Genomic DNA, 144,179 nt, shown 5'->3' with positions numbered 1-144,179 from the left:
CCTAAAAGCCTAATTTAAAGAGTGATGATAATAATGATGTCACAAATGCAGCAAGTGCTTGTGAGGGAGACAAAGTTTAATGATGTGCAGTCCTTAAATGTGTCCCAGGACAAATTTTATTCACACTGCTAAAAGAATGGCACATTCCACATGTGGCCCAGACCACCTCCAAATGTGGTCTGAGTGATTGAATCTCAAATGTGTCCTCAATGCATGTGGTACACCTGTACTTAGAGCTGTCCACATGTGATCAGATGACCCGACACGGATGTTAATGGCAGGTCTGAACAGGGCCTTAGACTAAAACTAATCATGTCAAATCAGGTGCCTGTAAACACCATATAACCTCTGCTTGCTTCTACAAAGATCTGTTGCCATGTTTCTGCAAATATAGCTCTGTTGTGTGACTTTTTAATGTATGTCTAATCTAATATCCTCAGTGTGTCGTCCTGTTCACCTCTGAATAGATGGCATTCTTCAGTGTCTCACTGAGCCAATCCCTCATATGAAGAAGAAGCAGTAGGAAGGAGTGGTACCCTTGGGTGGCACAATTAACCTGGTGAGTCTGCAGTTACGAGCAGGGATGTAAGCACTGGCCCCTTTTTTGGACTTGCGAAATGCTGCTTTCAGCAGAGTTAATGTGAATGGGGCAGTAAAGGAGGAGAGTGAAATGTGGTGGTGCAGACTGGTCAGTGGAAACCTCATCAGGGGTCTGTCAGACATAAGTCAGAGGCAGGACACAGCTGTTGACAGGACTGCCATACACTGCCATCCAACTCCCCCACTTAGATTTACAGCTTACTCACCCTTGACAAACCAGCTGTGAGACACAGATTGTGTGAAGCAGGGTTTGAGTTCACTCTGTAACGTCGATGCAGCGGACAAGACCTCTCAATGAAAGAAATTCTGAAACTTGTACTGTGAGCCGATGCACAGGGCAGTGCACATACTGAGCTTAATTGTAAACTGTCTCCATTGACCTCCCTCTGAGAGACAGAGTGGCATTTCCTACCCAGTGAGTGCCATGCTTGTTGAATCAAATTCTGCTCAATTACTTTCTCCTATAAGTGCACCATGACACAGGTGAAAATATACAGTACTGCAGGGCTCATAGGAGTGGAGGAAGATGGGATTCATATTGACAATCTCCAGCAGAGTGTCTGGGGCTGATAACACCCATAACCCCCCAGTGTGTCAAATTTTTCAAGGTTTCCCAGGGTCTGGACATAAAAACATCTTCTCAAGGCAATCATACCGGCTTGATTTTTATGCCATAGTATACTCTGACTATAAAATCTGCATGTCCTCTCTCTCTTCTACACTGCTACATTGCTACACAAGCAGCAGTGTATTTGGATTTTATTGATGATGATTAGGTGTTTTTCTTTTCCGCTAGCCACTCTTATGGCTCCTGCCTGCAGCAAACGACACAAGCAATAGGGTGTTAATGTCTTTTCATAATGGTGGCTTCCTTCTCTCTGCATATTAAGATTGGGTTTATTATTATTGCTCTCACAGGTGCAATGTCATCATAAAAATTTCCCCAATGGCTGAGCACAGAGTTTCACTGCATTATGGGTGAACCTCAAACAGTTTGCCTAAAGGGAAGATAAAAATAATTGAAGAGCAACCTGTTGTTTTATGATGCTTTTCATACTTTCATACTCTTTTTCCAAACTTGGATGACTCTCAGTTCTTACTAATACATCTTCCACTGAACACACACATATAAACTGTAGCTGGAAAGTGGCAGCAGTTTGTTGGTTCATTGGATCTAATAATCTCTTCTGGTCTTCTGAATCATTACTTGGTGATTCTGTTGAAAATGCACTTTACAAAGTTTGATAATGTTGTCGTGAAAAAAACAAAAAAACAAAGATGAAAGGAGGTGACCAGATCGAAAAGAAAAATCTCCCCCTGCTTTGTAAAATTCAACATTTTCTCTCACTGAGGTTCAGCATCATAGTGCTTATTTCTAGCCAGATGAGAGCTGACAAAGACCAGCACTTCATCACTTGTCTTCAAGGTGCTTCAGAAAATCCCCCTCTCAGGATGAACATGTGACTCTTCCAAAAGGTTAACTTGAAATATAGCAATTCTGGACAAGAAGAGGTGCAATGTGAAACTATTGCTCAACTACATCAAATCTATTTTTGACAGTAGGTCTAAAAGAAAAAGTTAGTTTCACTATTGACTAATCTGTCAATCAGTGAATAGTGCCAGATTTAAAGGAAATTCACGCCTTGGATATCCCCAAAACAGATGGTTTAACAATTTCGGAAATAGGCTTATTCGCTTTCTTGCTGTGTGTGATGAGAAGATTGATACCACTAAATGTGAAGCTTGTTTGGCTTAGTTTAGCAGCGAGTCTGACATATTAAACCATCAAGATACAATGTTTTAATCAATGAGTCTTAATGGATTTTGTTGCATTTGGACCACGAATGGATTATAACACAATGAGACCTGTTAGTAATCCATCTTCAGAGCCAACCAGTTGTTTCCAGTCTTTGTGCTAATCATGTTAACTGGCTGATGGCTGTAGTTCCATATTTACTGTGTTTTCCATCAACCTGTCTCCTTCTTCAGTGTTTCGATGAAGATTTCTGGAGAACTTTAACATGATTCACCTGTAAAGTTGTCTGGTAAAGTTCTGTATATGGTGATGTTAATGCTGCTGTATGGATGTTAGACTCTTGCCTCTTCTGTTACAGTCTTTCCTGCCACATAAGGTCATGTTCAGTTATTTTCAATATTTGTTTTCCTGTTCTATTTTGGTCACTTACCTCGTTTCAGATCCACTTCCTGTCAAGCTTCCCGCCTGTGTGATTGCCTGCCTCACCCTAATGTGTTGCACCTGTGTCTCATTGTCTTCCCTTTCCTAGTGGATTTAGTCTGTGTCTTCCCTTCTTTCTGTGATCTTCTTTGCCTTAGTGTGAGAGTTCCAGCATTTTTCTATTGTGTTCCTAGTGTGCTTCTTTGCTTTTGTTTATTACACTGTAACAAGTTTCTGTAGTTTTCACAGCATTATTAGGCTATAATGAACAAATGCTTACTGTAGAACCTGTACACAACATGTAGCAGTAGATCTGCAATGCATCATGGTCAAAATTTATTGGTGGGTGAATTCTACAGTAAATATATTTTTCATGTTAATCACAATAGTTATTAGTATATATATATAGTATAGTAATATATTAATTTTGAGTGGGATTTTTTTTCAGCAGCAGAAACCATAATTTGTCTTTGGTGACATACATTTTGGCCTCATTGTCAACTCAGATGTTTGTTATCAGGCAGACAGAGGAGGACCCGACATCTCTACAATCTTCCAAACAGTTACACAATTGATGGGAGTATAATGGTTATGCTGGACAGCTGCCTTTCTCCACACAATTTTGTTGTAAGACCTTATGGACAGGATTTCCACACTTTTTTTAGCCTTTGACTTCAGCATGGTAACTACTCATTATTTTGCAACTATATGTTAATTTAGCACACTTTTCTCATGTAAAGTTACCTGTGTGTAACTTTAAGAACGCACCTTCCTTAGCTGGTAAGCTACTGTGCACAATATTAATAAAAAAAACTATTTCCGCATGAAACTTGGACAGATTTTGTTATCTGGTGACATTAAGTTGATAATACCATTAGTCTGGTGTAGGAGTAACATAATTGGGATAAAATTAAATCGCAATCGCGTGTATGTGTGTTAGTGCGCTAGCTAGCTCCGTTTAATTAAGCTTGTCACTCCTTTTTCTCTCACTAGTTACCATGTGGCATGTGTACCGAGTACTGGAGCGGGCGAAGGCGAAACGAGGCCAGGTAGAAGGACTGCCAAAAATGATCCAGGAAAAGAATGAGTCTCTCAATCCACATGTCACATGAGTGGAAGAACAACTAACCAGCCAGGTGAGACTTCATTTAATTCATTTTTAAGGGTAGAAAAGTAGTAGTTGTGGTTAAGGTTAGAGTAAGTCTCCAGGAAATGAACGTAAGTTACTGTACTGTCCTCTGAAGCCATGGAGACACAACTGTGTTTGTGTGTGTGTGTTATGTGCCGTTGTACTATGCTACTGCACTTTAATACATTTCTACATCAGTAACTAATTCCTTTTTATTCTGCCATTACATTGAAGAAGACTCCAGCCCAGGAAAAGGATCACAGAAAGAAGTATCCAGTTCAGGGAGAAGAATACAGTTCAGGAACAGTAAAGTCAGTCTTGGACATTTTATTGCTCTAAAATCTTCAGTTTTTAGTTCATATTTCATTAACGCATTTTTTGTACCTTTCCACTTTTAACTAAACATTTACTCACTTCCACTGCTAGGAACTTATCTTTTAATTTGTAAAAATTGACCGAAAATATCTTGGACAGTTTTCTACACTGTGATGTTTTTGTGTGATTTTTCACACCTAATCAATTACCAGGAGACATGTGACTCTTATATTTGTCTCTAGAAGTACAGTCAAATTAACTAAGACCCAGACATTATGTCAATCATTTTTGAAACTCTAAATACACTTTAAAGTGACAAAATAATTCCAGGCCATGAAGTTTACATTGTCAGGGTAACTTGAACAAAGAGGAATGTTTACTATGTTCAGGAAAGTAGTGTTTACAAAAAATGTTTACAAAATGAAAAATGAAAAATAAGATCTTTTTAGTGCCTATGTATTATTAAATGTAAAATGTTGAAAGTTAAATGAAGTGATACAATAAATTAATATTTTCTGATGAAAAGTGTCTTCATTTTACAGTATGTAATTTTTTTACAATTCTTAATTAAAATGAATGCAAAAATGCCTGTTTCAGTAGTCTAATATTTACTGTGATAAACAATACAGCACCCTATTACTGTGATGACAATTACAGTACTGTAATTATTTCTGTAATAAAAATTACAGTATTTTATAGGTGGTTAAATTTATAGTAAGCATACTGTAGCATTAAGGCCATAATTTAGAATTTGCTCTCGTTGAAATGGGGCACCAGTCCTCTTGGGAGGACAACAATGAATTATTTCATTGATAAATTTATCAATCTCATATCAGAAGCCATGACTTCTCAATTCAATGGATCTCCAGTCTCTATGTCAAAAAAATACAACAGGACAACAACTGGGTGTAAATAAATAAGTTTATTAACTAAAATACTATCTACAGAGTAAATGCAAGGTATAATCATAAAGATGAAAATGCTGTGTGATGAGTTGGCAATGGTGGGAGAGAATATGTTATGGCTATACACTATGGCTATACAGCTAATGATACTACGTCTACGAATGAGATTTGGCAAATTAAATATGACTATATTTCGACATCAACCTAGTCATGAGCAGAGTGTTAAGACCGGCCTACTGTGAGTTGCGCTGTAGCTAGAGACCCTTGGCTGGAACCCAGGTTGCTGTGGTTGCCATAGTAACCCTGGAGACGCGGGATCTAGGTGGATTCTCCTGGAGGCTGTGTCCCGCTATCACGGTGATGGATTCTGCTGGTGTCTCAGCAGTTCAGCTCTGGTGGAGTTTGCCAGGAGACTTTCTGTCTCGGGCACTCTTGATTTCTGGTCGGCTTCACTGCAGGCGGTTGTGGTCAGATGTGTTATCTGCTGGCGTCTTTTGCGGGTTGATGCGAAATAAACTCTAAGGCACTTCACTTTGGCTGGATAACTTTAGAGGAGACTGGCGTTGAACAGATGACTCAAAACTGTCAAAAATCTTCAAAGAGGAAAACTTGATAATAATCAAAAGTTACAAAATTACTCAGAGGCACTTCTGTTGTTTTGTTTTAGTTCGTCTTGACTTTCCTGCCGATTTGGACAACTTTGCCTGTTTGACTGATTATCTGTGTACTGACCTGTGACTGATTAAAACCCTTGAACTTTTTCCTGCCTGAAGTCTGCTTTGTGGGCCCATTATTAGTTTGTGCCTGATATCTTTGACATGGATTCCCTGTATCACTGCTGATCCTATGTCCCATGGTAGCTGTACAAAGAAGCCATTGCACTCTGCTTCAGAGACCATTGCTGATAGTTTTATGGGTGTTACCTTCTTTTTTTCTCGTAGTGTTTTGGCCACTACTATTTATGTTATGAATACATTATGCTAACTTTTCCAGTCATGGGAGAGATTGTTGTGTACAGACATTGTCTTCCTCCAAAAGGCTGCTGATTATAGAAATAAAAACAGGGTAGAATTCAAACTCATACTTTTTGTACACAGCAAATGCCAGAGTGTTAAAATCCCAGAGTTTTGATGACGAGAGTAGAAGATTTTACACTTTGGAGTCAAATGGGCCAAAGTACACTTTTCAGGTTGCACCATAATCTCTCTCTGGTGTTCTTCTATGTATAGTGTTAGTGTAGAGTTATTGTAGTGTTTATTTTACAATGATAAACTCCCTGAGAGTCTATTTCTTGATTGAGTCTTTCCCGGCCGCACCAAGAGTTAGGTTTCGATTTCGTCATCAGCGCTCCTCGCCCTCTCATTGGTTGAATCCAGAGTGCAGCCACCACACTAACCGACGACGTCTGCCTCAACAGCCCCGTGGGGCTAGGAAACTAAAGTGAATAAATAATGCATGGAATATTTTTTTCACGTTTCAATCCGTAAATAACTAAAAACCTTAACGGTAATACATTAAGGAGGCAAACACGGTTTCAATGTAGTTTAGCTAACTTGCTATATCAGTTGTAAAGTCACTGCAAATGTTTAATTTATCAGAATTGATATTGCGTTTGCAATGTTAGCCACGGTTAAGCAGGTTATTTGACAAAGAAAAACACAGAATTCATTTGTTAGCTATCTTAAAATAAGCTAATCTCTCCCGGTGGCTAGCTTTACCGAAGCTACGTCAGAGCTGTCGACTCCCGCCCGAAGTTACGTTGCTAGTGGCTAACTGTGCACTAATTGTATGTTTGTGTTGTATGTAGTTGTGGAAGGTCTAAAGCTGTTCAACAATGCAAAGTACAGTACAAAGAAAAGAAGAAGTACGTCAAACTAAATGGAGCCTCACACTCGGAATTTCTCAAGGAGGGTAAGTTAATGTGTCTGCTTCTTGTAGCCTAAATGATAGGTATATTGTGTCCTTGGGCAATTGACGTTTTCCCACTTTGTCTCGTGTCTGTGGTGGTAGTAAGATGAACAATAATGCGCCCCAAACTTCATTTAATTTTTTTCTCTGTATTCAATGCTAAAATGAAGTTCAGTATACCCACTGAAAAAGACATATATGTGCTGGATGACACGGGAACAGAGGTCGATGAAGAGGTCTTCAGTGACATTCTGGAGGAAAAAACAGACATCCTGTGGACGATTGTCGACACATTTTCAGTCACTGGTAAGTGGTCATTTGATCAAATTGTACTTTGCAAGAAAAATCCGGCACACGCTTCATTAAATTGCCAATAAAGGTATTAAAAATCAAAGAAAAAATACAAAATTATATTTTGGGACAAAGAATTTGAGGCTTGACTGATTATCTTAGTGCATAAAAAAAAATCTGAAAAAAATTTATCTGATATACTTTTAGCAAGCAGTTGTTTACTTTATGCAGGTCATCTTCTGTCCCCAATAGGGCCTAAGAGTCAGGGTTCGCTTTATTTGTAAAAATGGTACCAGCGTCGAGCCCTTTCTTTCAGTTGAAACTGTCAGTCAATTAATGAAATCACTACTAACAAATGTTTTTGAAAAATTGATGTGCTCCCTCTTTCAGACTCTCCTGCATCTTCATGCACGCGACACCTTGTCCACTAACATTCACACGCTCATCAGAGAGTGATAACTTTTCCGTATGTTTCCAAAAAGACAGCAATTGATGACACCTTCTGATGTCTCCAAAAAGACCATGCATTGATGATGACAGTTCTTTCACAGGCCAAAGAGGTAAGTTTTTTGTACATTCTTTTTCTAACTTCTAAATGTGTTTTTGACATAAAATTTTTTGGTTGTCTTATTTTTTTCTTGTTTTTCAAGCTGTCAGATGAGTTCTGAAATAAAAGACCTCTGAGGGGGAGAAAATACTTAAGAATATGCAACAAAGGAGAGATGAAGATCGAACACGCCCTGAACTTGTAACATTGTTGTCGCTGATATGTTGGAAAAGTATGGTAAGTCAAATACTCCTGGTAACACGACTGCAGTCAAGAGCATATTCATAGTGTTTGATTGCAGACATTTGTTCATAAAAAAGTTGATTGTAATCAAATGAGATTATCAGTAAAGGGACAACCATGGCCAGAAACTGTGCCTTGTGCCACAGGCTAAGTAATTTTCATGAACAATACCAATATTTCTAATCTAAACTAATCATTACCATCTGCAAGACACACACAGCCTTATAGATTTAGTCAGTCCATGCAACTTTTATATTGTTTAGTAGTTTGAGTTGATATGTTCAGGTCCCCATTGTAAATTGTCATACAGCCTTTTTCCCTGTCAATGTAACCTATCGTTTACCCCCACAGAAGTGCTCGCCAAAGGACAAAAAAGAACACAATATGCATTGGGGATGTGTAACACGTTTCCCTGCTCTGAAAAGATCCTTATTCGAAAAAGGGCTATGTGAGTATATATTTTAACGAGAAGTTTACCAACCTTTCAAATTATAATAATAAAAAATATTGTTGTTTCATAGGAGCAATAGAGATCGGTTTTTCCTGAGCAGGCAGCAAGGGGGGCAATTAACATTCTTGAAAATGACAGCCAATTCAGGACTGTGTTAAGCTCAATATTTTGTTGATAAATGAATAATGTTTTGATGTATTTTCATCTCATAGTTCTTTCACCAGGTGTCTAACCATGCTTAAATTTCTTAAATTATTTTCAACCTTGTTTTTAGGAGCATTTCTTTGATGCAGATAGCAACGAGGGCTACATTGCCTGGAAGCTTAAAAACACACAGCGAGAATTCAGCAGTGGAGTTCGGAGAAGGAGCTCTCAAACCTCAGGCAGCAGTGGACCAGAGTTGCAGAGGGAAGTGACTAAGGAGCAACAGCTGGAGGGAGACAAGTGCTGCGAGGCCATATCTCTACTGAAACACAGCACAGATAAAGAACAGACCTTCATGAAAATGAGAGCAACCTTCCAGCACAGACAGAAGTTGATCCATGATCCAGAGCGATGCAGCACAGTGCTTACAGTTTTCCCAAGGTTCCTTGACACAAAAGGCCTTGTAAGTTCACATTAATTAGGTTGATAATGTTTTTTTCCATCAATAACAGCTTTGTAAAGATGAAAGTGGTAACTTCCTTCCATTGCCACCATCATCAAGTACACATGCACTTGCTTCCTCCCCTTTAGGTTCTACAAGACTTTGAGCTGTTGTTTGGAGCAGAGACTTCATCAAAATTCTTGGAGAAATGGGGAACACTCCTGAAGGCGAAAGTAATTGAGCAAGCCAAAAACCTCAGTAAGACGCCCCAGCTCGACTATCTCATTCAGTCTGCAGACGAGAACCCTGATGAGGATGGGGATGAGGAGGTCCCAGGTAAGTGACATAAATGAATTCCCTGTGTATATCTGCCCACCATTTCAAATGTTGTCTTGTTATGTTGACTGTGATGTGGTTGTGCTGATAGTATTTTTTTTCAAGAGCCTTATGAATGTTTATATTGATTTGTCAGGTGCATCTCATGCTGAAATCAGAGTTTCTCCTCCCCTCTTCTCAGGTTGGGATAGTGACATGGCCTCAGTTCTCCTGCTGGTCTACCTCCTGCCACCAAGTGGGAGGAAGGGAGCCGTGAAGATCAGTATCCGGGAAGCTGTGGATCACGTAGTGAAGTTTCATAAGGTCAGTGTATCCTGATTTCCATTTTGAAACCATCCAATATCAACGAGTGGAATCCACATTCCAAAAACAAACAAATGTTTTGACCAATTATCATTTCTCTTGATACAAAGGAACTTACCCAAGTGGATTTTCACACGATGGGGTAGCACGACAACATACTAGATTAAGCAAATCTCAGTCAGGAAATACTTACTTAATACTTAATCTGTTCTTCCATATTTCCTCTATTTAGACAAACTGTTCCACAAACATTTTAATAACTTTATAAATAGCAATAAATACAAACACATTTATATAATAAATGTATAAATATAAATAGCAATACATCAAAACATTTTTATAATATTATAAATAGCAATTAACATAAATACATTTTCTTTTTTTTTCTTGAAGTTATTCTCCAACTGTGCTATCACATTTCTGTCTGACTTATCCATGAAAAAAAGATGTATGGTGTAGTAATACTTTTGTGTTATCTTGCAGTCGGGTCGAAGCCTACAAGAGCACTCTGGTCCATCCCAGCGGAGGCAGCCCTACATCCTGGCAGTTGGCATCACAAGAAAAAACATCCATGATTACTACATTGCGATGGATGGTGAGCTCCTTCCTTGCAATGCCAGGTCTTCCCTGTCAGCCTTTGATGAACTGTTCAAGACACATTATGTGTTTGGCATCTCCTATGACCAGGCCTTAAACAGCCTGTACACATTTGTGCAAACCACCGTCTACAATATCGATGTGGGGCTTTCTCGTGAAACTCCCAGAGTCAAGGACCTCAGGGCAAAGCTCCTCAACTCAGGTTGTGATGTATAAATGCTTTGTTTGCCAGTCTACTTTTGTCACCATCCAGCATTTGCTCCGTCATCTCAAACTTACACATGCCTTTTTTCCCGGCAAGAAGTTTCAATTGGTGTGTGATCAGAATGGATGCCGTCAGAGATTTTGCACTTTTTCTGGATTCAGGAAACATCTCCATTCCAAGCATAGTACTGAAAGTCTAGTTCAAATCGATAGTGAATCTGTCACTCCTGTCACTCCCTCAGTTGGTGTATCTGATCAGCAAACGATGTCAGCTTTAATTTCAGAGCAACCAGTGAATTCTCAAAGCTGTAATGAGACTAGGCAACATACCCAAGAAATGTGTGCATCCCTTATTGCAAAACTCCAAAGCTGTGGTGTGGCTACTAATGTCATAAAGACTGTTGTTGAAAATATGGAGGAGCTTGTAGAGGAACTACATTCAAATGTGAAAGATGATGTTGTAAAATTGCTCCCCAATGTTGAGGACATAAGAACAAAATTTGATGATTATTTCGAAAGCCTTGAAAATCCATTTAGCAAACTGAACACTGAGACAAAATGGAAAAAACATTTCAGTGAGAAATGGGGTCTTGTAGAACCTGTTGAGGTAGCTCTAGGGGTGAGGTATGACACCAGAAGGAATCGAACCACTGGCACATACGATCAGGTTCCTGTGACAGACAAATTTGTGTACATTCCTCTATTGGAAATGCTGAAGTTTATATTCAACAACAGAGAGATTTTAAATCATATTTTGCAGCCTTGTGAGAAGACTGGGTTTTATAAAGATTTCTGTGATGGGAGTTATTTTAAAGATCACCCCCTCTTCTCTAAAAAACCAAACTCTCTCCAAATACAGATATTCTATGATGATTTTGAAGTGGCAAATCCACTAGGATCCAAACATGGTATCCATAAGATTGGAAGTATATACTTTATTTTAAGAAATCTGTCTCCAAAGATAAACTCAGCGCTTATGAATATTCATCTTTTGGCACTTTTTCATACAGAGGATGTAAAAAGGTATGGATTTAATTTCATCTTAGAACCCATCGTACATGATCTGAAAGTCCTTGAGTGTACAGGAGTTGAAGTTCCTTTCTCTGATGAACCGATTTGTGGAACAATTGCACAGGTGACTGGGGACAATTTGGGATTGCACTCACTACTTGGGTATGTAGAATCATTCAGTTCGAACTATTTTTGCCGCTTTTGTCTGGTAGACAAACAAACCTCACAGACAGTTTTCAGTGAAGATGATCCAAGAATAACACTGCGCAACAAAGTACTGCATGCTCAGCATTGCAATGATTTGAAGGCAGATCCTACACTGCCATCAACATTTGGAGTGAAGCGAACATGTTTACTCAGTGATCTACAGTACTTTGATATCTCTCTCTCAAGTTAAATCGAAGGCAACTGGACTTGTATTTGTCTGTGGAAGACGTTTCGCCTCTTATCCAAGCGGCTTCATCAGTTCTTATGTATTGGTCTCTCTAGTCCGCACTACTCTGACCAGTCAGAGTAGTGCGGACTGGTCTCTCTAGTCCGCACTAGTCTGACCAGTCAGACTAGTGCGGACTAGAGAGACCAGTCCGCACTACTCTGACTGGTCAGAGTAGTGCGGACTGGTCTCTCTAGTCCGCACTAGTCTGACTGGTCAGACTAGTGCGGACTAGAGAGACCAGTCCGCACTACTCTGACTGGTCAGAGTAGTGCGGACTGGTCTCTCTAGTCCGCACTAGTCTGACTGGTCAGACTAGTGCGGACTAGAGAGACCAATACATAAGAACTGATGAAGCCGCTTGGATAAGAGGCGAAACGTCTTCCACAGACAAATACAAGTCCAGTTGCCTTCGATTTAACTTGAGAGAGAGATAACAATGACCTGGACGAATGAGAACATTCACAGACACAGTACTTTGATGTTTCTGATAACTATGCTGTAGACATTATGCACGACAATTGGAAGGAGTTGGGCAATTTGAGCTAAAGTTGCTTTTTGGTTACCTCTCAGACAACAACGTCATATCCAAGATAGATATTTGTAACAGGATATATTCATACAACTATGGCTTTCTAGAGAGAAAAAATCGACCAACCAGAATCAACTTAGAGCAGACTGGAAATGGAATTGGTCTCAATGCCATTCAGACATTTTGCTTGATCCGGAATGTGCCCTTGATATTTGGAGATGTACAAGAAGGAAATGCACATTGGAGACTCTTGCTGCTTCTGCTGCAAATCATCAACATCATATTTTCTCCTGTTATTACTGATGGCATGACAGTATGTCTGAAACATCTCATTCTTGAACATCATAAACTTTTCAAGGAGCTTTATTCACATCACAAAATGATTCCCAAACATCACTTCATGATTCATTACCCCAGATCCATTCGGAAAATAGGTCCAATTCTTCATGTTTGGGACATGAGGTTTGAAGCCAAACATAGGTTTTTCAAGAACATAATCAAAAATTTCAAAAATATAACAAAGTCATTAGCAAAAAAACATCAGATTGCTGTGGCATACCACTGGGAATCAATGCTATTTAAAAGTATTGACTGTGGTCCAGTAAAAACTGTTCAGCTCAATGCCTTAGCAAATGGTGAAATAGTTGCTGAAGAACAGCAGGTTGACTTGGACTGTGAAGTTGATGTGACATCTTGGATCACTTGTTTTGGGACAGAGTATCGCCCAGGCCTTCTGGTTTGTTCAAACATAGAGGAGGATTTCCCAGTATTCAGTCAGATAAAAGACATTGTTGCATTTAATGGAGACTATTTTCTTCTAGCAGAAGATTTTGAGACACTTAGTTTTGCAGAGCATTTTCATTCTTTTCATGTCAGACAGGGAAATTCTGAAAATGTTTCCATGCTGAAAGTTGATGAGTTGCTCCTGTTTAAGCCATTTGATCTGCAGACAACGTATGGTTTTGACAGAGATGATCAGTATGTGGTGCCTGTGCATGTTTTTGTATAAGAAATGTGTTAGGTGGTTGCACACTTTTTGTTTTTCATCTTGGCAATTATATTTGCAAAAATTGATTTTACAGGGTTTTTTTTTGCACCATGGCTCCTAATGTAAAACATGTTTTATGTCCTTGTAACAAGAGTTGACTGTTCACTTAATAACAAGACAAGATACTTGTTAGGATATATTGTAATAATTATTATTATAAGAATAAAGATGTTATATTTTCAAGAAACTCTTGTGTGGACTATAAATTCCTGAAGTGTTAACAATTTACCTCAAAAGTGTTGGGTGTACACCAGTCATAGAGTACATTCTCACTCTCAGTGTTAAATAATCAGCTCTGCAAAGTGCTACAAATTACTTACTTAGAGTATATATTTTACTCTCTGGGAGTTCTAGGTTTACACTGCAAGTGTCAAAAAGCACTGAAGTAGTGTCTAAAAGTACCAGTGACAGAGTAAAATTGCACTCTCAGGGTTCAAAAGTAACTCTTTATTTGGAGTATATGTTTTACACTTTTGATGGTATTCAGTGAACACCGAACTCTTGGACCTATATCTACACTGAAACCGGAGTTAAATGTACACTTATAGAGTACAATATACACTGGGATTTTTGCTGTGTAAGTAATGATTGAGTTGGTGCTTACTTAAAAAAACATATAGCAAGATTTTAATCTGTGTTTGCTGCAGGGGTTGGACAGGGTTGGACTTACACTTCAACAATCTACTAGATAAGGAATTTGACCAAACTTTTGCAGACAATTTTATAATATTAACCTATAGCGTGATGTTAGCTTGAAGGCCAAGGACGTTTCATTCATATTACATTATTTTATGGCTTACAGGTCACAGCTAGCTGATGAAATATTTCTCGTCTGTGGGGGTGTAAGCTACCGTCAGTCTCTCTGTCCTGCTCTGTTGCATATCTTTAGGTCTACACCACAAACTGAAGGAATAGTGAAGGGGAAAATACGTACCCCTCTCTCCAACATGGAAAGGGCCCTCAAAAGTTGTTTTTTTCTTCTGGGGTGTAACTTGTCTTGTATCTACCAAACGTGTGTTTGTACACAGTACTAAAAGTACCATATAAAAATGTCTCTCTATTAACATCTAATGACATTTCTATTATTTTTATACTGCAGTCATATTGTATATGTAAAGACTGCTTGCTAATCAGAAGCTCCTCTACCAGTTACCTGTATAAATACATATTGCAGTGGAAATATTCACAGTCCTGCTGCAACTTTTTATCCACCCAAGAGCTGACAGACCTTTGCTCCTCTGAGGACAGATGTTTGGCCTTGCTTTAGGCTGCATGTTGTGGAGTGAAAGGAAGAAGCTGTAGGAGCCTGAGAACTGCAGCTGATGCCTGTGCACAGTGTGAGGGAGGACATGTTTTGAAAATGACCTATAATCCAGTCCAAGCTCTCCACTTCCTCCCTGATGGGAATCCCTCACCGAAATACGTTGTTTTAATTCTGGACAACATGCTGAAGCACATTTCATACACATCCCACTCCATCCACAGTCAGCAACCTGCTCCACTGTCCATGTAAGGCTGTCATTACTGAGCCAGGTGCCCTGGTTCAGAGGAGAACATGCATTCTCAGAATGGCTGTCTCCTGCAGGGGGCAAACCACAGGCTTTTACAATAACTAGCTTTACCCACTGAGCTGCACAGGAGCTGGGTGCTCTCATTATACTGTATTACTGTGATTAGACTGTATATACTGTATATACCAAATCAAAAATGAATGGAAGAACAGAAGGCCCTGAACTTTATTAAGGTTGAAATGAGATAGAAGCGGCACCCTGAGCAGAAAGAAGGCTTTATATTCCGGCAGCTCTAAATATCCTTACTCTCCCAGAATTCAGTGTTCTTGCAAATATTACAGTCATTCATTCACACTTTACAAATTTATATTTTTAAAGTATATATTTTTTGGGCTTTTATGCCTTTAATGGACAGCACAGTGGAGAGTGACAGGAAACGGGGAGGCAGAGAGAGGGGGAATGACATGCAGTGAAAGGCCGTCCGATGCGGGATTCGAGCCGGGGCCGACTGCAGCGAGGACTGTAGCCTCTAAACATGGGGCGCCTGCTTAAACCACTACGCTACACGACGCCCCACAAATTTATATTTTTGATACAAAGCTGCAATCCAGTGGTGAATTTAGAAAGGGTGACATGGGCACCCACCATATCTTGTCAGGGGTGGCATGGGCCCTTCTATCGCTCATTTGTACATGATATCAATGACATCATGTCACTGTGGGTGTCAGAGCAGGTGCCCTTTCTAGTTTCTGCAGGGTTGTGCTTGCTGAGAAGGTCTTCTCTCTCACTCTCAGAGGTAGTGGTAGATGGGAAGGGTGGTGTAGTTTGACCACAGGTAACACCACTTGAGCGGGGAATCTATCAAATAGCGCACTTCTTTCTCTGTACAGTAATCACACCAGGAATAGCTACCAAATAAACTAGAATTCATTCATAATACTGTGAATACAGACCTGTAGTTTCACATACATCCTTTTTCAGGGTTGTGTAAAATCGTTAAGAATAATAAACTAGTCTACACACCACCACAAGTGTGTCTTGTTTATATAGGTGTATATATGTATACATATATATATTTATATATATATATATATATATATATATGTTCTTTACATTCTTGTTACCATCCTTACTTTTGGTTTGTATGATTGTATATAATTTTGGTACTAATTGATGACTTTGCATCAAGTCATGCAATTTAGAATGTGTGTGTTTTGTTTGAAGTGTGTAATAGTGTAATAAGTAGGTTCTCTTGTTAATATATACAGTATATACACACATATATACATACAGTATATGCTGAAGGTGCTATTCGCCTAGGGCACCATACAAGCTACCAGAAATTACTAACACACAATACTGTACTTCTCAGTAGAAAGTTTGAAATTGTTTAGGTGCAGTACAGCACTGATTTCATATACAGTATTTTCATATTATGGTCCATCATTTTCAGCTCCAGTTTCCTATTAAGAACTAAGTAACTTAGCACTGTTAAAAGAGAAAATACAGACATTTTTGAGCTATAAAGTTGTGTAGTGTTTATAAGTAGCTGTTGAAAGAACTGCTCCATTTAAATGAAATAATCGTTATTATTACATATATGTGTACTTGTATGGTTTTCATGTACAGCTGAGCAATGACACAGTAAAAGACTCTGTGGTAACAGTGTCATTAGAAATAATTATGTCTTTTCAGGAAACTTCCTATGAATTTTCTTTTTCTTATCAGTGCATTTCTGTAATTATGGAACATGTAAAATAAAGTGTTGAACTGACAAAACGCAACATTAGATAAAAGTTTGAAGACATCATTAGCCAGAATAATGATGATGATGTTAGTAAATGAATCTTGGGACTGAATTAATGCAGCGACTGAACCGGAGCATGTCTCAGTGCAGTACACACTAGTGCAGACATTTGTTAACAGGTATAATAACATATATGAACATATTTAAAATAGGTATCACAGCAAGAAGCCACTGAATGTCAGGTGGAACTTCTAAGCATCAAACCTTTTTGGTTAAATTCTGTGTCTGCTTACTCCACTGGACACAGATTAAAACTCATAGTGTTCATTAATATTTTTTCTCCCTGCAGCACATTTTTCTGCAAAAAGTAGTGCACAGCTAAAGCTTTCACCTGCGATGGCTCCATCTGGGCGCTGAATGATGAGTGGGTGGAGAGAGAGAGAAAGAGAGAGGAGTGTTCAAGGTGACCAGAGTGCCCCCCACCCCCCACCCCCGCCCCCAACTACTACCCCAGTTCTGTAACAGAGACAGATTGCAGTAGGAGGGACATGTCTCATTTCTGAGTGTAAGTAATACTGAAACAGATGACAGCATGATCTCCATCAAAGAGGCTGTCAGGGATGGACAGATACAGAAAGAGTCATGGTGCCAAAGATTCAAATGTAACAATGCACACACACACACACACACACACACACACACACACACACACACACACACACACACACACACACACACAAACACATCCTCTGCTATGACCAGCCAAAATTTCTGCTGTAAAAAATAGGTCTGTTTAGTTCTGACATTTGGGAGGAGAGTTAGCTTGACAACTTTAGCTTTTATTAGTATTGCCAAGTCTTCAGCAGCTCCTGCCCCCCCTATTACATTGGGGTCTAGCTAGTATTTCTAGGTCCAATTGTGGTGGTGGCAAATGGCCAGACTGACGAAACTCACAGCTACAGCTAGTCCTGAAAGCTCAGCACTCAACATTTGGAATCATAAAGTAGGTGTGGGTGACACTGTAAAATCTGGATTCAATCTGAAGTAGCAACAGGGCCAGCATCACAGTTCTTAATGTTAAAATCAGCTGATGTAGTATCCTGTAAATTAGTCAGGACACGTTTTAATGGCAAATTACAAAATATTCATGAGTTCAGGATGTGATCTAACACTTTTTTGGGTATTGATCCTAGGTATTGATAATGATTTCAATGAGTGTTGGCCAGAAATTAATAACCTTGTATTGTACTGGTATTTTGGAGTTTGATACAAAGCGAGTTTACACTGTGGTTTGTTTACACTGGAAACAGCCACAGGCTGCACTTTCAGACATGTAAATTAAGCATTAGCCTATAACATTAAACAGTGTCACAAAGTCACTCAGTAATCTGTGACAGGTTTAGCTTTTGATCGTTTGCTGCCCTCCACCCTTCCCTGCACATTGAACTATAGGTTGTACGCTGAAGGAGACCGGCTGGGAGCTTCAAGACTCAACAGATTAGTCCATGTGCCAGAGTGAGACAGTGGACTCAGCGTTTGTTAGCCTGTTAGCTTGTTAGCCTGTGGATAACACTCCTGATTTCTGCTGCCATTTCCTGCTGCAGTTTAGTTACACAACAGTTACACAACTTTGAAACAAACAAACACTTCTTACTATTTTTAATATGGAGACTGTTCACGATTAAAGTACACAAATCAGCTTCAATCCAAAATATCAGCAACTGTCTCAAGATCAAGACGGTATATGTTTGGATGTTTGTGAGTATGCAACCCTTTCTGACCTCCCAGTAACCCACCACATTGGCACCATAGATTGTACATAAAAATGGATGTGGGCTGCGGGGCTGAGAAATGAAGCCAATGCGGAAGTGACTTTAAGTGCAATGCCACTGAGGGCCACTAGGGGCTGGCTCCAAAGAACTCTGGCTCCAATACACACTCATTGTGGTGTCATTGGCTAAATGAAAAGAACAAAAGGGGGTCGTCCCTTATTTTTCACATAAAAGGTGGCAACCCTACAGGTACAGGTGAACTTCACTGTCACAAGACAAGTTTACATAATAACTCGCTGCATTTTATTTCTGTCTGCAGCAGCTGTCTAGTCAAGTACACACGTCACACCAGTCTCTGTGAGAGCTTGTAGGCTAGGTCAGATCCAGATGGAAAGATTGTAAAAAAAACCTCTGACTGTTGATGATAAGCAATAACAAAAAATAACGATCCAATAAACCTCAGAGCAAACAGTGACATCGGCTCTTGACAGGAGAGTGAAACATCATCTCCAGATGCAGGTGTGTGCTGTGCGATCACTATTAGTCAATCATTCTCTAACGTAATCATTTTTCGTTTGCTTTAGTGATACTGATGAATTAACATAGACTATAACAGAGTACACCAAATTTTGTGAAGCCAATGTCACTACTATGAAAACCATCAGAGTGCACTCTGTCAACAAGACCTAAATAAAGGGATTAAAATATGCAGGTTTCAGCTTACAGCAGTTTTTACAACACTGCACCAGCTTTTATAGAATGAACATGCTATTCCCAAAATATGGAAAGTCTAAGAATCCCAGAGCAACAGAGCTCAGTACAGTGATCCAATGCAGTTTGCAAACAAGAAGGGCGAGGGTACTGGAGACTAAGGTTGCCACTAGTCCTTTATAATACAGGATCGTCTTGTATTTGAAGATAAAATGCTGTGTCCAAACCAGTTGTAGCCTACAAGTGGAATGGAAAAGTTTATCAAGTAGCAATAGACTGACAAGCTCTGTCTGCTGGGAAAAAATGCAGAAGACAGCAGTACGGCGCTCTGGTCGTGTCATGGTCTGATATGGCAGACACTTTTGTTAGTTTTGTGTTGGACTTTTGCACTTCCTGTTTTATTTTGTAATTGGTTTCCATGTGTGTCAGTGTTTTTGCTTCCTGTCATGGTCCTGTGTCTGTGGTGATTGTCTGCCCCGCCCTAATGTGTTTCACCTGTGTTCAATCACCCTTGCCTCTCTTGTCTATATAGTCTTTGTGCTTCCCTTTGTCATTGTCGGTTCGTCTGTTGTTTTCCACGTTATCTGTTCATGTCACATTCACGTTTGCAAATAAACCGCACCGATCTCTCAAGAATTTACTGCATTTGTGTCCAACTTACCTCAACATCCCGACGACCCTCCCAGCCAGCACCACTGACGGCTTCCAGGCCCCTTTGTACGCTGGCTGACCCCTTCTCGGACTTGGACCTGGAGGACTCTGACCGGGAGGACCCTGAAAAGTCCCCTTTCTGGGGAACTCGCCTGGCCATTTTCAGGGGATCTCGTGGAGGCCAAAGAAGGCAAGGTAATCATGGCTCCCATAGCCATAGGGAGGCCCGGCCTCGGCCCCAGCCCCAGGTTCCTCGCTTCCAGCCCAAGCCAAGGTCCAGGGTCCCCAGCTTCCAGCCCAAGCCCCAGCTACCCCGGTCTCCAGCTCCTCGTTCCCTATCGGCGGTCCGGCCAAATCCTGTTCCTCGTGTCCTGTCGGCGGCCCAGCTGACTCCTGATTCTGGTACCCAGTCAGTGGTCCGGCCGACTCCTGCTCCTCATTCCCTATCGGCGGTCCGGCCGAATCCTATCCCTCCTGTCCTGTCGGCGGTCCAGCTGACTCCTGATTCTGGTTCCCAGTCAGTGGTCCGGCCGAACCCTATCCCTCCTGTCCTGTCGGCGGTCCAGCTGACTCCTGATTCTAGTTCCCAGTCAGTGGTCCGGCCGACTCCTGCTCCTCATTCCCTATCGGCGGTCCGGCCGAATCCTATCCCTCCTGTCCTGTCGGCGGTCCAGCTGACTCCTGATTCTAGTTCCCAGTCAGTGGTCCGGCCGATCCATCCTCCTCGTTCCCTGCCGGCGGTCCGGCCGAATCCTGTCCCTCCTGTCCAGTCGGCGGTCCAGCTGACTCCTGACTCTGGTTCCAAGTCAGTGGTCTGGCCGATCCCTGCTCCTCGTTTCCTGCCAGCAGTCCGGCCGAATCCTTTCCCTCCTGTCCAGTCGGCGGTCTAGCTGACTCCTGACTCTGGTTCCAAGTCAGTGGTCCGGCCGATCCCTGCTCCTCGTTTCCTGTCGGCGGTCGCTGCTCCATGTTCCCCGGCGGCGGCATCGACGACTGTTCCTGTTTCTCCCGTGGTGTCAACGGCCGCTTTTTCGAGTTCTCCAGCGGCATCGACGACGGCTACTGGTGTGACGTCACCGCCTCTCCTGGTTCCTGATGTGACGTCACCGCTTCTCTTGGTTCCTGATGTGACGTCACCACCTCTCCGGGCTCCAGCAGTGACGTCACCTCCACTCGTGGTTCCTGCCAGGGCGCCACCCCCATTGATTCTTGCCCTGACTCACGTGGCTCTTGGTGTCGTTGGCGCCGCCTCCGGTGGGCCCTGACTCTGTGCCGCCCCCGGTGGTTCCTGACTCTGTGCCGCCTCCGGTGGTCCCTGACTTTGTGCCGCTTCCGGTGGCCCCTGACTCTGTGCCGCCACCGGTGGGCCCTGACTCTGAGCCGCTTCCGGTGATCCCTGATTTTGTGCCGCCTCCGGTGGTCCCTGACTTTGTGCCGCTTCCGGTGGTCCCTGACTCTGTGCCGCCTCCGGTGGTCCCTGACTCTGTGCCGCCTCCGGTGGTCCCTGACTCTGTGCCGCCTCCAGTGGTCCGGCCGATCCCTGTTCCTCGTGTCCTGACGGCGGTCCAGCTGACTCCTGACTCTGGTTCCAAGTCGGCTCCTGGTCACCCTCTAGAGGGGCGACGCCATCCTCCGGCTCGACCTCTGGAGAGACCACGTCTTCGTCGCCGTCCTCCTGCTCGCCCTCCAGAGGGGCGACGCCATCCTCCGGCTCGACCTCTGGAGAGAACACGTCTTCGTCGCTGTCCTCCTGCTCGCCCTCCAGAGCGGCGACGCCATCCTCCGGCTCGACCTCCGGAGAGACCCCCGTCTTCGTCTGTCTTCAATCACCCTTGCCTCCCTTGTCTATATAGTCTTTGTGCTTCCCTTTGTCATTGTCGGTTCGTCTGTTGTTTTTCACGTTGTCTGTTCATGTCACGTTCACGTTTGCAAATAAACTGCACCGATCTCTCAAGAATTTATTGCATTTGGGTCCAACTTACCTCAACATCATGACAGGTCGTTTATATATTTTTGTAATTTTGGGTTATGAGCAAGAGTGTGTGTGTGTGTGTGTGTGTATGTGTGTGTATATATGTGTATATATATATATATATATATGTATATATATATATGTGTGTATATATATATATATATGTAGTATGTGTATATATATGTATTGTATGTAATATATGTATGTAATGTATATATATGTATGTATGTATGTATGTATGTATATATATATGTATGTTTGTTATGTATGTATGTATGTATGTGTATATATATATATATATTAGTATATATATTGATAATATATATACATATATATATATATATATTACATGTATTACTATATTAGTATATATATATATATATATATAATATTACGTATATATATATAGCGTATATATGTACATAGTTATATACGTAATATATATTAGTATATATATATACATTCCATATATCATGTATATATATATACGTATATATATATATGTGTATATATATATGTATATATATATACGTATATATATATATATGTATATATATATATATATGTATATATACGTATATATGTATATATATGTATATATATATACGTGTATATATATATATATATATATAGTGTTTTCAAACATTCTATGGGATAGAAGTTTGATATTAAACTATTGCATAGGAACATCTCATGAGTTAGAGAACAGTTAGATATTTAATTTTACATTCTTCTGTGTCTGTGAAGAGTGTTCTGGTCACAACCCAGGATTGGAATGTGGGTCGTAGTTTATGACTCTTATCTAGAGAGGGACAGAGGAAGGGAGATTGGTGTGTGTGTGTTCATGCATGGCACAGACAGGCCAGGATTCACACCTTAGTGTTAATCAGTCCTTTTGTTGTTACTTGTCCTATATAAGAAACAATCAAATATCATTAGACAAAGTCTTATTGTTACAAACTGGAGATTTTGCCTATATTCTCCAGTTGTCTGGTGTCCACTAGTTAATCCTTTGGAGCTGACCCTTTGACCTTTGGTCTGGTTCTGTGTTGTTCGAACATGCTAAAAGCATGGCCTGTTTGTGGAAGAGGGGTTCTTTGTCTCTGTTTCCTATCAATCTAATAGTTTGATGGTGGGAAGAGTCGCAAAGTGTCAATTGTGGGTCCGTAACTCTGCATGTCCTTACAATGAACTTCCTTAATGGTTTGTGACTGATGCCAGGCCACGTATGTACGCTACAATATATATATGTATATATGTGCGTATATATGTGCGTATACACATGTATGTTATTCAACATCTACAGCAGTTTAAAAGTTATGTCAGACTTTTTATTCAGTTCAGATTTGAATTGTATGCTGAAACATACTCTGATTAGAAGGCTGTGTGACATTAACACCAACAGCCACGTTTCACGGTGGATTAACTAGTTACTCACAGATTGAAAACAGAGGGTAAGGTGCAGTGGTATTTCCTCTCACACAATTATTCTGAATACAGGAGCACCTCAAGGCTATGTGCTTTCACCTGCTTTGTTCTACTTATACACAAATATACACAAATACACAAATGAAGTGCAAATTATGAATCCAACCTGCCAAATGTATTAATATGCTCATGACATGGTGCTAGATGGTCTTATGCAGGGGACAGGGGACATAGATTATCAGTCAACATATTTCCACCATATTGTTGAGCTTTACTAACTGGTGTGATCAGCCTGGCGAAGTGGTAGAGGAGTTTAAATATCTAGGATTTTGATTGTACTTCCAGTTTTACAACCTATACAGAATACATTTTTAAAGGTTCTGCAAGCAAGATTTTAAACAATAATGTAGCAGTACACATACGTTGCATGTCTAATCAACTAAAAAACTCTCTGCTTCATAATACAGCCATGCTCTGCTGTAGTTGCCAACATTAGTGCTCTCTCTCCCTCTCTCACCCACTACATACACAACCTACTTACTGAGCTATTCCCAAAAGGAGTGGCTCTACTCCTGTTACAATATTCTGTCTCAAACTTGTCACACTTACAGCAGATCATGCACAGAAATGATAAATTAGTGTCATTTGCTTGTTTACTTGCTACTGCTGCCTCTTAGTGCTTAATAAGTAAGTTTAGTTTCCACACACGTCTGCACAGTATGCACGCAATATCATTACTGATCTCAGACTGGTAGAAGCTGAATCAAGGACAGCTTGACAAGCATGTTTTGGATATAGCAAGTCACCAGTCACCACTCTCTGCTTGACAAGCCCCAGCCTTTGTTAACGGGACATAGTCACACCCACAAAAATGACAGAAACAATAGATGTGACGGAAGTCAAGCTAGCTAGTGGGCAGTAAATTACATGATGCATGCAAACAGGCAACAGATCCTTTATGGGACAGAACGCTGTTCTGTGATCAGATGTAAGGAGAGATTATCATTTTAATTGATGTCTATTTTTAGCTTTAACTGGGCAAGCACTCCTTGTCTTGCTTGCCCTGACGGCATGCCATTGGTACATGGTATGAGCCCCTGGGGTCTAAGAACAAAAACAGACCATGATTGACCAGGATTACAAACACGACCAGTAAAATTATTGGGAAAGAGCAGAAACAACAGGAATGTGTAAACAGGATGCAGATGAAACAAAAACAGGAAGAAATTCGCAGGACTTCCCACAGTAAGACACTAGAGTCACATTAACTTCCTTAAATTTAGAGAAAGTCCTTCATACCAATGCAAACTCGTAAACTTTTTTTAATGCGTCAACATCGTTCACACTGGAATTATGTCTGTTATTGTTGTGTGTACTATGCATGTAGTGTTAATTTATTATTGTATTTATTGTTTGTTACAAGTTACAAGTATGTGTTTAGCCAGCCTGTGACACCAAAGCCAAATTTCCACATCCATGGACACTAAAGATTTCAGTTAGGAGTACATGTATATTGTATCCATGTCTCAGTGAAACACAACACCAGACCCATCAGCATCAGCTCAAGCTCCTCATCAAGTGTTTCTTAAATATTACAGAAATATTGCCTTTGAATGCTCAGGGCTGTTTGCTGATAATTAACATTTTAAAGGCTCTAATGTCATAACACCTTTGTTTTAATGTGATCATTCATCTGAGAAGCATCTGCAGGATAATGATTTCCACATGTCATTATTATTCTCAGCTCTGGGCTAATTTAGTCCATTACATTTCTTACATTTACATTTTAGACATGTGTGGAGCTGATTACTGTGAGCACTAGAGAGGGCTCGCTGACATTACCAACAACAAAAGTATGAAAACATAAAGACAACGGAGAATGCATATGAATACTCATATGGAATGTGATTTAACCCATGTTATTCAGCACTGATATGAACAACAATTCCCTGTAAAGATACAAGCCACTTAAGTGTGGTTGTGGTTAAGTTTGTTGTTGTCACATGTTCTAAAGTTATTTAAATTCACACTGCAGTGTATGTACATTTTAAATCATGTATTATAGTTGGACTGTGCTAAGGTTATGCTTATATTTGTCTAATCGCTAGAATACAGATGGATATATGTTTATTTATGACAGAGGGGTTTTAGTTAGTATGGTTAAAGATCTTAGAGGACGACGTGTTATTAGATGTTGGACTGAATCAAGCCTTTGACTGTGTAATACCCTACTGAATGGTAACATGTAAGAGTTAATGTCAGGTTAGTAGGAATACAATACAACATCAGGTGAGTAATGGAGGAATGATTTATGAACTCACCTTTCAGTTCCTTTCACCAAGTGTTTTAGCATCTTCCAGCTCATTCTGAGCTGAGAGAAACCAGAGCTAAAAGAGAGGGAATGTTGGACTTGAATGTTTCGGTTTGCCTGAAACAACAAAAAAGGAAAAGAAAAACATTTTTTTTTAAACAAGTTTAACAAACAGTTCAAGAAAAGAAAAGTTAATTGTTTTTAGCCTCAAAAGGAAAAAGGAGGAAATTGTGGGATGTAATTTAGGCTTAAAACTACAGCTACTCTTTTGCCTCAGACTATTAAGTACATAACCATGCTATGTACACAACTCCAATGTGTAAGTGTGTACTCATGTGACATATCTTTTGAAAGCTGATTGATGCACGATAAAATCATAACAGCAGGTACAATCATGGGTAGGTACTTTAGCAAATTTGGCAAATTTTACAGGAATGTATGGGGTTAAGCTAAACTGACAGAAATGTTCTGTCAGTCTTCCACTCCGTATGAACCTGGCCAACAATTCAGAAATATTCTGAAACATATACAAGGCCTGTCTGTCGTGGACCCGGGTCTGCAGTCAGGAGAGTCGAGGTATTCACTCTTCATCCCATTCAAAGTACCTTTAAGTTTCAGGTACTTTTTGGTCAAAACGCGGTTTAAGTCCATGAAAATCTCAGAACAGAATAAGAGTCACCAGCAACGCGGTAAAACATCATCCACATTAACAATGTAGTCTGACAGGCTGTGAGCTTGAGTCCCCTGTTCAGCCACATTAAGTGTGAACTACAGAGAAAACTGTTGTGAAAATGAAGCATGTAATGGCATGGTTTCTGAAGCAGTGCTTCTTGAAGTACCAGGCTCACAGTACAATGTTAGGAGCACTTGAGGGAACCATTGAAAAAAGATTTCTCCAGGCAACTGAGAATACTGTCTCTTTTCGGCATGGCTACAAAACTAAAGAAAACTCTTCATTATAAGTAAGCTTGTGGCATGCCAAGCTTGCAGGGGGGTGTCAAGCTTGCAGGTGGGCAGCACCAAGAGATGTATTGATGTCAATAGGTCCAGGAAGTAATGTCTGGACCCTCAATGATACGTTTCTTACAAAGGAGAAAATTGGGTTTTGCCTTCACATAGTTACTTCCTTTGGTGTAAACTTTGAGCCTTGTGACTCTGTAGACCATTCACATGCACAAAAAGCAAAAAGTCCTCTTTAATGAAATTAACACTAACTTTCAAGCAAGCATTTCCAAAAACATCAAACTATTCATTGGAGTATATCACCCATTTCCGAAAACACACTCAGTGCAGAAAATAAAACTGTCAGCAAAAACACTATATTTTTTATATCTTGTCTGTCTGTCATTATATGTCCATTTATTTCCATTTTTTTTTTTTAATAATTTACCTTGTGGGTCCATTGTTTTACTTCCTGTCTTTGTCTAGGTTTCCCACTGTTGTGATTGTCTACCCCACCCTGACATGTTTCATCTATATCAATTACCCTTGCCTCCCTTTTGTATTTTAGTCTGTTGCTGTGTCTCAATTCACATGCCTCCATACTCACTTGCTATTTTGTACAGCAACATGCACTTTAAGTACTTAGATGTTTCCCTCAAAATGGTCAAAGAATTAAGTGTAAAACTCCACTTCTCACCCTCAACAGGCACCATTCCTAACCCTGTTGAATATACTGTATACGTAGTGTATAGTATAGCAAGTGTACTGACTGAAGTATCTGATTTGAGACACACCATGCGTCTTTCCCTAAGTCTTTGTCAGTGCATCTGTTTTGCTTCTGTTCAGTTTCCCCAGTGTCTCTCCTGCTCCTGCTCAGTCCCCCTGATGTTTTTTGTACTCCAGTTTCTGTTCCTGACTTTTGCCAATTGGATTTTCAGAGTTATGTTTTATTTCACGTTCTTCAGTTTCAATCACCTGTTTGTAAGTCAGTTTTGTTATTAAATTACATTTTTGCTTGTACTATCTTTTGTTCTTGTCTGCATTTGGGTCCTGAAATTACCAATTCTTAACATTGTCAGTAAGTGCAAGAGATGGAGTGTGGCTATTGCCTTCTTTAGCGCTATACTTCCCCTCCAAGTGTCTCCCACTGAAGTTATTAACAGTGTTATGGCATCAGTCTGCCTTATTCCCACAAGCACAATTTTGAAAAAGAAACTGTTGGCCACGCTGTGCCAGAGAAGGAGAGAGAGTTTGCCAACAGCGCCAATCGACCTACATCTGATTTTGTGTTGAGGATCAGTTTCAGGTTTTTGGCCAGTGGGTGGCTGCATGGTACAAATGTTTATCCCACACAGGAAGGGTGGGAATATTTTAGTGCAGAGACTTTGGGTTTCAGAGCTGCTAACCACAACCAGTCACAAGGGAAAATCTCTCCAAGGCCCCAAAGCTGTGTGTGTGTGTGTGTGTGTGTGTGTGTGTGTGTGTGTGTGTGTGTGTGTGTGTGTGGTGAATTAGCTTCAATTGTTCTAATGTTGAAGTTACAGTTTCTAGTCCTACAGTATCAGATCTATGGGGAGGAACTACACAACTATTTTTGGCATTGCAGTGGCCATCTAGAAAATTAAGTCAGTATATTAATGTCTGTTGATGTAACTAAAATCAAAGTATTTTATTGTAACATTTTGATTACTTACATTTTGATTAGTTACAATAAATACTTTGATTTTGATGATAAGTAGAAACCTTTAAAAAGCTGATAAATGTGATTCCTTACTAAAACATGATGTGTAACCCAAGTATAATCATGTTCTCTGGAGTTTTCTCTCTACATTGTGTGAATCCACATTATTATCAGTCTCCTTATTTTATTCATTAGGCCAGTATTCCCATAATAATTCTCTTAAATTGGATTGTTTTGTAAATTTACATCTAATGCAGTGCAGAAAAACTTATGGCACTGTGAAGTTCATATCCCATGTCAGACCAAGAAATGAAGTAGTTTTTTGTTGTTTTATTCTTTCCCAAACCAAATTATGTGTTGGGCCATCAAAGTGAAATGACTTACAGTCACTCTACCAGTAGTCTAGTGGATAATTAGCCATTGTACTTAGTTTCCTTGAATACCATTAAAAGACAAAGAAGACCCAGATGTAATTTGGAGGGGGAAAAGGGGAAAAGTTTGCGTGTAATGTTATTACTAAAGCATTTCCAAAAGACACCACAAGATAAAAGAAATAGACCAGTACTGTCATGATCTGACCCTTCTTTGACTGTTTTTGGACACTTTTGGACTTCAGACTTTTTATGTCTGGACTTTTTGGTTATGTCCAATCCTGTGTCCATAAGCGTATGAAAACAGGTACAACAGCAGGTGGCAGCAAAAGTGTTGTATAAAAAAGTGTTAAAAAAAACAAAAAACTTTGCCTCCCCCAAACATCAAGGGTGGCAACCCTATCTGCCCGCCCTATTGTGTTTCACCTGTGTTCAATTACCCTCGCCTCCCTTGTGTGTTTAGGTCTCTATCTTCCCTTCTGTCTTTGTCAGGTCGTCTGTTTTGCTACTGTTTGTTCCTGTTGTCCCAGCATGTGTTTCCTCGTGTTCCTGAGTTTTGTGTTTCCTACCTGAACCTCAGTGATTTCCTTGTGCACCAGTTTTTTGGAAGTTTTTGCACTTTCTTGTGTTTATTAAATTACCCTTATTGCACTTACCAGCTTTTGTTTGAGTTTGTCTACATTTGGGTGCTGAAAACATTCAATTGAAAACATTCACAATGTTATCAGCAACACCAATGCAGAAATAGTTTATAAACAGTAACGTTAAAGTAACGTGAGTGCTGTAGTACGTAAGCTGGTTGTTCACCTACCCACACGAAGGCTAAAGTTACACCCCCGTTTGTCAAAAATGTTTGTCATAACAATTTTAGCTTCATTGAGCTTGTCTTCCTGCTGTAGCCCCATGACTTTGAGTTGGAAAATAGGTGACACGAAACAAATATGAATTATAAGGAAACTATTCTTAGACTCAGGTCACTACATGCATAGTTTGAATGAATATATAAATGCAACATGAATGTTTGAAGGTGAAGAATGTTAAAACCATGATAAAAACATGACTATGGTGAAACAAAGCAGTGGTTAGCACTGTTCTGGGTTTGAACCTTTCCTGTGTGGAGTTTGCATGTTCTCCCTGTGCCTTCGTTGGTTCTCTCTGGGTACTCTGGCTTCCTCCCACAGTCCAAAGACATGCAAATTAGGTTAATTGGTGACTCTAAAGTGCCCATAGGTGTGAATGTGATGCACTGATGTAGTAGCAAACAAACATATGAATTTCTAGTTGAGGTGAAAGGACCAGACTCGATTACATAAAGGTAACTTCCAGTCTTCCACACAGTCTAACTCTGTCCTCTACTACAGCACTCTGAACAGCTTCTCATGTGTAGCTATCTGTTATCAGTAAGCTACAGGTAGTAGTGGTTTATCACATACCTGCATGTTTCTGTCTCAGTCCAGGATACAGGAACCTTGTGAATCTGAGAGAATCTGGTTTCATGCTGGTGTGAAGCTGCCTGTACCACTAAGCTTATGTAAATATCTGTTCTCCTCAATGGCAATGTGTGGGCTGTAATCAGGTTATTTTTATACCAAGCCGACTCATTTCTGCTGTTTGTCTGAATTTCTGTGTCCAGAGTTTAAACAAGCCCAGCTCTGATAGTGCTCCATGGCAGGGACTAGCATCTTCGCTGGGTTAGTAGAGATCAGCTCTCACTTCCTAGAAGGAGATGCAGACACATCACTGATGGAGCCAGAGTCCCAGATGTGCTGATTTCCTGTGTCATTTAGTCCTGAGGGCTCTGCCAAACCATGATTCAGAGAGACAAAATTAAAGGGTTTTAGCTCAGTGCATATGCAGTGCCATATTGGGTTTGATGAAATGACTTCATGTGTGGGAATGCATGAGAAAGTGTGAAAGGGTATGATACAAGCTGGAGAGAAAGAGCATAGACCTTTCATGTTTTATTCAACTGAATTACTTAATGTGCATTGGCAGACTTGAAATTCAAATGGCTATAAAGCCACTGAAAAGTATGTATGTAACTTCTGGGGCTCTCAATGAGAACAATATCAAAAGACGGTGTTGGGTGATGTCACGAAATAGCATGGGATCATGGGAGTTGTTGTCTACCACTACCATTACCGTCAGCTTCTCCCAGTTTGGAGTCCTTCACTGTCACTGCTAACCGTTAGAAGCACTGAATAATGCAGTTTCACATTAAAGTCAGTGTTTCACTGATGCTGTATGGCGGACATGAGATGTTGGGAGCTAATATTGCTGCTATTCTTTGTTTAAATTTTTTCTCTGTTAACTTAAGAACCAGACATTCAGGAAGCTTTTACTGCTGCTGAATTATCCGCAGTGTCCTTCTCTCCATAATAAATGGACTAGGGGATTAAAACCCATAGAAACGCCCAACAAAGCAGTTTCACTTTCAAAATCAGTGATTCGGTATGCTCTGGTGGCTCACTTGATGGAGCGCATACCACGAAGGCTTAGTCCTATCTGCAGTGGCCCGGGTTTGAGTCCGACCCGTGGCCTGCATGTGATCCCCTTTCTCTCTCTCACTGTAGCTATCCAGATAAAGGCAAAAAGTGCCCAGAAAATAACATAAAAAAAATAAATCAGTGATTCACAGATGCTTTTCGGCTGGTTACCTGCTTACCTTTGTTTCTTTAATAACTTTTTACTGGCTGACGAATAATCCACAGTGGTCTCCTCCTCTCCATAACAAACAGACCAGGTCATTAAAACTGGTAGAAATAACAAATAAAGAAGTTTCACTTTAAAAATCAGTGCTATGCCTACACTCTTTGACGGACACAGGATTTTGTGGATGGGAGCTGCCTAACATTTGCCTGGCTTTTTTCTCTAATGACGTAAAATCCAGATGTCCGATGACTAAAATCCGTCATCCAGTAAAATATAGTTGAAAATGACCAAGGTGTTAAAATGTATCTTATAAATTTGGCTTAATGTTTAAAAGTCAATATTGAGCTTATGGCAGGCAACCATAACACCAACGCATGCACATAGGGGATATGATGTCGATGACATGTGACTTAATGAAACAGACCATTGCCATGATTAAAATCACCCAAATTTCTCTAGGTTTGAGAATTGCTGGAAACATTTGGGATAATGTATGTACACAACTCAAAAAATATATATCACATGAAACAAAAATTAGAACCCAACTTATAATTCAAAAGGCTAAAGGTTTGTACATTACTACAAAACCCAACACAACAACCAAGAAATCCTTTTAATGAAAATATCTTTATCAGCAATGTGAGATACATTAAGAGTCTGGAGCTTGGCGTGAAGTAAACAAAAAGTCAAACTGTTCATGGTTTAGAAGAATTTCCATGTGAAAGAAAGCAACTCTGACATGGTGAAAAATTCCCCAAAATGACTCTGGGTTCAGTCCCAAGTGAAGTGGTCCAACTCTGAAAAAGGCTCTTGTTGGACTGGAGCAGTGACTGGAGTGGATTTTAGTTGGCTGCAGCAGGCCACACGATAACACAGCAATCAATCTGAGACCTTGTTGAGAGAGCGTCTTGTCATTGTGCTTCCATCTCAACCCTGGAGTTTCATCTGGACAGAGAACGTGAACTTGGTGATCCCACCCAACCTCAGGCAGCCAGACATACCATGATGTGAAGTTTTACTCCCACAGAAGTGAAGGAAATGCCTGAGCAGATACAAACATTTGGAGGAAGTCTCTGTTTAAATTAGCAAGCAGTGCTCCACTGCAGACCACTGGCCTTTCTTCATCATATCTTTTCTTTACTCCTCTGCTCGGAGAGAAAGGCAGACAGACTGGAGGCTTTGGATCCATGCTGCTAGGAGATACAGGAGATCTGACTGGGAGCAGATGCAGCAGTTATGAGACAGTCGTGTTTGAAATGGGAGGCTTTGAAGATCCTGGCAAAGCTCTGCGCTGGTGGGAGGACCAGTTGGAAAGGGCAAGAACCTTTCAAAAAGGTTATTCAGGATTATCAAGTGAGAGAGGAAATAAGAGGAGGAGAGGAAGAGAGAGCTGGAAAAGGAGAGAGGAAGCCAGGATTAGAAAATGAGTCAATGGGCCAACAAACTTCTAAGTGAGCACAAGGGGAACAAAGAAAGGAAGTCAAACTTTCACACTGGCCATATGACTGTAAAGCATTATCACAGCAAATTGTAGTGACTTGAATTCATTGACACAACTTCTGTGTCAGTGCTTAGCTGTATGTTGTACTTTTCAGCTGTGTTCATGCACTTTAGTCAAAGTGCATATTATATATACAGTATATTAGTCAAATATTCAACCAAAAGTGATGCAGATTACACATCATCCACACTAATGTCAGAGAAACACACATATATTTGAAGGTTAAACATATGAACACTGGAAAAAAGGCCACTCCAAAAATAAGCAAAAAAAAATTTTTTTTTGCTTGTAATAAGCAAAAAAATCTGCCAATGGAACAAGTGAAAATTCTCTTGGTAAGATTTCTTGAAATAAGACATTATATTTAATCCTTACAGGATAAGAGTGATCTTGAAATTAGCTGGGAAAACTCACTTTTAGCTATATTTTACTAGTATTCTGATGTTTTGTGTCTCGTAATAAGCTTGTGATGCGCAAAAATAGTATTTTCCCCTCAAAAGTTTTTGCCATCCTGTTTGTTTCAAGTGTATTTAACTAATTTTTAGTTCTATAATTGTGACACTGTTCTAGATTTAAGTCCACCACCTACTTGAAATAAGATTAGAAACTGGCATTTTGAGACAAATATCTTGAAGTTAGCATTCAAGACATTAACTACTTCTTATAAGCGGAAAAAATTCTTGAAACAAGACGATTCATCTTTTACAAATAAAACAGCATCTTAAAAACCTTATGACATGTCAAAAAAGCTTGTTTCATCTGAGATATGACTCAAAACAAGATGTTTTCAAGACTGTTTCACTTAACAAGATATTCAAGACGCACTGTCTAAAAACAAGCTCCTTTATCTCACTTAAATCTTACCCTTTAAGTGATTTTGTCTTATATTAAGTGTGATGAGATATTTTGATTAGAAATTAGAAAAATATACTTGGTAAGATTTTGAGTTTTTGCAGTGAATCAACATATTAAGTGACAAAAAGTCATCCATGTGCCCTTTTCTGCAATGTCATTGTGAAATGTGTTTGCATTTGGCAGGAGATGAGCAGTTGCTTTTGTACCATAAACTGCAACAGTAAAGGGTGGAAATGTTCAAGAAGGAAGCCTGAGATCAGGAGCATCTAGCGATCCCAGGTAGAGGCCCTGGGTTTGATGCAGTGATGGAAACTGGTGAGAAAGAAACACTAGTTCAAAGGCTGGATCACTCACACAGTTACTGTGTGAATCTTGAAAACACTGATCAGTCTTGAAGTGATCAGTTTGATGTGTGTTTAGAGTTTTAGTGGCTGATAGATATGTTGAACTGATGGCTTTGGACAGAATATGCTTCATATTGTCTCTTTCAATGATCCTATTTGGCTGATAAATAACATTAATGCTGTGTTGACCTAGTTTCCTTTGGGGGAAGTTTTGCCTATATTCACTAGTGTCATGTAATATGAGGCTGTGCACTCATACTGTACATTTGGCATTTATCTAGAGTCTGGTTCATTTTGATTAGAGCCCGACTGATGAATCAGACAGGCCCACACATGTAACTACTAATGTGTAACCAGTGATCGATATTTAAAAATCATTTTTTATAGAAATGACACATTTATATAGTAAAAAGATATATATGAAATTTTCACCCATTATGTATTTACTGCTCTTTACTTCTGTAAACCAGTATAAGTCCAGAAGTGGACTCTGGCATAATCTTAACTGTGAGTAGAAATGTAAAATTTTCACACTGTGGTGTTTATCTGTTAGGCACTCCTTGGGTGATTTCTGTGTTTCATCACTTACAAGGTAAACTAGCCATACCTGTGTCTTCCATAAATCTCAACACTTCTAACCGCGCTCGGCTGGGATGGAGGTAAATCAGCAGTTCATGAGTCTGCAGTCTACCTTGTTACATTCAGTGTGAAATAATGTGTTGGTTCTCTGAGCACAAACACATGCTTTATGCTTACGACCTGTGATGAACTGTGTCACATGTCACTGTCAGCCCCTCGCAGACAGTGTTTGTCACTTTCTGTGTGGAAATGTACAGTATATTAACTGTATTTCTGACTCGCAGTGACAATGTTACTGTTTGTTTTTAAGAATCCACTATGGCAGTGTATCCCATCGAAAGTCACAGGTCACACAAGATAAACAGATAATACTGTTTTTCAGAGCTTTAAATGGAGTTTTCCTTTTAGTGTGACAGAGTGATGTTTCACAGTGGTAATACACTTTTAATTATTTGATTATTAATAATTATTCAAAATGTAACAGCAATTCTCTTGGTTGGCAGTCACAGCATTTTCTGCTTCCATTTCACATACAGTGTTTGCTGTCTATACAATACACTGACACTATTGCTGAGAGTGGTACATACCAGGAGTGGACCGTTACATGTATCCAGTATTTTAAAGATTTAGATTTTTACAGTATGGAGTGTTGAGCACCTTTAAGGACACAGAGTGCAGGACACAGTCTTCAGCATTCTTCAATGTATGAGCTGCAGTTCAGTATGTAGATAAGTGTGAAAGGCAGTGAGTCTATACAAGAGCTGGTATCAGCAGCAGTCCAGTGAAGTCCAGTCCAGTATATGGGTCTGTACGGTTCAGCAGAGAGCGCACACAACTACGGTAACTCCAGAGGATAAAACTTGATTCACTCACTCCACTCAATTAAAGTTAAATTTTGTCTTGTTTGTAATGCTTCCCAGATATGTCTGACAGTCTGTTTGGTATCATGTAAATGCTGAGTAGGCAAGAGAATATGAGAGCTGTAGCAGTGTCGGACTGTAGAGAGGAGGATGTGGCTATTTCCTGGAGGCAGAATGTACCAGTGTCAACAAAACTCACTAGTATCAAAGTATCAGTGGAAAAGATTAGTTTGTTCATTATGTGCCAGGACTCCATGACACCTACTGGAGACTGACTGGTACTACTGACTAACAATGCCAGGTGAAGAGTGAGAGTTCCTTAGAGGAGGTGTGTGTGTGTGTGTGTGTGTGTGTGTGTGTGTGTGTGTGTGTGTGTGTGTGTGTGTGTGTGTGTGTGTGTGTGTGTGTGTGTGTGTGTGTGATAATAATAATGAGTTGTGTATATTACATACTCTACATACGTAATGTGTTTACAAGTAAAATGGAAATGTTGGTTGGATTGTATAAAGCAGTAATGTGCCTTCACAGTGTCACTGTACAGGGCAGTATTTAGCCAACGCAGTGTTACAGTATTTAGTACATGCTGTGTTGTGCTAGACAGCATGACCCATGTAGAATTAGCAGCGCAGGTGATGATACAGATTGTGAATGGATGAATTACAGTTGTACAGAGTTGCACAGTCTGATGGCTACAGGGAGAAACGACCTGCAGTAGTGTTACCTCCTGCAGCGGGGCAGGAGCAGTCTGCTGCTAAGTGGACTCCTAGGTAGGACGGGTTCTTCATGATTGCTTACACCTTTGCCAGCATCTGCCTCTCTGCCACCATCTCCACTGTGTCCAATTTCTCCTCCAGGAGAGCCGACCTCTCTTTGGCTGTGATACTGCTGCCCCAGCACACAACTGAATAAAAGATGGCAATTGACACCACAGACTGATAGAAAGTCCTCAACAATTGTGTCTAACAACAAAGGAAATCAGCCTCTTCAAGAAGAAAAGTTGGCTCTGGCCCTTCTTGTTTAGCTCGTCCATGTTCGCCTCCCATCCCAACTTGTCATGCAGATGACCACTCAGGAAATTGTAGGTGTTAACCACCTTGATGCTCGCAACCTGGATGGTGACAAGAGCTGGAGGAGACTTTTTCTCCACCAGCTCCTTTGTCTTCCTGGTGTTAAGCTGTAGATGGTTGTTCTGAAACCAGTTCACAAAGTTGTTCACCAGGCTCCTGTATTCCTCCTCCCTCCCCTCATAATACACCCTACAATGGCAGTGTCATCTGAGACCTTCTGTAGATGACATGTATCAGAAGAATTCCTGAAATCAGAGGTGTAGAAAGTGAAAAGGAAGGGAACAGTCCCTTGTGGAGCACCGGTGCTGCTCACAGTCTGCTCTGACACACAGCTCTGTAGTCTCATATACTGGGGCCTGCCGGTCAGGTAGGCAGTGATCCAGGAAACCAGGGCAATGTCCACCTGTGCTTCACTCAGCTTTTCCCTCAGCAGGACGTGCTGGATGGTATTAAAAACACTGGAGAAGTCAAAGAACATTACTCTCACAGTGCCCCCAGCCGTCTCCAGGTGTGAATAGGCTCTGTGCAGAAGGTAGATAAGAGCATCCTCAACCCCCACATGTGGCTAGTAAGTGAACTGTAGGGAGGGGTTCACTAATATTGCAGTGCAGACCTGGACCCAGACCCTGCCCTATCCGGACCCGGAGCTATAACCTATAAATTATTGAGAAATATTAAATTTTGAAAGAGTGTTTCTATTTTAACCACTTTTCTGGCCTTTATGCACTGGCAACTCAGCCAATCATTATGATTTGAGTCAGTCAATGAGATACACACACAGGGGAGCCACCTTCCCCAACCTTTGCTTGAGGAAATTTTGTTTAACTGAACCTCTTTGAATTTAAATTAAATACCCCTGCCATATGCTTTACACATGAGACAGGATCAGTATGCTTCATGTATACGAAGGGATTGGACCTCGATGAGACCTTTTCCTGTAAAAGGCTTGGGACCTTGATCACATCAGCTTGTCTACAGTAACCACGGTGACAGTCCTGATGGCATCATCATCGTTATCAGCTACTGGAAGCCAGGCTATGGCTCAGCAGGATTACTCAGTCAGACTGAGGGTTATAGTTATCCGAAGGCAGCTCTGAGCCTATCATCGCCCTCTGGTGGAGTTGAAGGATTTGTAAAACAAATACAGTAAATAACACTCACACACAGACACACAAATACAGTGATACAACAGGCAGTTTTGTACTTGAAGAGATAAAATCAGTACATAAGAAAATACATAAATGAAACAAAGGATGTTTTTGAACACCCTGCTGTATCCTCTTATAGAACTGACAGCGTGTTTAACTTACTGATAGCTGATATTAAAGCAATGCTTCAACCACATGTCCTGATGTTGCTGCTTGCTGTAAATTACGGAGCTAGGCCTGTGACTCACTTTTGTTACTGCAGTCTTCCCATTTTGTAAATGATAAATGTGAACAATAATCAAAATAGCCCATTTTCAGCACTGTTCTGAAACCTTTACCTGTAGCCTCATGTTAAAGCTGTTTTTGGGAAGTGAAATATTCACATTCTGCTCTTATTTGGAAAGTTCTGACCAGAATTTGTTTTTGTTTTTATTATGGACACTGAACGCATTGCTACTGCTGATGTCAAACTGTCAGGATGAGGACTGGTTTGAAAGGACAGACTGGTTTGACAGGACAGGCTGGTTTTACAACAGGACAGACTGGTTTTGGACGACAAACTGGTTTTAAAGGATACACTGGTTTTACAGGACACACTGGTTTCATTGGAGAATTTGGAAGAGGAGTGGGATGGGGGCGCTCGGAGCGCACATGCGCACTCGGTGGGAAAAACGATTGAAAACGGGCAGCTATGCCGCGCGGTGCAGAAAACGGGCTGGACGCGTCCGCTTGGAACAACGGCCGGTGTATCGGAGGACTGACCCGGGGTCTGCGGGACTGAAAGGCTGCTGACAGGCGTCAACAGCTAATTTTGCCGGGGGATAACCTCCTGAATCCGCGGAGAAAGCTGCCGACTCCGCTCCTCCCGCTTCCCCTTTCTCTCTCCTGCTTGAGAGACACCGACACATCAGCTATGTTGCTGCTAAACGTGTAGGATTTATTCCCGTCGTCCGCGAGTGAACCGACTGTAAATAAAAGCGAACAGAGACAGAACGCGACAGCAGCGGGTCCACTATGGTTTTACTGGCGCTCCGCAACAGGAGATGTCTACACAGCTGCTGTATGGGGACGCTGTGTTTGCAGTTGGTGCTGTGGATTGTATGTGCCGTGAACGGAGAGGAGCAGCCGTTCAGTGTGGAGGTAAGAACCAGCAACTGAGTGTGTTGACAAGACCAGGTTTCAGAAACGGAATAAGAGACGCGCCTCCCGGCCCGTCAGTCTGCATTACTGGTGTCTAATGTCGAAATAAACATGTATCTCAGACACAGTATAGCGTTGATTGCGTGTTCAACAACAACAACAACAACAACAACAACAACAACAACAACAACAACAACAACAACAGGGTCTTTGTGAGGTACCCAGCAGCGTTGCTGCCTAGTTCCATCCTTTTCTACACTCCTGAATTTTCCTTGACGGAAATCAGTATCACTGTTTGTGATCATCTGGGTTGCTTTGTTAACCTTTCATCTGTCAATAGCAACAGCTTCACTATCATATCATCAGATGGAAAATGTCCTCAATGGACTGGTTTAATTCAGTTAATTCTCGCACTGTTTTCTCCACGTATTAAAAAAAATACTATTCAGTAGCCTACTAAGTCATGGGAACAATGTGGGCAGACTGATAAGATTTTAAGGCAGAGATAAGATTTCTGATATCCCAACTTAATGGACTGGTAAAAGTGTTTTGCCAATAAACTCAAAGGAGCCTTTAGAAGATAATCCTTTTATTCGTCTTGCCTTTGGTTCAAGACACAAGCTTTGCTCCTTTGGGAAAAGAGTGAAATGTGGGTTTTTATCAAGGGCATATCTGACTCTTTTACATCCTTTATTTCCAGATTAATGCACTGCTGTTAAGCCAAAGCTGAATGCATAAAGCTATCATAAAGCTGCACCCCAGAACCCCTCGCTGTCTCTCACACTTGGCTGCACACACACACAAACACAGACACCACACAGGAACATCCTGCAAGTCTACTGACAGTCATTCACATCCTACATCCACGTCTCTACATGATTTGCACACTTGGCATGCTACACTGTTCCATTTGGAAGGCAGAGGGGCAGCAGATTTAGTCCAGATGCTACAGGTTAGTCAGTTAAAATGTCTGAGCTCACATGACAGAAAGAGGAAGAAAGTCAGAGAAACACGAGGAAGTTGTTCTTTTTAGTCTCCAGGTGTATCTTCATTTATACTGGAACATCGTTGTTGACTGTTTGTCCTGAATTAAGTGAAGCAGCTTTTCTCAGCAGCACCAAATCCATGCTGTTCAATAAGGTCCAGCCTCATCCTCTAGTGTAAGACATGATGCACCATGTCAATTAAAATGTAGTTTTTGTATCATCATCACCGTTGTACTTTAAATCTTATTGATTATTTCACATTCCTTTCACTTGCATGTAATTATCCTCCCCAGCCCTGGTGTCTCTTCTTTCTTTTCCAAGCTTTTCTCTGTTGTTCTGTCAGTATGAATATGCTCACAGTTCTCTCATCCTTGCTGTTACTCATTGTCTACTTGTTCTTTAGAAACGTTACAAGTGTAGTAAGTCAGTCTGTGGCAGCCAAGTGACTTGCAAACTAAAGTCTTAACTCTTTTTCTTTTAAATGAGAGATTTGTGCTGAGGGCTTTGGGTAAAACATGATTTAAAAATCAATTTTCATACCAGTCAGTAGTTTTGTTGCATGTGTGAGATTAAACGCATCATAAAATGATGTGAATGGAATTTGGTGGCAGCCTCCTGCTAAGAATCATGTAAAGACACTTGTCAGTGCATTTTCCTGCCAAGAGAATGTAGGATTGACTAAACTCTAAACTAAACGTGGTAACAGTAGCTTCAGATCTGTGATCACTGTGATTCCGCTGCCTGACATCATCGTATGTGAGAAGGATGTCAAAGCCTCCTCATGTCAGAAGTCTTTTCTTTGCCGAAAGTGGGCTTTTCTGTAATGTGAGACATTTATGGCCCCTAATTAAACCATTGTGGTTGTCCTGAGTATACTGGAGGATGAGGACTGTTAAAACTGCTGCAGATCGTGTGAATAATGTTTACCCAATGTTGTCACAACTATTGAGCTTGAAACTTTGAGGATTTGAGCATCAAGTTGGCTTTAAACTGACTAGTTGTTCCAGTGGAGCCAGAAGCATCAGAGGGCGATTGTGTTGGGAGAGAATCCCACTATACTGTAACACTTGGTTTTATCAGAGGTAGCTGAAACGGGTCCCTTACAGTCAGTGCAGTGCAAACAGTTTTGCCACGCATTTGTCCTGCTTCATAGTCCAGTCCATTTGAGTTGGGCTACAGATACAGAACATTATGCAGCCAGCAGGAGGATGACCAGTGTGTCTCTCTATGTCTGCCACATCGAAAACAACTGCTGGTCTGGAAAACCTGTGGAGACTGGACTGATTTCCCTGGAGCCCCGTACTTATTATGACTGTGTGTATATGTGTGTTTGTCTCTGTGCAGTTACACTACAGGTTATAGAGGGTGATAATGAAGAGAGAAATGAGTATTTCCTGTAAATTACAGGTGTGGTTTGAGGTTATCTTGAACCTGCCTAGTACTTGCTGGTGTGACTGTGGTCTTTTAGGAAACTTAACTGGTCCCCCGTTGATTGGCTGCCGTTCATTTTCGGCCGATTTTCATTAAAATTACGTATCGGTAGATTGGAATTAATGCTTCTAGTCACTGATCACCTTAAAGCCGGTCACCTGTGGTTAATACTCTGGTATCTGCGGTTGAGAGAAGTACTGTGTGCTGTGTAATGTAGTCCCACCTCCCACCTTATTCAATGCGCCAGTGCATGTGAGACTGATATAACCTACGCCATCTGCAATGCATGCCAAAAATAATCGTAATCTGCCGTGGATTGGCTGATCTCACCCGTAGATTGGAGTCTGTATCGGCGACAAAAAAAAAAAAAACTGATCAGTGCATCCCTAGTCCTTCTTAATTTGGCATGGGAAACTAATGAATTCATGTGACAGTCCCTTTCAATGGCTTCTCAGCAGGGCCATGTAGAGTAGGTGGACTGTGCGAGCTGGTTTGTATGTGACTCAGAGTAATTAAAAGAGAGATCATGGATGTTGAATTTCTTTTTCCTGTCTGTTCACACTCCAGAAATTGAGTTTTCACAAATGCACAGACATCCTGAATTATCTTCAACTGTCCACTCGTTTTGTGCACATTGGTGGTTCTGAACTCCTCATGGTGCTTCAGGGTTTCAGTGCAAGGTAAATAAACACGTGTTGAAAGGCCAGTGCACTGCTGAAACTGTTGCTCCTGTGCTTGGATTGACGCTACTCTCCAGTTTATAGTTTAAGCTGTGAGGGCAGGCACCATGTGACTGATATGTTAATTTCCATCTGTCTTACAGCCGATTCAGTGCTCTGTAGTGCACCTTCTCTTCATTGTAGTGTACCCTCTTTTCATCCTGCTGGGATTTGAGATATTCTGACTCATGGGTGATGTTTCTCCAGGAACACAGCAACAACAGCAGCAGCACTATGAAGGCAGCGGGGCCTCATGAGCATGGCACCGCCTTGGTTACACTCAGTGTTTCAGAGAGAGGCATCAGGTGGAGCGCTGCCCTCTGAGTTATATTAAGTGTTTGAATCATGCAACTATGCTCACCAGAGACAAAGCACACAGATAATCTGCTGTGAAACAAAGAGAGCGCAAAGTTTCTGTAGTGTACTCCATCTGTGAACACATCCTGTCTCAGATGGATGATATCTGTTCCGTCTGTGTGTCTGTCTGTCTGTCTGTGAGCTACCTATAAAGTCTCTGGTCAGATTTCTGTTAGATATAGTGATGGACAGATGGAACCTGAGTCAAAATAGTAGGGCTGCACCTAGGGCTGGGCGATAAAACGATAGCAATAATTATTGCAAAATTATTTTCCTCGATAGAAACATTAAACATGTTCGATAAATGTTCGATATAATTAATTTCCATCCTTATAGCACGCCACAAATGAATCACGAATGGCCAGTCATGTCGCAGGAATAGAGATCTGCATTGTGCAAGTTAGGATGCATGGTGAGAGGTATAAAACCGGTATGTGATATTATTTACAGACGCACATAGTGGCTTGAAGTTGGAGTGGAGTATGCAAATAAGGGGAAATTAGCAACACTACAGAAAAAGCAGAACGCAGCTTGGAGAACGAAGATATCGTTGACAAGAGAGGCCACTCAACTTCAGTAGTTTGGAGGTGTTTTGGCTATTTAAAGTCTGACAAAAAACAGAGCAATGTGCACTGCACACTGTGCCAGAGACACGTTCCATCAAAGACAGGCAACATCACAAAACTGTTTCATCATTTGTAACAGTATCACCCGTTAGAACACACAGAAAGTAAGAAATTACAGGCCCAAATGAGTATTAGTGGACCCTCGACGAGCGCCAGGCCAGTACCCAGTGCAAATCTTCTTTGTCTATTTATTTTTATTTATTTATTTATTTTGCAGTCTGACCATGTTACATGTGTGCTGTATCACACTGTGAACTTAATTTTCTATTTACTTTGTTGAGTAAAAAGGACTGAAAAGGATTTTGATTTTAATCATGCATATTTTATCATATTTTGAATGTTTACCTTAGAGTTTTTCAATGTTCTGCTGTTTGGCAAGTGTAGAACAGTTTAACCACAACTGACTGGTTTCTTCAACTTTCACTCAGAAGCAAAAATCAGCCTTAAACCTGAAAGAAATAACGATATGGCATTTATTGACTGATATGGAAATTTTTATCATGATAACAGTTTTTTTTTCAGTTTATCAACTAGTTGTTTGGATCCAAACTAATGAAAATGAACCTAATAATTTCACAGAGCCTGCAGTGATGTCTTGAAATTGCTCTTTGTATTTGGCCAATAGTCTAAAAGTTCACCACAACATGAGACTGGAAAAAGTGTTGAATCCCCACGCTGCAGAAGCTAGAACCATCAAATGTTTGATGTTTTTGCTTAAAGTGATAGTTCAGGTAATTTGATGTGGGATTGTGTGAGGAACTTTATAGTCAGTGTATTACCTGCAGGAGATTCGGATCGGTGCCCTCGAGTTTAGACAAGCAGCTGTGAGTACTGCCACAGAAGCTGAGTGATGTTCTACTGTGGACCGGCCCAGCTGCCAAAACGATTGACTTAAGGTTTCGTCTCTACACAAAGCAAGTCATTAGACTTTGTCTATGGATGACAGAGACTTACCATCACTAAATTTAGATTGAACTGTTAATTGTTAATAGAAATTATAGATGATAAAGTGCCTCTGTTGTTGTTGATGGAAAAATTGCTGTTACAGATGTCTTTGTGACACATCTGCTTGCATGCAATCATGATATTAATTTCCAAAATGATGATTTAATGATTTGTGTTGGTACTAAAGTAGCCTAATGAAATATAAAAAAAAAAGAAGTTATATCTTACTTTGTGGGATATGTGAAGCCACAGCCAGCAGATCTTAGCTTAGCATAGCACAAAGACTGGATGCAGTGGGGAGCAGCTGACTCTGCATGGTAGTTAGACTTGTTGCTATGCAGATTTTTGTTTTAAACTTAAGACACCGCCAGGCTAGCTGTTTCCCCGTTTCCATTCTTTATGCAAAGCTAAGCTAATGTGACCTATTCCTTTAATGACTCTGAACAGTGTAGACAGACCAACAGAGCTCAGTGTATGAATATGGGTTTATGTGTGTGTGTATTTAGAAATGAGAAACATGTTCTCATTAATACACAGGTTTTAGTTTTGGTCCCACTGTAACTACTGATGCTGCTCTCAGCACTGAGCCAAAGCAAACTGCTCAGCACTGTTGTCACTATGTGGGGAATGGTAAGTTCCATTCTTGTCACATCTCAGGTTACCAGTTGGCATGCTCAGCCTCTGAGTGGCATCTTGGTAATGGAAAGCAACTGATATGTATATGTAAATATATGTGTATGGGTGTGTGTTTTCTGAGTGTAAACAGAAATCCATGGAAGTGACAGACTTGCATGGATTTCTGTTTACACACAGTTCTCACTTTTAGTGTGTGTGTGTGTGTGTGTGTGTGTGTGTGTGTGTGTGTGTGTGTGTGTGTCATATTTAACATTGGCCAGTGGCTTCACTGCCCTCCCTGCCCTCAGGGCTGTGACTGGTAACCACAGTCCTGTAGGTCACCAGACCAAAGTCAGGACCTTCATTTGTGCTGAAATTTAACTGCACCGAATTCAAAACTGTGTTAAAACAATGTGAAAGATCTGATTTTCTATTTTTGGTGATAAGCGCTCACTGGCATGCTGTTTTTGTGCTGCTTTTCCCAGAAATGGCTTGGCAGTCAAACAGTGTACATGGTGCTTTGGTGTGTTTTTTCTTGAACTTTCTCTTAATGAAGTTTGAACGTTCCGTTTCTTTGCTGTGCCCTGGTGGTTATCAGCACTGATATTAACAACTTAACTACTCCACACAATTATCCAGAATAATCTCAAAGAAATTATGCATCACTTCCTTTGCAGTCAAATCTTTTTCCCAGTGTTCCCTCCCAGATACTCTTTCACATTTAAATGGGAATATTATTCTTTTATTTTCTTTAAAAAATTACACCCTTACCTATAACAAAGTAGAAACTGTTGCTGTTTCTGTGCAGCCATATTTCCTCCTATATACACTTTGTATGTATGAGCTCACCTTCTGTGTCTGGGTGCATGCAGGCATATTTATGAGTGTGTTTATACTTGTGTGCTTCGCCCTTGTTTCTCACTGAGCAATCATATGGATTGCAAGAACACAAGCACACACTCGCGCACACAGCTTTCTTGACGTCATTTGGCTTTGGTAAGAGAGCAGATTTCTGAGCCACTGGGGTGTCTGTGTCAGTCTGTTCACCCAAACTTAGAGACATACAACAACACCTGCACTGACCTAAATGATTCATAATCTCTCACACACACATACACACACACACACAGACACACACCTGATTTTCCTCAGCAGCCTCTTTTTATTGTTCTGAATATTTCTTTTTGAGATGTGTCTTTGGTCACAGCTTACTGAGCTGTTAAATCTTCAATGTGACTGACAACTGCAGCATTAGATGATGACAGTGGGGAATCATATATAAGGCTGTCAGTTAAGCTGTTGACAGAAATGTATGTGTGTGTGTGTGTTTATTTTTACACGGCTCCATCTTGTGAGTCATGGCAACCGTTTCAATCTATAATTGCAATCTGGCTTCTACAATGTAATCACATACCAGTTTATGAATATGTGATCACTGTGCATCCCAAAAATGAACATAAGTGAAAACCGGAACATCAGTCAACCGGATTGAGATTGTGTCTTGCACAGGGAGTCTATAAACCATCATGCTGTCAGACATCATGATCCAGACATTACTTTTGTCATTCTTCAACATCTTAAGTCATCAAAATGCTCTGGAGAGACAGATTACTGAGCAGCATGTATGATCAGGCTGTGACCTTTTTGGCTGACATTTTTGTGACCTTTTGTCCTAATGGGGCAACTGAGATGGTGAACACTGCATGCATAAAGCATTTCTATAGTGTGTCCATGTGTGCATGTGTGTGTAAATATGTAGCAATGCACTGCCAGGTCATGAAATGCAGCTGATAGTTCTGGTGCCATTAAATGTGGTGTTCAGTCCCATGCAAATTCAGAATCAACAGTATGTCCAGCAGTTTAAAGTGTGTGTGCATGTGTGTTTGTGGTTAATGGTGTGGGCAGGAGGGCTGTGGTTGCCTTGACGACCCTGGCACACTCGTCAGAGGTTCAGCATGTAACTGTTGAATAATTCAGGGTGGTCTGATGCCGCAGGCTTTCCCAAGAGGCCAGGATCATGTTCCCCCAAGTCACTTGGACTGAGAGTTCCCAGTTGCTGTGTCCCAGCTCTGCTACTGGACAGATAGATCCACTTTTTACCCCCACTGCCTGCCCCCTCCCTCTCTGTTTTGTTATATAGTCAAAAAGCTGCATGGCATGGATGGGTCAAAGTTTTCTTGAATACTTAAAAATGTACTGTAACCTACAGTAACCCCTGAAAAATAGATGTGCTTACTAGTGGTACTTGGAAATTGCTGTTGTTGCTGTAAATATTTTTCTTGTTATTCCTGATAAATACCACAGCTGGAATGATTAACGTGTGATTTCTTCTTCAACCTGAAGTTTGTACTAATTAGTCGAGCTGTTATTTGTGGTAGAAAAAGGACTCGGGGCAAGGTTGTCCTCTGCTGATTTTCTATCCTAGCAGGGGGCTAATTGTATTCACTCAGCCTCCCTGGGTGTAAAGCAGTTACTGATTAGATGAGAAGAATGGAAGCAGCAGGGTTTTTAGTGTCTGTGGCCAGTACTGACAAGAACTTGCCCATAGCAAAGGAACCTGGTGGAATTTTGTAGCCTACAGGCAACATTTCTGTTCTGCCAGTATGCCACTTGTCACATAGAGTAACTCACCTGTGTCACTTGTGGCAAATGTCTCAGTGTGACCACATCTGCTAAATTACTGTGGAAGATTATCTTGAAGTTTAAGTTTGCATTTGCAGTTTGGACACACAGATCAAGCCCACCAGCACCCAGTGGTCATCTGCTTATTCCATACAAGTAAAACATGGTGTGTGATTTTGAGGATAAATATACCACAATATTTCAGCCATGTTTATCATGAGTTCAGGACAAAAGAGGCTCAAGTAGCAATATTAAGAGCCAATGGGTGTATTCTTTTATTCATTCTATATGTGTATATATATAGTGTACAGTTTGTATGTGTAACCCTGTGACACCAAAGGCGGGTTCAAGCTGCCTGTTTACACCTAATACACTAAGGTGATCTACTGGGATCATTTTTAAGGCACAAGGCATTCTGAGTTATCTGTACAATATCGCATATTTATTGCTCCAGAAACCTGAAACAATTCTCCCAAAAATCATCATCATAAGCAGTATGAAGCTCTTTTCATATTATATCCATTATAACTGGAGGTTGTTTTTAAAAAATAATAAATAAAACCTTTATTCGGTTTGAAACATCCAGGTCCAAGAAGAGCCAAAGCCTGCATTAATTTAACATTTGTTTGCATTTGAAAAGTCCTGTAAACCTGCAGCAACAGTGTATGTGACTGAGTGATACTGTTCAATATACAAGCTAATAAACCTGTGAGTAGCTCAGGCTTGTCAACACTCTCCACTCTCCAGATAAAACATTCATTGACGTCTGTGCCAAACCTGCTCTGATCACAAGCATCATTCAGAAATGTTGTAGAACAGTCTGAGTCTGATTCCTTTCAGCGTAGCTGTGTGTGTGACAGGACTTGGCTGAGTGTATGTGTGTGTTGTCACAGAAATGGATATGGGCCAGAGTAAGAGCCACTCAAGCTCATATTAGTATTTTTTTCTACTGTTTATGTTGTCATCACATGTTCTATAGGAAGGACATGGTGCTAGTAAGATGTAGATGTAAACTTTGGACTGAATCAAGACTTTGACTCTGTAATATCCTACTGACTGGTAACATGTAACAGTTAGTGTCAGATTAGTAGGAATACATCATGGAGCAGCTGAGATGTAACTGTCAACAAGAATTACCTGCTGTGATGTTTTAATCTGTCTTCAAATAAATCCTCATTCAACATCTCCCTGCGTTCTCGAACTGTGAGAACTGTTTGCTTTTCACTACAAACCTGAATCTAATTCAGTGGAACTCAAGTCAAAACTGAGGCACTTTGCAGACTGAGTGGCCGAGGAAGTTGGAGCATGGAGCATGGCAGAAAAATGGTCACTAAAGCCAGTTCCGAAAGTCTACTAGACTAAATTTATGGTAACGGTTTCCAAAAAAGTCTTATTGTCCTAAAGTTGGTGAAAGAATAAAAGTTCGTCAGCATTTCCAAACACAATTTACTGAACTGTTGAGGCCCCTGTTGTTACTTTTACACTCTGTGGCTTCTCCTTAAATTTTAGCCACTTTTAGAGTCAGTCTAATCAAAAGTACAAGTTAACCTGCCCTGTCCACCGCTCTCCATCAACAGTTTATCTGATCACATTATCTGCAGCACCTTTGGATATGGTCCCTGTAACCTGAGGGGGCCAAACTCCGTTCAGCTCATCAGCCACTGCACGCTGTCAGCGTGTTGCCATGCCGACTGGGTTTCCTGAGGCACGTCTCATCCATAATAGAGTGATTCCACCGCCTCGCAGGTTGGCCTTTTGATGGCACCCATCGGCTAATTAGCCCGCCTTCTGCTCGTCAGGTGGCAGGACAGGCTGGCTGGAGGAGGGGTGGTCCGGGGACATGAACGCTGCCACTTCACCTCACTTCAGTGCTTGTGTGAGGCATCTATCAGAAGACAAGGCCTTTGAGTCAATCCAGTACTTGCCCCTATTTCAGTGGGCAATGAAGATGCATGTTAATTTCCTCATGTGTGACGCCTAGGGCTGACAACCTTGCTGGTTCTTTTATCAGTACTAGAAAAAGCCAGGGAATGAAATTAGTTGATCAGTGTCCAACACACACGCACGCACGCACACACAACCACACACCAGGGAAGTTACACCATGTTACAGTGAGCTAAGTTACATCTATGCTCATTACTGTAAGTGCAATAAAACCTTTGTGAGTAAAAAGCTAATGAGACTAATTTATCAGAGCACCTGTTCAACAAACACACATCTGAAGAAAATCAATATTTCCAGCTTTGCCCTCAGCCTCCATCCACCGTCGCTGTGTTTTAGCTGTAATGAGCTTGTTAGGCTAAAAGCAAATTGTTATGACCAAGCTAAAACTAAAGCTGACTGTCTGTATTCTAACTGTTTAGCCTAATTAGTCTTGTATATTAAATTCTGCCCCCCCCCCAACACACACACACACACACACACACACACACACACACACACACACACACACACACATACACACACACACACACACCACCACCACCACCTTAACTGGCCAACAATGAATCAACATCAGCAGTAAGAGGGAGGATAACAGACTTGACAGTGACTGTTAAACTTTCTTTTTAAATTCACTCAATACTCACTCTATGATTGATATGATTGATTTTCAGGAAGGATTACACTTTTTCTAAACATCACTGTTACTGTAACTGAAACAATATTTTGTTGAATAAAAAATAAGAAAATCCAGTCCTGTTCTGAGTGTATCATTTTTCTTGCACAGTAATGATAAAGAACCAATAGGAGCAGTAGTGTAGATAAAATCCTGGTCACACCAATCCTTAATGTCTGTTTGCTGATAGCACAGGCTGAGTTTACGTGACATGACTTAGCTAAGTTTGATTCTGGCTTTGTTGGAAACTATTCTGTTCCTGAAATGTTTTAAATGTAACTGGATGAGAGCCTCAGCAAAAAGAAAATTGTATTTCTCCCCCTCTCTCTTTTAGAGCAGCTATGAAGGCCTACATTTTAAACCAACAAACAAATTTCTTTTTTTTTTTTCCTCTATGTGACAGGTGAAAAAGAAATGTTCTTTGTAAAGAAGAGTGTAGAGCTTAGAGCTGAGGCTTAAGGAGCGTGAGAGAGATCTACTTCAAAGTGCAGTGAAATCAAGTGTGGAGAACCCAGAAATGGGCCCGATGCATGTCGGACATTTCAGCCACCACGCTAGTGGACTCCTTATTTTTCCACTTCAAGAGTGCCTTGATTTCTGGACAACTTTGACCTCAGTCTACCACTTTACTCTTTCAGGAAGTGGTCCATATTTTTCTAACATGACTATCAGCTTACACACAAGGAGCTGCTTTAAATCAGTTGATTTCTGGTCTGTGTCAGAGTTGCGGTAAAAGTCTGAATTGAACAAACAAATGTGGCAAAATTATTTCTGCTTAAACTAGAAACATTTTCATCATGACAGTTACATGTTTTTCACAATATTCGACATGTCCTCTGTCTAAACTGGGTCTAACTGATTGTTGATCTTTACTGCAGATTCAGTGTAGTTATCAGTTTAAATTTTGGGAAATTCCACTTCATAGATGAGAAGATTGATAAAACTCACAAATTGTGACTTTATAATTCCAGTTTTTGACTTTGACTGTGTGCTGGGAAAGAGCTAAAATGCGCCAATGTACCATTTCCTGATTTGATCCAAGGAGCAGAACTACAGATGTGAACATACTGCAAGAGACTTGTATTGCAGCACTCTATGAGCTATGGTTCCTACCCTGTGTCGTTACTATTACACCAACATGGAGTCCACATAGCAGCCGTATTGAACAGCGTCATCTTTGCTTACAAGCTACCTTGTTATCCAGTCGTATTGAATAAGGAGGCTGATGAGCTGGAGCCTCCTGCTCCTCACATCGGCAGAACACCAGGAACCATAGATCAGAGAGAGAGAGTGACTCAATGAGAATAAGAGGAGAGCAGCAGAGAGGGAGGATAAAGACAGAAAACAGAAAGAGAAAAGCAAAGAGCTCAGCCCTGATTCAGAAAAACATCTTTGGGATTTACTTCTCTGTCTAGGATTAAAAGAAGAAGGTGGGTCACTGTGCTGAAAGCAGAGAAACACACCTGAGCCGTCAGCTGTGTTGTATTACAGGCAGTGGTAATATCTGCTGTGTTGCGTTTGAAAACATCAGTGGCTGTCTATCAGCATGTCCTCTACTACTTCTGAAAACTTGTACGACAACACTGATTCTCGCTGTAACTCTAGCTCCTTCTAGTTTTTGAATACTGAATACTTACAATGTATGAGCCCAGACATAATCTACACATTTTGGCCAGATGACTTGGGTGCAGTCTTGGCAAACTTCTGCAGTATTCATGTGTTTGAGCCTTAAGCTCATGCTTCTCTTTGACTCCTGCTGGAGCGTATTTGTTTTGATTCTGTAGCAGCCTTTGTGTGTCTGACCGTGGATTGTTTTAGATCTTCAGTGTGACTAATGAACTGAAGAAAGACAAGTTTATAAGAAAGTGCAAACAGAAGCAAAGTGATCATAGTTCTGTGAAATGCCCTGAAGTAGTCTGAGCAGTGTTGCTGAGATATAGAGTATTTGCCTGAATGAATGAACAACTTTGAAATGAAATTAAACAGAAATCATGGTTCTTCACTTGTTTCTTTTACTATGAATGTATATTATTCATTTATTTAGTAATAGATGCAGTTTTTGTAATAATAATGATAAATGGTCATGACACTGCATTACAGTTGATAGTGTTGAAGCCCATGTTTCAGTGGAGTCCTGCATAGTAATTTGTTTTTCAAAACTAATGGCATCAATTACTTCATTGATGACTCATTCAGTCTTTACAAGTTGGTATGACGAGGCCAGCCTTCTTTTTTGTTACTGTGCAAACTGACAGAAAAATGTTGGAAAACTACAAATTCATAGGAGAAAGCTGAGGGAGATGACACGGACATTTACCTTGTGGGGAATATAGGATCCAGCCTCTCACGAGTCCCCAAACTTAATGTAAGTGTGTACAGTTTGGTGCCATTCAAAATTCTTTATAGATGACTGACAAACTGCTAATATATAATAATATTAAGAATAAATGAGAATAGATAATAAGAAATAAAAATAGTGGAAAAGTAAAAAACAAACAAAAAAATAGATAAAAGACTGACAAAAAGAATGAGTACAATAAAATAAAAGATTAAAAAATGGCAGTAAAACATTCTGATTCAAGATAAAGAGGATTAAGGTTTAAAGATATCAACATTTTGAGCTGCTCTCAGATCATAAAAGCTTAAAATTTCCTTACCTGGTGCTGCAAGACCGTCGTTACGACCCAGAGAGAAATCGTTACTCAAAGAGGTCTAACATAATTACATGAATCAAGAGTTGCATAAAGCTGCAAAAACTGAACCACCGGAGCGACCAGAAAAAGGTAAAGGAAAAATGTATGTAACAACCATGAAATGCTTTAACATCAAAAAAGAATTTTAAATCAATACCGAAACTGACAGCCAGTGTTAGGACTGTAGAACAGGTATATCGTGTTCTGTCCTTCAGCAGATTCATCTGTAACTGGTTTATAACCTTTTTATTTGGACCAGATAGGAGAGCAACACAATAGCAATATTTTACATTTTTAGTTAAAGGGGCCTCCTCATGACACCTCCTGGTTAAAAATGAGTGGTCCTAAAATTGATCGCTGGGGAACCCCTCAATTTATTTTAGAGTGTTTTTTACAAATGATCATTGAGCCCTTCCAGGGAGATATGAGGCAAACCATTTTATATTCTTTAAACAGAGAATCATATACAATCAACACTGCCGAGTATATATCACATGTGTCTGTGATTTATTAAACATCTCTGCATGAACCAAACATAGACGTCAGTTCCAGGATCAACAGCTACATCCTGATTAGTGTTGCAGAAGAGACTCAGTCGACTGTGTTTGCTAGTTTAAAAAGTTTCACTGTAATTACTGCCTGCTCTCTTCTCCTACAGTATATTCACTTTTTGTGCTGTCTTGCTGTTTTCCCTGCAGTGCTGTATATATAAAAAAGCAGTGTGACAGCTACACCCTCCATATCCCACCTCCTTCTCTGGTTCTCCTTCTCTTATGAGACACTACACAGCGCTTCACCACTGTCTAATATCCTGTTAATGTCTGAGTGACAGACACATCTAACAACAGCCTCTGCTTCCTCTTTCTTTTTCTTTCTTCCCACCTCTTAAGATGACCACCCTATTTTCTTTTCTTTTGCAGCATCGCATTTACAAACCCCAATTCAAAGAAGTTGGGACATTGTGTAAAATGTAAATAAAAACAGAATACAGTGATTTGCAAATCCTTTATGACCTACATTCAATTGAATACACTACAAAAACAAGATATTTAAAGTTCAAACTGAAAAACTTTTTTTTTTTTTTGCAAATATTCACTCATTTTGAATTCCAAAAAAGCTGGGAAAGGGGCATGTTTACCATTGTGTTACATCACCTTTCCTTTTAACAACACTCAATAAGCATTTGGGAACTGAGGACACTAATTGTTGAAGCTTTGTAGCTGGAATTCCCTCCCATTCTTGCTTTATGTACGACTTCAGTTGCTCAACAGTCTCCGCTGCCGTATTTTGCGCTTCATGATGCGCCACACATTTTCAATGGGAGACAGGTCTGGACTGCAGACAGGCCAGTCTAGTACCCGCACTCTTTTACTACGAAGCCACGCTGTTGGAACGTGCAGAATGTGGCTTGGCATTGTCTTGCTGAAATAATCAGGGACGTCCCTGAAAAAGACGTCGCTGGATGGCAGCATATGTTGCTCCAAAACCTGTATGTACCTTTCAGCATTAATGGTGCCTTCACAGATGTGCAAGTTACCCGTGCCATGGGCACTAACACACCCCCATACCATCACAGATGCTGGCTTTTGAACTTTGCGCTGATAACAATCTGGATGGTCCTTTTCGTCTTTAGCCCGGAGAACACGACATCCATGGTTTCCAAAAACAATTTGAAATGTGGACTCGTCAGACCACAGCACACTTTTCCAATTTGCGTCAGTCCATCTCAGGTGAGCTCGGGCCCAGAGAAGCCGGCGCCGTTTCTCGGTGTTGTTGATATATGGCTTTCGCTTTGCATGGTAGAGTTTTAACTTGCACTTGTAGATGTAGCGTCGAACTGTGTTAACTGACAATGGTTTCTCAAAGTGATCCTGAGCCCACTCGGTAATATCCAGAATGATGTCGGTTTTTAATGCAGTGCCGCCTGAGGGATCGAAGGTCACGGGCATTCAATGTTGGTTTTCGGCCTTGCCGCTTACATGCAGAGATTTGTCCAGATTCTCTGAATCTTTTGATGATATTATGGATTGTAGATGATGAAATCCCTAACTTCCTTGCAATTGTACGTTGAGAAACGTTGTTATTAAACTGTTGGACTATTTGCTCACGCAGTTGTTCACAAAGTGGTGAACCTCGGCCCATCCTTGCTTGTGAATGACTGAGCCTTTCGGGGATGCTCATTTTATACCCAATCATGACACTCACCTGTTTCCAGTTAACCTGTTCACCTGTGGAATGCTCCAAACAGGTGATTTTTGAGTGTTCCTCAACTTTCCCAATCTTTTGTTGCCCCTGTCCCAGCTTTTTTGGAACGTGTTGCAGGCATGAAATTCAAAATGAGTAAATATTTGCAAAAAAAAAAAAAGTTTTTCAGTTTGAACTTTAAATATCTTGTCTTTGTAGTGTATTCAATTGAATGTAGGTCAAAAAGGATTTGCAAATCACTGTATTCTGTTTTTATTTACATTTTACACAATGTCCCAACTTCTTTGGAATTGGGGTTTGTACATAATAGTTGTAGCTCATACTGCAAAAACACATTTCATGTACACCTTTTGTTCAGAAAAATGGTCTAAACACTGCAGACTACATTATCTTCCTGTGACAACCAGGCAGTTTAATATGCACAATAATGTAAAAGCTCTAAATTCAAATTAGTTTTAAACAAATTGACAGTTTCCATATGTCTGCAGTGTCTTAGAGCTGCGACTAATGACTGTTTTCATCTACCGATTATTTTCTTGATGAATAGTTTGTTCTGTAACAGAAAAAAATGCCTGTTATAATTTACCCTAGTCAAAGGAGATTTTTTCAAATGTCTTGTTTTGTTCAATTGATAGTCCAGAAACCACAGATATTCAGTAGACAGTCATATGATGAAGAGAAGCATCACATCTGAGAAGCTGGAACCAGTGAATGTTTGCGCTTCAAAAATGACTAAAACAATGAATTGATTATCAAAATAGCTGGGAAGTAATGTTTTGTTTATCAGCTAATAGTTGATGATGAAGAACAAATAGGTCTAGAGGCTCCATCAGACTTAGTGAATCTTGTGTTGAATTGAAATGTTTCTCTACTTCTTTAAACACTGCAGGGGGAAAACCGCCTCATTGCATTTGGATTTCTGTTTGGCTAAATATGCAGTGCCACGTCTAAACTGTATTCTTTTTCATAAATATCTTTTTTTTCCCGGCAGGGAAATCACCGGGGCAGTGGTTAGAGGACAGGCCAAACGTGGTTACAATAAGAAAGCTCCAGTGTCAGAGAGAAGACATGAGGGAGGGACATGGGAGAGGACAGATGATTGCAGGACAAGAAAAAGGAAAGTTGACATAAGGAGGAAAATAACAGCAGTACAAAGAGAAGATGTGGGAAGAGGAAACATTGCTGAAAGAAAAGTGTGTATGATACCTGCTGATTAATGATATTTGAATGAGTTGAGCTTTAACTGAGTGTGAATGTCTAATGTATATGTTGCTGATGATGACGTATAATAAAATTTACAGATTTAGAAGTTTAAACCTGAAAATTTCAAAAGATTAAAAATTAAGATTAGAATGTAATAAAACTGCTATAATGTTTGCAGTGTTGCAAAGATTTAATATGCACGCCTTTCCCAGGCACCACACACTTATGCAGACATTAACAGGTGCCCTGTCTGCTTTGCATTCTGGGACTTATGACACTGTTTTAACAGCGGAAAGATCTGAAACTCAGGCAGCTCGAAAATAACTCAGAGCAGAGCTGGCAGGGTGTAACCAAGGGTCAGTCAATCATCAGCATTTCAAACCTAAATCATAGTTTGTACTTTCAGAACCTCATTGTCAGTTTACCTTATACAGATCACTAAACTTTGCCAGATTACAGTGGAGGATATGAGTGTGTTTCAGAGAGAGATTTGTTGATTTGCATGTGTGTAGCCGATAGATTAACATTACGGGGGGAGATGGGATGTGGTCCCTGGTAATCTATCTACTGTAAACTATCTCACTGTTGTGGACCAGATTCTATACTTCATTTAGATTCAGCAGGGAAATTGTGTTTTACTTCATGTAATGTTTAAATTTAGGACTTTTATTAATGGAGTACTGATGCATCTGAATGGGAAATCTCACCCCTGCACCTCTCTCCCCAGAGCTGTATTCACAACGTAAATACCTGACGCACATCATAACATTATCACCCACTCGCTGAGCATGAAGGATAGGCAGATAGACTATGACATAGATACAGAGCACCCAACAGAGAAAGATAAAACATTTAAGATGATGAAGGAGGGAAAAGGTGGAGGAGGAAGCCCAAGCGCAAGCGTGCAAGGAGGTCTGAAGAAATGTGAATCATGACAACTGCATAACATTTTGACTTCTGGCACACTGTGATGAGAGCTGGACATTGGAAGTCATTGCTGCAGAGTGTGAACCTGTGATTGTGCCTACTTGTAGTCTTCAGCGGGGAGAGCATCACGGCTTTGACAGTGTGCCACTCACAGGACAGGTAAACTGCAGAGAGATGGTCTGATTCATATAGAGGTTCCTCTTTTTCATTATGACAACAGCATGACTGTGGACTTATAAAGAAAAGTGTCAAATACAAATAACCTGAATACTTTTATCTTTCACTTCACTTTCACTAGCATTTCATTATTGTAATATTGATTTATATTGGTTAGACTTAGATTTGTTTATGCTTTATGAGGATGTTTCCTTGAAAGAACTGTTTAATTTTCTCCTCAGAAAAACTGAGACAAAGCTCCAAGATAACATTTGGTTTGTGTTAGTTGTGCTGAGTTTGTAAGCAGACATTGATCGTTTCACTAAATGAAATCCAAGTAAATACTATGTAATTAATTATTCATTTTGAAATACTATTGAGAAACTTCTCAGTCTAGGCTGAATACCAACTGTTTGACAGTAAATGTACCAGTTCAACAGTCTCCAGGTACCATAACCTGCAGCAGTCTTTTCCACTTGCTTTCTAGGAAAATATTTATTGGACAGGCATGACATCAAGCTTTTCATCCAACTCTTGTCAAGAAAGTGTTAAGCTATTTCTTTAAAAGTAGCAGTCTTTTTTTCTGGTCTTACAAGTGACGTTACAGTTCAGTGAATGAACTGAATGATTCTTCTTTTACCATCATATTCACTCAAAATGTCCCCACATTACATATAGTATCGCAGTTGTTTTGAATCCCATTTAGTTTTCTTATCAATTAAAATTTCTAAATAATAATAAATAAATAAACCATGAGAGTGTATTTTATTATTTACTCTTGTTCAGCCCTGAGTGCTATGTTCTGCTTTGGCACTCACTGGTCACTGCACACTCAGTATAGTGTTCAGGGGCCTGTGCTTCCCTCTACTACATGTAGACACTGCCAGGAGTGAAACGTTATTCTTAAACTTCCTCCACTTGAATGTTATCTGAGTATCACTCCCACAACTAAAAGTCATGAAGGTTGTCAAATCATACAGCTGCACCAGGCCTCTTTTTTTTTATAAAAAGGATTGTCCAGCAGGTTCTCTGTAGAGCTGATTGTTGCTGCTTGGAGCCGAACGCGAGGCTCACTCACTGTAGCAGAAGATGTAAACTCACATTTGTTCAAGCACTGGGTAATGGTTTGCCTTTCATTGTGTTCTCTCTGCTCACTCTCACACCATGATTCCTTCCATGTTCAGTGAATTTCACTATCAGTGTGCGTGTGCGATCCTGAACAGCAGGCCTCCATCATGACTAAAGCAGCTCGAGTGATAAGGTCTGAGGCAGACATGCAGGCTTACGGCTCGGAGTTCATTGGCTCTTTGAGATTGTAGGCCGATGTTTTCGTGTCTTTCCTCTACACTTCAAACAATACAATTTTGCTCTCTGTGGTTTTTAATGGTTAGCTTTGAGTTGCTAAATTCAGCAGTTGGTGAATGTGTTTACCATTTTTATGATAAAGACTGAGAGGATACAGACAGGCTGGGACTATCCAAATCCTTAAAGCCTTTCGTGTGGGAAAGCCCGAACGATCCCTCTTCTGCCTGGTCCAAAGACCTGAGCTGTGATTCCTCCTGGCAGGATTTTATACAGACTCTGAAAGCTCCATTACACTAAAGCCTTTTCACTGACAAGCCAAATGACATGATAACAGATGACATTCTGCTCTGTGCAGTGCTATAGAGATTTCTCTCTTTCTGCTCATGCCCATTTCCTTACACAAATGTCTGGGGGAAAAAGTGTCTTTCAGTGTGTTACTTTTTCTGTATGTCTCTTTGGCACTCATATGAAGCTGTTTCTTGATGACTTTTAAATGGTGTATAGAACAGAAAGTAGTTTACCCTCATTTACTCAGGGAAATTTTGCTGAGTGTATGTTCTCCTCATGCAAAAATACAAAACTATAAATTTACATCTGGTAACCTGCGACCTCACACTCTGGTACTATGGGCTCTGAGCCGCTCACCAGACCAGGTGTGGGTAAGTACCTTGCTGTGAAGAACTTAAGTGGCAGGTGTTGAAAGAAAAACATTGTCCCATGCACATTTTTAAAATCTGGTCCAGTAAATCAAACTGGTCACTGCTTTTCCACCTCACATTCAAAGGAATAGTTTGATTTTGCTTCTTTGCCTTTTTTTTTTTTGCTCAGATTTAGATAAAACTGATACCTCTCATGTCTGTATGCTAAATAAGAAGTTGCAGCCAGTAGCTTAATAGCTTAGCTTAGAATAACAGCTAACTTAGCTATGTCCAAATGTTTGACATATTAATCACTTATTAGCATGTCAAATCTTGTTTCTTAAATTAGTACATAAACCAATAAAAAATGAAAATGAAAAAAGTTGTGGTTTTACTGTCATGTGCTCCACTGTTTCTTCGTTTTGTCGTCACTGTGAATCGGAATCAGAATCAGATTTATTTGTCACTACCATAATATGCATTTCATGATACATGGAAGCGAAATATCATACTCCATAGATCAGGGTGCAGGTCACATTAAAAACAACAAAAGGCATGTTATACACAGGGCACAATATTTGTGACATAAAATCATAAAAAACATGAAAAGAGAGCAGCATTAAAAAAATTTTTATAAGAGCAACTCAAGATGAGTTATTAAAAAAAAAGGTGCTGATGCAAACAATGCAATCAATGGAGGCTGTTAACAGCTGTGAAGTATGAGGAGTTATTCCAGACACTCCTGCTTCCCATAGACAATGTTGGTGACTCAAGAGTCTGGACCAACATGAAACTCTCCTGCTTCAATTATCAATTCAAAGGATTAACAACTGCAGTACAATATATCTGCTCCTTTGACAGAAAGTCAAAGCTACAAGCTTGTGGACAAAAAAAACCTTAAAGGGAGAAATTAACTATGATTCCCAAGGTGCATTTAGGCAAGAACTATCCAATCACAGGGCTTAAATTTCTTTGTTATGTGAGCCGCTGACAGCGGCGAGAGCTGAAGATTTTGTTGTTGAGAACAGTGAATACAGAATCTGCAGGTTAAATCAATTCACTGTTAAATTCAGCATTCAGTTCAGTAGCTGCGGAGACGCGTTTAGTTAACAGCTGTAACAACAAAGAGTTTTAAATTCACTCCCACTCTGAGTCACACCTTTGACACCTCCTCCCAGGCAAACAAGGCCCATGGGTGGAGGCCACAACATAAACCTACAGGGTGTTTACATGATCCAGGAGAGTCCTGAGTGTCTTTGTTCAGTAACATTCAGGATCCTTTAAGGAGAAAGTGACATGTGAAGTCAGACTGGGAAAACCAGTTACTCCTCCCACGTGTCGGCTCTATCAGATGTTCTTACATCTTAAGATGCTGATAATCAGATTTTGTTACCTTACCATAGCTAGACAATATATTTAATATTAATTGTAAAGACATGAAAGTGTTTTTGGTCTTCTCCTCTAACTCTTTTCCACAATGTTGAACTTTTGTGTCATCGTCCTCTGAGCTGGAAACAAAGTGCTCTAACATATAAGCATTTTCTCTCTGTCTTCATGTTTCTGTTTGTAGGCATGGCTCCAGAGGTATGGCTACCTCCCTGCTGCAGACCCCAGAATGTCAGTGCTGCGTTCTGCCCGAGTCATGCAGTCCGCTATCGCTGCCATGCAGCGCCGCTACGGCCTCAATGTCACAGGGACTCTGGACAGCAACACTATAGAGTGAGTCACACCTTTAAAGATGCCACTGTATGAGCTGTGTTCACCTCATGATGCGTTTCTTCAAACAGTAAGAAAATAATGGCTGAATTTATCAAATCTGAACCAGATTCAATTAATCTAGATGAATGCACATATATCTCAGTTTAAATATTAATTTCTTGTGTTGGCTTGCATGTCAGTCATTAGTGTGGGTAAATTAACAAATGTTTTGTGCATGTAACTTTGGGAATTTAGTTGATAGACTTTCAAACAAGTGACTTTTTCATAAGATGAATTATTGAAATACCAAAATGTCAGCCAAATAGGCTGATTTAGGCACCACATATACTGTTGCTTTTATCAATGCTTGGTTTCCATCATCTGATAAAGACTACAAGATGAAATTTGAAGTCACTCAGGCACAGATACATACTTTACATGAGGAATGAACAACAGTAAACTGAGAAGCAGTGGTAAAAGAAGAGCTAATATTGTTATAGTTATTCATTGCATTTTATTATTTAGATCTGTGAAAATGGAGAAAAAATGGTGTCTGAGACTTTCATTCGGCCCCTGTTTAGCTTTCTTTACGCAGACACAAAGTTACCCTGACATGGCTTAAGTAGGGCGTTTTTAATTTGATCAAAGGGGCCTTTTACCCAGAGTACACCTCTGCTGTAAGAACAAAGGCTGCAAAATGCCAAAGTACTGATACTCAGTGGAGGAGAAAGTAGAGCAGGGACAAGGTCTGCTTTCTCTTGACTCCATCTGAAAGGGATATAGAGAAGGATGAAACCACCTGAACATGAGAAGATTATACATCTAATTATGAGGTGATAAAAACCTGATGATATTAATGTTTTAAGCCAAATGGAGCCCAGGTTTTACCCTGTTTACCAAGATGTCTTGTTACCTGCAGATCACTATCACAGTGTTAACTGACATTTGTCCCCAATATTGAAATACCATCCTTGCTACAAATAGCACTGAGCTTAAATTGGCCACTGAACTGTAACATGGTAGTGTGGTGGCTGGTGATGTGAAAGCAGACTAACATCTGTCCAACCACTGGGCTGAAACTGAGTGAGTGTGATAAGCTAACTGTCTGCCTGTTTGTTTCCCCTCTGCTTCTCTTTGTTGATGTAGCGATAACACAATAAGGTGAGATGTCTTTTGTATATATGAATTTGTCAGTATACCTGTATACCTGTGTACTGTGTGGGAAATATGAGAAATCACATTTTTTGTGTTTAGTGAATTCATGTATTATCATGTAAGTGTTTTGTATATTATCCATGTCTTCTACATACAAATATACAGATAACTTTAAATGAATGACTGTGTTTCATCATTACAGTTTGCCGCTGTTCATCATGTCATTAGCTTATATCCCTCTATAAAAATGTACTGTGATGATACCTTTAGTAAAATGATGGATACTGATACCGTCAGTGCTGATCGGTGGTCCCCTCTCCACTCTCCTGTAGGTGGATGAAGAAACCCAGATGTGGGGTTCCTGACCAGATAGGGGGTGCGTCCAAATTCAGTGTGAGGAAACGGCGGTACGCCCTCACAGGGCAGAAGTGGCAGCACAAACATATCACATACAGGTGGGTGGATTCAGTTTATCAAGTTTTTTAAGTTAGCATCTCAGAAAAATCCAACTTTGCTCCGATCCCTATAACCACCCCCACATTCACAGAAAATTCCAGATACACACACTATCGCTGCCCATCAAGGGAGCTTTGGTGAAGTTGTGAGGACGTCCAGTCAATGAGATTCACCCAGTGTAGGCCACCAGCCACAAAGAAACAACTGATATCCACACACACACACACACACACACACACACACACACACACAGAGAGAGGCCTGTGCACACAAACATGGCTTCAGGACTTAACCAGTGTCATTGACCTTTTCATTAAGATCCACATTCTTTGCAGAGACAGAAAAAAGGTCTGCTGCTTCTTTTCAGGCAGTTCTTGCGCCTTTCTTGTCCTCCACATTTGCCTTTTTTAAAACTCTTCCCTCATCTCCCGTTGATGTGACAGGCTATTTAGAACTGTAACATTTTGGCAGAAATATTGACTGTATACTTCCTCTCTATAGCCTGTTTGAACATTTCCACATTTCCCACCTGTGGAGGAAGAGAGCAACTACTGAACAGTCAATATTTGATCTTATATAATGGACAGAAAATTGCAAAATCAATGGTTCAGCCAAAGTTCAGCTTCTCTTTAACCTGTAACCTTTACACACAGCACAGACCATGTTCTTCAAATCTCAGACTATAGAAAAACCAGCACAAATGGGAGAAGAGTGTACATGTAAGAGCCATAGATGCACCGCATCATCAGTTTCATAATTCATAAGGAAATTTTCTGACATGCAGCTCCATGAGTAATAATGTATAGGACAACATGCTTAGGTTATATAATATTTCTCAGATGATTTATTGGGGCCAATAGCCCAGTTTCTGTAATATTTTATACAGACTATACTGGCGCCTGCCCCCAGCTCCATGTTCCACAGGATAATCCTCAAGAAGTGGCCCTGTTTTTTTTATTTCTGCTCTGCCTTGAGGATAAATGTATAAGCAGTATTACATGCTGAATATAATCTAGTGGATCAGTGACCTACAGATGAAGTAGGACTGTATATCACTGATGGCAGAACTGTCCATGTCCATGCTTGTGCATTTTTCTTTTTAAAATATGACGCTGGGATTGGGTGGAAGTAGTTTCGTCAGTACTTGGTTCATCTGTGCCGGCACAGATTTGAAGAAAAGAGGGAAATGAGCAAGTGTGATCAAGAGAGGAGGAGTAGATGGGTGGAAATGAGGAGTGTTGGATGAGAAGCAGCTGCTGAGAAAGAGATGAGCTGTGAGGAGGAAACCCCAGTGGAGGGCAGAGGGTGCTCTTTGACAGATTAGGGTTATGTAATAGGATAGGAGCATTCTCACTCTGTGTGTGTGTGTGTGTGTGTGTGTGCGCGTGTGTGTGTGTGTTGTACATGGACGTTCGCCTGGCCTCCAGTCAGCAGTCAGATGTGCCTGCAGCTGCTCCTTTTATCTCAGATCAGTGCAGTGGAGGTAGTTAGAGAATGGAGCACATCTTGGTAACACTTTATTTTACAGGTCCTGATTTTCCAGCTAATTTCCTTGAAACTTTCCTCATGGTTTCCTAAAAATTGGCTGGAATTTATCTGTAAATTACTGGGATATTTCCAAGAAAGGCCTGACGCACTTTGGTATTAATTATAAGGGAAAGTGTTAGTTGCCACAGTTATTAAGTACCTGCTCATTATCTGTCATTAACTGCAGCTTAAAGTCATGAAGATATTATTAAGAATAATAATATTAAGAATTTGTTTGTCTTTCTAGGAAAGTCTGATGGATACTGGCATCTGTTTATGAAGTATTTTTCCCTTTTTTTTCCTTAACATTCTGAATATAACCAGCACACTCCCAATAACTATAGCAACTAACTCTTTCTTCATTTCCCTTATAATTACAAATTAGTACCAAATTGGCCTCTCTTGGAAATATCCTTGTAAATAACAGACAAATACCAGCTATAATTTTGTAAATTATGAGGAAAGTTTCCAGGAAATGAACTGGAAAATATTGATAAATCATTACTGCATCAGTATCTTTACTGCTTTTGGGAAACTTCGTCTTCATTAACATAAGATGCAGATTTCCGTAAAGGATAACTTGGTTTATTATAAGTTTGGTCTCATATTTTTGGCCATTGGTTATCATAACTTTGTCGTGTCTGTGAATGGGGACTCCACTATAGCAAGGAAACTACAAGAAACAGGCTGTAAACAAACCTACCATTTAGTTTGATTATCTAAGCCACTTTATTTGGAGGTAAAACCAAGATGCAGCTTATGCACGCGGACGGACAGTGAGGACAGTGGGTCAAAGCTGAACCCGTGAGTTGGTTTGTTGTTGAATCTTTGAATATTCTTGTTTTTTAAAAGTATTTAACTAGTCAGAAATTTGGCTGCTGAGAGTGAATAAGCATACCTCTACTGACTATTCTTTTAAGTTGAAATAGAAGTGAGCAGGAACACATGGCTCGTTTGAATGTATTTTTCCTCCTGGTGACTCTTTGTGTGAGGTACAGCTGTAAAACTGTAGTGTTGTGGGTTTGAATCCAGGCTGGAGCCCTTATCATGTCCTCACGTCTCCTCTAAAACTTCCTTCTTTCTTCTTCAAACTCTAAAGCCCAAAAAATAATCTTAGGAAAACAACACTGGCATTTTGAAAGTATAACAAATGTAGTCTCCCCAGGCGTGTGCTAGTTTCCATGTAGCCACATGCAGTACTTGCTGTAGGGAGGCACTAATTAGCTTTGGCATGCCTACTGTTCTCCCTGCATGCAGGTACTATTATAGCACATGAATTGCATCCGGAATCATTATCACCTCGCAGCATGGAGTTTAATATTTGATATGGCCTCAGAGCAGGTTGGATCCTTTCTTTTCTTGTCTTCTCCCTGCATGTGTTTTTCTCTCTTTATCCATTTCACCTATAAAACACACAGGACACACGCACAGTGAGTTTGGTAATAGAGTCGAATGAAGTGGCCACAGTTGTGGCTAAGGCCGTTCAGACAGAGCAGGACAAGGACATGTACTCAAGGAGACCCTTCTCCATTTTAATCTGAGGAAAGACAACAAAGACAACCATTGCATTCACACAACACTGCTTCAGTTGATGTTCAGGATTGTGTCTGAGGGTTTGCCGGTGCTCATCTTGAGATGTTAGCATTTACTGCTCATGCTTCTTGTTGGACAGTTGAGGACACACACATTGTTTTTCACAGTTTAAAACACTTCCAACAAATCTGATCATAAAATTAAAAAAATGAGCTGGCATAACATGGTTGTTGTTGCTGTCAGCTTGAGCCACCGTAGGTTATGACTAATTGATTCACTGCTGTGAAACCCTTGTTCTCTGATAAAGAGTTCTGGTTAGTTGTTAATGGCATCACACGTGCACAGGCAGTGGGAATTACTGTAGCTTTGTCTGAAAAATGTAAAAATGATGCAAAGTTTAATTTGGGATCATTTATGCTCATCTGCACCAGTGTAATGTAGAATTAGCAACTGTTTTACCCACCACACTCAATATTTGTCATGTGTAACAATTAAAACATTCTTACATTAATACTGGAGCAAATTACTACACGTGCATGTGCTGTAAAGATGTCCCTATTGATATGATGATAGATTAAATACATATCACACAGCTCCAGTTCATTCTGCTGTGGAGGTTTCAAAAAGCATCAAATTTGATTTCAGGAAGTGTGCAGACTTCCTGTCTTTTACCTCTGCAGTGCTGGTGACTCCACCATCCCTGCTGCTAACCCTGTTTCTTTATTCACATACATTTCTTTGGGTTTGTATTTTAAAATTACACAAATTCTATATCTTTATGTGTCTGCAGGGCTCAGCTCTGCCAAAACACAAAACATTAGCTTTAAATGAAAGTTTTGCCAGAAGTTGTGAGTGTAATTAAAGTAAACACATCTTTATTCAGCTGTCAGGAAGTCAGTTGTGGAAGAGAAAATAGAGGAAAAGGAGCAGTTTGTGATTTGGTATCAGCAATCAGAACATCTTCAATAAACACTGCACTTTATTTATATTTCATAGCTTCCGTTCTCACTGATTCAGAAATTAATCTGAGCTCACATGCATTTTAAATATGCATTATATAAATGTGCCTTGCAGAAGCCTACCCAGGAGCAGTACTCAAAGACATGATGCTCTGATAATATTTATTCCTTTTATGGAAAATGACAGAGAAACTGTTAAGAACTAACATGAAAAAAGTAACAAAGAATGAAGGTGGTAGAGGGAAAAAAAGGGAATTCTTAAATCAACTTCAAACATCTGAGAGAGAAGAGGGAAAATCAGAAATTGGCTCTGTGCTGTTTTGTACTTTATTTACTGCTCTTATCAACTGAACATCAGCCAACCAACTCTCCACCTAGGTCAGAGTCTGAGCTACCAGCACAATAACACAGTATTGAGTCTTGTGAATGGATGATGTAAACTACACCTATCCATCTGTCCCAGGAGAGAACGTGACAGAGTGAAACTGAGATATTTTTGGAACAAATAAAGTGGAGAGACTTTTCTGATTGCCCAACCTAGAGTGGGGCTCTCGGCAGGCACTGGGCTGTTGATAATCCTTAATTAGAAAATAAATTCCAGAGGCAAATTCCTCGCCACACCTGCAGCCAGTCGAAGCCAGCAGGAGAGGAGTCAGCTGTTTCCTCTGGCAAATCGCTCCATTTAGCTCTCTGCTGGTGAGCAGGATGAGCGTGAAATGGCAGCATGTGGAGAAAACCGTGATAGTGACAGTTTTTTTTTTTTTTTTCTGGCAGTGTGATCTCAGAGATTGACATCCAGCAGTTTCCTCCTTTCTCAGCTGTTGTGTTGGTAACAGTTATAAAGTGTGTTGTTTTCGGTCCACCATATCTGTAGCTTCAGAGGAGCTGGAGCTGTTTACTCTACCTGATTAGACTCTGTTCTTTCTTTGGACAGAAAAGAAAGAAAAAGCTACTCTGAGGTGTGTTTTTTTTTATATCAAACGCTCGCAGAACCCAAGTGTCTTCTCAGACCAATTTACAACAGATGTTCTCATCCTGACAGTTGAAGGAGAAGCTTACTGAGGCGTGATGATCTGGTTGTGTTGGACAGAGACCTCTGTGTTTTCCCAATCTAACTTTTCTTCATCTCATGTCCCTTCAGTATAAAGAACGTGACGCCCAAGGTGGGTGCTGAGGAGACCCATGATGCCATTCGACGAGCCTTTGACGTTTGGCAAAACGTGACGCCACTGCGCTTTGAGGCTGTGCCCTACAGTGAGTTGGAGAGGACCAAGAAAGACGTGGACATCACCATCATCTTTGCTTCAGGTTTCCATGGTGACAGCTCGCCCTTTGATGGCGAGGGTGGCTTCCTGGCTCACGCGTACTTCCCAGGGCCAGGAATCGGAGGTGACACACACTTTGACTCAGATGAGCCATGGACGCTGGGAAACCCCAACCATGACGGTAGGAACTGACTTGTGTTTTTATGACACAGGATGCTGTTGGCGATGTGCATAGACAAAGGTCATAAACAGAGGTCAGACAACTCACCTGGACTATTTATATATATATATATATACACACATAAATTTCCCCTAGGTGATAAATAAAGTATCTATCTATCTATCTATCTATCTACATATATATATATATATATATGCAGAATATATAGTATTGATATTTGGAACCAAGGCCTGACTAGAGGTTACCCCAACCTGAACCCGAATTGCATTAATTAATTTACAAAAAAGACAGACCCGATCTGACCGATCACTGAGGCCAATGGCTGTGATGTCAGATCATCGGTATGGAAAGTTAAAGAAGTTGCCAGATGCAGAATGGTGCAGGGGAGGGAATTTCCTATGCTATACAACAAGCAGTAACAAAGTACAAAGCCGACTTCAGAGCCTACAGGTGGATGTAAGTGTGGACGTAGGGGCTATGAAATTAGAGTATGGGGTGAGGGGTGTGGCTGTGGCAAAGCACTGATGGCTGAAGAACATGTTTCAGTGGAATATGCCATGTGAGTGTGACTCATGTTGAAGTAGTTAGACTTAGCTTCAGTGATGAAAGATTATTTGTCTTTCTAGCTTGTTTTAAGTCTGTAATGTCATTACCTATCACTCCCTGGAGATCTACAGCACTATATTTTATACCACACATTTTATTGCTTTTCCTGTAATTAACCTCCAGCAAAGTAAATAGCTGTGATACAGTATGATCTAATGTTTTTTATGTTTTATTTATTTAGCCTAAAATCATGAATTTTCCTTAGAACTTGTACAACTACAACACTGTCTGTCCTTAGACACTTTAATATTATTTGTGACAAGATAATCACTGAAACATCCACTCATCAGCTTTTTTTTTTTCAGAATTTTAACCACATCTCATGGTCTTCATTAGCAAATAGCACAGGTGTCATCTCATTGACATTTGTTGCACCACTCGTCACTGGGAACAATTCCAACATTATCAATGCATAGTGGTGCATAGTGATACTTAGTGGACAGTTTCCACTGGTCATGGAGTTTCTCCAGCATTGTGGGAAATGTCGGGATATTCATTGGTATACGTGAATATAGAATAATGGATTTGCTTTACATTGGGCTTTTCAAAAGAACTGTGTATGAAACTATATAGTATGTAAAATATATATACTATACTATATATATTTCCCCTCAGATTAGTGGTTCAGTTAAAGAATCATTTATGTCCTGAGACTAGATATTGTATTATGATAAAGGTTTTCCACATTTACAGTAAACATTATATTTACACCCACTGAACCACAGATTTTGATGCTCTGGTGTACTGTGATATAACACTGTGTCTGCACGGAAAGTGCCGAATGAGCAGCAGAGCAGCAGCTTCAGTGTCACATAAGAGGCGTTAAGGTGCAGTGATTAAAACACTGATTGACTGATTAAAACAGGAGCGTATCTGCTGCATCAGACACGTGAGATGGACAACAGAGTTTTAGTGTTGTAGTGAGGCTCAACAGATCAGTGTGTGTGTGAATCAGCGGCAGCGAGTCGACTAAGCTCCCAGGTTGACCTCTGAACCCTGTGCAGCTTCACTGTGTTGATGACAGGGCTTTGTAAAAGAGTAGATGGAGAGGGAGAGAAATGAAAAGATGGAGGATGAACAAAAAGACTGTAAACATAAAACATACTTAATACAGTTGAAGTTAATTTAAGACAGTCAAAGTTGAATGGATGCGTGGTTCATTTCCTTGACTGGACTTTTGATGCCGCAGGAGAAAATATCTGTCATACTGTAAAAGGTGGATGTTTTCAGCTCTCTCCTTGAATTGCTCATTAAATGTAAGGGGCTAGTCTTTCCTGTGGCTCATGCAGACAACTCAACAGGACTCATGAGTCAGAACAATGACAGAGACGAGGAGACACTCCTAAGAAATAAGAGCATAAATGAGAAGAAAATGACGAGTTACTAGCACAAAAGAGATAACAGAGAGAGAGAGGGAGGATAAGAGAGAGAATGGCAGAGTATCTCTAGACAAATATTGGAGGTTCAAGAGCTCACAAGAGAGACAGATGGAGAGAAAGACTGAGAGAGCAGCATAGCTAGAAAACATTTGAAGAGGAAAGTGGAGAGAGGAGAGCAGAGGAGATGAGTGGGAGCTGCTGAGCTCTGTGTCGGAAATAGAAGTGAGGAAGTTGCTGTGGAAGACTGAATTTTAAGTAGGAGCACAAGGGCTTTAGCAGGCTTAGATAATATGTTGTGAACAACTTTATTTAAGGCTGTTTGATCAGACTGACAAGAATCACTCCTGCAGCCTTAATAATACAACACATAACAGTAACCTCAGGTAAACTAATGATCCACTGCTTCATTCCCTCACACTATAAACACGCATTAACGCACACATGTGCATGTGTGCAGGTGAAGATGCACTCTGAGCATTTCCACACAAACACACGCATACGCACACACACACACACACACACACACACACACACACACACACACACACACACACACACTGCCTGTGTCTTCATCCTAGCTGTCACGCTTTGAAGGACAGAGAAGCAGCTTTCATTGAAGGCTATGATTCAGCCATTTCGACACAGACACACACACACACACACACACACACACACACACACACACACACACTCTCTTTTCCCCTCCATGCAGTATTAATACAGCCCTGCTGTGTCCCACACCGCTGTGAAAACATCTCATAATGCAGGCAGTTCTGTTACACACTCTCCAGCTGGCTTCCCTGCCAAATATGAACATGCACTGGCTGAATCCTGCCTCCTTGCCGTGGCAGGGGGTGCTCTTATTCCTGCATGATGACTAGTGTTACTTTGAGATGAATTTCTGAAGGCAGATACAGCTTGACGCTGCCTATAGTCAGGACTTTGCGCTGAGATATTAAATATCTTGAAGTTTCACAACCCTTAAGCCAAAACCTACTACAGATATCAGGTGCTGTGTCTTCCTGCCAGACTGTTTTTGTCTTGGCTTGACAGCAGAACCTCTGTGGCAGTGTGTGGGTTTTGGAGAGCTACAACTAAAAACCTGTAAGATAATAGTACAGTAAGTATAACTAATAATACTACTAATAATTAAACATAGTCCTGTGTCAGTGTGCACAGCTGTAACCAGTGTGGCGGTTGAACCACAATTCTGTTGTGGTGTGATATTGATCCTCTGACCTGAGTCAGCGATGCTTTCTTTCTTTTACTGAATGCATTTAAGCTGAAACTCGACTGATAACAGTACTTGAGAATAATAAACATCCAAATACAGTATTATGACCACTATTCATTTTATATATAAACACATAAAATAACAAAACAAATATTTTGTGGTAAAGAAATGTCCTATAAATGATACTGACTGTATTATCAGACTGCTATAAATATTGGGGGTGGAGGGGGATGTCACTGACTGGCCAGTGTCAGATTTTTAATAAAACACCATTTATTACCTGAACTTATAATAGAGAGCAGGTTGTAAAGCGATGGTAAGCTTTCAGACCAAAACAGCTCTGCATTTAAAAACTGCAGGGACCGACTTCTTGATAGCTGAGCTGTTAAGTTATTATTATTTAAACTCAATGTGATTCGAGCTGCTCACACCCTGCTCCCTTTCCCCTCACTTCCTGTCTGTCTCTCTACTGTCTGCTGACAAATAATGGCAACAAAATAATAATATTGTGTGGGCACATTGGTACAGGTACTGGTGAGACAATAAAATCTGGTCCAGGAAGTCCACTTGAACAACAGATCCATGAGTCTGAAGGTTAATCACCAAAGACACCAAAACACAGCACAGGTTTACAACATAAAATCAAAATTAAACCTAACATTGTTTCAAAATACTACACTATTACAAAAGAAAATAAAGAGTTCAAGTTAAGGAGGTGTAGTGAGCAAAAAATGCTGACACACACACTTATTATTCTTCAGTCTGCTGGGTGCAGAGGTCTGGTGGGGGTTGGTGCAGTTGTAGCTCTTGGAAAGAAGCTGTTCAGTTTGTGTGTTTTATTGTTGTGTAGCTTCAGCAGAACATAGAGGGACAAACAGGGGGTGTCCAGGGTCTACCAGGTCTTTGATGATGCTACTGACCTCTTTATCATACAGTTAGTGTAGAGACTGTCCAGATTACATAGTTGTGTCTTGGTCACGCTTTGTGTTGCGCAGGTCTTTGCAGTTTTCTGCTCTACAGCTTGCGTGTGTGTGTGTGTGTGTGCTCTTGGTGCTGCTGACATAGAAGTTTATGAGGAGATGCTGAGGTAGTTGGGCCTGTTTTTAGTTTTGTTTTGCTTTTCTTACCAGGTAGGAGGCATTAACAGTCCAGGTGGGATATTTTGTGATGTGGACTGCTGTGGAATGCTGGAAGGTTATCACAGCAGACATAATTAGCTCTTGTTTGTATTTGATTGGCCACAGATTTAGCATCAGTGGAGAAGATCCTGCGTCGACTCACATTTTGTCAGTCAAATCACTGCACTTTATGCTGTGTCATTGTACACAGAGCAACAGAGTTACAGGCTTTAAAGTTTACACACCGTCTCAAAATAACCAACCACAAAAAAAACAAACAAAACAAACAAACACAAAACTAACTGATGGAAGTAGAGCCGGGCGTTGGTAAGGGAGGGCAGTGCGACTCTGTGAGCTGCTCCAGTGCTGACTGTCAATGAAGTCAGCTAAAGTACTTTGAACCAGACACTGGTGCAACCTCCTCTCCTGCTGTCCAGTTTGACTGAGTCTCCAGCTGTCAGCAGCCAATCAGGAAAGAGGGTTTTATAACTGAACTATGAGCAGTATGCGCATTTCTCTGACTGTGTGGAAATCTGATGTTTTCACTTCACAGACGATGAACAAAGAAATTAACTCCAATTAACTAGTGTAGGCTGAAACAGCAGTGTAGTGTGGGGCGGCTGCTCTGCAGCTGAGCTGGGCTGACACAGACTGAGCAGGAGAATAATAGAACATCTCTCATATTTGTTGAAAAGACGTCAGATAGGTGCTTTGTCAGTAATACTGAGTGCGTTTACATCTGGCTTAGTCACGATGAGGTTCTTAGAGTGTGTTTGCACATGTTTTACGTACAGTTTCAGAAACCTGGATAAGGTTTTGTCCTTGTTTTGAGAAATCTGGATATACTACCTGGAATGCTCCAGGAGAAACCAGGATACTGTGGCACAGATGGGTCATCATGTCTCACCATCTCAGCTTCTATGGGTTGTACCAGTAGGGTGATCTGTTAGACTGATGTAAGCAGGGAGATGAAGTGCCAGGTTTCAGCTACATCTTGAAAAAAATCAAAACCAGGACATTCTAACAAAAACTTGTACAAAGATGTTCATTTGAATCTAATCTTGTCTCAAAATATCTGCCACAAGACATAGATGATATCATATATTTCAAGTGAAAATTGTTTTAAGAATTTGTAATCGATCTATCATTCATGTCGTCTCTGTGTCCATGGATCCGTTAAAGCTTGGAATTATGTCATTTTAGCCCCAGAACTGCACAATGTCTGTGTCTGGCTTTTCTTTCATTTTCTCATCCCTCATTCTTTTTGTGTCCTCTCTCTCCTTTTATTGTGTTTAAAAGTTACAACTACACACACACACACACACACACACACACACACAGGAGATGACCTCCTGTCCGGTAAGCTGGCCGTGTCTGTCATACCTAATCCCCCTACACTGTTGTCGAGAAGGATCAGTTGTCACGGTGACCGCTGCCAGCATCGCACCATAGATGTTATTGTTTTTGTTTTGGTGTGCGACGTCACTGATGCACACTGGAGGATTAATCTCTGACTGCATGGAACACTTGCATACACGTGTTGAAATACTCACACATTCACTCACTCTCTGTCTCACACACATTCAAACACACACGCACTCACACCGTTTTGTCTGCATGTTCTCTCACACCACAGCTCAGACATTTGAGGACAGGGGATTACTCAGTTACATTCAATGGGAATTTTAGCACATGTAGCAGAATGAGGTTCTTATTAGGATTATCTAATGGCATTTTAAGATAGACTTGGATATATGTTACACAGCAGCGGCTTTCTACATGTGTGTAGATGTTTTTGTCATGTACAAGAGAAAGTGGTTTGATGTCTGCAAAGTCAAACACACTTGAAAAAGGCATAACCACGCTAACATCATGAAAGAGGCCTCTCATCTGAGGAATTTCTTCAGCAAAATGTTGATGTAAACAAGTAAACCAGTTTCTCAAGCTGTTGCATATTTTGATTTTAGCATTCGTCTGCTGGCTGTTTTGAAATAACTTCTAATCTTTTTTGACTTCCTGCCTCAAAGCCTTCATCAAACCAGTAATTTGACTGTACACATTATCATTGTGGCCAAGTGATGAGGATGAGAATCCCAGTCAATATAAGAGCCTCCATTAGTCTTTTGACAATCCTCAGTTCGATGTTTTCATTTGATCTAACAGTAGCACAGGTATTTGAGATTTACATACAAGTAGAACGGAAATAATTATGTGTAGTTCGTTTTTGTCTCACTGCCTTTGAGCTGCCTAAAGGAGGACAAAGTGGAATATTAAAAAGACACACACTGACTGACATGGTCTGTCCTTGGATCTAATAGTTCAGCCACATCTCTCAGTCTATCTCATTTTATCTTTTATCTTTTTATCTTGACACATTATTGTCTTAAGGATTGCACAATGATAGCTGTTAGGGTTATTTTAGCCATGTGAATCATAGTGAGAAACGACAGGGAAGGAGTATGAGGGCATGGGTGATCAGCCCAATATTCCCATTGAAAGTGCAGCATCCCTGAGGGCAAAGCAGAGAGAAGTGGTTCTGTAGCTCCTACAGCTGTCCTACATTCCTCGACTGCTCGGCTTCACACATGGATTGACGAATAGCTGTGAGGGATAGATAGGTAAAATGCGGATGCAGAGACAGTGCTGGAGGACAGAGGAAAGGATTCACACTCTATCCTCAGTGTGAACACAGGATGGGAAAGAAAAAAGCTGGAGATGGAGATGATTTAGATTGTCTTTTCATCAGATCTTAGCATGCGACAACCACCTCTGAAAAGGAGCACATTAGCAAAAGGCGTTCTTTTGTTCAACAGTTTTCCATTTCTGCACAACAAAAAAGGTGAACAAGCAAACATTCAACGGTGCTTCATCACAAGGTCATCTTTGTGGGCCGCTGTGGTTTTTTTTGTGAAAAATCAAAGCAATGCACAGGAATAGATAAGACAGGTTCCATTTTGACTTTCACACACACTAAGGCTGATTTGATTTTACAGAAAAAAAAACAACCCACCACTGCATACCATGATTGTACACAAACACCCTGTCTCACCCGAGGGTGACTTATAAGGCCTGGTATGCCTTCAAGGACCTCCGGGCTTCAGTAGTTGCAGTGAATGTAAAAACAGTGACTATGTAACATAACACAGCATGCAAGCTAGTCCACACACACAGGAAATGAGAGATTCCAGGGCTTTATTATTTTCCTCACCTTTGCCCTCAGAATGAACCAAAGAGGTTAGAAAAACACGCCATCACCAGAAGGAAAAATACACCAAGAATTTCTGTTTCCAGCGATCGGGATTAGATAATGGGGGCTGGGAGCTTGGTGGATGGGGCACTCAATAACAGAGTCATGATTGGCTGAGGGAGGGGATGTCAGGACGGGCTCCACATTGATCAGCTGATTGACTGATGGTCGTAGGAGAAAGCTCTGCTCCTTGGCGTCGATCGGCAGAGCTGTTTATCATTGATGTCCAATCTTGTAACTTGACTGTACATTCAAAGCCAATGTCATTTTGGGCATTTTTACCAGTGGACAGTGTAAGGAGATCAATCTCTAATTTCTTAGCAGTGGACAGTGCACACATTGTTAGCTGGAGCCGCCTCTGTCAAGTTGGGGTGAAAATAGAGAAAAGAGAAAATAGAAGAATGGAAAAAGAGAGAAGAGAAAATGAGAGATGTTAGAGCAGGTAGCGTACAAGGGAGGGAAGAGGAGGAGAGGCTGAGGAGGAGAAGAGCATATGGTGTCCTTGCAGGTTTATTTTTAGGTCACTACTCCTACTGGGTGATGGGGAGGAAACAGTGGACTCTGTTCCACCCTGTTTCTCTTTTTCTGTTGTTCCTCCCTGGTCACTCTCACACTCTCTCTCGGTTAAGTTCAGTAGGTTTAGTTGGTGACGCTTGATGTGTTTCCAAAGCACTGTGGCTGCACTGTAAAGATGTTAAAAAAAGATTTAAAAAAAAGTAAAAAAGAAACTGGCAAAAATTTGGAACACAATAGATTCAGGTATGAGGGTGTAATTTTATCTACAGAAAAGTAAAAGAAGGTTTATTTGCTTGATTGACTTAATGATATTTCCTGCTGGCTGTCATTTTTATTTTTTTTTGTGGCAGGCAGTAACATATTTAAGAGCCCAGATTGAAGAGTCATTTCTCCTTGTTGTCCAGACATTGAAATTACAGTGTATATTTTTCCAAATGTTGGAAAGAATGTCTTTGTATGTTGTTTGGGTTTAGAAAGTTCAGCTTGTCTGGAGAGTGAGGTCCATCTGTCAGGCTATGGTCATTCAGTCTGGACAGTGTCACAGCCTTTTTTAGGTTTCTTATCAGGTATTTTGGTATCCGCTGCATGTTATTGCACTCTGTGTTTGGATTTGTCGTTCCATTCCAGCCAGTGATGTATTTGGTCAAATTTTCTAAGTGACACTCTCCTCTGTGTCCTGTGGCTAACTGAGGTTTGTGATGTCGACAGGGGAGACTAGGGGCTTGGTAACGTTATGGAACACAGTCACTCCTTTCCATGTGGGTCCAGATCTTTGTGAATGTTAAGTACTAAAGAATAGTGGTCTCTTACCACTCAAGCGTGAGCAAAGAATGAGCTTTACATTGCACCTTAAGAGTAATTCTACAGACCTCTGTATGTGGGTTCACAGTCAGATCTTTGTTCTGATAACTATGTGTGAGAGACTGGAGCCATGCATCTCACTGCAGCTGCATACAGTACACTTTGTGATAGACTGGAAGTGGCTATCAAGTAGCCCTGAAATGTGTTTTCTGGTGCTCTTTAAGTGGCTTGTTTTTACAACACTTCCTTTGTGAGACCAGATGAGGCTCCAATATTTTTAGGAAACCATTTGTTGTTTCTCAGTAAGTAGTTTTAATGTGAAACCCATTAATTACTGTAAAGTGGATTTAGATTTGAATTTATTCCTCAGTTGAGTTTCCACTAAAGATTTATGTAAACTTCAAGTGTGGTGAGAGCTTTTCTCTTTGATTCCCAGCTATATGACATTATATATCACGTTTATTATTATTATTATGTTTAACCTAGATACTTACCTAGAAAGGGAGTTTGTGTCGTGAGGTTGACAGTCAGGGTCAGGGTTAGTGAAAGTCCAGGGATTGTTGAAGCCCTTCTTTAGAGAAAATGAAACTTGTCATTCGCATAAAGTAGGATTTACGATCTTGAATTAAGTTTGGTATCAGTAATTGTTAGTATAATGTCACAACCCACTGAAAATGAAATGAAAGGGTAACCCAGAAAGGTTAAATAATTCCTCTTTCCATCTTCCCTCTGTTTCCTCTGTGCCGCCTCGCTCCATCTCCCAGAGAAAATGAATGGGGAAAATGTGGTGTTTTGTCTTACCACAGGAGCAGATTTGTATCTTTCACTGGAAGCATGCAAGTGTGTGAGTCTTGAGGACGTCCAGCATGGCTATGACTGATGGTTGAGTTACTGCAAGTAGAAGAATTTATGGAAGGACACAGCTGATAAAACAGCACAGAAAGCACACACACACACACACACACACACACACACACACACACACACACACACACACACACACACACACACGCTTCTCAAGGGTACTGGAAGACCTCACTACCTTGTAGGCAGCTTATCGCAGGGATACAGCATGACAGTTGACATTACATGATGTAACACTATGATATGATGCAGTGCTACACAATAGATCAGTATGTGATACTACATGATCCAGTCAAGGAACATGATGAATATATTTGATGCAATGATATACAACATAATACATGAATATATATTATATTGCACAATGTCCGTCAGTGAGATATGATAATACATACAGCTCAGTCTGTTTAAGGAGCAGCAGCCAGTGTTCAGTGCAGTTTTATTTGCTCTGGGCTTTGCTTCTCAGCCAACATACAGGCTGTAGAGCAGAAGACACAATTCAGGGATAAAAGAATACTGTAACCTTTTAAAAAAACATCTTCATTGTCCTCTCCCCCCTTCTGAAACCCTGTACCTGCAATGGGAAATCTGATGGATTGGTTTACAGCACAATACATTGCTAGAGTTAAAGTAAGCCAAAGATGCCAGTGTCAGCAAGGGAAGAGGTCCATGAATTAACATTGTTTTTATGGCAGGAAGCCACAGAGATTATGGAAAATGTAGTCTTAAATTTCTGTTAGCTGCAAAAATAGCATGTGTTAGATAAAGACTACCACTTGTCTTGATCATCTGTATACTGGTGTGTGCTCGCAGCTAAACACTGTGTTTATTGTATGCAAAAGTACATTTGATGGTTATGTAACCATGTTCATTTGCTTTCTAACTATGAAGAACACTTTGGATTTAAACCACTGCTTTCACACTTTCATAAAGAACAAGAAATGAAGAGAAAGAAAGAAGAGAGATCCTCACGCGTTCCTGCCCACCACGCAGCCACTAGAAATAGACGGCTGCCTACTGACAGCAGCATCAACTTCCACGTGGGCGGCAGCACTCTCTTCCGCCCACACACATGAACACACACACGCACACAAATCATGCACCTGGGGAGGCTCGCCCTCCCACCAGTCAGTCAGATGCTCTCATAACATCGTACCCATAATCCTTAGCAAACAAGAAGTGTAAACAACCCTGCCGAGGGTACATGTCGTTCTAAGAACACACATTTTATCATTTTATCATTGTGACTCTTCTAAAATGGAATTTCTTCCCATTGTGTGTTTAAAGTGGGAAGTGACTAAATTGGCCTTAGTGTTATTCATTTGTAAGGGAACATGTTTGAATCTTCTGGGATGTTTCAGCACATCCAGCAGATCGTACTTCAGTGAAGCCTCTCCCTTTGTTACTGTTCAGATCATTAAAGGAAAATGTGCTTTCTACAAACCCAGTTTTAAAACTACTGACATTCAGAGCTCAGGCTGGAAACTCTGAAACACATCAGTGTCTGTACATATCTGATTTGTTGTTTTGCATCCTGGAAGAAAGTCTCATCTCATAAAGCTTCGGTTGATCCTGTCATAAAAGCAAGATGGGTCTTGGCAATTATTTATAAAACACTAGACAAGACTGAATTTACTGAGGAAAGTTTGTGTCTGCTCTGCTGAAATTTAGCTGTGAAACCACTTGAAATAGTTGAAATAGTGAAAGTTCTGATGGTTCAAATGCAGACACTGAACGAAGCTGAAACACAAGTTAAAATGGACGTTTTACAGAAGCTGAAGGTGAAGTGGAAATCTTTTAAGAAAATGGTATTAGTTCAAATGAGTAAACAAAAAGACAGCATGTGAACAGTGCATTTATTTATTTTCATTGAAGCACTTTCAAAATCCTGAAATGTAAAACAGAACACTGAACCTATAGAACTCACAAGAGCACAGTGAAGGGTATTCAGTAACAAAACTAATATGCAAACTAGGTGTACAGAAACTAAACAAAATATTTAATAAACACAAGACACATACAGAAATGTCTTCAGATGTTCCCATATTTGTTTAATGGTGCCCATGGAGGGAGAGTTCACACACAGTCTGTCATAGAGCGAGAAATGGATGAAGATCCATGTGATCCATTGAAATGTTGTTTAACATAAGTTTCTTATTTGTAGGTATCCAATGAAATTGGCTGTAGGTTAATTTTGTTGTAGGTCATTGCTGAAAAATAGCAAAGGTGCTATTGACATATAAATCACCTACTGAATGAAGACTGATGGGTTCCCATCATGAAAAAGCAGTGCCCCTCATGGACTAGGGGAAGAAAGATTATTTGAAAGAGGTGCCAAAGAAGAGAGTGCTCTCAACCTGAGGTATCGCTTCATGTGTTTCTGCTGAGTAATTGGATTATCACTGCAGGTTTCTGTTGTTGTTCAGAGATGAAGACCTGAAGTCTGATAGAGTTTGAAGTGTCCTGTCGAAAGATTAGTATGGAAAGTTGAAGATAAGGATGAATGCAGTGGAGTGACAGCTGATCAGTAGCCACCGAAAGCAATTGAAGTATCAGTTGATGTGGTTAAAGCAGCTGAAATTTTATTTGAAGAGGAAGTGATGGCTCTTCTGTTTGAACTGTGATTTCAATTTCTTCAGCAATGGTATTTCATCAGCATCTTCGAGCTGAGTGCTCGTAAAAGTTGAGGATGTTTGGCTTCACTTGTTTGCTGAATTTACCAGAGAATCTCAATGTCTTAAGCAGGCTGCAAAGTGATGCTCTACAAGGTGTGTCTACCCAGACCACGTATAAAGAGTTGAAGAGTTGTTTTTCAGGTCTTTACTACAGTTTTCTAGTATTTTGTGGATTTATAGAAATTATCTAGTTTCCTGTTACAAGCCGAGTTTGGAAAGTTTTCCCCAGTGTTTCTGTGGTGAAGTAACATCACTATTTGCTGTGTCCGTTAACACAGCTGCGTCGATGGACACAGCTGCAGGAGTGTGCATGAACTTGTGAACGCACACGTGCACACACCAATGCTTGCGCATGCATTATTAATAATTAATGATCACAATGAAAATGTACACACATCCATGTGTCACTCACAGGTGCTACACAGAGATAAACATGACAAGAATAAAGGATGTCCTTTCCTTGGCAGCAATTTTTCTTCCTTTTTGCCTGTTTATTTACCTCGAGTCCACGGGAACAGCCAATATTTGGATCCCTGGCAATGTTCCACACAGAATTTCAGTCTGTAGCAGGCTCTGTAAATAAATAATTACTCCAGTGTACATATGTTGTTCCCATCAGCTGCGGCTTTGTTCTCTGACAAGCTTGTGAGAATTTAGTGTAATAGATTCAACAGCACAAGTGTTGCTCAACCAGTGTCAACAGCCTGAAGCGAGGGCAGAGAGAGAAGGAATGGAAATATAGAGTGAGGGAGGAGAGCGAGTGGAACAACAGACTGCAGAAAATTAAGAACCTCAGTGGGTAGTGCATGGCACTGACTCCAGAACTGCAAGGTTAGGGTTTGATTAACAGTGGTCATAACCATGCTAACAGTTACGTAGTCAAAGTTTCCATTGTTCATTATGGTATTGTAATTGGTATGGTAAATAATATTAACCAACCATCTTTTCAGCTCTAGATTACCAGTTAGTATAGCTCTGCTATGTAGTGAGGGTCAATAGGGGCCCAAAAACAAATCTTTGCACTGCGGCCACTCAGGAGATTAATCCGACCATGATTGTATGAATATATTTTTATGCTACTGTTATACTGTGTTTATCATTATCCTCTTATCTTGTGGCTACAGCCGCCACTTAAAGTTCATCAAAACGTTCGAGACACACTTTGGTAATTGTGTGGTGGTAGTTTGTGTAACATAGCCTACTGAAGTGACTGAATAATGGTGGTGGGGGTTTTCAATGGCTGATAGTGAATTGTACCACAACAAGCCAAAAAGCAGCTACTGACCTCTGAAGCTTGGTGTTTGTATTTAATGGTACTGTAAACTCATTTGGTGAAATGTACCAAATGGTTCACTGTGTGAGGGTGTGTTTGGAAACAGGAGTGTGAAAGGCCAGCAAGCAGAATGCAGCCATTGTACTTTGGCTGCTTTCTTCACAATGGACACTCTGTCGCTCTGGTTTGACAGCCAACAGAGATCTGTGTGCCCGGGGCCCTCTGAGCCAGGCACTGAACCACTGGGCTGAGATCCAGCACAACACTCCTGCACAGCCAGAATTCTCATTGACTCACACTCTCTCTGTGTGTGCTGGGTCTCTGGACTCTGTTTCTCACTTCACATACTAAATCTCCAGCTTCCTTCAGGGTCAAAGTCAGTCTGATTTTCGACAACATGCGGAGAAACAACATCCATTGTCAGTACTGTGAACTTCTCCTCAGCTTGTGGATACCAGCTGATTTCCTTTGTTTCCCTTTTCCTGCACTGCACTGCTGAGCTCACACTGTCAGGGACAGTACAATACCTTACAGGACTGGCTCTATGTTACTTTGCATTGCAGCTCAAAACAATACAATTTATTAATTATAGCTGTTCCATCACTTTTCATATGTTATGAATTGTTTTTGAGCAGGACTGATCAGGTGGCCCACCCCTTCGGTTTAATGTCACTGAGGTTCTACATGAACAGCACAAATGAAAGTTGCTGTAAAATACAATAATTTCATCTAGATAGCAAAAATTCCTTGTGTGCAGAATGGAGGTTAATGAGACCATTGCACCGTACATCAGTGATTCCCAGCCAGAGGAGAGACTGTGGATTAGCGCAACCAATTAGGGGATAAAAAGTAATACTTGTGATAGTGATAGTTATAAATATAATTATTTAAATAGCATCCAATTTATTACCCAGTCTGTATTAGTAGTAGTAGTTGCTTAATTCATCTGGCAGGGCATTATTGTTGAGCATTGGTAGGTTATCAATTATTGGCAGAAATTATCAGAAATGAACAAAATATTAAGATTCCAAGTTATTATCCAATATAAATATTTTTATATTAATATTGGATAATAATGGCAGACAAATGGCTGGACCACATGGTCTAAGCAAGGAAGACAGGTACTGCATGCCATGTGGGATAGAGAGAGAGAGAATGTTTCTTTGTTAAGAGCAATTCATGTAGGCTAAAGGGTGCCAGGTTAAAAAGGGGGTTAGCTACATGTAAGATCAAGTACTGGGATGTGCTACAGGTATGTGTGTATATACTAGCATCAACTTAATGGTGCTGCTAACCAACAACAGACATCATAGCTGTGCTGTGCCATGCTATGCTATGCTAGGTTAGGTTAGGCACAGTCAACATTATCCAGCCCATGGTAAAAGAGAGGTCCTTTCCAGTGTGCTATACTGCAGGCATGCATTGTCTGGCTGTGTGGTTTCTGTGTCTCTGAGGAGGTTGCTGGTTGCTCCTTTGTCCTCACAGAGTTGGTGAAGGTGAAGGATTCTGGGAGGCTGCGTTGAAATGGCCCTCTCTTGTCTGTAGAACAAAAGAACATGTGGTCTCCACCATTTGAATGCACTGAGACACAATACATTCAGACTGTGTTCTACGAAACCACTAAAAACATATGACATTACAATTAACACCATTTTGAATTTACTGTCCAGTAGGCTTCTTCTAAGCCTTTTCCTGAAAAGTGTAGTGTCAGCCATTTGGGGAGTTGTGGGAGCTGAACAATGGGAAACATTTGTGGGGCCACTGGAACAAAGAGAGTGCTTATGTTAGCTTACACTAAGATGCAAACAGCAGCAATTAGATAACAGCAGTAAGAGCTGCAGCTGTGTTTTCTGAAGAAAGGGTGTAGGAGTCAAAAATAGTTGATCTTTGCTGCGCATCCTCGTCTACAATAGGACAGTTGTAATAGTATTTTTGTGGGCTTTTGATGTTGATGTGATGTTAATGTCACAAAGGCTTTCAAAAGCCTCTGACTGGAGAGAACAGACTGGTCCCTGGGTTGTGCTGCTGATTTCTCTACACTGCACAAAAAAGACACAAGAGTGATGATTAACATCTGAAAGCTGAGAGAAAACTTGCAAAGGGTTTGAAGGATGGTGAAGGCAACAAGTGGACAGACAGCCTCCTGGTCACCCAAGCTTGTAGCTGACGTCTTGTACTGAGTGAACCATGGGCGCTTAGTTAAAGACTAAGGAAGCAGAGAGGGTTACAGACCCCTGGAGGCCTGCGCTGACAACCTGAGCTATTACTGCAATTGAACAGCCGTGTCCAGGGCCCCCATATCTGATTTGTGGGCCAGTGTGTGTTTATCTCTGTGTGTGTTTATGTCTGAAACCCAGTATTCCCACGTCACGTGTGCCCCAAGCGAGCAGATGGACTCCAGCAGCAGTGACATGTGCAGGGAGCTGGTAAAATATGGAGAAAGAGCAGGTTGAGGTTTCTGGTTTCTAATCACAACCCCTGTTTACTTTACTGAAACCCCTATAGGGAAAGACAGAGAGAGGTACATCTGATCATAAATCTCCAGTGACTCTCCTCCTCCACCATCTCCACTCCATCTTCCCGCTCTTATTTCTCCTTTTCGGCTACACTATCTCATTAGCTGCAACCTTGACCTATCCTGAGGAGAGTGTCGACAAGTCTGCTGCTGCCGTGGGCTGCCACTGTGATCACCGCCCACTTAACATGGAAAAAAAACTTTTCAATAATGTAACAGTACTGGAATTGCATTTGTTACTTCAGTTGTAGATTTTGTGCTTTAAATAGATAGTAAAATACTGCCCAAAACAGTGAACAGCACCGATGAGAATGATAAATAACCACATGGTAAAAATACAACACTCGTTGTCTCTTCTTTTTCCTCAACAAACAAAATCAAAATCTCACATGAACCCTGCAGAGTTTTTGGATGTACTTCATCTCTGGCACCCCCTCCTCTTCCTGGTCTCTGTTTTCAGATTTATTTCTGTGTGTTTGGGACTGAGATAGGGCCACTGACAGGAAGCTTATGTTACAAATGCCAAGGTCAAAGGTTGCACTTGTATAATTCATCATCTCCATCTTTTGTGATTGCAAGTACATTGGAACATGTTACAAGATAACAAATAGTCCTGAGTCTTATCGTTTTCCTCGCCTCAGTTTTTCCCCTTCTCTTTATCATCCTGTACTTATTCCACTTTTCCTCATGCAGCTATCGCTCCAAACGCCCTTTCTCCTCACTTCACCTCACCTTCTCTTATCTCTGTATTTACCCACACTTTCGATTCTCTGTCTCCCACTCATCTTTCCCTCCCTCTTATAACTTTGTGTCTCGCCTTCATCTCTCCTCTTTCCTCCTCCTGTACACTATTCCCTTATATTACCTCTTTGTCTTGCTGTCTGCCTGATACCCTCCCCCTCTCCTTCCAATCTTCACCATCTCCTGTGTACACTCTGTATACCTTCCAGCTGATAATTAGCCAGACAGTGCACACTGCCTCAGCTTTGTTTGTGGCCCAGGGGCCGAGAGGACGTCCCTGTCTACCACAGCAACCGAGACAAAGTGACAACACTGACCTCAAATGGCCCCTGGAGGCAGCAGAAAGGCTGACTCAAGATTGAGGGATGGAAAAAGTCAGAGACAGTTCTTTCTTTTACTCATACAGCTGATGTGACCAGAGCATCTGTACCAGGACCTGGACCGGTTCAGCTCTCATGTACTTGTGCTGCATTTTTCGTAAAATAAAGAACTTGGAGATTACAATTAGATAGATTTCAAAATTTTACACATTTTTATAAAATGTATGCCCATGTAAGTGTGCATATTTTACATATAATACACAGTACATATTTACATTTGCCATATCACATACATTTACACATTTGCAGCCAGTAAGTGCACTATTTATTGCAGCACATTTAATTTGAATATGATATTTCAATGTTTTAAACATTATCGAGCACTTTTGCTTCCACTGCCGTCACAGGAAACAGCTTGAAGAAGTGTTGAGTGTGACCTTGTTTTCTCCACAAGTGGTTCCTAAATAACAGACTTGTTCCTCTCTCCTCTTTAACTCTTTTCTTTTCTCTGCCTCTCTTTATTTGTTATAAACTCTATCTCCAGACACTTGTTCAATATTACAAGCTTGCATAAATTTTGCCTCATGTTTCTGTATTTCTCCCAACTTTTACAAGCTGCCTGTTTTCATTGGAAGAATTTGGCTGAAACATGAAGCTTTTTCCACAAAACCCTGGTTATTAATGCAATCTGTCTGTCTGTGTTTTTACACCCATGCAGCGGAGGACTTTACATCAACCCTGTAAAGACTCACTGACATTTATACAGTCAAATATCCTTCACAAGGTCCCAATTAGGCCATTTCTCTGTGGTAGCCTGGTCTGTAAATTCTTGTACTGTACCTGCTAAGAAGGGATCTGAATCACCATCTGTATCTGCTGATGCGTTATTCATGTGACAGATTTGCAGTAGATAAGTGCTTCCCTTTAGTAGGAATCGCAATGAATAAGTGATGCTCTTTTTCATTCCTGTCGAGTCTCTCACTGTGATAAGAACAACAGGGAAACGTAAAACTGAAGAGCGATGGCAGTGAGGGACCTTGAAACTTTGAAATATGAAATTTTAGATCCATTTTTGGCCTTTGACCAGCACAATTCTGAACTCCAATTGAAAAAAGTTTTTCTCCGTGTTTTTTCTGTCTTTATGCTTGCTTATTTGTAATGCCAAAAAACAGGGTTCACTGTTTGCCATAGCTTTTTTATTTATGACAGGGTGTAAAAAGTTCTCCTGCAATGAAGTGAGGCAATGACATTTTGAGGCATTAGATGTCTCACTGGAATCAGGTTAACAGTTTCCCACGGACATCCAGTGTGCTATTATCAACAACACGAGACATAGCACTCTAACCCTAATTGTATACCCATGTGTTTCTCAACAATGATGATGAGATTCTTTTATGGGTCTGATTCAACATCTTGGAGGAACATCAAAGCAGAGGTTGAGGAGGAGTGATTTCTGTTGTTGTTTCGGTTGCTGGTGATGTAAGTTGAGGATCTTGAGTGGGTGCCTTTAAAGCCCAAATATCTCAGGCTAATAAAGCTGGGTTGGCTGTCAGCTGCCGTGTGTGTGTGTGTGTGTGTCTGTGTCTGTGTCTGTGTGTGTGTGTGTGTGTGTGTGTGTTTTCCTGTTTCTGTGGAATATCTGCCACCTGTGGCTGTGACTTTCTCCATAATCCACTCATTAGGTGCATAAGTGAAGGATTATCCATGCTCATACACACATTGGATGCATGCTGTACATGGACAATTTTATTGTCTCAACATGAGCTAAGCAGAAACTTTTCCCAGAAAGGCTGATGTTTATTTAAATCATACAGAACTTACGCTTGTGAGTGACATTAAATGCTGCAGATAAATTTCCTGTTGAGCACAGCACTGACAGAACTGCTCTTTCTTTTCTTTCTATCTGTTTCTAGGTAACGATTTGTTTCTGGTGGCAGTCCACGAGCTCGGCCACGCTCTGGGCCTCGAGCACTCCAACGATCCCACGGCCATCATGGCTCCATTCTACCAGTACATGGACACTGACAACTTTAAACTTCCCATGGACGACCTGCTGGGCATCCAGAAGATTTATGGTATGGCCTCCTGGCTTTATTCAAATGCACAGAGCAGTGTAAAAATGAGTCTAGTCAAGGTCTTTGCCAGAGTAATCTATATTTCTAACACACTGGAAGGACCTGATGATTCCACATGTGTAATCTTTGAGACACATACCATGATGTCACAGCTGACATCTAATCAGTCACAGACATCGATAACGCTTGCTGTGACTGTCGGTGGAAATGACATGAGTAAGATGTTTGCGTGCTGTATTAAATTGGAGTGCTGGCACAGTTACACCAAAAAAGTTCTACAGGTTAATCTGTCCATGTGGGCTGGAGACATAGTGCCCACTTGCAGGGCCAGTTGGTGATCTACTGTAGCTGGTGAGGTAACTGCTAACATGCTGGCACTAGTGAGTCACAGGGGCTGTGTCTGAAATTACACTCTTTACTTCATACCCTCTCCCATTGTATTAGGGTGTCCCTAGTAACTAATTCTTAGTGCGAAGCTTCCGTGATTTTAGTGATGACACAAAATGAGAGAGCAAACTGCTGAGTGTGTATTATCTAGGGAGTAGTGAATGAGTGATTTTGGACATGCTAACTGACAGTTAATATGCTTCTTAGCTTGATCATTAGATAATAGGATATTTAAGATATTTTTTCCTAACAGAGCAGTAAGTCAGCACAGTTGGTTCAAGAAAGTATTTGTACCATTGACTCCTGTTGTCCAATGTCTCGGTTTAGAGCAGTGACATTTTAGTTCTACGCTCCTTCGAAAGTCAGAGCAGTTAGGCATGTTTGCAGGGGGTCAACAGCAACAATTTGCAGGTCAAACCACAGCTGAACATGAAGCAAAATATTAAGAAATGATTCACCTCCATAAGCAAAACCACTGACTCCAATGAACTGATTTTGCCTAGTGAGACCTGGCCCAGCCATCATAACTGGTTTCCAGCAGTTGATCCATTTGATAACCAGATGGATCATGGATCTAACATTAAGACCCACATTTAGATCACATAGGCCAGAGCTTCCTCATCAGAGCACATAGCCCACACATTCCTCATTGACAGACGCTAATTGTAGTGCTTTGTCTTTTCATAAAGCTGATACAGCTCTGGGCCAGGTTTGTCACAAGTGTGAAATTCAGTTTGACAGGAACAGATTCACAGACCAGCCTCATTTTCTTTTTACACCCCTATAGCTGAATTAGTAGTTTGGGGTGTTAGACAAAGACTTGTGATGTTTGATGAATTGTTCCACTGTGGTTGGTTTGTTGTGAAGGGACCAATCATGTTTACATTTATTATTTAAATTTTCAGTCCGTCACCCTAACCTCAGTTTATAAGGAAATATAGGGAAAGAGCTTGGTGGTAAGTGACAGTGGTGTCCCTTATTGCTGTCGGTGCTGTAAGCCAGTCCGACTCTGCTGGTCTGTCACATGAATGGCTGAGACCCACACACTAGCACACTAGCACACACTCACACAAGAATCTGCCATATGCTTACATGGTCAGGGCACGTCCCTCTGGGAGTGACAGACCTGGGCAAACGATCAAATCTCTCCTCATCCCTCTTGTGTTTTCCTCCTCTCTGCTGCTGCCCCTCCCTCCTCCCAGAGTTGAAGGACAGGACAAGTGATGGCAGCTCCTCGCTCAGACAGGGAAGTGTTTTCCACAGTCTCTGCCCACATTTCATATTATTTTTTATTTAAAGTACTCAGATTTAAACCCAGTCCAGACAGGGCTATAGTTGAACTCTTCCTTGATTTTTCTTTTTATGTCCACAAGCTTGTAGCTCCAGCTTTCTATCAATGAAGCAGATACTTTGTACTGCAGTCATTAATCCTTTGTGCTGATGACTGGGGCAGGAGAGTTTCATGTTAATCCAGACTCTGAGTCACTAAATGTGTTTCTATGGGAAAATGAATGGAATTCTTACTGCGGGAAGCAGGAGAGCCTGAAATAACTCCTCACACTTCAAGCTCTGTTAGCTTCCTTCGCTTCCTCGTGGCAACAGAGATGATGAATGTGGAAACTAAACAGGAACCAAGGTGGGAGTTGCACAGGTTAGATGAATTAGAAGGTGGGAAGGTGAGTTCAGAATAGGAAAGGTGTAAAAAGGTTCTTCCATAAATGTAGAGAACGAAGTGAAGAGTGAGGTGGTGTAGGAGATGCTGAATTTGATTTCATGTGGTTAATTGTGGGGAAGAGAAGGGTCTGGCAAGGTACAGTGAAGAAGTTCTGGACATGTAGCCGTGCTGTTTTTTCATCATTATTTGTTTTCCTTTTACATCAATATGAAAAAAAATAACAGGTTAACTGGATATTTCTTCATAAAACTCAGCAGCCTGCAAGCAGTTCCAGATAAAGAGAAATATAAATATACAGACATAAAGAAGTGGACAAATAGTCTGTAAATTATTTTTCTTTCACTTCCCTTTTCTTTTAATTTCCTGAGATTTGAACTTAATGACTTCCCACCCTTTGAAGAGAATATCCCACTTCCTGTTTACATAAGCAGCAAAAACACATTACTGTGCATGATGATGTTAGAGTGAAGTGAAAATCAGCATGAAGCCATTCACATCAAACAGTCATTATTGCACTGAAGCTCACCCTGAGCCTTTAAATGCACCAAAGGTTATGCAATTAATAAAAATAAATCTTCTGGCTTTCACACAACATATTGTATAGAAAGCAAAGAGGAGAAACAACTAGATATAGTTTGTTTGAGGATCTTAAACGAGTAATCATAGTAATAAAAGCTGGGAGGCCTGCAGGAGACAAACAAGACTAGGTCAAAACCTAGTATATGGCTGGACGTATGGTCAATGTGCGCATAATTGAAAACTTTTGTGGAACCACTGTAAACAACTGATGTCATTGTGTCATATTTGCATTCAGCCTAGTATCAGCTGGTTTCAGCTCTTTATCTGCTTGCTTCTCTCCTCTCTGCTCATATATACAGTATTTTGATACAGCTGAATTCACAATGAAGCTGTTCCCATTTACATGTTTTATTTGTGTTTCTGTTGTCAGACAACAGAACAAGAGTGAAATACTGACTGAAACCGACCCATAGAGACTACATGTTAACTTCCAAGCCATTTCCAAGCTGCTGCTCTGCTGCTAAAATCCTGACTTTATAACTGTGACGTTGTCTGACAAAATCAGCATAAACATAAATTAAAGGAAAAATTTGTGCAGTAATTTCACCTATATTTACTTGAAAAAGTTATAAGCAACAGAATATCTTTCTCATTCCATCGCTCAGACAGCGCAGCAGAGCCTCTGCCTCTCTCTCATACTCATTGTACAGAGTAGATACAGCGAGAGACTGACGACTCTCTTCTAAGCAGCCAAGGTTTTTCCAAAAAGTTGCTAGATTTGTTGCAAGGTGCTTTTTTGAAAACAAGTCTCTAAATCTAGCGACAAATTCCCTAAGTTGTCAACATTGCAGGCTGTAAACACACCCTAATAGAACCTGTTTGCACCAATCTATTTTGACAGGGCAATAGCCGTTGGAGAAACTCCAAATTAGTCATGTGGCTTTCGGCTGACCAATGGTGGAACTATGATCACTCAGCTCTATCCCTGAGTCATTCAGTCAGTCAGTTACAGATCAGACGCTGTGGGTCCAGCCAAAAAGAAGCAGCAGAGTTTTCGACATCCTGACTCTAACATCTCAGTTTGGGTAAACCTCCAAAAACACTGGATCATATCTACCTAGACATCCCATCATGCAACTCAGTTAATTTACACCATAAAAGGGTTTGTTGGATGTGTAGTATAACTTGTGAGGAGCAAACAAAAATTAATGTGTAAAACTGGTGGACTGAATACCTTTTTGGGAATGTAAAATCTTGCAAAGTACTTTTTTAAAATCAACATAATGAGGAAACATTTTGTGAACATACAGTGTAAAAATTGCTGAGTGAACAAAACCCCAAAACGTTCACTGTGTATTTAGTTTTCCTACAGTGTCAGTGTTGCAGGTTTAGGTTTAAGGACTTGTTGCTCTGACAACAGCTCCAGGTGGATTTTAAACCAGCTTCAAAGAACTAAACAATCCAGACTCATGTCAAATCATCAGCATTATAATCTGGATAACTGGATATCCACGTATGAATAGCAGTTCACATTGAGCTGCTCCACTGGTTGACATGAAGATCTCCATTTCCCTGGGAAAAATGAAATGTCGAATGCTAAAATTACAGTTAGACAGAAAAACCCAAAGTTAGTAATGCCTTGATTTCTTGTCATGGGTTTACCATATTGTTGTTGTGTGAGTGTGTGTGTCTGTGTGTGTGTGTGAGCATGTGCACACATCTGCATGTTTGTCCACATAACTGCAGAGTGCTTTAGCTGCACTAATCCAGGATGAATTTCAGGGGATTTAATTCACTCTCATGTAGACCCTCTGATCGCTGTTTTCTGGCTGGGGGGGGGGGGGGGGGGGGGGCGGGGGGGGGGGGGGGGGGGGGGGGGGCGTCAGCTGCTTGGTGAACTAGTTTGATGGTTTATCTTTTTGTTAGATTGGTGAAATGCCTGGTGGCTTGTCTTCATTCACTGGCTTTTAAATCATTTGTCAAATCTCCTCAATGTTTACAGTAGCTTTCAAGGTCATTAATTGTACATGCCACTGTTACTCATTGATATGTTTCATGACTGGGAGGGTGGAGAGGGGTGGGGTGTGGTGGGGGTTGTTGCTTGTCAGATTTGCATCTTTCATATTGCAGTCAACTATTCCTGCATCTGTTGGCCCCAATCAACACATTGCAACTCATATCCTGGTTTTCACAGTTACACAGTGTGTTAAACATGTGTCATCACATGCTAAATTATTCACGCACACAACCCACACACTCACACAGCCTCTCCCTCTCTCCTTGCTCTGTCCTTCTATCATGTAATTCATGAATGTTAAATAACACCAATGTCCATATTTCCACATGGGAGATCATTTTATTTTTATCTCTACAGTATATACATTTTTACGTTTTTTTAATTTTTTATTATTCCTACTCCTCAAATTTTCTGAGCTGCATCTCTCAACTTGGCAGAGTCAGATGCTAGCTATGGCTTGGCCTGATCTTGTTTTTCTATCTTCTCCTTTGTCTCTTATGACTTCTTTCCGTTTTCCTTATTCTGCAACTCTTTGTTGCTTAAACTTGGCTTCAACATTTGTCTACCTTGCAAGCTCAGGTAGCTGGTTGGCTGTAATCAGCACGGTAACAAAGAAAGTGGTTGTATGCATTTTTACAGCACAACAACTTTGCCTCATATGATGTTGCTTAATATGAAGAAATAGTTTGACATTTTGCTTTTAATCTGGATTTTGTGTCTGATATCTAATCTGTGATGAAATATGGACATACAAACAGAAAATGTAAAACATTTTTTAGTGTATTAAACTTTTTTTTTTATGTAAGAGCTGTCCTAAACCATGTTTAGCATAGCTCACATGCACAGTGATGGTATTTGTAAGTAGCCTGAATTAAGGACAATATATTGCAAGCCTGGCTAATACATGTAATGGCTCTGCTGTAAAAAGACAAAAACTGAGTAACCAGCTGCTGAGGGAGCCTTAAGACTTGTGAATTCATCAGATGCACATTTAGTATCTTTCACATGCATTGATCTGCATGTGTTGCTATGTGTTGACAGTTCTTTGTCAGGTGTGGAAGTTCTGATGCACGTATCACAAACAGTGAGATGTTTCTATCTTACCTCCTCCAGGGCCTCCTGATAAGATTCCCCAGCCCACTAAGCCTTTGCCGACAGCACCCCCTCCTCGCTCCCATCCTCCTTCAGATCCCCGTAAACCAGACAGGCAGACGCGACCTCCGAGGCTGCCCCCAGGGGACAGACCGTCCCACCCCAACGCTAAACCCAACATCTGTGATGGAGGCTTCAACACCCTGGCCATACTGAGGAGAGAGATGTTCGTCTTCAAGGTGAGAGAAGAGTCTGTGATTCAGAACAAACCTGGGGGCATTTTCGTGGATCTCTTAGCACTGTGAGAACACAGCAATCAGTCTTTGCAGTCTTTTACAACTTGAGACCTTGTTGGATGAGTAGTTTCATCATATATTTCAGACCAAAAAGATATATCTGAAGAGATTTGTGGCTGTAGAATTTAATCGACTGATTAATACAACAAAAGAACATCTCCTCCCTTGATTGAGACCAGTGCAAATGGCCTGTAGGTTTGGAAACTGTGTAGAGAGAGCGCTTTGAGTGATAGTAGTTGAATGGGTGTATGGATTTCTTCAGAGTTTGGAGAATTACCTAAATAAACAGAGGGTGGGAGCTTTTCTGCTAATCTGCTTCATGTTTGATACAGTACGTACACAGTATGGAAAAAGCTTACTTGGATGTAATGTAAATTATTGTGGTTGCATTTCATTTTCAAGTTTTGTGCACCTCAGAAGAAAAGTTGTCTGGACTTTTTAGTAGAGAACAGTTTCACACTGTGGTTGTAGCTCGTAGGAATATGGTTGACTCTGCTCTATTATCCTAAAAGTAGCAGCTGTGTATTTTATTGCATAATTAAAGAAGCTATTATGTCTAAAAGGAGCTTGTTCCAGGTTACTTGAGGCTGATGTAGAAAGAATTTGGACAAACTATGTTTTATAATAAGGAGGAACACCACACCATGCACAGTGCAGGGTTGCCTGGTTTTCATATCGTTCAGAGCAAAAGCACACATGTCCCTTAATGCATCTTTATCCTTGGTCTGAGCTTGTGAGCACAAGACCTTGGCAACATGCAGTAAGGAACAGAGAAAAACCTTAGGGCAACACAAAGCTGTCCTGTGTTCTCCACAGAAAGAGTGCCTCTGATGCCTTATGTGAGTGTGTCTGTATTTTTCTGGGGATATAAATAGATAGTGTTCATTGGTTAAATAAGAGGCTTGTGGAGCTGAGGGAAAAACCCTTTCTATCTTCTCTGCCACGCCCCCCCCCTCCACACGACTGTGTTCGTTAGACTTGAAAAACTAAATCTGGCTTGGAACCAGAGCTGCTACCATGGGGGTATTTAACTAAAATTAGACTCAGAATTCACACTGTGTCAGTTTTGTGGGGGAAATAGTACCTGCATGTTATGATGGTCTAAATACACAACGTGTCTGCAGTAGCTCCTGTCCCTCCTCTTTAGTCCCAGGGCAGCAGTCTGCTGTGATGGACTGATGAGGATCATGAGATTTCTTCTGCAGAGCTCAGAGGTAGTGATGAGACAAAAGGGACATTCAGCCATCAGCCAACCTTTTTAAGAGTTCAGGAAGTGAAGGAGACCAGGACAGTCAGGCACTACAACTGATCTATTGTATCAGTGGGTTTTGATATTAAATGTGCATGTTTCAGTGCACCAGTGAAATGTCTTGCACTACTTTTTAAAAAATGATTTCTGTCTGAGCGTGCCAGTCCCTAAACCTTTGTTTTTCAGACCTAATCAAACATCAGTTTGATGTTGTTTACCTCTAACCTGTTTTATTGATTAAAATCAAATCATCTATCCGAGGCCAAAGACCACCAGATAACTATCTATTTGAAAGGTTTATTCTGAGGGAATTGTTTTGGATTGTAATTCAAGCATGTTTCCCAAAATCTGATCACTTTACTGACATTAGGAGCCATGAAAAAGCGCCTCTGAACTGCTGTTGTTCCTCATCCAATGTGACAGATTCTCCTAGTATTGCTCCTCATGACATGGTGATAAGACATATCTGACACTTCTAAACCGACAAATAATAAAAATATCAATATGAATGCAAAAAAAGAAAACAGAAGGGTAGAGTCTCTGACCTGTAATTGCTCAGTGCTGATGTGGAGCTGGCTTTGGCTCCATCATTTTCAAATCTTTGATGAATGTTTGTCTCCATTGGCCTCACATTTTTCCTAAGGTGTAGATTGATGGAGCAGAGGTATGATTTGTTACAGAACACATGTAAGTGCAGTTGTAAATCTACTGAGTTCACATAATTAGGACCACCAGTAACATTAGGACTTGTGATGATTTGCTCCGCCTGCAGCATAATCCACATCTCAGCCGGTGAATCAAGTGTGGTCAATGAAGTGAAATCAATAAGGGATCACAGGTTTGACTTGGATTCACTCAGTCGGTGAGTTTCACTTGAGGAGCAGGTGGTCCTAATATTTCTTGACTCACAGTGAGAGCTGTGCCAGTTTTCTTCAGGAAGTCTGAGGTATCATGTTGATGCATTTCTCTCTTCTGGTGAATGAAGCTGCCCAACTGTAAGACAGCTGATCTGAAATCATAATTAGTGATGTTTGTATTACTGCGGAGCTTGATTTATTCGCTCTGGTCACGCCAAGGTCTACGTGTGATTGTGAGGACTGTTTAAATTCATGGCTGACAGAATGATTTACAGCTTGCGCTTCTTCTTGTTTCAGTTTGAGTTGAATTTTTTTCTCTTGTTACTGCCATTCATAAAGCTGATTTCTTCTTTGCTTGATGGTTGGATTGATTGTCTGCCTGGTTACTTTGTGCTGTAGGTCCATTTGGCCTGCCCAGCTTGGCTATACTCACCATCCCAACTTGATTGTTTTGGAAGAGTCAAGCCCAGTCTGTGCCAAGTCATTATAGCAGACATCTTAGCAGTCTCACAGCCCCTGAGGTCCACAGGTGGTCCAGCAATGTAAAGGCGGGGGCTTTGGAGTAAAGCGAATACACTGGGAGCACTGAGGCCAGGTTTGTTGGACCTGTCTGAGGTTTGTTTGGCTAAGTGAGAACTGGTCCAGTACAGGAACCAAAGATTTACATCGTCAACATTAGTCAGGTTTTAAAAAGGGAAAATAAAGCAAAGAGAAGAATGTCATGCTCAGGTCCAGTTGTATGTTTGCAGCAGCCCTCAGCTTGCCTCCACAACCATTTGCATGTAAATGGGGCATTTTTTTCTCAATCTACTGGTTTATTTGCAACATCCAGGATGCCAGTATATTTCAGCAAAAATTATTCATGTGGCAGACTCTCATAGCTTTTTCTTAATTGGAGTTAGTAACATTAATGATTGCACCAGGACAACCCCTGTGTCTTCATGTTTCTGACAACAGAAAATGGTGAAACCAGGGATCTTGTGTTGCCCTGCAGAGACGGAGGTTATCGTTTTCAAGATGTTTCAGTGTTCTGCTTCTGGTTATCATGATCAGTGTCAGTTAACACATTAACAACATCCATTAATTTGGGGCTCACACAAGAGACAGATTAATAAAAAAGAATAAAATCTGTGTTTTTCAGTCAAACTTCAAAAACACTGGATCCTATGTTTCCCTATGCTATATAAGTGGAAAACACTTATATAGCATCTTTTCATCAGACTCTCCTTGTGCAACACAGCCTTTTTGTTGGTGACATCATCAGGGTTATTGTACCAAACTGGGGAAAGCAACAGAAGACATTGTACAGCTGCACTAATATTCTTCATGATGTTTAAACTGAACTTCGAAATCAACTCAAGTCCCCTTTAACTTCAGCGATGACACCAATAAAGGAGCTAAAAAGTTAAAAGATGTTTCTCTGTGTTAAATTATTCAAACTACTCTAACTATGTTAAGTACAAATGACATCAAACATCACAGCTGGAGGATCCACATTTTCTGAACAGAAACACCACAGATGTTGGTGTTATAACGTAAAACACAAGCTCGGTAATATTTAGTTCAGTATTGTTCCCACAACGCTGAGGCCATTAATCTACAAAGGCAGGCTGGGAGCCACACTTGTTAAGATGGTAGTTTTACAGTTGGTTGTTTTTCTCTCTAGTGAGGTGACAGAGGGTCAGTTAAGATTCACAGACAACTGTGTTCAGCTGTGTAGATCCAGTAGCACCAGTAAATATCCCAGTAAAACTACACAGCTACTACTTTTATGATTGCAGTCACTTGAGGCTCAACTTTCTGTGAACCCAGGAACCATGTTTGCTCACTGGAGCTGTAGAATACACCGTCATACTGTATATGCATGTGTACATAAACTGTTTTCAATGACCAGACAACAAATTGCCAAGAAGCCCCTCATTTCCCATCAGGCTTTAAGTGCAGTAACATATGGATGTAGAGACATGAGCTGTAGGTTTGTTATGGGATGTTTTCAAGTCTGAATTTGAGTTTCCTTTCTTCTCCTCTCCAACAGTCCTAAATTCACTCATTGAGAGACAATTCCTTCCATGATATGGACATATTTAGAGCAGGGGACTCTGGGACGCTGGAGGGTCCCTTGCCATTCAGGATCAACCACTTGGTGTCAGAGCCACACTTTGAATTCAACAACCCTTAATGAGAACACAGTGGTCAAGGGAGCAGTGAGCTGTCTACCCTCCTTAGTGCCTCTGTTCTTTCCTTCCTTCCTCCAGAGAGGACTGGGTGTCTGAGAGCACACTTAATGGCACCAGTTTAAGGCTTTAAGTCCAGTGTAAGGTTGTATTTGTTTCGCATGTTGGTAACTTTGGTTTAAGGATGTCAAGAATGTGAACACAAGAAATAATCTTTTCATCCAGGATAGCTAAAACAGTTCTTAAATATCCCCCACACACACACACAGACAGACAGACAGACAGAAAGGATGAATGATGTTAGATGAAAAGATCAGTACTCTCATGTCTGAAAGCCACAGCCAGGAGGTGATCATCTTAGCTTAGCATATAAAGCCTGGCTCTGTCCAAAGAGAACTAAAATCTGTCCACCAGCATCTTTAGATTTTACTAACCAATATGTTCCATATAGTTTCTCATAATCTATGCACAAACAGAAGTGTAAAACCAGGCGAGCTGCTTCAGTCTCTTGGCTGGCTTCATATTTACTGAGGTATCGATCCTCTTATCTAACTCTCAGAAAGACCTTCCCATAATGTTAAACTGTTCCTTTAGACATAAGCTCCTGTTTTCCTCTGAGCCAATGAGGGTCCTGTACCTCAGGCACAGAGTTTTTTCACTCTGTGGTGGTCACAGCTTTCATCTCGACTCTGCTCCACATCTTCACTTCAATCTTTTCTTGTTATGTATTGTTGTAACTTCCAATTATATATGTTTTTTTCAATCAGTGAATTACAGATAATCAATCACAGTTTTTAGTTGTCTTCTTTAATATTTATTTAGTTTTTTTTATGGTGTGCGGAGGCATTTCATCCAGCTGTATTGGAGGCTTGAAGTACAGGAGCATTGTTTTAGAATGTTTTGTTGGTAGCTGGGAAAATGTAACAAGATTTGATATATCACAATACAAAAACATCATGAAACATATCGCTTGGTCTCCTGATGTGATTTGTGCAGCTAGTTTTTCATTTTTGCCATTGCGATAACAGAAGTCATCAGCCTTCTATAGTCAATCATACATGTTTTTCCTCACCTACTCCACACTCACACTCCACTCTCTGCAGAGAGCTTGAGGTCACAGAAAAAAGAGGCTCTAAGAGTTGCATACTTGTCCATTTTTATTCTCCCACAAACAGTTACACCTTTTCAAGTTCTTCATTGCAGGTGCACAAATCCTGTTTTACGAATAACAAATTAAGAAACTCAAACGCTCACTGATTTGCTACAGCTGCTGCAGTTAATGTGGTGAAAAACAATATATCATATCAAATAATAGGTGCGCTCGAGTTTGACTCCGGCTGACTGCGCCTGACTTGACGGTCAACGTGAGCTGCCAGTGACTTCAGGGGTGGAGTATCAAACGACTGCTGTCAAGTCGGACAACAGTCAACCTCCCGTAGCGTGAGGTCACCTGTCACAGCAGCAGTTTGTTCACACAACCCACTACGGAAAACTGAAGAGCTGTTTTGTTTCTTAATTTCAAAATGTGTGAGTGTTACCCTCAATATGTGACTATATGTGACACAAACATGACTGTTTTGCAAAATCTATTCACACTGTTTACCCCCCCAAACAGTTGTTTTTCTTAAGCATGTTCAGACCAGACACAAGTTTACATTACACTTTTGACACACAAAATTAGTACATAAGTATATTTTTTCAAGTATTTTTACATGACTAGTATTCTTTTTGGAAACTCCTGACTTTCAGTCCAATAAGCTTAAGACAATTATTGTAGGCTACTTTTCACTCCACATACTATGAAGGACTCTTACTTTGAAGCAGCTTTCAGTTAGTTGAATGAACTTTCTTCTATTATGGAAAATGTGACAGACCATACACTGTGTCCACCACAGGAGAAAACAGAGCCAACTCACTGTCACTCATGTGTAACCTGTCAGTGTCCTAATGATGGCGACATTAGATAAAGATGAGGCTGAAGATTCTTCACCAGAGACTGAATGACTGACTCACTGACTAAAAATAATATGAAAACAATGGCTCCTTTGGTTGATTCAATTAGTTTTTATGTCCATGTCTACAGTCTTTGTATCATATACATATTCACCAGATTCTACAGTCAGTCAGTCAGTAGGTTGTTTCAGAGTCATCCTAAATGTGGAGAAATACAAATATGTTGACATAAAAAAATGTACTTTTGAACACTCAAGTATTTTAAAATCAAGTTCTTCAGTGCTTTAACTGAAGTAAAAACTTAACTGAAGAACTTTTACTTGTATTGGAGGAATATTTGACCAGGAGGCTCTGAAGTTCTTAGGATAAAAACGTAGAACATTTGTGTCAGTGAATCCTTCAGCCAATAAGAATAAAGTGCCGTCGTCACAGAGGTGGTTCAGTCGGTGAAGCCAGTGGAGAGCAACTGCAAATGTATTGTAAGACTCGGAAAACTGAAGGCGCCTTGCTCCCGCGAGGTTTTCACGTCACATAACACGGTGACGCTGCGCAGCGCCGGCGTAAGTCGGACAAAATTTCTAAAAAGAATGCAATCTTTAGTCCATCATGCATCACGTCAAGTCAGCGCTGCGCAGCGCCACATAAAGTCAAACTTTAGGTCGAACGCACCTAATGTGAAGTCACATGGCGGCGACGTTGATCCAGCAGCCAATACAGCCTCTACGTAAGAGGTGGGCGTGGCTTGAGGTGCCACAGGTACAAATCACTTTTGCTCCACATTTCACAGATATTTGGTGCAAAAATCATGCTGAATATTCAAGTACTTGTAGTTATTGACTTGTGTTTGTGCAATAAAAAATATCCAAGAAAAAAATATAATACATTTTTTTACAATAATAAATTATATTAATATTATAATATAATTTTAATATAATATATTATTATCATAAAAATTATTTGTCAAAATATTTTACAAATGTGCAACTCTCATTGCATGAATTCACATACTGATTTGCTGATGTGCAAATTTTGTCCATGCCTTCACATTATTTGATACGGGTGTGAATGTGTTTTGCACCACATTCACTGCAGCAACTGTAGCAAAAATGTGAGCGTATGAGTTTCTTAATTTGTGATTTGTAAAACAGGGTTTGTGCACCTGCAATGAATAATTTGAGAAGGTGTAACTGTTGTGTTGTGTTTGTGGGAGAGAAAAAATCTACAAGTGTGCGACTCCTAGAGCATCTTTTCCCTGTGACCTCAAATTTACTGATACATGTGTTACTATTTTATACAACTACTAATTCCACCGTCATGGGTGCTCAGTTGTTTTGCACCAAAAATACCTTCATACAACACAACCAACATGAGCACTCATCTCAACCACTGCCAAGACCTGACAAAGGAATAGGACACAGACAAATAAAAGTAGCAAAGAGCCGGCTGAAGTGAGTTACTACTACATAAACCAGTGTGTGAGTTAAATAAATAACTGAAGAAACTGGAAATTCCACTGCGGCTGACCTACAGCCATGTTCCATAGTTAAAAGAAAGGGCTTTAGAAAATTGGTCACAGTGCTGGAGCTGAAATACCAAGTACCATAAAGAAAAACACTTCTCTGGTGTCATCACACCAAATCTCTACAGAGACACAAGGATGTTGTTGGAAGCTTGGACAGGTGGACTTAACACTGTCCTCAGAGCTGTATCAGTGAACAGCAAACATTATGTGGGGACCTGGGAGATGTCTGACCACGTCCTGCACCCTCACCCTCTGTTAAATGGCACAGGCCAGCTAATGTTGCAGAGGTCTTTAAACTGGCTGAAATGGAATGGGAGCTGGACAGGTGATATCACAACACTGCTGTGCTGACAGACAACATGAAGTGAGCTGATTGTCCACATGTTCGGTTACACGGTGTCCTTGTTGACCCTGCACTGGATGAGTTTGCATATACAGCAGTGACTGCAGTTTGTTTAGATTTGTTTCTTATTTTAATTCTCTCTCTCTCTCTTTTATTTAGAAGATGTCATAGTTTCAATAAATATTACTTGCACTTTGCTGCATATATGGTTGTTTTTTGTACATATTAAATCAACGGAGTGGCAGAAAAGTGACAAAGATGAAATGAGGCATGTGCAATTTCACATTATTGTCATTGATCCTTTAAATGTATTGATTGAATTGAAGTGTAAACCTCATCATATCAAAGAAGCATACACGTCTGATCCAGCTACCTGAATGTTGCTCTCTGCTTTGCTGATATCTGTTGGACTGGAGCATTTAGCCACATGGGTGAACTTTAAAGCTGCCATATTAGAATGAACAGTAACGGAAAGAAAGAGCTACAGGTTGAAAAGTTGAACCACTGTTTATGACTGTCGTGGCTGCATTTCAAGGTTGTACCTCGTTATTTACAACCAGGGCAGTTATGTTCATGTTTCGCTCCAGTCTATGTGGCAGCCTTCAGCCTGTGCAAAAACACACAAATACACATGCTAAAATTCAAACACATCATCTGCAGTTACTTCTCTCGGTGGAAAAGGGACACTGTTCAACACTGATCTCTGGCTTCAGGCTCTGAATTATTTACACCTGTATTCTGCTCTTAGTCATGTTGAGTGTGTACATCACATTAACCGAGTGAGAGGTCGACAGAACGGCCATCCTAACACCACTGTGTGTCCTCCTCCAATGAAAACACAAAGAATGAAGTGCGATATCTTTTTTCATGCTTTTTCTGATGGACCTCATTTTATGTCTTATTCGTTTCCATGTCAGCAAATTTCTCTTGTAGGAATTGTAAGAACCTACAGACCTGTGCAAACAAATTATTGGTAAGAAAATATCAGAGATGGATTAAGGGACAAAGACTCCCCATCCCTCCTACACAGGAGCACGCCCTCCAGACTAAAAGAGACACAACATGTTTTGTCTCTCTTTGTGGTCGTATTTTGGCCTTCATATTTGTATAATGGGTTTTGTCAGTTATCTTTTTCAATAATCTTGAAATAGAGCAACCAGGAAGTAATATTCTCATCTCTGGATCTATGTCCAAATACCTGTTCATGTAAATATTAGTGAAATATTAAATGGTTACCTTATATCAACTCAGCAGGCCTTTTTCAGGCACTGATGTGTTGTACAGTATTAAATCTGAGCTCACAACAGTTAAGTCATTGGCAGGGCAGTTTCTGCAGTTTATGTCCTGCTTCATCAGCTTTCCCCAACAACAACTTATTGGTAGAGACAGTTTGTTGGTGCCGGCCACATTCCTGCAGAGGGAGTATGGTAATTTAGCCTTACTGTTCTGAATACATTATCATACACCACGAGACTGTATGCATGACAAACCCTACACTGGCCATTCTCTCATAGCAGAGAACATGAACAAGTTGAGGTTTAATATTTCCAGTTTCTGCTAAGAGCAAACCTGTCATGATTATTCTAGACGTTCCTGCAGTTGTAAAGTGGTGGCTGAAATGTTCTTGAAGTGAAGTCTATTCGCCTGAGCTTTATTTTCAGAGTGGGAGTGGGACAGTAGGGCTGGAGAAAGAACATTTTCTCTTTTATGAAGTCAAAAGGATTCAAATGGTTCAGATTTCACAGTTTGATCTGTTTTCAATTATTGGGCTGGGCTGTGTGCAGAAGAAAATGCTGAACAGTTGAAATCTATGGAGGCAGTAGGTATGGAGGGAGCGAGGGAGAGGAGGAATTGGAATGAGAGACGAGGGGAAATGAAAAGAAAGAGGAGGAAGAGTCCAGGGAAAGGGGAGAGTCCCAGAGAAACAATTGGATTAGACAGAGAGAGAGGAGGAGAGCAGTGTTGGAGTGTTAGATAAATGGGCTGTTTATTTAGCTTTCACTGTGAATGAGGCAGGGTGTGATGATGTGTTGTCTCTCTCTCTATCTGGCTCTTTGTCCCTTGCCACGAGGTCAGGCTTTTTCAGTGTGTTCACGAGGCAAAATTGGCCATTCATTGCCGAAGGGTGGGTCATCTCGTGGAGTCCTAATGGCTTTCACAGCTGGGTCTCCTCCCGGCTCTCTCTGTCATCAAGTTTCATCCAACATCAAAAAGACACACCTTTCACTTGTCCCCCCCCCCCAAAAAAAAAGAAATCAGAGACTCTTGGCATCTCCTAAAGCTCCTAGTGATCACTTTTCCCAGCATATATGTTCTTCTAGACCTGCATTGCGTAGCAGCAGTTGCTCAGCCTTTCCAGGCAACCTGAGATAGTATATGTAGATCTTAAAGGAATCACGCCTGTCAAAGCAGCTGCTGGAGCTGCTCATCGCCAGCAGCTTTTGTTGTAGGAGCCACAAAGGAAAAGTTGGCCTGAATTCACTGGTATCAGATGTTATAATCCACTGCCTGCTCTGCTACAGTATGCAGAGTTCATTATATATTTCTACAGGTTCAAGGCGGTGTGTATTGGTTGCTGTCAAGGAACTCTGAACTAATTAAAACTCTTAACATAAGAAACATTTACACAAACTAATGTCTGCCCTCCTACTGTGGCATTAACACACAGACTGTACATGTATGAACTCACACACCATGTCCCTGTGTCTCATCCACTGGGGGACAGACCTGGGGGCTTCCCATAGAAAAGCTCTCTATCAGATATATACATTTATAAAACAAACCCGGTAGTTTTTTAGTAACTAAGTCCATTTACTCAACTAAAGCCAACGCTGTTTCCTCACAGTGTCCTCTGTTCTCTTCCAGGATCACTGGTTTTGGCGGGTGAGAGATAACTCGGTCATGCCGGGATACCCCATGCTCATCAGTGTTTTCTGGAGAGGCCTGCCACCCAAGATAGACGCCGTCTACGAGAACAGTGAGGGCAAGTTTGTCTTCTTCAAAGGTAAGGTTACATTCTTGGCCAGTCATCTTCATCCTGCAGACTTGAATCCGACACCAAATATGTGCCTGCACCATCCCACTTTACATCAGCTTCTCGTGTCATCTGTCCCACATAATATACATCCACAGGAAAACCTCGATACGGTCTTTGTACGTGGCTGTGTTGTATGAACTGTTTGTTGTAGCGTTAACGCCATAATTTAGAATTTACTCTCGTTGAAATGGGGCACCAGTCCTCTGGGAGGACAACAGTGAATTACTTCATTGCCAAATTTATCAATCTCATATCGGAAGCCATGACTTCTCGATTCAATGGATCTCCAGTCTCTACGTCAAAAGAATACAACAGGACAACAACTGGCTTTAAATGAAGGAGGTTATTAACTAAACTACTATCTACAGAGTAAATGCAAGGGATAATCATAAAGATGAAAATAATAATGAAATGAGCAGTGTGATGAGTTGGCAATGGTGGGAGAGAATATGTTATGGCTATACACTATGGCTATACAGCTAATGATGCTACATCTACGAATTAGATTTGATGATTAAATATTGCTATATTTCGACATCAACCCAGTCATGAGCAGAGTGTTAAGACCGGCCTACTGTGAGTTGCACTGTAGCTGAAGACCCTCGGCTGGAACCCAGGTGGCTGTGGTTGCTGTGGTAACCCTGGAGACGCGGGATCTAGGTGGATTCTCCTGGAGGCCGTGTCCCGTTATCACGATGATGGATTCTGCCGGTGTCTCAGCGGTTCAGCTCTGGTGGAGTTTGCCGGGAGACTTTCTGTCTCGGGCACTCTTGATTTCTGGTATGCTTCTCTGCATCTCATGAGTTACAGAACAGCTAGATATTTAATTTTACATTCTTCCTCAGATCTCTGTCTGTGAAGAGTGTTCTGCTGGTCACTACCCAGGATTGGAATGGGGGTTGTAGTTTATGACTCTTATCTAGAGAGGGACAGAGGAAGGGAGGTTGGTGTGTGTGTGTGTGTGTGCGTGTGTGTGTGTTCATGCATGGCACAGACAGGCCAGGATTCACACCTTAGTGTTAATCAGTCCTTTTGTTGTTACTTGTGCTATATAAGAAACAATCAAATAACATTAGACAGAGTCTTATTGTTACAAACTGGAGATTTTGCCTATATTCTCCAGTTGCCTGGTGTCCATTGTCTGATCCTCTGGAGCTGACCCTTTGACCTTTGGTCTGGTTCTGTGTTGTTCGGACATGCTAAAAGCATGGTCTGTTTGTGGAAGAGGGGTCTTTTGTATCTGTTTCCTATCAATTTGATAGTTTGATGGTGGGAAGAGTTGCAAAGTGTCAATTGTGGGTCCGTAACTCTGCATTTCCTTACAATGAACTTCCTTAGTGGCTTTTGACTGATGCCAGGCCAGGTATGTATGCTACAGTGTACATGCCTTTTTAGCATTCTTCACACATTTTCTATACGTCTGCCTGTAGTCAGAAACAGACAGAGGGATTTTATCTTTAATAACTGCTGTATATTATCATGCTCACTCAAAGAACTGCATTGATTTTATCTGTGTGTGAGTCCAGTGTAAATCTGTGGAGGATTAAAGCAATGTTTTGCTCACTTGGTTGGAAAATCCACCATAATCCACCAATTCTGACATTTAATAATGCTAGTGTTAACGTTAGTGCTGCTGCTGGTAGTAGTAATATATTTCACTTTAATACTTCAACTGTAGCTAAACGTAATGAGCATGCGTAGCTTTTTGGAAATGACAGTCACAGCAGGAGCAAACTCATTACTTATTGTCAGTGTTTGATGATCCCTGATTCTGATTTCTCTACCTTTCTGAAATGATTTGTAACATATTCAAATGTAGACAAAGCTGGCCCCAAAACACAGAGTTTTAAAGCTAATTATGTCTAAAGCCACAAAGCCACTTGAAAGAAGCAGCACACAAACATAGCAGCGCCGTAAACCTCTATTTGCATACACTCCAGAGAGGAAGAGTCAGACACAGACTGAGACTGAGGGTGTTGATGAAAGGAGACGTAGGTAAGCAATGAAAGTCTGCTGGGATAAAAACTATGAATCTTCACTCAAAGCCATTTCTATTTTCAACTCCAAACAATTCCTGGAAATGCAGACGACTGGTCCCGTGTGCGCCTCAAGCTCTGGAAGTTTGAGTTTCTCCACCCTGCTCTCTTCCCAAGCTGGGATGGCACACAGATTTAGAAAATCCAGTATGCCATTCTTCATCTGAACATGCACAGCTGATTTCCCAGAAGGCCTTGTTCTGCCTGTCCCCATTTGGAATAAAAAATTAGGAGGAAAGTTAGTCCGAAAACAAACTGCAGCAGCAATCAAGGTCCTGGTCCAACCAGCTGGTTTGAATAACAGTTCCTGGTCTGATGAATTCTCCTTAAATAAAAGCAAAGATTGAGGCTTTACAGTATAGTTTGCACTGAAGTCATTGTTGAGACACTCATTAGCTTAGTGCTGTTTAGGCATCACAGAGCAGGTCAGGGAGCTCATACCGCTGGCATACATTAGAAATAAATTCTGCATGTGTTTTTCATTCCTAAAGTGCAGCCTGGTGCCAATATTCAGTCAGTATTTTCCTGTTTCCATTCTCCTCAGATCCTGGATATGCAAGTACAGCTCATCAACCTGTTGTCTGCGAATCAGCCTGAATGTCTTTGCACAATCACCATTCACAGCTCAGTAACAGCATGCAGCCAGATTAAAAGATGTGCATGTAGAAATGTCAGAGCTTGATTGGTGCCTTTGTGTCAGGGGACAGACAGAGCTGCTCACTTCATTTACCTCATGCAGGCATGTCTGAGAGAACTGACTGATGAATATGTGTACATCAGGAGATAGTTCAGTATAGTAAATGCAAAGGAAGGTTTGAGGCCATTTAGAGTCTCAGTATCAGTATCTGTTTACACATCTGTCAAGCATTCGATTTTTGCCTTAACACATTTTGAGTTGACCTGTTGACCTGTCCTTAAAATTCTACACAATACGCAATGGGTCCTTGATTTCACACAGAAGCAAAGTAAGGCAGGCCTCTGGTTTCAAGCTGAGGATGGAGGGTGAAGTCGACTGCAATGACAACTGACGCTAGCAGATTTTATCAGGGTAGGCATTCGATTCCAAGGCTCAGGAGTAGGTACATGTCACATGACATCTAAGCCACCTTTATATATCTGTTGAATGGGTCTGAAAGCTGAAATGCGTTCCTTTATTTTAATGTGATGACAGTACTTTCTTTCATAAAAGTCAGCACCAACGACATGTTTACAAAATACAGCTCTGAGTACATAAAAAGTTGGTTATGTTGTAATATGTTTGTGTTTATGTCATTTCAGCCCCTGAAAGATTGAACTCGTTGTTAATGTATCAGTCAGAACCATTACTTCACATATAGGCACCTCTTGTAGATAAGAGAGGTCGAGGACAACAGAAGGAGGCAGATTTAGCTAGTTTACATGAGTATAATCATTTCAGATCTTACAGTCAGAGACAGCTTTCTAACATCAGCAGAGTCCAGCAGAGTAACTTAAAGAGCCAGAAACTATGAAGCAAAGTGAATCTGTTGTGACTATAGCACAGAATAAGATGCTGATGCGTAACATTGATGTTAAATTTAAGCTCCTGCACTGCCCTCCCCATCTGAGGTGAGAGGCCATATACTTGATGGTTACATACGTTGATGCCGATGCTGCATGTAACATAGAGAAAGGTCACAATAAAGGATAACTGTCAAGTTTGGCAAACATGACCGCTTCTAACGTGAGTTTGACTTTGGACGTAGGAGTGTGAGCTTTCCCAAACCAAACGAAGATCACGACAGTACTGCTAATGTTATGCTAAACTCTGAAAGATTATCATTCTGACTGCCACACTGTGGATGTTCCAGTCCTGAACAGGTGTTTTCTAACATGCTGTGACCTGTAAATCAACATTATACTGTAGTTAACAAATATATGCTTCTTGCCTTTGGAAATAGAGCAGGTTTGTCACTGTAGGTAATGAACTAGTTCACAAGCTCGACATTATTACACTGTCACGCCTGTATTTGTAGTTTGGTACAGGCTTAAAAAAAACTTGTGTGTGTGTGTGTGTGTGTGTGTGTGTGTGTTTGTGTGTGTGTGCGTGGCCTGACTATGGAGGAGGAGGGGTCTCTTTTTGGAACAAATCTTCATCCCATACAAGACTCTTTATACACTCTTCATGGATTAGTCATTACACTGCAGCAGATGCTGGATCTGCTGCTACATCAAAGCAGCCCTCCCAGCTCTGAAGATGAAGCCAGACTTTTATGGAAGGGGGGACTCTACAAGTCAACTCTGGTTTAATAATAATAAGAAAACAGAAAGGAGAATCCCATTTTATGTTGGATAGAGAGGGAGAGAGAAAGAGCGGCGCTTCCAGTAATCTCTGCTCAGAATTCTTCTTTTCCTTCTGAATTAAGTTGAACTCTTCTTGGGATGGGAGACTCTTTTAATCAGGGTGTGGTGTGTGTGTGTGTGTGTGTGTGTGTGTGTGTGTGTGTGTGTGTATGTGTGTGTGTGTGTGTGTGTGTATGTGTGTGTGTGTGTAAGTGTGTTTGTGTGTGTGTGTGTGTGTGTGTGTGTGTGTGTGTGTGTGTGTGTGTGTGTGTGTGAGAGACCCAGAATGAGTGGAGCGATGTCAGAGTAAGAGGTGAAATGACAGAAATTTCCTTTCCAAAAAGAGGTTACTACAGGTCTTCCCCCCTTTAAATTAAACCAGCCTCTGATATAAGAGAAGGGATATTTGCATTATTTCACACCCATTCTCTCTGTTTGTTTAAGAAAGGCGAGCAGGTCATAGTAAAGCTGATGGTGCAGAGGTTCAGTTAAGCCATCCGTGACTGAAAGCACCACTCTGATGTGTTGAATTCTCTGTTTTCTTTGGAAGAAAGTTGTTCACGGTCACAAATATTGATCAAACTTTTCAGAAACAAAGCTTTGTGTGGTCAGTGCTAGAGTTTATCTATTATTCAAACATTAAAAATGGCTCATTAAAAAGGCTGGTTAGATACACAGAGTTATATGTAGCATGTTGTGTATTTATATGCTACCTTCCTTCATCTCCAAAAGTCACATTGGCACCAGCCCTGTTCTCCTGCCCTCAGCCTCTTCATCTTCTCTGCTTGGTTTCCATTTTTATGAGTTTAAATTGCAAACAGAGACAGATTTTTTGGCAGTGCTGAGATTAATGAAAGACTGTGTAGAAATGTATTTCTACTTTACACATATTATCATCTTCATAGTTTTTGTATAAAATATAGAATAATTACAGACATAGGTTTCATTCCAATGATTCATCAAATAGAATGATGATAAAATATAAAAAAAATCTGACATGAGTCAGCAAAGAGTAACAAGACAAAATATTCTAAAAGGATATCAAATATTTTGTTTTTCCTTTCTCTGACTTCGTCATTCCACCTCATTCTTTTCGTTTTCTCTTGTAACACTCCCCTCCCACTTCCTCCCAGTCTGCCTGCACCTCTACCAGTGACAAAGACGAGCACTTCCTGAGGTCACACCATGTCAGAAACGTGCTGCGTAACCTAGTCACTGCACAGGAAGGAGGGAAAGAGGTTTACTGAGAAAAAGGTGGAGCGGTGAACAAAGAAAGAAACAAGGAAGACTCACTAAATAAAATAAGATAAAAAAATAGAAGATTTTAAATATTTTTCACACAGCTCCCAAAATGTCTGAGAGTTAAGGTATGTAGCTACTTGGCTTCCTGCAGCAAAAAGTTTTAATCTTATTGTTTTGGTCACCAGTTTTCCACAAGGGTCACTGCTGTTTGGTTTTTATCTCAGCTGAACAGTTACTGGTTCATTTTGGCAGCACTGAACAGATCCCAGAGTACCTCTCAGCAAGGGCAAGGAGAACTTGTCACTGCATCTGTGTCCTATTTTAAAAGAGGGAAGCATCAACATCAAATACTGTAATACAAGGCAACAGGTTATTGCCTGCCGTTTTTTAAAAGGCTTGTGTCTGTCCTTGCAAATCTGCCCTTCTCCTGCGTTTGGCTCCTGGAGGGTAATCCCTGCTGTTACTTGTCCTTCTTTTAATTTATTTTCCCTGTCTTTCTCGATATGCAGGAAAGCAGTTCTGGGTGTTTAAGGACACAGTGTTGCAGTCTGGATACCCCAAGGACATCACCCAGTTCGGCCATGGCATGCCAGCGCAGAGCATCGAGACCGCTGTGTGGTGGGAGGATGTGGCCAAGACCTACTTCTTTAAAGGGGACAGGTGGGAGCACAAGACACCTTAAAAAAAAACTTAAAACTGGACTTGTCTTTTAAGATATGATCGTGAATTTATTGTGTGTATACTGTCATACAGAGGGTATGATTTACTTTGTAGAACCACAAATACAAGCTTAGCTCCTGAATATTAATGTCAACCCAGCAACACTGACTTTACGTGAGCACCATTCAATCTGTGTAGTTCAGTTCATTTTTGAATAGTTCTTATACTTAACCACTGAAGGATAAAGCTGAGGATATTCTATTGTTCTTGTTGTTAACAAATCTCATGAAAAGACTAAACCAACACAGACTGTCTCCTACTAACAAGTCCTGTGATATATCTTTTTCCTCTGAGGCACAGACCTCCATTGTTTCCAAAAACAATTAAAACACATCAGTGAGCCACACTGTTGCTCTGGGTGACATGTTCTTTCATTACCATGAGCACACACACTGTAGTTTATTTTGACTCAGTCCCTCACACCATCCTGTTTTTAGAGATTTACGTCTTCAGTAGGAACCAACGGGCTTGGAGCTGAGAGCCACAGTTAGAGAAGTTAGAAAGTGCTATGAGACAGACTGATTCACTGCTGTTGTTTTTTTGTTTTTTTTGAAGGAAATGTTATAAGAATGATGAAAGAATAATGCTACAAGAAAAAAATATCACCAGACCTGTCACATTTCTGTTCCCCAAATGTTGGCATAGGTTAGGCAGCGGTTGTCCACAGGCTGAGTGCTGTCCTCAGCCCTGATTCTATTTGGTGTTTTGACAATGGTGCTTAAAAACACAAACCCAATTCAGTGACCCCTCTTCTCTATGGATGGAAGATTACGTTTTTGCTTTAATGTGTATTTCCTGGATCTCTAGTGTGAAAAGGGGTTTTAGAGTAAATGCTAGACCACGTTAGAGTTTCGAGAGAAAGGTTCGATATCAGCCTTGTATTAAAGGCTGTGTGCTGCCCAGTGGCTGTCTTCCCTTCCTGGTATAACAGATTCATTCAGTTTAATTCAGATACACTCATCTATGGGAAGCCCTTAATCTGACATGTGGTAGTGAGACACTACATATGAACACAAACAACCATCTGTTGTCAATTTCAACCTATTGACTACAGCCTTCATACACAGACAGTACCTGCTTTGTCTTCCTGTGGCTCATCATTTGTTCCTGTTTAGGTACTGGCGCTACAATGAGGATATGAGAACCATGGACCCTGGCTATCCTAAGCCTATCACAGTGTGGAGAGGTGTGCCTGACTCGCCACAGGGGGCCTTCGTCGACAAAGCCAATGGTACGATTTGTCCTGCCCAATACTCTGATTTGGCAATAACAGCATGGTTCATGAGCCAGGCAGCATTGATTTCAGTTGGTCACTGGCACAGGCTGTGGGGAGGTAAACCAGGGTGGCATCGATTTGAAATTTGCCCCAGTTACCACACTGAGTCTTAGTGGGTGGCACACTTCCATACATGCAATACCAGGGGAATAGACTGATGTAGAGTGTTTGTATATTTGAAATGAAAGATGAAAAGAGGTCAATTCATCCAAACATGCCTCTTTTTTTTGTTTTTGAATTGTTTCACAATCAAAATGTTCCACAATCAGTCCGTCCTGCTCAGTGAGCCATGAGACCCAGTTGGAGCAAGACTGTGGAAAGCAGAAAGGACAGGACCACCGCTGGGCGCCCATTCCGGTTTAAGCCAGTTGGGCTTCACGAAGGGTGAGGAGGCGGGATTTATACCTTGCAAAGAGCTCACCCATTGGCCGCTCAGATAGTGTGAATTGGAGACCAGCTTTTCCCATTGGATGTATTTTGCCAGGTGGGCCTGGACCTGGTCTTGGCAACTCCCAGGTTGGAAAAAGCAGGGCAGGTGGTGCTGAACGCTCAGGCCATCTGTGTCCTGGATCTGCTGCCAGATCCATAGCCGGGTGTGTCTGCCGGTGAGGCCAGGTTGAGCGGGCATCAATCAGAGCATGAAGGGTGGATTGATATCCAAGGGAATGAGGCGTGTTTGTGTGCATCACATGTATTTTCATGTGCTGGCCTGTGTTTGTTTGGCTGTTTGCAGAGACACTGTGTCAAGTGGCACGCTCATAACGCTGACCCAGATAAGCAGACATAATTGAGTATGCTGCGGCTGATGACTGTGTGTGTGAGGGACCGTGTTTCAGAGCAGGAGCCCAAGGGCTATGTTGACCCGGCTCTAACCCACAATAGCACAGCCCGTCTCACCTCTCACCCCTCCACCCCACCCTCATCTCATGCTCACTCCAGCACTGTATGTTTGTGCTCTGTCCGTTGCTACATCTGGGTCTTTCTGTCTCTAAATAATCACAGTTTCGCTTCATTTGTGTTAAATGTTGGATTAAAGTGTGGCAGAAGCTGCTGCCACGTTGGAAACACAAAAATCCCTATTTCTTCAGCTAATCACAATACTCTTGTGTTTTATGGCTGACACTACCACAAGTTGTAGTGTGAAAAATACAGTGTCGTAAACATTAAGTTTTACAGGTTGTAACAGGCAAGTTTTAATCCTGGTTTCTCATCTTCTCATGTAACTCTCAGCATAGAAACAGATATGTGTATTTCCCAAAATGTTAAATCTTTTTTAAGGATCTCTGTGATTTCCTGATGTTAAATTAGTTGCAAGATGTCAGCTACATATGAACACAATCTGGTGGACACCAAAAACACCAAAAACAAAACTTTATTACAGAGTTCTATCAGATGTCCTCTGACTTTGCTAAAAAAAACAGCGCTTGATGTTTTGTCACAGACAGAAACTCATATTAGATAGGAGTTACAGATGAACTAGATTACATTACAGTTATCCTGTGAACATTGGAAGACCCCAGTCATTTCTGAGTTTCTCCTCTGTGGAAGCCTTTGTGCTGTTTGATCATTTCCTCTCCCACCCAGACAAATCTTTTAAAATTTTGTCCCGTGCTTCTTCATATCCTCACTAGAAACATCTCCTCTTAACTGATTTAAGAAGCTCTGGCTTTGTTTCTCTTCAGCTCTCTCACCATCTGACTTGAAGTTTAGAGCGTTTCCCTCCCTCATAAGAAGAGGAGAGTTTTGCATGAATAATAAATCGCAGGAGACAAGGTGTAAATGAAAGGGGAGATCCTGAGAATTCAGCTAAGCTTTTTGACTCTGAGCTCAGTTTTACACAATGTACTGTGTGTTTTCCCAGCAAGCATTGCAGGGACAGTCACATGCAGGAGGCAGCAAAGTCTAGTGTCAAAACTAATGGACACAACCCTTTAAACAAAAACTTATTATCATGGCACAGGAAAGAATGTCATGGACAATGTCACATGTCACTTGACCACCTTTTTATTCTTTTTTTAACCATTTATTAAATATAAAATGTGTTTTCATCACTGATTAATCAAGGGATTATTTTTCCATGAATTATTTTGTCCATGAATGTAAGAAAATTGTGTAAAATCCACGTTACAATTCCCCACAGCCCAAAGATGTTCAGTTTATTATCACATTATTATCATTGGTCAGACTAGTGCGGACTAGAGAGACCAATACATGATGAACTGATGAAGCCGCTTGGATAAGAGGCGAAACGTCTTCCACAGACAAATACAAGTCCAGTTGCCTTCGATTTAATTTGAGAGAGAAATAACTATGACCTGGACGAATGAGAACATTCACAGACATGACAAATAAAGCATTACATTTTCACATTTGCGAAGTTTAAAATAGTTATTTTGTAATTTGCTTGAAAAATGATTGAAACAGTTCATTGATTATCAAAATAGTTATTGATTATGTTTTCATCAATCAGCGTTTCTAATGTGTATGACTCTGATAGAGAAATATTTTCACTTCTGTCACCATTGGCACTGCTTTCTTCACAATCAAAGACAGAGGCACAAGTGTTTGTGAAATGATTCTCAATCAGTGAGTGCCTCACTGTGTAATGTAGTAATTTGTGTGTCACTGGGAGAATTGGCCACACATTCCTGTTAAAAAGCCGTTCACTCTTGTGATTTGAAGAGCACCACAGCAGCTTGTTTCTCAGTGACATTTGTTGTGCTGTTGTGTGATGTTAGCTGTGGGGTTTGGCTCCTGTGTGTTTTTTGGTCTATTATGACCAGATACAATTAGTCCTAGGGGACAGTGCAATGGCGACAGGCACCATTTGTGGAACGGTTTGAGGTGACCCCGTTTTTCCTGTGAAGAGTAAAGGGAAAGTTTCTTCAATATTTTAATTAGAAAGAAAATGAATTTGAAGTGAGCTGAGCTATAGCCTGCTTGGCAGACATGTGAACAACCTACAACACTGACAGGCCACCTGCCAGATAAAGTCAATGAACCCATTTCACTCTGAGGTGTTTAGCAGAAATTATTGGAAAATATTTTTGGCCAGTTTGAATCATTAATGCTTGGAAATTACCCAAAAAGGCTCCAGAACTAAGATCAGTCCTGAAACATACAGGTAGTTAAGTACTGTAGAGTATTTTTCCTGCGTTACAATTGCACCCCACTGCATTTCAGTGGGATATACTTTTCACTGCTCTACATGTATTTGACAGACCTGACCACTTTACAGATAAAGATTCTTACATAGAAAACATGTTGCATATTTAGATTTAACTACCAAACCATATATAAAGCAGCACAATTAGCTCATTAAAATGCTGCTTACACTGAATAGAATCTTCTTTCATATATTTGCTCAACAAGACACTTGGTGACACCAACTGGTGACTTTCCATCAAGTGTCATTGTTTTATCCAGTTTATAGTAAAACGACAGTGATGGCTTGTTGTCCAGTGACAGCTTAATACCAGCTTATTATATATATACAGCAGCTGCAAACCTTGTTTGTTTATTTTTATCTCCAGTGTGCTCATCTCAATGCAGTGATGTAGAGGTGTACTCCAGGGTGTGTCAGCACATTGTGACATCACTGTTGGGTGGGGTTACAGGTGAAACAGAGCACACCTCTGCCAACACCCAACCATGCCATCAGTGATGTTAGGGTACTGTGTAAATCATCTTCTCTATCGACAGATCACTCTGCACTCACAGATTTCTGCTCCCTGTGTTTCTCTGCCTCAGGTTTCACCTATTTCTACAAGGGGAAGGAGTACTGGAAGTTCAACAACCAGTTCCTCCGGGTTGAGCCGGGCTACCCGCGCTCCATCCTCAAGGACTTCATGGGCTGTGAGCTGACGCCCATTGACCCAGCCCGCCCACCAGCCGACGACGGCAACACAGACGTGGTGATCGAGCTGGACAACGAGGCCAACACGGTGAAGGCCGTCGCCATTGTCATCCCCTGTGTGCTCGCACTGTGCCTACTGGTGCTGGTCTACACTGTGGTGCAGTTCAAGAGGAAGGGTACGCCACGCCACATACTGTACTGTAAACGTTCCATGCAGGAGTGGGTCTGAAACATCGGAAAGAGACGAGAGTGTGGGAGGAGAGACTGGTGAAAACAGGATGACGGCCCACACTTTCACAGAGAGGAGGACAGTGGACTTTGGACATCTTTAGTACAACACACAGCCACACGTCCTCCGTTTGGGTGATCTGATAGCTTTGTTCAGACCTGCAGAAACAGCCAGACAGCCTGTCGGCAGCCCTCAGACCTAAAGCTGACTCCAATAACCCCCGGCCTTTTTAACAAATTGGGGGGCAGAAGGACAGTTTGAGGGGGATCTTTGCCTGAAATGACCTTCAGTCCCAGTCAAAGAAAAAAAAAAGAAACAGGAGGGTCGGCATCACTTTGTATCTCAGACACATGACTTCCTGTCCCCTTCCTTTTTTCTTCTATGCTCGACTGCTCTTAATCAGAGTGAGGACTTTCAGGGGGACACGCTCTCTTCCCACAGGGCACTGCATTTCATCTGTCATATCAGGTTGTTGATTAAACAACAGTTTTCTATTCTCTGATCTTGGTGCCCCCACTTCATTCTGCACTCAAAAGATAAAGTCTCAGATAAACCACCTAATTACATTACCAGTCTTCAATCCTGATTCTTTTAGTTTTTTCGTTTTTTTAAAATGTCAAAATTTTTATTGTATTCTTTAGAGAAAGGAGGTCCTCACTGTTCCCTTTAACACACTCCTGAGGAAGAGACCAAACGAAACCAAATAAAATCTATTTCTCTCCAAAGAGGATCACATTTTATTTTCTTTCTTTTTGTTCTCATTTCTGTTCATCCTTCCTTCCCTTCTCTGGATCTTTGCAGTGATTAAGAGTCGGGGATCTCTGACTGTTGTGGCAGTCTGTTCGAGACAGGGGCCAAATTATTCTGCAATATTTTAACTCGCCTTAATTATAGATCATACTACTTGTACTTGGTTTTTGCTGTTCTTGGTGTGTTTTTTTTTTTGGGGGGGTTTTTTGTATACTGTTCTTTTTTTGTTTTTTTTAAAGAAGCTAATTGAGAGCTTCTTGTGATTGGTATTTCTGGATTCTATTACGTTACACAGAGATCTCAGCACTGGCTTGCTGAGCTAATCTGGACAGGATACACAGTGGGGTCAGCCTGTATTCAGACTAACGTGTTGTATCGTAACAAGATGTTGGAAGGTTCTGGAGTAAAGCCACTATTTTTGTGTGTTAAGATTTTTTTTACTTTTATTATTTCCATATGACACAGGCTCATCTAGGACTTAACAGTCTTGTTATTGGATTTGCTGATGTGATTTCTTTTGTCATGTCCTTGGCCCATGCTCCTTAGTTTGAAGACATGTGCATCCAGAGAGTTAACTCTGTATGGTTATATGTGAATGGACAGACCATTTTTTAAAAGAAATCCTGTTGACTGCCTTGTTTGAGAGAGCTCACAGTTCCCAGAATGCTCTTGTCTCCTGACTGAGGACCCACAAAGTGAGACACCAAGTCAACATCAGTGCCTGTGTCAACATGCATGCAAGCATTTACTGTACAAGCGGTTCTGCTCAACATGGCTTTGGATCCCCTCAAAAGCTAAGGAGGAAGTTTTCTCTTGAAGATGTTTTCATTTATTTTTGTACATTTAAGTGTAACACCCCCCTCCCAGGTACAATTAACTCTAAAAAAAAAAAAAAAAGATTCAGGTGGTACATCTTTGGGAGATGTGATGGTTGATTGGCAAATGAAATTGGCCTCGAACACCAACCAATCATTAGCAAACATGTTGTGTCCTCATTGTCATGGCGAGCCGTCTTTGAATGTGTGTCTGTTTTCATGATCAAATGCTGTTTTTTCTTTGTTTCCTGTTTTCTGGCTAAAACAATTGGACATCTCACAGTGACTTCTTTGTGTAAGACTTTGGGACAACGGAGAAACATGACCTGACAGAATGAATAAATTGATCAATATATGATTAACAGCTGCTGTCCAACTCTCTGTTCATCTTTTAACTTGTACATAGAGCATGTCTGCGCTGTTTATACATGTATGTTGCCTGTCTCTGACCCTGCTGGGTGTTTGACTGGGATGATGTCCTCCCTGCAGCCCTGTGGTAGTTTTGAACACGTCCAGGTAGAGGAAGCTGCTCTCTGAAACTCTGCGTGTAACTGTCAGTGTAAAGCAAACAGGACAGTCCTCTTATCAATTTACACCTGAAGATACCAAGAGAGTAATACAATAATTAGAATTATCAGTCACATCACAAAAACTCCAGTTCCTAACTTCATAGTTTTATTTTAAAAAAAGGACTAAAACGTTCGATTTGTGTTCAGTAACTTGAAATTTTCTGTCAAGAAATAGCCTTGACATCCTAAGAAATATGTTTATTCATTTTCTCTTACCAAGAGCAATATCAGAAGTTTGGTACCACTCTCATGTCCGTCTAAATATAATGTAAATATGAAAAAAAAAATGTTCAGCTACTGTCACCAGCTGGTTTACTTAGCATAAAGACCGGACACAGAGGGAAACAGCTAGCCTGGCTCTGTCCAAAGGGAACTGAATCCACTGACTGTACCAGCTCCTCTGTCTCACTGATCACTGTTCTAACTTGTCTGATGCATAGCAAACCAAAGTCTGAAAACTCCAGTTTTCTGGTTTCAGTACTTTTGTCACTGTGAAGTTACCAGGCAATCAGCCAAGACACCTGGGCTGCAGTCGAAAAGTCAAATTAATCTCCTTTCCTAACCATTTCCACATCCAAGAGTGATTTATTCATAACACTTGGGCAAAAAATACTCCTCTGCTAACTACAAAAACAAACAGGGTTGAAATGTTGAAATAAGATAACATGAAAGAAGAATACAAATATAGAAAGTTGAGCCATTAAATAGTAATTTAATAGAAATAAGGAGCTGAGCAAGGGATCAGAATAAATAATATTCAGACATAAGTGTAAAGAGTTTCCAGGCATGGGTGCATTTGACATTTTTCCACAGTTTTTAAGTAGAGAAAATTCACTTTTAGTGCATTCCACAATTGGAGGGGATTTAGTGACACAACATTTATGTATAGGCTATAGTATTGTGTTATAATGACGATATTGTTAACTAGCAATTCAATATGCTTGTTCTTTGAGATGACTCCTAACCAGACAGATTTGAAAGAGAAGAAATCTATATTTATGGATTTGGAGTTCAGCCGATCATACAATGCAAGTTTTGCATTGTGTCACAAACATGAAATAGGTGTTCTGATGTCTCTACATTTATGTGGATCTTCCTTCACTTTGGAGTTGACAAGTATCCCAGAAACATTAACCAGTGATGATGGTGGAGGTTTTGAGTCAGACTTATAATTATCACTCTGAGACTGTTTTTATGCCACTATATTAAGTTTAGATATTTTTCAGGTGATATGGTGATGGTTCACATTTACAGAATGTGCTCTAACAGCCCAACACCTGGGTTGACCTTTTGTGGTCATCATCCTGTGGAGAACCTTCTTATCTTAGCAGCTCTTTGAGGTCTTTGGTGTCAGCATGTGCGTGGAAAAGTAAAGCTTCGATCATGTTTTTATTGGATAGTTTAACAACAGAGCTGCTCTGTGAAGCTTCGGGCTCTTTAAAACTACAGATTTCACCACATTTTAATCAAAATAAGTACATGTATATGAATGAAAAATAAACACAGGCAGTACAGTCTGTATAAAATCAGCTTTAATCTGCATTGTGGCTGGATAACATGTATCTTCTGACTGCATCCCTCTCTCTGTCAGGTTACTTTTTCTAAGGAAAAAGTCTGTGAGTGGAGCTTTAAGTTTAGATCATTTAGTCTCAGTACAGTCAGGTACAGGTTACTTAAGGTGTAATCATCAGAGCTGAGCTGTTCTAACTGTAAATAGTCTTCATGTCCTCTTGGTGTACTCTGCACTGAGAAAGGTCTTACAGTCCTCCACATAAGCTCCAATAAAACCAACAAGATATAATGTGATAGTTAGTGAACTTTAGAGTTGCTGGACTTTGTTAACCCTAGAAAGAGCTAGAGTAGCTGTATGCTAAGCTAACCAGTTGGTGGTTGTAGTTCAATGTTTTAGAATACAGACATGAGGGTGGTATTGAGCTTTACATCTAACCATCTGCAAGAAAGTAAATTTATTAAAATGTATATCCATAAAGGACAGTTGGCTGAAGGTAGTGCTAACTGTGTCCTAGCATCCAGAGCAAACAGTACAGACAGAGGCTGTCATTCAGTAAATAAGGACATCAGCTAAAACCATGGTGAACTCTGAACCCCAGAGATTAAAGAAGCCAGCTGGGGAAAGGAAAAATAAAAAGGAGAAAACTGTGTCTCTGTTGATCTGGGCCCTGAGAGCTCAGCAGCCCTCTCTGTATTGTGTGCTGCTGTATTTTTGGGTGGCATGATAAAAATCAGTGCCTCAGATGTACGATCCCGGTGGTGCACTGCTGGCTTTTATTGCGGAGTGGATGTGAAACAGGAGCCGTCTACAGCCTGCAGTGTTTATTCTAGCTTTGCTGGGACACATTTGACATACAGTTACTGACAACAAAGACAGTGAGGTCAAGCCAGTTTACTGACTCTGGTCACTGAGTCTGTGTGTGTGTGTATGTGTGTGTGTGTGTGTGTGTGTGTGATGAAATTACACTCTTATCTTAGGGATAACACTTCATTGGTTCTCATCACAGAACTGCTCAGTGATGGAACTGCCTCTCTGCTTTTACACAAAGGCTTTATACATTCAGCTATGTTTAGCCTGGTGCTTTCTCCTGAGGCTCTTACTTATTGTCTCTTCTCCCTCCATCCCTGTAAATATAGACTGTGGGTGTGTGGGATTGGGTTCCCACTCACACCTCCCAGGGTAGTGTGTACTGTATGTACCAGGCCTCTAGCAGTGATACAAGCAGTTTGGTGCTAAAATGTCACTCTTCCTTTAGTTTGTGTGTGCATGTGTGAGTGTGCACGGAGCAGAGTGCACGGAGCAGAGAGCAGTGTGGGTGTTAAAGAAAACAAGTAATAAGTTGGTCTACAAACCCCATGATGCTTCGCCTGCCACGGTCTATCTCTGTCTGGTTTATAATAAGTAAATCTCTTTCTGCTTCTTGACCCTGTGCATGCTTGCTGGAATGTGTGTGTGTGTATGTGTGTGTGTTTTTTTTGTGTGTGTGTGTGTGTGTGTGTGTGTGTGTGTGTGTGTGTGTGTGTGTGTGTGTGTGTGTGTGTGTGTGTGTGTGTGAGCATGTCAACATCACAACTGGAGCCTGGACAAACTCTGAGGGCCCAGCAGCCTCTTCTGTGTCTGCCAGGCTAAAACACTGGTGCTTAACTGACCAACACTGGCCAGGTGCTATTTTTGTCAGCCCCCCTCCTCCCCCTCCTCCTGCCTTCATTGGGTCAAAACATGAGTAATTACTTTGTGAACCAAAGTAATACATTTTCATTTAACCCTCGTCCAGTATCATGTACTGCCTAATGGCATTTCTTCAGTTAAGGACCGTACATCCCAGTGTTGGTTATTAGCGCAGCACAGCGAAGCAGCTGAAAGGAGCTCGCTGAAGGTCAGCAAGGGTAAAGTGCCCTCACCTGGATGAAAAAGGTGAAGACATATAAAAGAGACACTCACAGAGATTAATGGTTGCTTGTGCTGTGTTTTGCAGCAGGAAGCCAATGGATCATTCACGTTGTACTATCAATTCTTCCCATTTTCTGTTCTGTGTTTGTTGAGTCATTTAATGTTTATAGTGCATGTGCGTGGCTTCTCAGAATCTCCTTTTCAGCTCAGTTTAGCAAAACTCCTCCCTGGACTGAACTGCATAAGTGGACACAGCAGGTCTGTCAAGCTTTGCTTTTTTCCATGTTGCCGCTGTAGTAAGAGTTCGGTTCTACATTGAAAGAGCTTGGAGGGTGGTGTTTTTCTCTTAAGCCTCTCTGAAACCAAAAACACCGGAGAAAAAGTGTAAGGGTTGGATTAAACAGTGAGTCTATCTGCACTGACTTAAACTGCACTCATTGCCATATCCAGCTAATGAGTGTACTTATACGGTGGCAATCAAGAGTTGATTCAGACAGTTAATCCCTGTCCACAACTAGCACATCTACTGTTGTATTTCCTCTCTGTGTGGATGCCAGTTCTTGATCATAGTTTAGGCTAACGTTGGCAGAAGAAGCAACCCCAGCTAGACTCTTTTTCTGAGATTACAGTCGGCAGTCCTCCTAGAAACCTCCTGTTATGTTGAAAGATGTTTCCATTTTGTCTTGTTCATGCTTGTGTTCAAGCATGGTCCTGACCCACTGCCACTCCCTGCAGGGATACTTTTGTTCACTCAGTGTTGACATGACAGGTTGACAGGGAAAAAGTAACAGATGATCAAGAAACACTGGGTTTACAGCTATACCTTCTGCCATCTGTATGTTTTGTTGACTTGTTTTTCCAATTTTTTGCATTACCAGTTTGATCATATGTCAGCCTATAACGTAATTCCTCCCACATCCATTCAGAGATCTTCCATCATTCCTTCAATGACCTAACAGAGTCATGCCATGATTTTTTCTTTTTAGAGAGATAGAATAGTTACTGTCACCATGTGGAGTATGACAGATGAAAGCCATCTCCCAATCTCCATCAGGTCCATTCAAAGGCAGACTTTCTGCAGCCCTAATCCACCTCTGAGAGCTCAGGAGGATTAAGAAACACTAAAGTTTCCAACACAGCACCATGCAGAATGAAATTGAATGAATGAATCGATGACACCTCTCCACGGCAATACACCAGGCTCTACATCTACAAAAACATACCCATTTCTGTGTCTGCTGGCTTTGAACAAGCTGCTTGGACCAGACAGACTCATGATCTGTTTCCAATTTCTATCATTTCCATCATTGGTTCCAAATGGTTTTTTCGACCACAGTACACCTTCTTGCTGAAATCTGCTTAGAATAACACCCCCATGCATATGAAAACATACCCAGGGCACACTGTACATTCCAGACACTCAAATGAGACACATTATTCCTTTATTTAAAGTATTTCTGCACTGCTCTAACAGGATTACACATTGCTGACATTTTGTTAGCTTTCCCACCATGTTTTGACTGCCATCTTTCAAGTTCCTGATTCTCTAGTAGTCTCCGACACTGCTATTGTGTGTGCTATGTTCACATCATTAATTTCAGTGGTATGGGGATGATGGAGTGAGACGCAAAGGAAGAGGTTTAATATAGAGCAGACCTAAATGAAGAGAAATAGGAAGAAATAAGCCTTTGCTGTACTTTCACTTGCTCCCTCACATGACCATTTGATATCCCTCCCAGTAATTGTTAATGATACTGAGGGCACAAGATGGAGCTGCAGACATTATCTTACTATGTAGATTAAGGTAATAGAGACTCAGGGTAAGACACTTAAGGACCATCTGCTCATCCATTAAACAGTGATGCTAGTTTTACCTGCTCCACCACTTTAACTTTAATTTTAATTACTATAATGATTACCGAAAAACCCTTGCTAACTACAACTACAAGTAAAAATAAAGACAATAATAACACGTTTCTATAAAAAAATACTCATACTGGTCTCATTTCACTTCACTTTTAAGTCTAGCAGCAAAAATCATATAAAATCAGCTGTTACAGATATCAGCACCAAAAGTAGAAGCAGCTATAGCCTAAGCATGCGTCATAATTTAACTTTAGAACCACGTTCCTAGCTTCAAGCGTGTATTACTAGAAGCATGCCAAAAAACGTAGGAAAGAAAGAAAAATGACTGCCGATAATAACAATAGTGTGTAGCAATCACACTAATGAGAATCATTAGGATTTTACCATGGATATCTGTACCAGGTTTCACTAAATAATAAAAACATCAATCTCATGATGGCGCTGGAGGAAATAGCCAAAGTCAGGGGGATTCATTTTCTCGGGATCATGAGCATCTAAATGTCATGTCAATCCATCCAATAGTTGTTGAGATGGTGGAACAGACTGAATAACCACTGCCATCCTGAGAGGAGGAAACCGGTCAAAGTCACTATTTGCGACATGGTCTCAAGAAAGCATATTTTTTAAAGTCTTTTTTTTTCTTCAATGATTTAAGCAGCTCAAATTCTTTTTACCCACATTGCATTTGTACGGGGGCAGATGGAGATCTCAGACATTTCACATAAACTAATAGTATCTCTCTGATTGGTGTAGCGTACATACCTGGCCTGGCATCAGTCACAAGCCATTAAGGAAGTTCATTGTAAGAACATGCAGAGTAACAGAGCCACAATTGACACTTTGCGACTCTTCCCACCATCAAACTATCAAATTGATAGGAAACAGAGACAAAGAACCCCTCTTCCACAAACAGACCATGCTTTTAGCATGCCTGTGTAACGGGTTTGGATCTGGTGTGGATAATGATGAGTCAGGGGTTGTTTTCCTGCATTTATTTGCTCCTGCAGAAGCACTCTCATCAATGCAGCACAGCACTGTGTGATTTAATTGATTTTCTTTTACAATGCATAGAGACGCACTCTTACACTTTACTAAATAAAAGCTATTAAAACAGATAGGAAAACACTTTGTATTTTTAACTAATAAATCTCGAACCATAATAAACAATATGTGAAAAGTGACACCTAGTGGACAAAAAGAAACCACTGTATATGTGGGGTAAAACTAAACAGACAGCAAAAATAATTACATTTAACAAAGGAAACATACCTGCAGAAGAAACAAAAACACATGTACCAGTCTTCTGGACTCTTTCTGCCCCTAAACAAGTAAAATAACAATGAGAAAATGTGTGCTAAAATGCTAAAGGCTCTGCAGCGCTGCCTGATTTACATTACGCAGCAGCCTACCGTATTACAAATGGCGCGAAAACAAAAACATCCATAAAACTTATATTTATGGATAAAACAACATAAAAGAGCTGCATAATGTTAGCTGTATTTACATTAAATAATATGTGCCAAAAATCTCAACATAAACAGATAATTTTTTTAAAGAAAACAATTAACAATCACAGCAGCATTTTTCAACACAACTTACCCTCATCAATGCAGCACAGCACTGTGAGGGGCTGACGTGATGACCTACGGAAATCCAAGAGGTGCAGAAAGAGGTGACGGCCAAAAAGGTAGTTTCCTCAGGAAACGCAAATAAAAGTACCAATTAAATAATATAATAACTAATAATAACTGATTAAGATAAAATTCACAAATACTCAGCAAAATAAATAAATTATAAATAAAATCCCCAAATACAATTTGAAAACAAAAATTAATAAAGTGCATTTTCGAACTCTGTTACACATGAACGACACAGAACCAGACCAAAGGTCAAAGGGTCAGCTCTGGAGGATCAACCAATGGACACCAGGCAACTGGAGAATACAGGCAAAATCTCCAGTTTGTAACAATAAGACTCTGCCTAATGATATTTGATTGTTTCTTATATAAGACAAGTAACACCAAAATGACTGAGTATCACTAAGGTGTGAATCCTGGCCTCTCTGTGCCATGCATGAACACACAAACACACGCACACACACACACACACACCAACCTCCCTTCCTCTGCCCCTCTCTAGATAAGAGTCATAAACTACAACCCACATTCCAATCCTGGGTAGTGACCAGCAGAACACTCTTCACAGACACAGATCTAAGGAAGTAAAATTAAATATCTAGCTGTTCTGTAACTCATGAGATGTTCCTTTGCAATAGTTTAATCCCAAACTTCTATCCCATAGAATGTTTGAAATGTAACATGTAGATTTTAAGACAATGTCCTTCATGTGACCATACTGTCAGCATCCTTCACACGAGGTAACACACACTACATGACATCCAGAATGTCCATATTATTATTATTACAGTCAAATAACTGCTGTGTAATCCACATGTATAGACTATTAGCTTTGGGAAATGTTTATATTGTTGTTTGATCAATTAACCACTTGTATCATGATTAATTCCAGGTTTGAAGGATGTAATATGCAATCAACACTCCTATTACTCCTCTCTGCCATTATTAGTAGTTTTATATCTTATTTCATTTAATGTTTTGTGGTCATGGTGGAAGACGGATGTGCGAGTTTATAAGTAAACTCTAGAATTAAATTATTCCAAAGTTCAGTGGAAATTTACTCTCTTCTCCAAGTGGAAACACAGGAGAAGACGGGTGACGCCCCTGAAACATGTGCCAGCCCCCAGGGGATAAAACAGTCGTGATCAATTCACACATTGGTCAGAAGTCAGAAGCCAGGAGTCAGAGAAACCCAGATGCAAAGAGAGCGAAGAAAAGGCCAGAAAGTCAGAAATGTTAGAAACGCAAGAAAGCTATAGGCTGAAAAGCTGAAGCTAGAAAACGATGCAGAAACTAGAAGCTGAGAACTTTGCTCAAAGCTCAGAGTCCAGGCTAAAAGCCCAGCTCTGTAGCCATGTAAACTCTTAGCTCTAAGCTGCTAGCCACAAACTCATGGCTCTTAGTCATTCTTGCACTTTTTCGTATCTTTTATTTTTCTTTGCCACAAGCTACAAGTAACATCATTTTTGTCTACATGCGCGATCTTTTATTTTTATAAGCCAAGTCAAGACCAACTGAACCAAAATAACAGAAGTGCCTCAGAGTAATTTTGTAACTTTTAATCATCATCAAGTTTTCCTTTTTGAAGATTTTGACAACTTTAGAGTCATCTGGTCAACGCCAGTCTCCTCTAAAGTTATCCAGCCAAAGTGAAGAGCATTAGAGTTTATTTTGCATCAACCCACAAGAGACGCCGGCAGATAACACCTTTGCATGACCGCCTGCAGAGAAGTCAACCAGAAATCAAGAGTGCCCAAGACAGAAAGTCTCCTGGCAAACTCCACCAGAGCTGAATCGCTGAGACACCGTCAGAATCCGTCATCGTGATAAAGGGATACGGCCTCCAGGAGAATCCACCTAGATCTCGCGTCTCCAGGGTTAACACGGCAACCACAGCCACCTGGGTTCCAGCCGAGGGTCTTCAGCTACAGCGCAACTCACAGTAGGCTGGTCTTAACATGACTGGGTTGATGTCGAAATATAGCAATATTTAATCATCAAACCTAATTCGTAGATGTAGTATCATTAGCTGTATAGCCATAGTGTATAGCCATAACATATTCTCTCCCACCATTGCCAACTCATCACACCGCTCATTTCATTATTATTTTCATCTTTATGATTATTACACCTTGCATTTACTCTGTAGATAGTAGTTTAGTTAATAAACTCCTTTATTTACAGCCAGTTGTTGTCCTGTTGTATTCTTTTGACGTAGAGACTGGAGATCCATTGAATCGAGAAGTCATGGCTTCCGATATGAGATTGATAAATTTGGCAATGAAGTAATTCATTGTTGTCCTCCCAGAGGACTGGTGCCCCATTTCAACGAGAGTAAATTCTAAAATATGGCGTTAACGCTACATTGGCTTGACACCACTACATGTACTGTACATGTTAAGGTACATGTTTTGTACCTTTTTCGGTATGTTTACCCTTTAAATTGTGATGTAGACAAAAGTAAAAATCTAGTACTATACTCTTCATGAAGGGATACAATCTGTTGTGCAGTAGTCAATGGAGTCATAGAGCTCAGCTGACTCATGTTGCCACCCTCACATATCTATTGTACAAGCCCCTGTGGGTCTATTTCTTCTCTTCTCATGCACAGGTCACAAGTTCATGTTTTGTAAGGGTCATACAGAGAAAACCACCCCCCGGAGGTTGTGCTGTATTTCAAACCACGGTCTCAGGAGAAGGGCATCAGACATACAATACGACCCTGACCTGCTCTGAAACTGAGCTCAAAGTTAAGGTCAACAAAGGATGCTTTACTTATTGTTGCTGTGCGATGAAAATCTCCAAAATTTCAAGTTTTCAGCAGCTCGAGAAAATCAGCCTTGACCTCTTGTTGAGCTTAAAGACAATGCATTCTGTGTTCTTAACAAGCTTCACCAACTCAAAATGTATGAAGATTATCTCAGCCCACAGATAAATATGTAATACTTCAAGCAGAGTGAAAGCATTAAAAAAAAATTCTTTTTTTTTAATATATTGCTCTGAATCTGTTAAAGTGGTAGGCATGGGGTTCTAATAAGAGAAACTATATAATGGAAGGTGGAGTGTGGTGTCGTTTTTTACCCATTCCATAACCAAGAACACAAAATTCTAACAGTCTAATTGCTCTAACAGAAATTGCAAATCAGCATGTCCAGCTCACTAGTTAACAACTTATGACATTAACTAACCCAGCATTACTTCCCTAGACCAAGGCATTTCATGCACCTTTATTTTTTTTTTACAGGTTACGACAAAAAAACAAACAAACAAACAAACAAACAAATAAACCAACAAAAAAAGCTACAACATGGGGACCTATTCCAGATTCTCCTACCCATGGACAATGTTGTTGACGAGGAGTCTGGATCAGCATGAAACTCTCCTGCTTCAATCATCAGTACAAAAGATTGACAACTGCAGTACAAAACAAAGCAAAAACTACAAGCTTGCAGAGAAGTGAACTACGACTTGACTTTATTGCCTTTGAAGCTCAGAGTGAGCTGTTCCCCTGTCACCATCTTGTTAGTACCTGACTCCGCTGAACTGGCTAATCCAAAAATGGGAAAAGATGAGGGACGTGTGTGGAGCAGAGACTTTGGTGCATGCCAGCTTGTGGCAAGCATACGCGCACCCACTTGTCACTCAAAGCGGCATTCGCTCAATTATGCAGAAATTTAAGCCTTAATAAAAATTTAAATGGATGAAATATATAAAAATTCACCCCCTGTACAGTTGTCATTAAGGAGGAGATTAGTTGTAGAGACCAAAACCGTTTTTTGCTAGCAAGAGTGTTCATAACAAAACAAACAAAAAAAAACAACGTACATTTATTTTGTCGGTGTGGTGAAATTGATTGAGAAATGGATGCCCCCCTCCCAGTTTTAAATTCTCTCCTAGCTAATGTTAGCCAGCTATAGTTCAACTGATAAAGTCATTGTAAACCGTGTGTGCTGTATGAGAATGGAAAGCTTGACTGTTGTAGCAAAAGCAGCTAATGGCCACTTCATCTAGTGAAGAAAAAAAGAGACCAAATGCAGAAAAAACATGATTAAATGATTATTAGTTCAATATTCATATTTTAATTTGCTATTGACTACTTACATTTGATTTTGTGTTTCTCCTACAACAGTCATGGTAGAAAAGCCACTGAAACAACCTTTTCAGTGGCTACACCTCTCCATACAAAACCAGAGTTATAGTTATGAGAGAGGGATTCAGGCTAACATCAAGTCAATGCTCTGTCATTGGTGGACACTGTGGCGATTCTTTCAGATAGAATCTCTGTGTACTGGGCTGCAGTTCCAGATGACTTGTCGTCCATGGCTTTACCCTCCGCTGTCCTCTGACTCTCATTAGTGAAGCAAACACATTATCCACGCCGACTTCCATATAGACAGGGAGAAGGAGGAGATGGAGAGCAAGAAGTAATGAGCCGCAGTGTCCAGGTGAAATGAGCTCCATTAATCACACCATTGATTGGTCAGCTGGAGAAGTCCCTGCAGAAGCAGTTACGAATTGTGGAAACTGCACTGATCTATGGTTAACTATAAATTATATGTTCTGACCGTGGAGGAATAGTCTTTGTAGAAACAACTCTTTCCTCAATCTGTTTGTGTTTTTTGATCTTGATTACCTTTCTCCTTGTAGATGAAGAACTTGGCTTGAAAACTTCCTCCATCCTGTGCTCATTCAAAGATGTAAGACTCAACAGCGATTTGCACCAAAACTTTTAAATCTCACTCGCTCCACATCACCACCTTAGTTCCTTCTCTTTCCTCCCCCAATGTATTTTCTGCAGCACCAGATATATTATCATCAACGTTTTCATTTTTTAGTGTCCTGAGTCCACGAGGGGATCAAGAAAGCTTTTCTCTGATTGATATCTCAGAGAGATGTATGAGATTTTAAAAAGAAAGGCCAGGGAGGCCATTACTATGCATCACCCATCAAAGTATTAAGCATACCTATGAACATGAAAGAAGATGTTGTGATTTTCTGTGAGGGACTAAAGGAATACAGTCAAAAGATCTGTGATCACAATAGTGCAATGCAGGAGAACTGTTGTACCTGCATGTTCCGTCACTGCCAACAACAAGCTGGAGCACAGTGTTGTCAGTGAGGAATAACTTGCTCTGAGTGAATACCTTTATCTAAGAATTAAGGAACTGAACTTGGATTTCAAAAGGTTTTCATCTCTGATTCAAAGCAGACAGCCCAACACCTGGAGGAAGTGTATTAGCATTTTACCCACCCAGCTGATGTGGCACCACTGAACATGAAGCCATGAAACAAGTGCACCTGCAGTTTGTCTATCTTTGTTCTCATTGACAATTAGAAACTGGAGAGCAAGAAATAGATTTTCCTCACTGGGTTTGTCTTTGAAGCAGCTTCTCTGGAAATTAGATGCCTAAACTTATCATTCAGGTTTGGTTGAACCAAAGAGAGGGATTTTCTTTGGGCTTTGCATCAAACAACAGCCCCCCTCCTACTTCACTAGTGATGACTGATAAGATAACTGTATATTTTTTGGTCAGTGTGATACAGTTCTCTGCATTGATTTGATAAATTTCTGCCAACTGTTCTAAAACACATTTACGTCATTGTTATTATTCCTGGCCTCTTTTTACACAGTGATCACATGTTTTGAAAAATATTTAAGACAGAGGAAAAATTGAGAAAGAAAAGCAGCTGTGATGTGTGGGAGTGTGTGAATGTGAGGAAGGAAAATCTCTAAAAGTTATCCATCTTTGTTACAAATTATGTTGGACAATGTAAGGTTAAAATCAGATTTATTCTCACAAACATAAAAATGTCCAGGTTGGATTTGTCACATAAAGACACTGCCTGAAATATTTTGGTGATTTCATTTTTAGTTTTGTTAGTTTTTTATCAAATGAAATTAATTAATTGAGCTCACAGGTGGTGAGGAGGCTGCAAGTATAATGCAAGTACTACTTCTCATTATCATATTCGCAGATATTCCAGTGTACTCTCTCCTTGCTACTTGAAAAGCACATTAAGGGTACATTATTTCTGCAAATAGGAAGCAGGGGAGTGTGAACAAGCTTACGTCCCCAAAAACAAACCTTTTGTGCTACTAATTCAGAAGGCATATTCAGCTGGATGCAATCAGTTCTGGCAAGTGAATGGCTGTGTTCAATTAAGCTCATGCTACTTCTATAGTGATTGTCACTGAAGCGTCAGCAGAAGCGTAAGCATCAGCCCTCGTTTGTAAAGACCAGAGAATCTACCTTTGCAAGTCCACTGAGCAAGGCCACCTACAAGGTAAACAGCCCTATTTATGTTGAGCAAATAACTCTGTCCATATTTAGCACTGTAGCTGGTACCTCCAACCAGTTCCTGTTGTGTCCAGTATACAAAGAAGGTATCAGTATGATAAAAGACAAGAAAGAGAAATGAGAGAAAGAAATCTAGCCAACCTCCTGCCATTGCAACAGTCCTGACCCACATGTGCCTCCTTCTCTGTTGGACTGTGGCATTACTCATCTGCAGTTAACATAGCAGATTTTGTTCCTGCCTATGCTAACCAGTTATCCCTCGAGCCTCAGTTCTCACAGAGACCTGGATGAAACCTGAAAACACTACTACCCTGGCATTTTGCATTTCTGAACATGGCTGTCCACAACTCATCCTTGGCCATATGAACATCCACTTAGATAATTCCATCTCTGCAGACTTCTTGTCCCTGATATACTCAGTTGACCGTAAACAGATCTGCAGCTCACAAAGGTTCACAAAGCAAAGAAGTCAATCTCATTCTCACCCAAAATTGTGCCACAGACTGCCTTACAGTCACAGCTCTGCGCCTCTCTAACCACTGTTTTCTTCTGTCCCCTCTCCACCAAACCTGTCCACCCTAACCTGCCTCACCCATGGTTAACGGACACCAATGATCAAATGGGTAAAACTGTCAAATGGTCACTCCTATCTTCCTATCTTCTTCTCATCCAGTATCCAGTAAACTTTACTCAATCTTCCATCACCCCCACTAGACACAAACCTCTCAGCCGATATCTTTGCATCATTCTTCGCTTCAAAACATGGTGGCCATCAGTTGACAATTCTCTGACCCTCTCAGAGACAACCAGTCTCCCCCAGTTGAGTTCACATCACTCTCCACATTACTCTCATGCCCTTCTCTGCTTCCTCCAGTCAATAGCCCATCCCTTCCCCACATGGGTTCCCCAAGGATCGTCACCGACACCCCTTCTCTTTGCAATGTATACCACTAAAGGGGTCCAGTTGAGTAAGCAGATGACACCCAAATACACCTGTCATTCCCACCAGACAATCTCATGGTCTCTGCATGGATCTTGGCTTGTCTCTCTCACATATCAACATGGATGAAGGAAGGCCGTCTTCAACTAAACATCTGTAAGACTGACCTCCTAGTTTCTTAGTCTCTCTCAAAGTCTCTCTCTTAGTCCATCACAAAATCAATATCAAAGCTTGATGACCAGCTATCCTTCTCAGACCATGTTGCAGCTGCATCCCAGTCGCACTGCTTTGCACTACAAAACATAAGAAAATCAGGCCTTACCTGGTCCAGACCACAGTTATCTATCTCCTCCACTTCTGCATTGCCCTTCTAGCGAGCCTCCCCCTCACACACAGTGATACCCTTGCAGTCCAGAATGTGACAGCCCCTCAGGTCTTTGATCAGTCATAGAGGCTGAATGTCACTCCATTGCTCAATGACCACCATCTGTTACCCATGACCACCTGCATCAAATACAAGTCACTATTCCTTGCTTTCAGAGTGACTTCTGGGTCAGGACCCATACTTATGCTCCTTCTTGGCCACTGTGTTCCTCCAAGAAATTGTTGTCTGGCATTGCCATCCCTGCACATAGGCACTCACAGGCAACCACACTCCAGACTGTTCTCATTTGTGGTTCCCTGGTGGAACAAGCTATCAAATGCTATCAGAGCAGGGACATCACTCTCTATCTTCAAGAATCTCTTGAAGACTCATCTCTTCCGAGAGCACCTCCTGTCCTAACACCTCTAACACCCTCACATACGTAACTAGCACTTAGTATAAACTTTTTTACCTGATCTCCTTGCGCTTATTGAGTAGATGTAGTACTAAATACTTACACCAAGGTCTCCTACTGCACTGAAGCTTTAGTTTTGTCTATGACTTGTAAGTCGCTTCGGACAAAAGTGTCTACTAGATAAGTAAATGTAAATGTAGGTGAGTGTGTGGGTGTGTGTTGAAATACAAACCAATGAATGCAGAGTTGCTTAATTTGCAAATAGGAAAAATTGATAATGATTGGTTTGCTGGTCGTGTCTGTATCATGATGATGATGATGATGTGTGTGTGTGTGTGTGTGTGTGTGTGTGTGTGTGTGTGTGATTGATGGAAGAATCTGAATCATAGATCTATATAAACTAGAGGTGTTTCCAACAGAAAGCAACCTCTGCTGAGAACCTAAAATTCAAAACCTGGATTGTGCATATGTGGAGAGCGGATGGATGGGTGGGGTGAGGGGCCTCTGGAGAGCTGAGGCTGTGTCACCTATAGTCACAAGGCTAGATTTAGGAACCATTAGTAGGGCCCAGAAGACAACAAGCAGCGATCAGGTTCATAGGAAGTGAGCAGAACAGTATCCAAGAAACTCAACTCTCATTCAAGAGGTTTCTTCAGTTCTGAGTAACTGGTGAGGAGACCCAGGTTGGGTTGTTACCATGACCTCGATGACTGAGTATCTTGACAGACATCTTGATGAACATTTTAGGATGAACACCCTCAGAGTGGTGCGGCAGAATGAAAGGATAGCCAGGAAAATTGCAGACTACAAACCTGGATGACTGAGAATCTTCACTGACATCACAGATATACTGTGGGCAGGAGCCCAACCATCCAAACACAGTAAAAACAAGCAGCAAAATCAATTATAAACTGTCAGATAACCAGTGGAAGGCAAATACAGTTGCATATTGTAGCCTTGGAAAGCAGTATTATGTCTATGCAGGTTGTATATAGTAAATAAAAGGGGACCCAGAATAGACCCTTGTGGAATCTGACAAAAGAGAGGAGCAAGAGAGGAGGAGGCAAGGAATGAGTCAACCCAGAGCCAGATTACTGATGACAACACAGTTTTTCAGATGGCTGATTAAGACACTGTTGTTCACTTTGTCAAGGGGATTAAAAGGGAGTACAGTCTGCACCAGCTGCAAGTAATAAGTCATTGGTGACCTTGACCAGAGCAGCCTCAGTACTGTGCAGAGAATGAAAACCAGATTGACGTTTTCTTTAAAAATGTTTTTTTCCTGAATAGAGAAGGCAGCAGAGGTGGGTCTATAATGACCTATAACAGAGAGGGCAGGAACAGAGGCACATTTGAAGAGGGAAATGCCAATAGATAGAGAGCAGGCAATGAACACTAAAATATCTGGAACAAATGTCTTAATTTCTGCTATTAAAAACCAAGTGGGAATGAAGTCAAGATGACACATTAGTCAGCAACTGAAAATGTTAGTGTGATTATATGTTTCAGACAGGGTCAGTAAGTGCTGTGGAAGTTGTTGGTTTTGGTCTTTGTCCTTCATTGGTCGTTTCAGTACATTAGATGCAACTCCAGTTAGTAAACAGGAAACCGTAGGGGGCTTTGGCAAAATTTCTGCATTTTGACCATTACAGAAGTGGATAGATGAGTGTGAGAACAAAGTATAAAAATAAGTAAATTTTTTCACAGCTGCCTTTGACAGTGACAAAGTTTTATCAACAGGAGACATGGGATACAATCTTTTCATGTTGAACACAACCATTTCTGAGGACCTCAGCAACAAATCTGCTAAATCAACACAGTCCAGACATGCCCCCTTTTCTCTCTCTCTATCTCTCTTTGGTGATTATTTTCAGTGAGTGGAGACCCAGGCTCAAGAAGTGTTGCACATTTCAAACAGTCCAGAGAGGCTGGCTGCACAGCTACCCACTGGCAACCCGCCTTATTTGCTTTCCCTCCCTTTGTCTCAAATCTTGATGTAAGGAAAATAAGAGGGGCCTGCTCTGGACTTTATTTTGGTGCTACAGCCACGATGGACCCCTGTTAGTTTCCACAGACAAGTTTTCTTTCCTTTGCTCAGCAGAATTTTACTCAAATCTCAGGCAATTATGATAAGATCTGTGGGATTTCATTAGCCTCAGTCAAACACATTGTTAATATCAAACAAAAACATTTTAGTCTCATACGCAGACTTCCACAGGGATTAGGCCTCTCAGGAATATGTAAAGAGGAGGACGTGAGGGTTAAAATAAGATGACAGCTGACTGTATGAGACAAATGACTGTGGGAAATACAGGGAGCTCCATGAAGCAGTCAACCTGATGTAAACGGCTCTTTACAGAGGAACTGTGGGCTGTGGCCTTGTAAAGCAAAGTGCATGTTATGTATGTTGTGTTGTATGATCATAAAAGAACTGGCTAAAGGCAATGAAGGGAATAACCACAGGGTGTTCTACCTCCAGGATGAATGGTCAGTGGCCTGAATAGCCTGAAATATGTTTGTGTGAGTACACGGTGCATTTAAGTGTTTCTGTCTATTGTCTCTGCTTTCAGGGTGATGCATGTTTTTGTGTGCACTTGTGTTGTTTATCTAGGTTTGTGTTTGGCTTCACACACAACACACACACACACACACACACACACACACACACACACACACACACACACACACACACACACACACACACACATATACAGTATGTAAGATGTATGGTCCAGAGCTTTAAATCAGGTCAGCTCACAGACTTACAGCAGTTCCCATGTATTATCTACAGTAACATGAACAAACAGTGAGGTATGAAATAAGATTTATGACGGGACCTCTAAGATGCAATTTATTACTTATACACGAATGCATTTTCAAGTGTTTCTACACAAGAGAAAAAAAATTAAAATCTAGTGAAAAATATTATAATAAAAATAAGGTAATTATTTGACAGCATAGCAGTAGTAGATAGTAGCCTAAAAAACCCCAAATCATTAAAAAAATGGTTTGCTGACAACAAGCCTTTAGAAACTGTGTTCCCACCACATCCCTTAGCCAAAAATCTTCTGTAAACTGTTCAGCAGAATCGTTCAATATATATTTTAAAATCTGTGAGGAACAGTTCTGGGTTCATTGAGGAGCAAAGGAAAGAACATGGAGAACTTGTTGATACAGCCTCAATTTGTAGACATGCTCTGGTGTAGTTTAAGGTGCTTGATGTGTCCTCAAGTGGAAACTATACATGATCATCATTTTAAACTTTATAATATTTGGAGCTCTAAACTATGTCAGGTATTTAACAGCTGCTACAACCAGATCCCCTGATTGCAGTACTTAGTATTTGAAATGAGAGTAGCCACATAACTGGAGACAGATGTCCAGTCACTGCACAGGTTAATATCCCCCATTCACACTCTCTGGCTGAGGGGAGTGGTGAGGAACCTTATACTGGAGAAGCTCAGGTATGTGCTTCATGACTCGCCAGGAACATCTGACAAAATATGGCAGAGCACTGGGTTCAAAACTTTGTCCAAGGTAATGTTACGATGGAACAACGGCCATTCTCTGATTCACAATATCCAAACGCCTCCTCTTTGCTTTACTTACCTCATCCGAGACCCAGAAGAGGTGAAACTATTCAAAGTTCAGAGGAATCTCAATGCAAGTGGATTCAGGGATTACATCAGGACCATCTATCCTCAAATTGAGAGGAGAAACCTTTGTAGAGTTTTGTAAAGTGATGTTGGGTCTGAGCTCTGCCTCATGAGCTGGACACCATAAATGTTGGATCTTCGGTTGTCTATCACTTTATTGGATATCGTAAATTAAGAAAATATTAATATTAAAAATATTAATATTAAATAATAACTTAAAGTCCTCTGGGGCACCAGCCTAAATTAATAGGCAAAATAGCCAATATTGTTTCAGTCTCAAATTATGACTATTAATCTGGAACTCTGATTGATAATTACCTTAATAACTATAACCTTATTACCATATCAGCAGTAAGTTAAGTTGAAGGATTGTAATTCTACTAAATAGAGGTTGGCAATATTCACACTTGTGCACCAGTAGTTATACTTAAAGACATTTATTTACAATGGAACAGAGTAAAAACACAATATGTAATGTAGAATATACAGGTGTGTGTGTGTGTGTGAGTGTGTGTGTGTGTGTGAGTGTGTGTGTGTGTGTGAGTGTGTGTGTGTGTGTGAGTGTGTGTGTGTGTGTGAGTGTGTGTGTGTGTGTGAGTGTGTGTGTGTGTGTGAGTGTGTGTGTGTGTGTGGGTGTGTGTGTGGGGACACAGACAAAGGCAAGATGGCCGACTCAAAGTGGTCACTGTGACCACATGACCTGGAAAAAGAAGACTTGGCGATAAACAAAGAAACAACTCAAAATGGCCACCGAGACCACCTAGTGTGTGGGGGAGGGAAGGTGGGAGTTTCTTGGTTAGCCTGGCTCATGTAATTTAAAGGTACCAGGTTAGAGGGAGGAGGTTATCTGCATGCAGGTTCTAGAACTGAGACGTACTACAGGTATGTGTGTGAACATACAAGTACCCAATGGCTCTCATCCATAGTCCCCACTAGGATCTCTTCCAGGGTCTCCTCCATGGTCCCCTCCAGTGTTTCTTCCACACTACGCACCAGGATCTAAACCAGGATCTCCTCCAGGGTCTCAGAGTGAACTAAAAGCAATATCATGCTGTTGTTTGGTAACTAGATTACTAAGCTGATGTGGCAACATTTTCAGCATTTCTGAATTTGGCAACTGCGCACTCTGTTTGGAGGAAGGGCACACGGGTAAAGCATCATCATCAGGAGTAGCCTTGATACAATGAGTGTGGAGCAAACCACTTACCAGGGATGTTTAGTTTTTAATTGCAGTCCTATGATCACGAGAGTGATACAGTTTTAACATATTTATATGACAGACATGAGTTTTGCGCTTTCTATCAGGAGTGCTGATCACATAATCTGTATCACTCAGTTTCTGGTGGATACTGTATAGGCCGGAAAAGTGCGCAGAGAAAGAGCCAACACTTTAGCCCAACTTTGAAATGTTGAGCTACAGCGGAACAGCAAACTGAATTTTCATCTCTGTCTGGGAGCTAGCCAGCTCTTTCTGTGCAAAGGAACAGGCGTGATGTAAATCTTCTCTGAGGATGACTCTGCCGAGAGAAATTTATCTTTAAGTGCTTTCAGAGGGCCGTGAATAGTATGACCGAAAACAAGTTCTACTAGACTGAATTCTAAGGATTCTTGCACTGACTCACGGGCTGCGAAGAGGACAAAAGGGATGCCTTCATCCCAGCTTTTGTCCATCTCCAAACAATATTTACACGCAGCATGGATTTGAAAGTTTGGTGCCACCGTTCCAGTGCTCCCTGTGATTCCGGATGGTATGCACTGGAGACGACATTTCCTACATTTAAAGACTCAAGGACCTGTTTGAAGAGCTTAGATTGGAAATTTGTGCCCCGCAGCCCTTTCCCTTTGTTCTTCACGTCATATGATTCATTTTCTGTTGATTATTTGGTAGTCAAGCTTTAAGTAATTTTGTGAAGGTGCTCCTCCACTATTGACAGCTATTTTGTGTTTGTAACATATGTTTTTTGGTCACTAATCAATAAAAGGCAGAACTTGCCTGACTACATCTACAATATGTTGCATTCCTTATTCCTAGACATTTGCAGGTTGTAACATAAATGGGGGCTTGTCTGGGATCAATTTAATTCCTGTGAAATTCGAAAGGATAGTTGTTTAATGGCTGATTGTTTTTTATTGGTGCATACGTAAATGGCATTGTTTCATTTGGATCAGTTCCTTCAAAGTTCCTGCCCTTTTGCATCACTGGTCCAAGCCGCCAATCACAACCCTGCCTGGTCCCATCCTCAAACTGATAAAAGCTGCTTCATGAAAATGTCAGGGGCGGCTGTGATTTACTCTGAGCAGTCCGCCTCTGTGCCTCTCTGTTGTACATTAACTTGTGTGATGGTTAGCTCTAAAGTTAACTTCAGTCTTTTTGGTCTGTAAAATGATGTTAACTTGTTAGGCATTAGTTCAGTGATGTCGGGATCTGAGCACTAGGTTTAAGTTAATTTGTTTGTTATTTTCATACTTATCTTATTTCGGCACCACACCTACAGATAATTCGACTGTCTAGTTTAACATTAGGTCTTATGGGTGGCTGCTGGAGTGTGTTTTGTGCTTGGCAGGTAAGATTAATATAGACAGGTAGGTCTTTATTTGGTTTGTTTCAGCTGTAGTAATTCAGTGGGGATCCGTTGGATTAGGAAGAGCGGTTTGTTTTGTTTGCTTCATGATTTGGCACCACCTGCAGCCACTTCCCTTTGTTCTATGCCTCATTTGATTCGTTTTCTGTTGTTTCTTTCGTATTCAAGCTTTAAGTAATTTGTGAAGGAGCTCCTCCATTATTGACAACTATTTTGTGTTTGTAACCTGTGTTTCTTTTGGTCACTAATCAATAGGCAGAACTTGCCTGACTACATCAGCAATATGTTGCTTCCCTTATTCTTAGACATCTGCAGGTTGTAACAGAACTGTAGTGAAATCATGGTTCACTAAACTAAACTTTTATTGTGTATCTGTTTTTGTTTGCTTGTTTGTTTTTGTTCATCTCATATCTGCCTCTGTGTGTTACTGATAAATTCAAAAACCAATAAACACAAACAAACAAACAAACAAACAAACAAACAAACAAACAAACAAACAAACAAACAAACAAACAAACAGATTGCAGTCTGACCAACTACTTTAGGTAATTTTGGTATGGTTTTATCAAGATAAAGGTTACAAATTGAAGACAGCGAAAAGAAAAGTCAGAGGCTCATACAAATGAAGTGCAATAATAAATGACAAAAATAAATGAGAGTCTTACAGTTTGATGGTTTTGTTCTTCTGGAGCAGTTTAACACATAATGAGTGAGGAGTCTGTTTCAGCTGGGAAGTATTATTTACTACACCTGCCCTCACCTGTGACCCACTTTACATGTCGACATATATCAAACGGACCCTGTGTCACTGCGCGGTGTATTTGTGCAGGCTTTTCTAAGCAGCTCACCTGTGAGCAGTCCAATCATGTGGCATGTGGAGGTTTTGTACAGGACATTACACTGTTAGCCACAGTCCCACTGCTGCAGGTGTCAGTACCCACAGACACTGTCCTCAAGATGGAAACCAGCACTTTCAAGGAATAATTCTCAGCAGGATCCCAGGACCACTGCTTCACTTCAACAAAATAAGATCTTGCTGCTTGTGCAGCCTTAGCAGTTGATGTTTCAGGTGCTTGTTTATGAGTCTGCTGTCATGTTACTGTCATGTTACTGTCTGTGTACCTGTGGGCAGGAGCTTGCTGCTGTTCCCTGCTGCGCTCTCTGCAGTCTTTGCTTTGGTAGTTACGGTGTAAAGTAGCTGCAGCTGAGCTCATTGTCGCTGGGATGTTGCTGACATGTGCATCACTGGAAGATGTTTCCATGTTTTTAGGTGGTAATTGATTGATATCAGTAGTCATCATTCTTCCAATTGATACCTCTTGTAAACTCACAAGACATGTTGTAAAAACAGTAATTGAATTCTTTGGAAAGAACGTACTAACAAATACATGGTTTGGTCAACAAAAAAATGAACAAAAAAACAAAAAATAATTCTTGTGTTTCTCAGAACATAACTGAATTAAGTTCAATCAACTCCCAAAAAATTGAAATGTTGATGTCTTTCAGAGTTCCTCAAGTGCATTTTGTTTCTGACTTTAGATATAAGAATTATGTAGCGCTGAGCTCTACTGTTTTTACTGTTAAAATGGCTTAAACTTCTTCATCTTTGCCCTTGTCCTCTTCCTCACCATGGGCCTCTAATCACTGTGCCTGACAGCTGACAGTGGCCTCCTCCAAGTGAATATCAGTGTCATCCTCTAAATCATTTTATTTACAAATCATAAATTGTCACTTTTATTTATGATAGAGGCTGGGTTATTTGGATTGTAAGTTGTTTGGACAGGTCAGTGCAGATGTGTGAAGTGTAGCATGTCAGCTGCATTGAACCTAATTTACCAAGTAGGCTGAAATGCACTGCTATAATTTAGCTCTGGCTAAAAGGGTTAGGTTAGGGGTTGTTAACAAGCAGTGGATTTCTGGTGGCTCTTGTTAACTGAACATGTTGGAGCCCATTATCTTATATGATCAGAATGGACTCAACTTGACTTTATTGACAGTAGAAAACCAGACAAATATTAACCCTTTCTCATCAAATCTCAACTTGTGCAGCACTTACACAGGATTTAAGACTTCATAATGGAATTTTCATTACTAATGGTTCAGTGGCAGGTGTGATGAAAACTGACAGTGCACCACAGATGGCCCTTTGTAGGGAAACATTAAAGTATCTGAAAACAGTCATTCACTCAGCTTCTACTGTAAGCCAGCTGCAGCTCGGTGTTGTCACCTGTACAGCAGGACAGAGACATGTCTATTCACAGTGTGGAGCAGAGCTGTGGAGAGTGTGTATTTATAGTAAGCAGCTGCGTTAGTGGTGAGTAGCCGTGGCTCTCTGACAGAGTTACTTAGCAAACCCCTGTGGGCTCAGACTATCTATCCCTTTTACAGGGAAGTCATTATAAGAAGTGGATTATACACGACAGCAGAATCTCATTTCCAAACCTCTCAGGAATGCAGGCTGAAACGTTTGGATTAAAATACTTGGGAAGAGCCTATCCAAAATATGAAACATAAATTTGCACTCAATCTGAAATGCTCTATACAGTTTAATTTTTAACTCTGAGACTCTGTGTTTATCAATAAATAAGATGTATTTATCAATGGACACACTGGGACTGCAAGCCAAAGCCTCGGCCCTGACTTCATGTTTGATTGCTCAGAGCATCTCAGATTCTGATGTGATTTAATCTCTCCTCTAATCCCACAGCACACAGACACTTTGACCTGCCAAATGTATGAGACAATTATGCAGCCATCTAATTTCCTCAAGGCTTCACTGATGTCAAAAAAATGGATTACAAACAGTGTATTCAAACTCAAATCTAAATTGGTCAAGATGATATTTAAGTTAGAATAAGCATAAAGGTTTGGAAAAGTACCAGGTTTTTATTATAAATCCACTATCAGCAGGGCAACCAAGGGTCACCATTAATTTACACTGAAATACAAGGAATTGCTGGTTAATGACTTCAACCCCAAAATGTCAGTTTTCTTACAAGCAAAACATCTTTAGCACAAGGTCATTTTTGAAGTGATCCAATGTGGATTTTGTAAGAAAAGGGTCATGAAACCAAAGTCAGTCATAACTTGAAAAGAAAAAGTGTGGCTGTGGCTCAGGAAGTAGAGCAGGTCTTCCACAAATCAGAATGTCAGCGGTCTGATTCCTGACAGCTCCAGCCCACCTGTCAAAGTGTACTTGGGCAAGATACTGAACCTCAAACATCTGTGTGTGAGCGTGTGTGATAGAGAAGCATTGTATACTGTATATAGAAAAGGAGCCATGTGAATGGGTGAATGTGACTTGTAGTGTAAAGTGCTTTGAGTGGTCGATAAGACTAGAAAAGCCCTGTATAAGTGCAGCCAATTTACCACCTACAACAGAAATCAATACACTACCACAGCACAGCTGAGACACAACCAGGGCCGTAACTAACAAATATTTTCATTATTGATTGATTTGATGATTAGAATTTTCATGACTGGATCAACAGTTTGGTTTGTAAATGTCAGAAAATAAAGAAAATTGTGAAACACAGTTTCCTGAAGCCAGCGGCAAAGAGGGAATTGATTCTTACTGAGCCCAGTTCTGCTGAGTGCTCTGCTTGGCTTCGTGTTGTAACGTTTCAGTGATTCCCCTCATCTATAAATCCGTCTAATATAAAAATGGTGCCTTCCATGAACGATTCAGTACATAGGGCACTATGTTGAAAATGTGACTCTTCATGTTTGGCTGTGTGTGTTAGGAGAGCGATTGTGTAAACATTATGCAGCTCTTATACTCTTGTTTTAGATATTTCGTATGGTAGCCAAAAGTGCGGGTCTCTTACAGACCTGCCAACCTGTACACATCAAAGTACACTGGTACGACTTGTCACTGTATGGACACAAAAAGCTGGTGCTATTCACATGTTTTGCTCTTGCTCTAAGTTATGTAATTTTTTGCAGGAATATTTTTAGACTATGTCTGAAATATTAAAGATGAAAATTAAAAATTGCCCTGTAATTGCAATATAATGTAATATGTGTGTCTCCTCAAGCTTGGGTCCTACACCAGAGCCCTGGGAGTTTGAAGGTGTTGTGCAGTATCTTAGCTGTTCCAAGGATTGTGCTCCTCTGAACAGAGACCGCAGATGTTGTACCTGGAATCTGCTTGAGCCACTCTCCCAGTTTGTTGGTCACACCCCCAAGTGCTCCAATGACCACTGGCACCACTGTTGCATCTTTTCTAGCTCCTCTTTCAGCCCTTGGTATTTTTCAAGCTTCTCGTCTTCCTTCTCCCTGATGTTGCTGTCGCTCAGGATTGCTACATCTATCACCACTGCTTTCTTCTGTTGTTTGTCGATCAACACGATGTCCAGTTGGTTAACCTTCACCAGTTTGTAAGTCCCACAGGATCGTAGCTCGGTCATTCTCAACCACCTTAGGAAGTGTCTTCCATTCTGACCATGAGACTTCCAGCAGATGTTCCTGTGCACTATGCCAGCCACTCGGTTATGGTGTCCTATGTATGCTGGTCCTGCCTACATCTTACACCCTGCAATTATGTGCTGAACTGTCTCAGGAGCATCTTTGCACAGCCTGCCCCTGGGGTCCTGTCTGGTGTGGTAAACCCCTGCCTCTATTGATCTTATTGGGACTAAGAAAAAAGAGGATGAGTACTACAATCACACTCCCTGTTATATGCTGTACCAACAATCATCAATGCATTGAAAATGCTTTTTAAACCTTCTTCAATTAAGAAATGAGTACAAAAAAAAAAAAAAGCTGGTGCTGTCTTGTGAGTAGGGCTGTGTGATCTTATCCATAATCAGAAGAGTGACCTCTTTCTAACCCTAACCCTAACCCATTACCCTGAGTGATGACACTGGGGTGATAAATACATTTTATGGCTATGTTAACATTAAGCAAAACTATCATCACTAAGAAAGCATTAATTATTTACATTTGGTAATCACAGCATTCACAGTATTCACTCAAAATCAAAATCAGCAGGGGGACGTGAGCACAAACAGCTGTTTATGGCTTGCAGTTGTTGCATGCAGGTTAACTTGTTGTAATTTA

General features: G+C 40.7%; 1 protein-coding gene across 2 annotated transcripts; it reads left to right on the top strand.

Moving 5' to 3' along the window:
• The first annotated feature begins 38,402 nt into the window (after positions 1–38,402).
• On the top strand, positions 38,403–117,469 carry mmp16 (matrix metallopeptidase 16). Of its 2 annotated transcripts, XM_022754104.1 has the most exons (11): positions 38,403–38,858; positions 60,474–60,622; positions 61,748–61,762; positions 62,089–62,211; positions 67,373–67,677; positions 86,880–87,041; positions 92,753–92,970; positions 103,991–104,129; positions 110,251–110,401; positions 111,577–111,692; positions 115,488–117,469. In XM_022754104.1, exons 1-11 carry the CDS (start codon positions 38,733–38,735, stop codon positions 115,820–115,822), a joined length of 1,839 nt encoding a protein of 612 aa, XP_022609825.1. In that variant the 5' UTR covers positions 38,403–38,732; the 3' UTR covers positions 115,823–117,469. The 2 variants fall into 2 exon arrangements, with proteins under 2 accessions (XP_022609825.1, XP_022609826.1); XM_022754105.1 differs by lacking the exon at positions 61,748–61,762.
• Positions 117,470–144,179: the final 26,710 nt, after the last annotated feature.

Source organism: Seriola dumerili, unplaced genomic scaffold (assembly GCF_002260705.1).
Source record: "Seriola dumerili isolate Sdu_G_001 unplaced genomic scaffold, Sdu_1.0 BDQW01000216.1, whole genome shotgun sequence".
In the NCBI taxonomy this organism is placed as follows: Eukaryota; Metazoa; Chordata; class Actinopteri; order Carangiformes; family Carangidae; genus Seriola; species Seriola dumerili.
The sequence above is the reverse complement of the archived record's forward strand: the minus strand, read 5'-3'. Positions and strand labels throughout refer to the sequence as shown.

Bases quoted from the DNA above. Each gene is read 5' to 3' on its own strand.
- mmp16 (XM_022754104.1), top strand. From the start codon at position 38,733: ATGGTTTTACTGGCGCTCCGCAACAGGAGATGTCTACACAGCTGCTGT. The intron at 38,859-60,473 runs GTAAGAACCAGC...TTCTGTTTGTAG, and splicing joins AGCAGCCGTTCAGTGTGGAG to GCATGGCTCCAGAGGTATGG. The intron at 92,971-103,990 runs GTGAGAGAAGAG...GTTCTCTTCCAG, and splicing joins GAGAGATGTTCGTCTTCAAG to GATCACTGGTTTTGGCGGGT.